The following is a 144,179-nucleotide window of genomic DNA, read 5'->3' on the forward strand; positions in this document are numbered from 1 at the left end:
AATGAGGGAATAATATGTGTGAGGCTGCCCCAGGAGAGTTCCAAATGTGTGTGGGTAGAATATATATCCAACGGGGTAAAATTGAAAAAAGTTGAAAAAATTTTTTATTTTGACTTAGTCATTTTCCCGGCGTTTATCAGACTTTCAGATAGGGGAAATGTCAGTGAGCGTAGCGATTTCAGTTCCAGAGCGATTCGCCCGATGAGTCCTTGATATTTAGTCGTTTTCAGCCAATTTTCAGAATTTTTGAAAATTTCACTTTTTTGTGAAAATATCCGCTAAATGAGGGAATAATATGTGTGAGGGTACCCCAGGAGAGTTCCAAATGTGTATGGGTAGCCCGGCGTTTATCTGACTTTCAGATAGGGGAAATGTCAGTGAGCGTTCCGATTTCAGTTCTAGAGCGATTCGCCCGATGTGTCCTTGATATTTAGTAGTTTTCAGCCAATTTTCAGAATTTTTGAAAATTTCACTTTTTTGTGAAAATATCCGCTAAATGAGGGAAAAATATGTGTGAGGGTACCCCAGGAGAGTTCCAAATGTGTGTGGGTAGAATATATATCCCACGGGGGCAAAATTGAAAAAAGTTGAAAAAAATTTTTTTTCGACTTAGTCATTTTTCTGGCGTTTATCAGACTTTCAGATAGGGGAAATGTCAGTAAGCATTCCGATTTCAGTTGCAGAGCGATTCGCCCGATGAGTCCTTGATATTTAGTCGTTTTCAGCCAATTTTCTGAATTTTTGAAAATTTCACTTTTTTTGTGAAAATATCCGCTAAATGAGGGAATAATATGTGTGAGGGTGCCCCAGGAGAGTTCCAAATGTGTGTGGGTAGAATATATATCCCACGGGGGTAAAATTGAAAAAAGTTGAACATTTTTTTTTTATGGACTTAGTCATTTTTCCGGCGTTCATCAGACTTTCAGATAATGGAAATGTCAGTGAGCGTTCCGATTTCAGTTCCAGAGCAATTCGCCCGATGTGTCCTTGATATTTAGTCGTTTTCAGCCAATTTTCAGAATTTTTGAAAATTTCACTTTTTTGTGAAAATATCTGCTAAATGAGGGAATAATATGTGTGAGGGTACCCCAGAAGAGATCCAAATGTGTGTGGGTAGAATTCATATCACACGGGGGTAAAATTGAAAAAAGTTAAAAAAAATTTTTTTTCGACTTAGTCATTTTTCCCAGTGTTTATCAGACTTTCAGATACGGGAAATGTCAGTGAGCATTCCGATTTCAGTTCCAGAGCGATTCGCCCGATGAGTCCTTGATATTTAGTCGTTTTCAGCCAATTTTCTGAATTTTTGAAAATGTCAATTTTTTGTGAAAATACCTGCTAAATGAGGGAATAATATGTGTGAGGGTACCCCAGGAGAGTTCCAAATGTGTGTGGGCAGAATATATATCCCACGGGGGTAAAATTGAAAAAAGTTGAAAACATATTTTTTTTGGGACTTAAGTCATTTTTCCGGTGTTTAGCAGACTTTCAGATAGGGGAAATGTCAGTGAGTGTTCCGATTTCAGATCCAGAGCGGTTCGCCCGATGAATCCTTGATATTTAGTCATTTTCAGCTAATTTTCTGAATTTTTGAAAATTTCATTTTTTTGTGAAAATATTCGCTAAATGAGGGAATAATATGTGTGAGGGTACCCCAGGAGAGTTCCAAATGTGAATGGGTAGCCAGGCATTTATCTGACTTTCAGATAGGGGAAATGTCAGTGAGCGTTCCGATTTCAGTTCCAGAGCTGTTCGCCCGATGTGTCCTTGATATTTAGTCGTTTTCAGCCATTTTTCTGAATTTTTGAAAATTTCACTTTTTTTGAAAATAACCACTAAATGAGGGAATAATATGTGTGAGGGTACCCCAGGAGAGTTCCAAATGTGTGTGGGTAGAATACATATCCCACAGGGGTAAAATTTAAAAAAGTTGAAAAAAAATCTTTTCCACTTAGTAATTTTTCCGGCGTTTATCAGACTTTTAGATAGGGGAAATGTCAGTGAACATTCCGATTTCAGTTCCAGAGAAGAACGCCCGATGAGTCCTTGATATTTAGTAGTTTTCAGCTATTTTTCTGAATTTTTGAAAATTTCACTTTTTTGTGAAAATATCCACTAAATGAGGGAATAATATTTGTGAGGCTGCCCCAGGAGAGTTCCAAATGTGTGTGGGTAGAATATATATCCAACGGGGTAAAATTGAAAAAAGTTAAAAAAAATTTTTTTTCGACTTAGTCATTTTTCCCAGTGTTTATCAGACTTTCAGATAGGGGAAATGTCAGTGAGCATTCCGATTTCAGTTCCAGAGCGATTCGCCCGATGAGTCCTTGATATTTAGTCGTTTTCAGCCAATTTTCTGAATTTTTGAAAATTTCACTTTTTTGTGAAAATATCTGCTAAATGAGGGAATAATATGTGTGAGGGTACCCCAGGAGAGTTCCAAATGTGTATGGGTAACCGGGCTTTTATCTGACTTTCAGATAGGGGAAATGTCAGTGAGCGTTCCGATTTCAATTCCAGAGCGATTCTCCCGATGTGTCCTTGATACTTAGTCGTTTTCAGCCAATTTTCTGAATTTTTGAAAATTTCACTTTTTTGTGAAAATATCTGCTAAATGAGGGAATAATATGTATGAGGGTACCCCAGGAGAGTTCCAAATGTGTGTGGGTAGTATACATATCCCACGGGGGTAAAATTGAAAAAAGTTTAAAACATTTTTTTTTTGTTTTTTTTTTGGACTTAGTCATTTTTCCTGCGTTTATCAGACTTTCAGATAGGGGAAATGTCAGCAAGCATTCCGATTTCATTTCCAGAGCGATTCGCCCGATGAGTCCTTGATACTTAGTCGTTTTCAGCCATTCTTCAGAATTTTTGAAATTTTCACTTTTTTGTGAAAATATCCACTAAATGAGGGAATAATATGTGTAAGGGTACCCCAGGAGAGTTCCAAATGTGTGTGGGTAGAAAACATATCCCACGGGGGTAAAATTGAAAAAAGTTGAAAACACTTTTTTTTTTGGACTTAGTCATTTTCCCGGCGTTTATCAGACTTTCAGATACTGGAAATGTCAGTGAGCGTTCCGATTTCAGTTTCAGAGCGATTCACCCGATGAGTCCTCGATATTTAGTCCTTTTCAGCCAATTTTCTGAATTTTTGAAAATTTCATTTTTTTTTAAAATAACCACTAAATGAGGGAATAATATGTGTGAGGGTACCCCAGGAGAGTTCCAAATGAGTGTGGGTAGAATATATATCCCACAAGGGTAAAATTGAAAAAAGTTGAAAACATTTTTTTTTTTTAATTAGTCATTTTTCCGGCGTTTATCAGACTTTCAGATAGGGGAAATGTCAGTGAGCGTTCCGATTTCAGTTCCAGAGTGACTCGCCCGATGAGTCCTTGATATTTAGTCATTTTCAGCCATTTTCCTGAATTTTTGAAAATTTTACTTTTTTGTGAAAATATCCACTAAACGAGGGAATAACATGTGTGAGGGAACCCAGGAGAGTTCCAAATGTGTGTGGGTAGAATACATATCCCACGGGGGTAAAATTGAGAAAAGTTGAAAACATTTTTTTTTTGGACTTATTCATTTTTCCGGCGTTTATCAGACTTTCAGATAAGGGAAATGTCAGTGAGCGTTCCGATTTCAGTTCCAGAGCGATTAGCCCGATGAATCCTTGATATTTAGTCGTTCTCAGCCTATTTTCTAAATTTTTAAAAATTTCACTTTTTTGTGAAAATATCTGCTAAATGGGGGAATAATATGTGTGAGGTTACCCCAGGAGACCTCCAAATGTGCATGGGTAGCCCGGCGTTTATCAGACTTTCAGATAGGGGAAATGTCATTGAGCATTTCGATTTCAGTTCCAGAGCAATTCTCCTGATGAGTCCTTGATATTTAGTCGTCTTCAGACAATTTTCAGAATTTTTGAAAATTTCACTTTTTTGTGAAAATATATGCTAAATGAGGGAATAATATGTGTGAGGGTACCCCAGGAGACTTCCACATGTGTGTGGGTAGAATATATATCCCACGGGGGTAAAATTGAAAAAAGTTGAAAAAAAATTCTTTTGGTCTTAGTCATTTTTCTGGCGTTTATCAGACTTTCAGTTAGGGGAAATGTCAGTGAGCGCTCCGATTTCAGTTCCAGAGCGATTCGCCCGATGAATCCATGATATTTAGTCGTTTTCAGCCAATTTTCAGAATTTTTGAAAATTTCACTTTTTTGTGAAATATATGCTAAATGAGGGAATTATATGTGTGAGGGTACCCCAGGAGAGTTCCAAATGTGCATGGGTAGCCTGGCGTTTATCAGACTTTCAGATAGGGGAAATGTCAGTGAGCGTTCAGATTTCAGTTTCAGAGCGATTCGCCCGATGTGTCCTTGATATTTAGTCGTTTTTAGCCAATTTTCTGAATTTTTTAAAATTTCACTTTTTTTGTGAAAATAACCGCTAAATGAGGGAATAATATGTGTGAGGGTACCCCAGGAGAGTTCCAAATGTGTGTGGGTAGGATAAAAGCTGAAAAAATTTTTTTTTGGGCATAGTCATTTTTCCGGCGTTTATCAGACTTTCAGATAGGGGAAATGTCAGTGAACAATCAGATTTCAGTTCCAGAGCGATTCTCCCGATGAGTCCTTGATATTTAGTCATTTTCAGCCCGTTTTTCAGAATTTTTGAAAATTTCACTTTTTTGTGATAATATCTGCTAAATGAGGGAATAATATGTGTGCGGGTACCCCAGGAGAGTTCCAAATGTGTGTGGGTAGAATATATATCCCACGGGGGTAAAATTGAAAAAAGTTGAAAAAAATTTCTTTTGGTCTTATTCATTTTTCTGGCGTTTATCAGACTTTCAGTTAGGGGAAATGTCAGTGAGCATTCCCATTTCAGTTCCAGAGTGATTTGCCCGATGAATCCTTGATATTTAGTCGTTTTCTGGCAATTTTCAGAATTTTTAAAAATGTCACTTTTTTGTGAAAATATCTGCTAAATGAGGGAATAATATGTGTGAGTGTACCCCAGGAGAGTTCCAAATGTGTGTGGGTAGAATATATATCCCACGGGGGTAAAATTGAAAAAAGTTGAAAAAAAAATCTTTTGGTCTTAGTCATTTTTCTGGCGTTTATCAGACTTTCAGTTAGGGGAAATGTCAGTGAGCGCTCCGATTTCAGTTCCAGAGCGATTCGCCCGATGAGTGCTTGATATTTAGTCGTTTTCAGCCAATTTTCTGAATTTTTGAAAATTTCACTTTTATGTGAAAATATCCGCTAAATGAGGAAATAATATGTGTGAGTGTACCCCAGGAGAGTTCCAAATGTGTGTGGGTAGAATATATATCCCACGAGGGTAAAAATGAAAGATGTTGAAAACATTTTTTTTTTGGACTTATTCATTTTTCCGGCGTTTATCAGACTTTCAGAAAGGGGAAATGTCAGTGAGTGTTCCGATTTCAGTTCCAGAGCGGTTCGACCGATGAGTCCTTGATATTTAGTCGTTTTCAGCCAATTTTCAGAATTTTTAAAAATTTCACTTTTTTGTGAAAATATCTGCTAAATGAGGGAATAATATGTGTGAGGGTACCCCAGGAGAGTTCCAAATGTGTGTGGGTAGAATATATATCCCACGGGGGTAAAATTGAAAAAGTTGAAAAAAATTTCTTTTGGACTTAGTCATTTTTCCGGCGTTTATCAGACTTTCAGATAGGGGAAATGTCATTGAGCATTTCGATTTCAGTTCCAGAGCAAATCTTCCAATGAGTCCTTGATATTTAGTCGTTTTCAGCCAATTTTCAGAATTTTTGAAAATTTCACTTTTTTGTGAAAATATCCGCTAAATGAGGAAATAATATGTGTGAGGGTACCCCAGGAGAGTTCCAAATGTGTGTGGGTGGAATATATATCCCACGAGGGTAAAATTGAAAAAAGTTGAAAAAATATTTTTTTTGGACTTAGTCATTTTTCCGGCGTTTAGCAGACTTTCAGATAGGGGAAATGTCAGTGAGCATTCCCATTTCAGTTCCAGAGTGATTTGCCCGATGAATCCTTGATATTTAGTCGTTTTCAGCCAATTTTCAGAATTTTTAAAAATTTCACTTTTTTGTGAAAATATCTGCTAAATGAGGGAATAATATGTGTGAGGGTACCCCAGGAGAGTTCCAAATATGTGTGGGTAGAATATATATCCCACGGGGGTAAAATTGAAAAAGTTGAAAAAAATTTCTTTTGGACTTAGTCATTTTTCGACGTTTATCAGACTTTCAGATAGGGGAAATGTCAGTGAGCGTTCCGATTTCAGTTCCAGAGCGATTCGCCCAATGAATCCTTGATATTTAGTCGTTTTCAGCCAATTTTCAGAATTTTTGAAAATTTCACTTTTTTGTGAAAATATCCGCTAAATGAGGAAATAATATGTGTGAGGGTACTCCAGGAGTGTTCCAAATGTGTGTGGGTAGAATATACATCCCACGAGGGTAAAATTGAAAAAAGGTGAAAAAAAATTCTTATGGACTTAGTCATTTTTCCGGCGTTTATCAGTACTGTTGAGCGAGCACTAAAATGCTCGGGTGCTCGAAGCTCGGGCCGAGCTCGCCGTGATACTCGGGTGCTCGACCCGAGCAACGAGCCCAATGTTAGTCTATGGGAGACTTGAGCATTTTTGCGGTGGCACCCGCGGCAGTCTTTTAAAAGCCTAACAAGTGCCCAAAACGATAGTGACAGTGCTCAAATGACACGGGGACTGCATGGGGATCGCCCCAGGAAGCATTTCTGACCCCCAGGTCACTGCTGTCAACAACGTGGTCAGAGGTATTAAGCCACTTTTACAGGCTCACAATAAAACTTTCAAAAACGAAAGTGAAACTTTTTTCCTGTGAAATATGTTAAGGAACATCCTTTCCAGGTTAAGTATTTGTGTATAAGTTAAAATAAATGACCAAAAACAAAAATACTCCTCCACACCTTCGGCTATGTTCACAAGTAGCATTTTTTATGCTTTTTTGCTCTTTTGTATTGCTTTCAACTATGACAAATGCATTCACCGTGAAATGTCATTTTAACAGTTTACAACCTTATCTGGCCATATGCTGTGTGACACATGCATAAAGTGCTGAAAAGACAAGGGAACAGCATGGGGAAGACCCCAGGAAGCATCTCTGACTCCCAGGTCACTGTCTAAAAGTGTGCCCATCATAAGTGATCCTTACCGCATCAGAAGATGCAGACTTGCAACTATTCCCATGCAAGTTCTAGACCCAGGGCAGTGTTCAATTGTACCTCCCCCATTCCTTGCAATACAAGCTCAAGTATGCAGCCTGCCACCCACCCACCCCCAGGCTGCAATACCATACTGCTTGCTTGCTTGAACTTGAAATTGGGCCTTTTAGGCATGTGGAGGCGGAATCTGGCCACCACGTCATGGCTGTATTGGCGGCCTGGAATCCATACTCAGTCCCCAGCCGCCCGGCGGCCGGGTGTCCATACTCGGTCCCCAGCCGCCCGGCAGCCGGGTGTCCATAAACGGTCCCCAGCCGCCCCTATTTCTTCTTGGAACATCCCCCCACACACTTTTCTTAGCCCGGCCTGCTTTAGGCAGCATTGGACGAGCCCACCAGAGAACCAGACTCCTCCGGTGGGCCCTGACTTCTCCATCGGTGGAGTTGAGAGTGCCAAGGTGAGGAGCATGATGATGATGACAGAAGTTAGCATCTGCTATGTTTTCTTTTAATGAAAGTGTAAGTGTGCAGCCTGCCACCCACCCACCCCCAGAATGAAATTCCATACTGCTAGCTTGCACTTGAAATGGGGCCTTTTAGTTTGGAGGAGGCCGAAGCTGGCCACTGCCTCATGGCTGCTTCGGCAGCGAGGTATCCATACTCAGTCCCCAGCCGCCCATATTTGTCCTGGTGTGCCTTATACATAAGATTAAGCGCGTATACCAAAACATTACCTGTGCCCTCCCCAGTGCATTTAGTGGGAAGGAGAGCCTATTCCGCTGTAGTGTGTGCATGCCAAACCCCTGTTCATGGTACATGCGAAGATGCCTCCCACCTTGCACCTGTCGTTGCAGACTTGCAACTATCCCCATTCAAGTCCTTGTCCCAGGGCAGTGTTCAATTGTACCTCTCCCATTCCTTGCAATGCAAGTGCAAGTATACAGCCTGCCACCCACCCACCCCCAGGCTGCAATACCATACTGCTTGCTTGCACTTTAAATTGGGACTTTTAGGCATGTGGAGGCGGAATCTGGCCACCACGCCATGGCTGTGTCGGCGGCCTGGTATCCATACTCAGTCCCCAGCCGCCTGGAGGCCGGGTGTCCCCGCTTGCTCCCCAGCCTCCAGGTTGTGGCCGGGTGTCCATACTCGGTCCCCAGCCACCCCTATTTGTCCCGGTCACCTTTCCCACGCTTTTCTTAGCCTGGCCTGCTTTAGGGCAGCATTGGCCAAGCCCACCGGACTATCAGACTCCTCCGGTGGGCCCTGGCTTCTCCATCAGGGGAGTTGAGAGTGCCAAGGTGAGGAGCATGATGAGGATGATAGAAGTTAGCATCTGCTTTGTTTTGTTGTAATGCAAGCGCATGTATGTAGTAGCGGCTAGGCCTGAGGTGGTCAGCGTTTTGGCGCATATCCTACCTCCTTCGAGGATTGCTGGATATTTTCCTGCTACTATCCAAGTTCTATGACTCCCGTTAAAACAAAGCTTCAGGTGATAAATGATGGATGAGGTAGTGGCAAAGGAGAAAGAGCAGGAGGAACAGGGACCATTCACATCAATATCAGGCCAGTCAACCAGATATGTCTTGTAGGATATGTTTTTGTAACAAAAGGAGCAGTTCGGCTACACAGTTATAGGGCATACAGTGAGTGAAATGCCTACCAAAAATTTTGAGCCACTCCAATGCCCCTTGGAAATGACATGGAGGTCAGAGGGTGTTAACTAAACCTTTTTTTCCATTTATAGCAACTGGGTCTCCCGTGCACTGTTGGCCTAAGCAGTGAATGGAAGGCTTTCCAAAAATTATGAGGAACTGCAATGCCCCTTACAAGAGCCATGTGTGGCACCCCAGGGGTCTGGTCACCACAGTAATAGAGATATTACGTCGGAGAGCAAGTGGGAGGTTTCCTGGTCAGGATCCCTTAAACATGCAACATCCTCCTCCCCAATCCTGGGAGGGGAGAATTCTGCCCTTATAAACTGGATCTGGGGTGGGGTTGAGTGAGTCAGAGAACAGTCAGAGTCAGAGTGATAGCAAGGGAAAGTAACAGCAAGGAGCTCTGTAGGAGCTAGGAGCTAAAGACCAGGGGCTGGAAGCTGAGCAGAGCTCGCCCTGGCAGAAGACAATAGGAACCGGACACAGGAGTCCGAAGCTGTGAGGACTTATATATCCAGCAGCAGAAACCAGCCGGCAGGGGATTTCAGGTCCTCTCGCAATAGAAGCCCAGAGGCTCAGTCACAAGCAAGGGACCAGCACCGCCATCGTGGAGCGGAGGCTAACAGAAGGCCCCAAGTCACCAGCCATACGGGTGAGCACTACACGGTACACTCAGGGAAATGGGCTACTTCTACCCGCTTACAGCAAGGTAGCCAGGAAGAGTGCAGACAGACGGGGAGGCCTACAACTCCACCTGGCCAGGGGAAATCCTGCTTGCTCACAGACTGACCAGGCCTCTTATGCTAGCCAGTACTCCCGGGAGGGTCTACCTTATAATCATCAGTAAAGACCCTGAACTGCACTGCAAAGACTCTGAGTCATTCCTGCTGCGCTCGTGCACCATCACCCCCATCATCCACACTCACTGCCCTGAGGCTATACTCCTCCCGAGGGGAGTTATCCCATTCTATGCAGCGCACACAACACCAGCCTCAGCGGTCTGCCTCGCAGCGGTGGTACTCCCTAACCGCAATCCATGGGTGGCGCAGTCGGACAATTAACCTCAAAACCTAAGAAAGACTGCCACTGGTTTGACCAGCCTGAGCCACGGGACCGGGTCACCGCCACTGAGACTACAGACCCCAGAGACCCGGCACTGGGTATCCCACACACGTGTACACACAGTCTAGGGGGCGCGTCACATGCAGTACAGCATATTACAAACATAAGTCCCATTATTGGGGAGTGGGTGTCCCATGGTATTTGCTTATGCTTTTCAAGCAAAAGCTGCCAAAAATTAGGACGGAGCAACTTGCAATGCCCCTTACAAGAGCCATGCAGTACAGCATATTACAAACAAAAGTCCCATTATTGGGGAGTGGGTGTCCCATAGTATTTGCTTATGCTTTCCCAGCAAAAGCTGCCAAAAATTAGGACAGACCAACTTGCAATGCCCCTTACAAGAGCCATGCAGTACAGCATATTACAAACATAAGTCCCATTATTGGGGAGTGGGTGTCCCATAGTATTTGCTTATGCTTTCCCAGCAAAAGCTGCCAAAAATTAGGACGGAGCAACTTGCAATGCCCCTTACAAGAGCCATGCAGTACAGCTTATTACAAACATAAGTCCCATTATTGGGGAGTGGGTGTCCCATAGTATTTGCTTATGCTTTTCCAGCAAAAGCTGCCAAAAATTAGGACGGAGCAACTTGCAATGCCCCTTACAAGAGCCATGCAGTACAGCATATTACAAACATAAGTTCCATTATTGGGGAGTGGTTGTCCCATAGTATTTGCTTATGCTTTCCAAGCAAAAGCTGCCAAAAATTAGGACGGAGCAACTTGCAATGCTGGCACCCTGGTGGTATAGTGGTGGTGGAGGCTGAGGATAAGGAGAAGAAGATTAAACATCCAAAACGAGGAAGCGTATGCCCATGTGTGGGTGTGAAGCGGTGCATGTGAATACACCTCCCGAAATAACACAGTGGATTTGACTTTGTTACTCTGCTGTCATTTGGTGGTGATGAGAAGTCTGGCCCAATCCAGCCCTTGTTCATTTTGATAAGGGTCTGCTTGTCAGCATTGTCAGTTGACAGGCGAGTGCGCTTATCAGTTATAATTCCCCCAGTGGCACTAAAAACACGCTCCGATAACACGCTAGTGGCAGGGCAGGCCAGGACCTCCAAGGCGTACAGAGTGAGTTCATTCCAAGTGACCAGCTTGGATACCCAATAATTAAAAGGCACAGAGGAATCACGGAGGACGCTGGTACAATCAGCACGGTACTCCCTCACCATCTTTTGAAACTTTCCACTCCTTGTGAGATTACCCAGCACCTCAGGGCCTGTAAGCTGGGCGGGTGTCAGAAAACTGTCCCAGAACGTTGACAGTGTTCCCCTGCCTCTGCTGGATTGGAGTTGCATCTCTCTCGCCTGTACGCCTTGGTTGGGCAACGAACTGTGACCTCTGCCGCTAGCGTGTTCAGATAGGATTTTTTTTAAGAGTTCTGCAGCAAGGGCCTTCTGGTATTGCCCCATTTTTGTAGACCTCTCTACCTCAGGAATAAGAGAGTGAAAGTTCTCCTTGTAGCGGGGGTCTACAAGTGTCACCAACCAGTAATGACTGTCACCCAACATTTTGACAACGTGAGGGTCACGGTTAAGGCAGCGTAACATAAAGTCAGTCATGAGTGCCAGACTGGTAACGGGCAAGATTTCCGTGTCCTCACCAAGATGACGACTGACCATGCTCTCTTCCTCCTCCTCCTCTTCCTCCTCCCCGCTGTCCTCAGGCCACCCACGCTGAACCGACGGTATGACACTTGTACAGGTACTACCGTCTACAACGCATGATAGCAGCTCCTGTTTTTCCTCCTCCTCCTCCTCTACCTCATTGTCCCAAAATGCACATTGGGATGAGATGAGGCTGGGCTGTGTGTAATCGCCCGCTACGGCTTCTTGATCCATCTCATCATACTCTGGCTGCAATGCCTCCTCTTTAATTCTCTGCAGAGAGCGTCGCAAAAGACAGACAAGTGGGATGCTGACACTAATGATGGCGTCATCGCCACTCACCATCTTGGTGGCCTCCTCAAAGTTTGTCAGGATGGTACATATGTCAGACATCCAGGTCCACTTCTGAGGTCTTACGTGTCGAGTCTGACCTGAATATCGACGGCCTTGTTGCAGCTGGTACTCCACAACTGCTCTCTTCTGCTCACAAATCCTTTGCAACATGTGGAGGGTAGAGTTCCAAAGGGTGGGGACATCCCACACCAGTCGGTGTGCCGGAAGCTACAAACGCTGCTGTAACACAGCAAGGGCGGCGGAAGCTGTAGCCGACTTGCGAAAATGAGCTGACAGGCGGCGTACTTTCACGAGCAGATCTGGCAACTCGGGGTACGATTTAAGAAACCGCTGAACCACGAGGTTAAGCACATGAGCCAGGCATGGTACGTGTGTGATCTCACCTCGCCTCAGAGCCGCCACCAGGTTACGGCCATTGTCACACACGACCATGCCGGGATGTACGTTCAGTGGTCTCAGCCACAGATCTGCCTGCTCTTTCACAGCTGTCCACAACTCACAAGCAGTGTGAGGTTTATCACCTAAGCTTATGAGTTTCAGCACAGCCTGTTGCCGCTTGGCGGAGGCAGTACTGCAATGCTTCCAGCTTGTAACTGATGTGGTGATATCTGAGATGGAGGCTGAACATGAGGAGGAGGAGGATGCGCGGGAGCTGTACACTGTGGGGGCAACTCTGACTGACATAGGGCCCGCAATCCTCGGTGTGGGGAGGATGTGTTCCGTCCCAAGGTCCGACTGGGTCCCGGCTTCCACTATGTTTACCCAGTGTGCCGTCAGAGAGATGTACTATCCCTGGCCACAAGCACTTGTCCACGTGTCCACTGGTCGTGGACCCTGGGTTTCGCCCCACAAAGTCGGGTGCTTTGCTGCCTTGTGCCTGATCATGCTGGTGGTGGTCATGCTGTAGTTTTGTCACCCCTGCTGATGCTGGCATGGCAGGTGGAACATATGGCCTTTTTGGGGTTATCAGCAGAGTCTTTAAAAAAATTCCAGACTCTGGAAGATCTAGCGCTTGTACTGGCAACGTCCCTCGTGTTGGTGTTACGGGGAACGGTTGCCTGACTTCATCTGCGGCCACCACACTGCTTCTTCCTGCCTGTTGGGGTACTCTGCCTCCCTCCCCCTGTGTGCTGCTGGCCTCACTCTGCATGTCCTCCTTCCACGTTGGGTCAGTTACTAGATCATCCACCACCTCCTCCTCTTCCACTTGCGCACCACGATCCTCCTCTTCACTTCCTGGCATTTGTGTCTCGTCATCGTCCACCTCTTGTGACAGATTGCCAACGTCGACTTCCTGTGGCCGTGGCTGTTCAAATATTTGGGCATCGCAACATGGGATCTCCTCTTCCACCACTTCAAGCATATCAGGCGAGGGGCCCAAATATGGAAATGGACCAGTGAACAGCTCTTCAGAGTGTCCAAGTGTGGGATCACTTGCTGTCTGACGACACTCGGCATGGTGGGAGGAAGGAGCATCAGGGTGAGGAGGAGTATGCGGTCGAGACTCACGGCTACTAAGAGTTGACCGTGTGGAAGACAGACCGGAGGTGGTGGTGCTCAGGTAACTGGAAGTATTATCTGCTATCCAATTAATAACCTGTTCACACTGATCAGTTCTCAATACTGGTGTTGTTCTGTGCTTCCCTAGTAATTCGGTCAAGAAGTGGGAGCGAGAAGATGTGGCTGTTGGTTGTGGCACATTTTCACCTTGGCCACGGCCCCATCCTCTGCACGAACCATCACCAGAACGTCCACTTCCACGTCCCTTGCCACGCGCCTTGCCCATTGTAAATGAAGTAAAATAGCTTACACTTGCACTTGCACTATCAATGGAAAAAGGGTAATAAAGAGTAGATTAAAACTGTGGAAGAGGAAAAGCACAGTTATTGTTTACTGGGGTATACCACACTTTTTTAAATAGAGTTATTTGTGGCTGAACAGTGAGCGACACACTCAAACTGCTTTTTTTTTAGATACCAAAGGCCCAAAACTGGATAGTAGAGTGATTTGACGCGTGGAACTGCGAAACCACACTGGGATGTCGGGCATACACAAGACTATTTTCAACAGATATATTTTTGTGTCACAACAGTCAGGAGACACTACTGTTTTTCTTTACGGAAAAAACTACCAAAAGCTGAATAATAGAGATTTTTTACCGTGGGGTGACAAAACCACAGTTATTGTTTACTGGGGTATACCACACTTTTTTAAATAGAGATATTTGCGGCTGAACAGTGAGCGACACACTCAAACTGTTTTTTTTTTTAGATACAAATGGCCCAAAATGGATAATACAGAGGTTTGAACCGTGGAAGTGCTAAACAACACTTCTGTTTCTCTAGCCTACACCAGTCTACTTTCAACAGTTATATCTGTGTCTGAAAAATCAGAGACACGCTTTTTTTTTTGGAGGGGAGGAAAACACCAAAAGGTTAATAAGACGGGTATTTGTACAGTGTGAAGGAGGAAAAAAAAAGGAGGATTTAGATGAAAAAAAAAGGATTTTTCCTGGCCCCTGGTGCTAAGTCCAGCAATTACAGCAACAGGAGCACACAGGACTGTAATGCAGCGTTTGCTGGTATAACCACTGTGTCTCCTATACAGCCTGCCTGCCTGGTATCTGGGATGGATATTAGTCCTGAAAAGGACTGTTTGTTTGTTCTGGTATCCTTTACAGACCCTACACTAACTATTTCGCAGTTTATATCTCTCCCTAAATCAGCAGCGCTCTCCCTACACTGTCTAATCCGGAGCGACTGTGTCCAAGATGGCGGCGCCCCGTTTTAAATACTCGAGGTGACGCTGTGCGGCCAGCCAATCACTGTAATGCCCACAACAAACATGGCTGCAGCATTACAGTGACTGGCAGGCAATCCCTGCATGTTCATTGGCTCTGTAAAGAGAGCCAAACATGCAGGGCGGAGATCCGAGCTCCTGCCCGAGTAACCCGGAAATGCTCGGTGCTCGCCGAACATCCCGAGTAGCGTGATGCTCGGGCGAGTATCGAGCAGTGTCGAGCATGTTCGCTCAACACTATTTATCAGACTTTCAGATAGGGGAAATGTCAGTGAGCATTCCGATTTCAGTTCCAGAGCAATTCGTCTTATGAGTCCTTGATATTTAGTAGTTTTCAGCCAATTTTCAGAATTTTTGAAAATTTCAATTTTTTGTGAAAATATCTGCTAAATGAGGGAATAATATGTGTGAGGGTAACCCAGGAGAGTTCCAAATGTGTGTGGGTAGAATACATATCCCACGGGGGTAAAATTGAAAAATTTTGAAAAAAATTTTTTTTTTGGACTTAGTCATTTTCCGGGCGTTTATCAGACTTTCAGATAGGGGAAATGTCAGTGAGCGTTCCGATTTCAGTTCCAGAGCGATTCACTCGATGAATCCTTGATATTTAGTCGTTTTCAGCCAATTCTCTGAATTTTTGAAAATTTCACTTTTTTGTGAAAATATCTGCTAAATGAGGGAATAATATGTGTGAGGGTACCCCGGGAGAGTTCCAAATGTGTGTGGGTAGAATACATATCCCACAGGGGTAAAATTGAAAAAAGTTGAAAACAATTTTTTTTGGACTTAGTCATTTTTCCGGCGTTTATCAGACTTTCAGATAGGAGAAATGTCAGTGAGCGTTCCGAATTCAGTTCCAGAGTAATTCGCCCCATTAATTCCATGATATTTAGTCGTTTTCAGCCAATTTTCTACATTTTTGAATATTTCATTTTTTTGTGAAAATATCCGCTAAATGAGGGAATAATATGTGTGAGGGTACCCCAGGAGAGTTCCAAATGTGTGTGGGTAGAATATATATCCCACGGGGGTAAAATTGAAAAATTTTGAAAAATTTTTTTTTTTTGGACTTAGTCTTTTTCCCGGCGTTTATCAGACTTTCAGATAGGGGAATGTCAGTGAGCATTCCGATTTCAGTTCCAGAGCGAATCGCCCGATGAGTCCTTGATATTTAGTCGTTTTCAGCCAATTTTCTGAATTTTTGAAAATTTCACTTTTTTGTGAAAATATCTGCTAAATGAGGGAATAATATGTGTGAAGGTACCCCAAGAGAGTTCCAAATGTGTGTGGGTAGAATACATATCCCACGGGGGTAAAATTGAAAAAAGTTGAAAACATTTTTTTTTGGACTGTCATTTTTCCGGCGTTTGTCAGACTTTCAGATAGGGGAAATGTCAGTGAGCATTCCGATTTCAGTTCCAGAGTGATTCGCCCGATTAATCCTTGATATTTAGTCGTTTTCAGCCAATTTTCAGAATTGTTAAAAATTTCACTTTTTTGTTTAAATATCCACTAAATGTGGGAATAAAATGTGTGAGGGTAAACCAGGAGAGTTCCAAATGTGTGTGTGTAGATTATATATCCCACGGGAATGAAATTGAAAAAAGTTGAAAAAAAAAATATTTTTGACTTACTAATTTTTCTGGCGTGTCATAGACTTTCAGATAGGGGAAATGTCAGTGAGCATTCCGATTTCAGTTCCAGAGCGATTCGCCCGATGAGTCCTTGATATTTAGCCGTTTTCAGCCAATTTTCAGAATTTTTGAAAATTTCACTTTTTTGTGAAAATATCCACTAAATGAGGGAATACTATGTGTGAGGGTACCCCAGGAGAGTTCCAAATATATATCCCACGGGGGTAAAATTGAAAAAAGTTGAAAAAAAAATTATTTTTGGACTTAGTCATTTTTCCGGCGTTTATCAGACTTTCAGACAGGGGAAATGTCAGTGAGTGTTCCAATTTCAGTTCCAGAGCCATTTGCCCAATGAGTCCTTGATATTTAGTCGTTTTCAGCCAATTTTCTGAATTTTTGAAAATTTCACTTTTTGTGAAAATATCTGCTAAATGAGGGAATAATATGTGTGAGGGTACCCCAGAAGAGTTCCAAATGTGTGTGGGTAGAATATATATCCCATGGGGGTAAAATTGAAAAAAGTTTAAAACATTTTTTTTTGGACTTAGTCATTTTTCCGGCATTTATCAGACTTTCAGATAGGGGAAATGTCAGTGAGCGTTCCGATTTCAGTTCCAGAGCGATTTGCCCGATGAGTCCTTGATATTTAGTCGTTTTCAGCCAATTTTCAGAATTTTTTAAAATTTCACTTTTTTGTGAAAATATCCACTAAATGAGGGAATACTATGTGAGAGGGTACCCCCAGAAGAGTTCCAAATGTGTGTGGGTAGAATATATATCCCACGAGGGTAAAATTGAAATAAGTTGAAAAATCTTTTTTTTTGGACTTAGTCATTTTTCTGGCTTTCATCAGACTTTCAGATAGGGGAAATGTCAGTGAGCATTCTAATTTGGGTTCCAGAGCGATTCGCCCGATGATTCCTTGATATTTAATCGTTTTCAGCCAATTTTCAGAATTTTTGAAAATTTCACTTTTTTGTGAAAATAACCACTAAATGAGGGAATAATATGTGTGAGGATACCCCAGGAGAGTTCCAAATGTGTGTAGGTAGAATATATATCCCACAGGGGTAAAATTGAAAAAAAAATTTTTTTTTTACTTAGTCATTTTTCCGGCGTTTATCAGACTTTCAGATAGGGGAAATGTCAGTGAGCATTACGATTTCAGTTCCAGAGCGATTCGACAGATGAGTCCTTGATATTTAGTCGTTTCTGAATTTTTGAAAATTTCACTTTTTTGTGAAAATAACCACTAAATGAGGGAATAATATGTGTGAGGGTACCCCAGGAGAGTTCCAAATGTTTGTGGGTAGAATATATATCCCACGGGGGTAAAATTGAAAAAAGTTGAAAAAAATGTTTTTTTGGACTGTCATTTTTCTGCCGTTTATCAGACCTTCAGATAGGGGAAATGTCAGTGAGCGTTCCGATTTCAGTTCCAGAGCGATTCGCCCGAACAGTCCTTGATATTTAGTCGTTTTCAGCCATTTTTCTAAATTTTTGAAAATTTCACTTTTTTGTGAAAATATATGCTAAATGAGGGAATAATGTGTGAGGGTACACCAGGAGAGTTCCAAATGTGTGTGGGTAGAACATATATCCCACGGGAGTAAAATTGAAAAAAGTTGAAAAAAATTTTTTTTTTAACTTAGTCATTTTTCTGGCATTTATCAAACTTTCAGATAGGGGAAATGTCAGTGAGTGTTCCAATTTCAGTTCCAGAGCGATTTGCCCAATGAGTCCTTGATATTTAGTCGTTTTCAGACAATTTTCTGAATTTTTGAAAATTTCACTTTTTGTGAAAATATCTGCTAAATGAGGGAATAATATGTGTGAGGGTACCCCGGGAGATTTCCAAATGCGTGTATGTAGAATATATATCCCACAGGGGTAAAATTGAAAAAAAAATTTTTTTTTTACTTAGTCATTTTTCCGGCGTTTATCAGACTTTCAGATAGGGGAAATGTCAGTGAGCATTACGATTTCAGTTCCAAAGCGATTCGACCGATGAGTCCTTGATATTTAGTCGTTTTCAGCCAATTTTCAGAATTTTTGAAAATGTCACTTTTTTGTGAAAATAACCACTAAATGAGGGAATAATATGTGTGAGGGTACCCCTGATGAGTTCCAAATGTGTGTAGGTAGAATATATATCCCATGGGGGTAAAATTGAAAAAAGTTGAAAAAAATTTTTTTTTTGAACTTAGTCATTTTTCTGGCATTTATCAGACTTTCAGATAGGGGAAATGTCAGTGAGCGTTCCGATTTCAGTTCCAGAGCAATTTGACCGATGAGTCTTTGATATTTAGTCGTTTTCAGCCAATTTTCAGAATTTTTGAAAATTTCACTTTTTTGTGAAAATATCCACTAAATGAGGGAATACTATGTGTGAGTGTACCCCCAGAAGAGTTCCAAATGTGTGTGGGTAGAATATATATCCCACGAGGGTAAAATTGAAATAAGTTGAAAAATTTTTTTTTTTTGGACTTAGTCATTTTTCCGGCTTTTATCACACTTTCAGATAGGGGAAATGTCAGTGAGCATTCCAATTTGAGTTCCAGAGCGATTCGCCCGATGATTCCTTGATATTTAGTCGTTTTCAGCCAATTTTCAGAATTTTTAAAAATTTCACTTTTTTGCGAAAATATCCACTAACTGTGGGAATAATATGTGTGAGGGTACCCCAGGAGAGTTTCAAATGTGTGTAGGTACAATATATATCCCACAGGGGTAAAATTGAAAAAACAATTTTTTTTTGACTTAGTCATTTTTCCGGCGTTTATCAGACTTTCAGATCGGGGAAATGTCAGTGAGCATTACGATTTCAGTTCCAGAGCGATTCGACCGATGAGTCCTTGATATTTAGTCGTTTTCAGCCAATTTTCTGAATTTTTGAAAATTTCACTTTTTTGTGAAAATAACCACTAAATGAGGGAATAATATGTGTGAGGGTACCCCTGGTGAGTTCCAAATGTGTTTGGGTAGAATATATATCCCATGGGGGTAAAATTGAAAAAAGTTGAAAAATTTTTTTTTTTCGACTTAGTCATTTTTCCGGCATTTATCAGACTTTCAGATAGGGGAAATGTCAGTGAGCGTTCTGATTTCAGTTCCAGAGCGATTCGACCGATGAGTCCTTGATATTTAGTCGTTTTCAGCCATTTTTCAGAATTTTTGAAAATTTCACTTTTTTGTGAAAATATCTGCCTAATGTGGGAATAATATGTGTGAGGGTACCCCAGGAGAGTTCCAAATGTGTGTGGGTAGAATATATATCCCACGGGGGTAAAATTTAAAAAAGTTGAAAAAAATGTTTTTTTTTACTGTCATTTTTCTGCCGTTTATCAGACCTTCAGATAGGGGAAATGTCAGTGAGCGTTCCTATTTCAGTTCCAGAGTGATTCGCCAGATGAGTCCTTGATATTTAGTCGTTTTCAGCCATTTTTCAGAATTTTTTAAAATTTCACTTTTTTGTGAAAATATCCACTAAATGAGGGAATACTATGTGTGAGGGTACCCCAGGAGAGTTCCAAATGTGTGTGCGTAGAATATATATCCCACGGGGGTAAAATTGAAAAAACTTGAAAAAAAAAATATTTTTGGACTTAAGTCATTTTTCCGGCGTTTATCAGACTTTCAGATAGGGGAAATGTCAATGAGTGTTCCGATTTCAGTTCCAGAGCGATTCGCCCGAAGAGTCCTTGATATTTAGTCGTTTTCAGCCATTTTTCTAAATTTTTGAAAATTTCACTTTTTTGTGAAAATATATGCTAAATGAGGGAATAATATGTGTGAGGGTACCCCAGGAGAGTTCCAAATGTGTGTGGGTAGAACATATATCCCACGGGAGTAAAATTGAAAAAAGTTTAAAAAAAATTTTTTTTGAACTTAGTCATTTTTCTGGCATTTATCAGACTTTCAGATAGGGGAGATGTCAGTGAGTGTTCCAATTTCAGTTCCAGAGCGATTTGCCCAATGAGTCCTTGATATTTAGTCGTTTTCAGCTAATTTTCTGAATTTTTGAAAATTTCACTTTTTTGTGAAAATATCTGCTAAATGAGGGAATAATATGTGTGAGGGTACTCCAGGAGAGTTCCAAATGTGTGTGGGTAGAATATATATCCCATGGGGGTAAAATTGAAAAAAGTTGAAAATTTTTTTTTTTTGGAATTAGTCATTTTTTTGGCATTTATCAGACTTTCAGATAGGGGAAATGTCAGTGAGCATTCCGATTTCAGTTCCAGAGCGATTTGCCCGATGAGTCCTTGATATTTAGTCGTTTTCAGCCAATTTTCTGAATTTTTGAAAATTTCACTTTTTTGTGAAAATATCCACTAAATGAGGGAATAATATGTGTGAGGGTACCCCAAGAGAGTTCCAAATGTGTGTGGGTAGAATATATATCCCACGGGAGTAAAATTGAAAAAAAATTTTTTTTTTACACTTAGTCATTTTTCCGGCATTTATCATACTTTCAGATAGGGGAAATGTCAGTGAGTGTTCCAATTTCAGTTCCAGAGCGATTCGCCCGATGAGTCCTTGATATTTAGCCGCTTTCAGCCATTTTTCTGAGTTTTTGAAAATTTCACTCTTTTGTGAAAATATCCACTAAATGAGGGTATCATGTGTGTGAGGGTACCCCAGGAGAGTTCCAAATGTGTGTGGGTAGAATATATATCGCACGGGAGTAAAATTGAAAAAAGTTGGAAACATTTTTTTTTTTTAACTTAGTCATTTTTCTGGCGTTTATCAGACTTTCAGATAGGGGAAATGTCAGTGAGCGTTCCGATTTCAATTCCAGAGCGATTCGCCCGATGAGACCTTGATATTTAGTCGTTTTCAGCCAATTTTCAGAATTTTTGAAAATTTCACTTTTTTTGTGAAAATATCCACTAAATGAGGGAATAATATGTGTGAGGGTACCCCAGGAGAGTTCCAAATGTGTGTGGGTAGAATATATATCCCACGGGGTAAAATTGAAAAAAGTTGAAAAAAAATTTTTTTTGAACTTAGTCATTTTTCTGGCATTTATCAGACTTTCAGATAGGGGAAATGTGAGTGAGTGTTCCAATTTCAGTTCCAGAGCGATTTGCCCAATGAGTCCTTGATATTTAGTCGTTTTCAGCCAATTTTCTGAATTTTTGAAAATTTCACTTTTTTGTGAAAATATCTGCTAAATGAGGGAATAATATGTGTGAGGGTACCACAGGAGAGTTATAAATGTGTGTGGGTAGAATATATAAAATTGAAAACAGTTGAAAAATTTTTTTTTTGGACTTAGTCATTTTTCCGTCGTTTATCAGACTTTCAGATAGTGGAAATGTCAGTGAGCATTCCGATTTCAGTTGCAGAGCAATTCGCCCGATGAGTCCTTGATATTTAGTAGTTTTCAGCCAATTTTTTGAAGAATTGAAAATTTCACTATTTTGTGAAAATATCTGCTAAATGTGGGAATAATATGTGTGATGGTAGCCCAGGAGAGTTCCAAATGTGTGTGGGTACAATATATATCCCACGAGGGTAAAATTGAAAAAAGTTGAAAAATAATTTTTTTCTGGACTCAGTCATTTTTCTGGCATTTATCAGCCTTTCAAATAAGGGAAATATCAGTGAGCGTTCTGATTTCAGTTCCAGAGCGATTCGCACGATGAGTCCTTGATATTTAGTCGTTTTCAGCCAATTTTCTGAATTTTTGAAAATTTCACTTTTTTGTGAAAATATCCACTAAATGAGGGAATAATATGTGTGAGGGTACCCCAGGAGAGTTCCAAATGTGTGTCGGTAGAATATATATCCCACGGGGGTAAAATTGAAAAAAGTTGAAAAAAATTTTTTTTAGGACTCAATCATTTTTCTTGCATTTATCAGACTTTCAGATAGGGGAAATGTCACTGAGCGTTCCGATTACAGTTCCAGAGCGATTCGCGCGATGAGTCCATGGTATTTAGTCGTTTTCAGACAATCTTCTGAATTTTTGAAAATTTCACTTTTTTGTCAAAATATCCACTAAGTGAGGGAATAATATGTGTGAGGGTACCCCAGGAGAGTTCCAAATGTGTGTGGGTAGAATATATATCCCACAGGGGTAAAATTGAAAAAAGTTGAAAATTATTTTTTTTTTTGACTTAGTCATTTTTCCGGCGTTTATCAGACTTTCAGATAGGGGAAATGTCAGTGAGCATTCCGATTTCAGTTCCAAGAGATTCGCCCTATGATTCCTTGATATTTAGTCGTTTTCAGACAATTTTCAGAATTTTTGAAAATTTCACTTTTTTGTGAAAATATTCGCTAAATGAGGGAATAATATGTGTGAGGGTACCCCAGGAGAGTTCCAAATGTGTGTGGGTAGGATATATATCCCACGGAGTTAAAATTGAAAACAGTTATAAAAAATTTTTTTTTGGAATTAGTCATTTTTCCGGCATTTATCAGACTTTCAGATAGGGGAAATGTCAGTGAGCATTCCGATTTCAGTTCCAGAGCAGTTCGCCCGATGAGTCCTTGACATTTAGTCGTTTTCAGCCAATTTTCTGAATTTTTGAAAATGTCGTTTTTTTGTGAAAATATCCACTAAATGTGGGAATAATATGTGTGAGGGTACCCCAGGAGAGTTCCAACTGTGTGTGGGTAGAATATATATCCCACGGGGGTAAAGTTGAAAAAAGTTGAAAATTTTTTTTTTTTGGAATTAGTCATTTATCCGGCGTTTATCAGACTTTCAGATAGGGGAAATGTCAGTGAGCGTTCCGATTTCAGTTCCAGAGCGATACACCTGATGAGTCCTTGATATTTAGTAATTTTCAGCCAATTTTCTGAATTTTTGAAAATTTCACTTTTTTGTGAAAATATTCGCTAAATGAGGGAATAATATGTGTGAGGGTACCCCAGGAGAGTTCCAAATGTGTGTGGGTAGAATATATATCCCACGGGGGTAAAATTGAAAAAAGTTGAAAAAAATTATTTTTTGGACTTAGTCATTTTTCCGGCGTTTATCAGACTTTCAGATAAGGGAAATGTCACTGAGCATTCCGATTTCAGTTCCAGAGCGATTCGCCCGTTGAGTCCTTGATATTTAGTCGTTTTCAACCAATTTTCAGAATTTTTGAAAATGTAATTTTTTTGTGAAAATATCCACTAAATGTGGGAATAATATGTGTGAGGGTACCCCAAGAGAGTTCCAAATGTGTGTGGGTAGAATATATATCCAACGGGGGTAAAATTGAAAAAAGTTGAAAAAAAATTTTTTTGGACTTAGTCATTTTTCCGGCGTTTAGCAGACTTTCAGATAGGGGAAATGTCAGAGAGCATTCCGATTTCAGTTCCAGAGCGATTCGCCCGATGATTCTATGATATTTAGTCGTTTTCAGCCAATTTTCAGAATTTTTGAAAATTTCACTTTTTTGTGAAAATATTCACTAAATGAAGGAATAATATGTGTGATGGTACCCCAGGAGAGTTCCAAATGTGTGTGGGTAGAATACATATCCAAAGGGGGTAAAATTGAAAAAAGATAAAAAAAAAAATTTTTTTGGAATTAGTCATTTTTCCGGCGTTTATCAGTTTTTCACCTAGGGGAAATGTCAGTGAGCGTTCCGATTTCAGTTCCAGAGCGATTCGCCCGATGAGTCCTTGATATTTAGTCGTTTTCAGCCAATTTTCCGAATTTTTGAAAATTTCACTTTTTTTTGGGAAAATTACCACTAAATGAGGGAATAATATGTGTGAGGGTGCCCCAGGAGAGTTCCAAATGTGTATGGGTAGAATATATATCCCACGGGGGTAAAATTGAAAAAAGTTGAAAACATTTTTTTTTGGAATTAGTCATTTTTCCGGCGTTTATCAGCCGTTCAGATAGTGGAAATGTCAGTGAGCATTCCGATTTCAGTTCCAGGGCAATTTGCCTGATGATTCCTTGATATTTAGTCGTTTTCAGCCAATTTTCAGAATTATTGAAAATTTCACTTTTTTGTGAAAATATTCGCTAAATGAGGGAATAATATATGTGAGGGTACCCCAGGACAGTTCCAAATGTGTGTGGGTAGAATATATATCCCACGGTGGTAAAATTGAAAAAAGTTGAAAAAATTTTTTTTTTTGGACTTAGTCATTTTTCCGCCGTTTAGCAGACTTTCAGATAGGGGAAATGTCAGTGAGCGTTCCGATTTCAGTTCCAGAGCAATTCGCCCGATGAGTCCTTGACATTTAGTCGTTTTCAGCCAATTTTCTGAATTTTTGAAAATGTCGTTTTTTTGTGAAAATATCCACTAAATGTGGGAATAATATGTGTGAGGGTACCCCAGGAGAGTTCCAACTGTGTGTGGGTAGAATATATATCGAACGGGGGTAAAGTTGAAAAAAGTTGAAAATTTTTTTTTTTTGGAATTAGTCATTTATCCGGCGTTCATCAGACTTTCAGATAGGGGAAATGTCAGTGAGCGTTCCGATTTCAGTTCCAGAGCGATTTGCCTGATGAGTCCTTGATATTTAGTCATTTTCAGCCAATTTTCTGAATTTTTGAAAATTTCACTTTTTTGTGAAAATATTCGCTAAATGAGGGAATAATATGTGTGAGGGTACCCCAGGAGAGTTCCAAATGTGTGTGGGTAGAATATATATCCCACGGGGGTAAAATTGAAAAAAGTTGAAAAAATTTTTTTTTGGACTTAGTCATTTTTCTGGCGTTTAGCAGACTTTCAGATAGGGGAAATGTCAGTGAGCATTCCGATTTCAGTTCCAGAGCGATTCGCCCGATGATTCCTTGATATTTAGTCGTTTTCAGCCAATTTTCTGAATTTTTGAAAATTTCACTTTTTTGTGAAAATATTCGCTAAATGAAGGAATAATATGTGTGAGGGTACCCCACGAATGTTCCAAATGTGTTTGGGTAGAATATATATCCCACGGGGGTAAAATTGAAAAAAGTTGAAAAAAATTTTTTTTGGACTTGGTCATTTTTCCGGCGTTTATCAGACTTTCAGATAGGGGAAATGTCAGTGAGCATTCCGATTTCAGTTCCAGAGCGATTCGCCCATTGAGTCCTTGATATTTAGTCGTTTTCAAAAAATTTTCTGAATTTTTGAAAATGTAATTTTTTTGTGAAAATATTCGCTAAATGAGGGAATAATATGTGTGAGGGTACCCCAGGAGAGTTCCAAATGTGTGTGGGTAGAATATATATCCCACGGGGGTAAAATTGAAAAAAGTTGAAAAAAATTATTTTTTGGACTTACTCATTTTTCTGGCGTTTAGCAGACTTTCAGATAGGGGAAATGTCAGTGAGCATTCCGATTTCAGTTCCAGAGCGATTCGCCCGATGATTCCTTGATATTTAGTCGTTTTCAGCCAATTTTCTGAATTTTTGAAAATTTCACTTTTTTGTGAAAATATTCGCTAAATGAAGGAATAATATGTGTGAGGGTACCCCACGAATGTTCCAAATGTGTTTGGGTAGAATATATATCCCACGGGGGTAAAATTGAAAAAAGTTGAAAAAAATTTTTTTTGGACTTAGTCATTTTTCCGGCGTTTATCAGACTTTCAGATAGGGGAAATGTCAGTGAGCATTCCGATTTCAGTTCCAGAGCGATTCGCCCATTGAGTCCTTGATATTTAGTCGTTTTCAAAAAATTTTCTGAATTTTTGAAAATGTAATTTTTTTGTGAAAATATTCGCTACATGAGGGAATAATATGTGTGAGGGTACCCCAGGAGAGTTCCAAATGTGTGTGGGTAGAATATATATCCCACGGGGGTAAAATTGAAAAAAGTTGAAAAAAATTATTTTTTGGACTTACTCATTTTTCTGGCGTTTAGCAGACTTTCAGATAGGGGAAATGTCAGTGAGCATTCCGATTTCAGTTCCAGAGCGATTCGCCCGATGATTCCTTGATATTTAGTCGTTTTCAGCCAATTTTCTGAATTTTTGAAAATTTCACTTTTTTGTGAAAATATTCGCTAAATGAAGGAATAATATGTGTGAGGGTACCCCACGAATGTTCCAAATGTGTTTGGGTAGAATATATATCCCACGGGGGTAAAATTGAAAAAAGTTGAAAAAAATTTTTTTTGGACTTAGTCATTTTTCCGGCGTTTATCAGACTTTCAGATAGGGGAAATGTCAGTGAGCATTCCGATTTCAGTTCCAGAGCGATTCGCCCATTGAGTCCTTGATATTTAGTCGTTTTCAAAAAATTTTCTGAATTTTTGAAAATGTAATTTTTTTGTGAAAATATTCGCTAAATGAGGGAATAATATGTGTGAGGGTACCCCAGGAGAGTTCCAAATGTGTGTGGGTAGAATATATATCCCACGGGGGTAAAATTGAAAAAAGTTGAAAATTTTTTTTTTTTGAATTAGTCATTTATCCGGCGTTTATCAGACTTTCAGATAGGGGAAATGTCAGTGAGTGTTCCGATTTCAGTTCCAGAGCGATTCGCCTGATGAGTCCTTGATATTTAGTCATTTTCAGCCAATTTTCTGAATTTTTGAAAATGTCGTTTTTTTGTGAAAATGTCCACTAAATGAGGGAATAATATGTGTGGGGGTACCCCAGGAGAGTTCCAAATGTGTGTGGGTAGAATATATATCCCACGGGGGTAAAATTGGAAAAAGATTAAAAAATAATTTTTTTTGGAATTAGTCATTTTTCCGGCGTTTATCAGACTTTCAGATAGGGGAAATGTCAGTGAGCGTTCCGATTTTAGTTCCAGAGCAATTCCCCCGATGAGTCCTTGATATTTAGTCGGTTTCAGCCAATTTTCTGAATTTTTGAAAATTTTGTTTTTTTGTGAAAATATCCACTAAATGTGGGAATAATATGTGTGAGGGTACCCCAGGAGAGTTTCAAATGTGTGTGGGTAGAATATATATCCCACGGGGGTAAAATTGAAAAAAGTTAAATAAAATTTTTTTTGGAATTAGTCATTTTTCCGGCGTTTAGCAGACTTTCAGATAGGGGAAATGTCAGTGAGCATTCCGATTTCAGTTCCAGAGCGATTCGCCCGATGATTCTATGATAGTTAGTCGTTTTCAGCCAATTTTCTGAATTTTTGAAAATTTCACTTTTTTTTGTGAAAATAACCACTAAATGAGGGAATAATATGTGTGAGGGTACCCCAGGAGAGTTCCAATTGTGTTTGGGTAGAATATATATCCCACGGGGGTAAAATTGAAAAAAGTTTAAAAAAATTTTTTTTGGGACTTTGTCATTATTCCGGCATTTAGTAGACTTTCAGATAGGAGAAATGTCAGTGAGCATTCCGATTTCAGTTCCAGAGCGATTCGCCCGATGATTCTTTGATATTTAGTCGTTTTCAGCCATTTTTCAGAATTTTTGAAAATTTCACTTTTTTGTGAAAATATTCGCTAAATGAGGGAATAATATGTGTGAGGGTACCCCAGGAGAGTTCCAAATGTGTGTGGGTAGAATATATATCCCACGGGGGTAAAATTGAAAAAAGTTGAAATTTTTTTTTTTTGAATTAGTCATTTCTCCGGCGTTTATCAGACTTTCAGATAGGGGAAATGTCAGAGAGCTTTCCGATTTCAGTTCCAGAGCGATTCGCCCGATGATTCTATAATATTTAGTCGTTTTCAGCCAATTTTCTGAATTTTTGAAAATTTCACTTTTTTGTGAAAATATCCACTAAATGTGGGAATAATATGTGTGAGGGTACCCCAGGAGAGTTGGAAATGTGTGTGGGTAGGATATATATCCCACGGGGTTAAAATTGAAAACAGTTATAAAAAATTTTTTTTTGGAATTAGTCATTTTTCCGGCATTTATCAGACTTTCAGATAAGGGAAATGTCACTGAGCATTCCGATTTCAGTTCCAGAGCGATTCGCCCGTTGAGTCCTTGATATTTAGTCGTTTTCAACCAATTTTCTGAATTTTTGAAAATGTAATTTTTTTGTGAAAATATCCACTAAATGTGAGAATAATATGTGTGAGGGTACCCCAGGAGAGTTCCAAATGTGTGTGGGTAGAATATATATCCAACGGGGGTAAAATTGAAAAAAGTTGAAAAAAAATTTTTTTGGACTTAGTCATTTTTCCGGCGTTTAGCAGACTTTCAGATAGGGGAAATGTCAGAGAGCATTCCGATTTCAGTTCTAGAGCGATTCGCCCGATGATTCTATGATATTTAGTCGTTTTCAGCCAATTTTCCGAATTTTTGAAAATTTCACTTTTTTTTGTGAAAATTACCACTAAATGAGGGAATAATATGTGTGAGGGTACCCCAGAAGAGTTCCAAATGTGTGTGGGTAGAATATATATCCAACGGGGGTAAAATTGAAAAAAGATTAAAAAAAATTTTTTTTGGAATTAGTCATTTTTCCGGCGTTTATCAGTTTTTCACCTAGGGGAAATGTCAGTGAGCGTTCCGATTCCAGTTCCAGAGCGATTCGCCCGATGAGTCCTTGATATTTAGTCGTTTTCAGCCAATTTTCCGAATTTTTGAAAATTTCACTTTTTTTTGTGAAAATTACCACTAAATGAGGGAATAATATGTGTGAGGGTACCCCAGGAGAGTTCCAAATGTGTATGGGTAGAATATATATCCCACGGGGGTAAAATTGAAAAAAGTTGAAAACATTTTTTTTTGGAATTAGTCATTTTTCCGGCGTTTATCAGTTTTTCACCTAGGGGAAATGTCAGTGAGCGTTCCGATTTCAGTTCCAGAGCGATTCGCCCGATGAGTCCTTGATATTTAGTCGTTTTCAGCCAATTTTCCGAATTTTTGAAAATTTCACTTTTTTCGTGAAAATTACCACTAAATGAGGGAATAATATGTGTGAGGGTACCCCAGGAGAGTTCCAAATGTGTATGGGTAGAATATATATCCCACGGGGGTAAAATTGAAAAAAGTTGAAAACATTTTTTTTTGGAATTAGTCATTTTTCCGGCGTTTCTCAGACTTTCAGATAGTGGAAATGTCAGTGAGCATTCCGATTTCAGTTCCAGAGCGATTCCCCCGATGATTCCTTGATATTTAGTCATTTTCAGCCAATTTTCAGAATTTTTGAAAATTTCACTTTTTTGTGAAAATATTTGCTAAATGAGGGAATAATATGTGTGAGGGTACCCCAGGAGAGTTCCAAATGTGTGTGGGTAGGATATATATCCCACGGGGTTAAAATTGAAAACAGTTATAAAAATTTTTTTATTGGAATTAGTCATTTTTCCGGCATTTATCAGACTTTCAGATAGGGGAAATGTCAGTGAGCATTCCGATTTCAGTTCCAGAGCAATTCGCCCGATGAGTCCTTGACATTTAGTCGTTTTCAGCCAATTTTCTGAATTTTTGAAAATTTCACTTTTTTGTGAAAATATTCGCTAAATGAGGGAATAATATGTGTGAGGGTACCCCAGGAGAGTTCCAAATGTGTCTGGGTAGAATATATATCCCACGGGGGTAAAATTGAAAAAAGTTGAAAACATTTTTTTTTGGAATTAGTCATTTTTCCGGCGTTTCTCAGACTTTCAGATAGTGGAAATGTCAGTGAGCATTCCGATTTCAGTTCCAGAGCGATTCCCCCGATGATTCCTAAATATTTAGTCGCTTTCAGCCAATTTTCAGAATTTTTGAAAATTTCACTTTTTTGTGAAAATATTCGCTAAATGAGGGAATATTATGTGTGAGGGTACCCCAGGAGAGTTCCAAATGTGTGTGGGTAGAATATATATCCCACGGGGGTAAAATTGAAAAAAGTTGAAAAAAATTTTTTTTTGGACTTAGTCATTTTTCCGGCGTTTATCAGACTTTCAGATAGGGGAAATGTCAGTGAGCATTCCGATTTCAGTTCCAGGGCAATTTGCCTGATGATTCCTTGATATTTAGTCGTTTTCAGCCAATTTTCAGAATTATTGAAAATTTCACTTTTTTGTGAAAATATTCGCTAAATGAGGGAATAATATATGTGAGGGTACCCCAGGAGAGTTCCAAATGTGTGTGGGTAGAATATATATCCCACGGGGGTAAAATTGAAAAAAGTTGAAAATTTTTCTTTTTGAAATTAGTCATTTATCCGGCGTTTATCAGACTTTCAGATAGGGGAAATGTCAGTGAGCATTCCGATTTCAGTTCCAGAGCGATTCGCCCATTGAGTCCTTGATATTTAGTCGTTTTCAAAAAATTTTCTGAATTTTTGAAAATGTAATTTTTTTGTGAAAATATTCGCTAAATGAGGGAATAATATGTGTGAGGGTACCCCAGGAGAGTTCCAAATGTGTGTGGGTAGAATATATATCCCACGGGGGTAAAATTGAAAAAAGTTGAAAAAAATTATTTTTTGGACTTACTCATTTTTCTGGCGTTTAGCAGACTTTCAGATAGGGGAAATGTCAGTGAGCATTCCGATTTCAGTTCCAGAGCGATTCGCCCGATGATTCCTTGATATTTAGTCGTTTTCAGCCAATTTTCTGAATTTTTGAAAATTTCACTTTTTTGTGAAAATATTCGCTAAATGAAGGAATAATATGTGTGAGGGTACCCCACGAATGTTCCAAATGTGTTTGGGTAGAATATATATCCCACGGGGGTAAAATTGAAAAAAGTTGAAAAAAATTTTTTTTGGACTTAGTCATTTTTCCGGCGTTTATCAGACTTTCAGATAGGGGAAATGTCAGTGAGCATTCCGATTTCAGTTCCAGAGCGATTCGCCCATTGAGTCCTTGATATTTAGTCGTTTTCAAAAAATTTTCTGAATTTTTGAAAATGTAATTTTTTTGTGAAAATATTCGCTACATGAGGGAATAATATGTGTGAGGGTACCCCAGGAGAGTTCCAAATGTGTGTGGGTAGAATATATATCCCACGGGGGTAAAATTGAAAAAAGTTGAAAAAAATTATTTTTTGGACTTACTCATTTTTCTGGCGTTTAGCAGACTTTCAGATAGGGGAAATGTCAGTGAGCATTCCGATTTCAGTTCCAGAGCGATTCGCCCGATGATTCCTTGATATTTAGTCGTTTTCAGCCAATTTTCTGAATTTTTGAAAATTTCACTTTTTTGTGAAAATATTCGCTAAATGAAGGAATAATATGTGTGAGGGTACCCCACGAATGTTCCAAATGTGTTTGGGTAGAATATATATCCCACGGGGGTAAAATTGAAAAAAGTTGAAAAAAATTTTTTTTGGACTTAGTCATTTTTCCGGCGTTTATCAGACTTTCAGATAGGGGAAATGTCAGTGAGCATTCCGATTTCAGTTCCAGAGCGATTCGCCCATTGAGTCCTTGATATTTAGTCGTTTTCAAAAAATTTTCTGAATTTTTGAAAATGTAATTTTTTTGTGAAAATATTCGCTAAATGAGGGAATAATATGTGTGAGGGTACCCCAGGAGAGTTCCAAATGTGTGTGGGTAGAATATATATCCCACGGGGGTAAAATTGAAAAAAGTTGAAAATTTTTTTTTTTTGAATTAGTCATTTATCCGGCGTTTATCAGACTTTCAGATAGGGGAAATGTCAGTGAGTGTTCCGATTTCAGTTCCAGAGCGATTCGCCTGATGAGTCCTTGATATTTAGTCATTTTCAGCCAATTTTCTGAATTTTTGAAAATGTCGTTTTTTTGTGAAAATGTCCACTAAATGAGGGAATAATATGTGTGGGGGTACCCCAGGAGAGTTCCAAATGTGTGTGGGTAGAATATATATCCCACGGGGGTAAAATTGGAAAAAGATTAAAAAATAATTTTTTTTGGAATTAGTCATTTTTCCGGCGTTTATCAGACTTTCAGATAGGGGAAATGTCAGTGAGCGTTCCGATTTTAGTTCCAGAGCAATTCCCCCGATGAGTCCTTGATATTTAGTCGGTTTCAGCCAATTTTCTGAATTTTTGAAAATTTTGTTTTTTTGTGAAAATATCCACTAAATGTGGGAATAATATGTGTGAGGGTACCCCAGGAGAGTTTCAAATGTGTGTGGGTAGAATATATATCCCACGGGGGTAAAATTGAAAAAAGTTAAATAAAATTTTTTTTGGAATTAGTCATTTTTCCGGCGTTTAGCAGACTTTCAGATAGGGGAAATGTCAGTGAGCATTCCGATTTCAGTTCCAGAGCGATTCGCCCGATGATTCTATGATAGTTAGTCGTTTTCAGCCAATTTTCTGAATTTTTGAAAATTTCACTTTTTTTTGTGAAAATAACCACTAAATGAGGGAATAATATGTGTGAGGGTACCCCAGGAGAGTTCCAATTGTGTTTGGGTAGAATATATATCCCACGGGGGTAAAATTGAAAAAAGTTTAAAAAAATTTTTTTTGGGACTTTGTCATTATTCCGGCATTTAGTAGACTTTCAGATAGGAGAAATGTCAGTGAGCATTCCGATTTCAGTTCCAGAGCGATTCGCCCGATGATTCTTTGATATTTAGTCGTTTTCAGCCATTTTTCAGAATTTTTGAAAATTTCACTTTTTTGTGAAAATATTCGCTAAATGAGGGAATAATATGTGTGAGGGTACCCCAGGAGAGTTCCAAATGTGTGTGGGTAGAATATATATCCCACGGGGGTAAAATTGAAAAAAGTTGAAATTTTTTTTTTTTGAATTAGTCATTTCTCCGGCGTTTATCAGACTTTCAGATAGGGGAAATGTCAGAGAGCTTTCCGATTTCAGTTCCAGAGCGATTCGCCCGATGATTCTATAATATTTAGTCGTTTTCAGCCAATTTTCTGAATTTTTGAAAATTTCACTTTTTTGTGAAAATATCCACTAAATGTGGGAATAATATGTGTGAGGGTACCCCAGGAGAGTTGGAAATGTGTGTGGGTAGGATATATATCCCACGGGGTTAAAATTGAAAACAGTTATAAAAAATTTTTTTTTGGAATTAGTCATTTTTCCGGCATTTATCAGACTTTCAGATAAGGGAAATGTCACTGAGCATTCCGATTTCAGTTCCAGAGCGATTCGCCCGTTGAGTCCTTGATATTTAGTCGTTTTCAACCAATTTTCTGAATTTTTGAAAATGTAATTTTTTTGTGAAAATATCCACTAAATGTGAGAATAATATGTGTGAGGGTACCCCAGGAGAGTTCCAAATGTGTGTGGGTAGAATATATATCCAACGGGGGTAAAATTGAAAAAAGTTGAAAAAAAATTTTTTTGGACTTAGTCATTTTTCCGGCGTTTAGCAGACTTTCAGATAGGGGAAATGTCAGAGAGCATTCCGATTTCAGTTCTAGAGCGATTCGCCCGATGATTCTATGATATTTAGTCGTTTTCAGCCAATTTTCCGAATTTTTGAAAATTTCACTTTTTTTTGTGAAAATTACCACTAAATGAGGGAATAATATGTGTGAGGGTACCCCAGAAGAGTTCCAAATGTGTGTGGGTAGAATATATATCCAACGGGGGTAAAATTGAAAAAAGATTAAAAAAAATTTTTTTTGGAATTAGTCATTTTTCCGGCGTTTATCAGTTTTTCACCTAGGGGAAATGTCAGTGAGCGTTCCGATTCCAGTTCCAGAGCGATTCGCCCGATGAGTCCTTGATATTTAGTCGTTTTCAGCCAATTTTCCGAATTTTTGAAAATTTCACTTTTTTTTGTGAAAATTACCACTAAATGAGGGAATAATATGTGTGAGGGTACCCCAGGAGAGTTCCAAATGTGTATGGGTAGAATATATATCCCACGGGGGTAAAATTGAAAAAAGTTGAAAACATTTTTTTTTGGAATTAGTCATTTTTCCGGCGTTTATCAGTTTTTCACCTAGGGGAAATGTCAGTGAGCGTTCCGATTTCAGTTCCAGAGCGATTCGCCCGATGAGTCCTTGATATTTAGTCGTTTTCAGCCAATTTTCCGAATTTTTGAAAATTTCACTTTTTTCGTGAAAATTACCACTAAATGAGGGAATAATATGTGTGAGGGTACCCCAGGAGAGTTCCAAATGTGTATGGGTAGAATATATATCCCACGGGGGTAAAATTGAAAAAAGTTGAAAACATTTTTTTTTGGAATTAGTCATTTTTCCGGCGTTTCTCAGACTTTCAGATAGTGGAAATGTCAGTGAGCATTCCGATTTCAGTTCCAGAGCGATTCCCCCGATGATTCCTTAATATTTAGTCGCTTTCAGCAAATTTTCAGAATTTTTGAAAATTTCACTTTTTTGTGAAAATATTCGCTAAATGAGGGAATATTATGTGTGAGGGTACCCCAGGAGAGTTCCAAATGTGTGTGGGTAGAATATATATCCCACGGGGGTAAAATTGAAAAAAGTTGAAAAAAATTTTTTTTTGGACTTAGTCATTTTTCCGGCGTTTAGCAGACTTTCAGATAGGGGAAATGTCAGTGAGCATTCCGATATCAGTTCCAGGGCAATTCACCTGATGATTCCTTGATATTTAGTCGTTTTCAGCCAATTTTCAGAATTTTTGAAAATTTCACTTTTTTGTGAAAATATTCGCTAAATGAGGGAATAATATGTGTGAGGGTACCCCAGGAGAGTTCCAAATGTGTGTGGGTAGAATATACATCCCACGGTGGTAAAATTGAAAAAAGTTGAAAAAAAATTTTTTTTGGACTTAGTCATTTTTCCGCCGTTTAGCAGACTTTCAGATAGGGGAAATGTCAGTGAGCATTCCAATTTCAGTTCCAGGGCAATTCGCCCGATGATTCCTTGATATTTAGTCATTTTCAGCCAATTTTCAGAATTTTTGAAAATTTCACTTTTTTGTGAAAATATTTGCTAAATGAGGGAATAATATGTGTGAGGGTACCCCAGGAGAGTTCCAAATGTGTGTGGGTAGGATATATATCCCACGGGGTTAAAATTGAAAACAGTTATAAAAATTTTTTTATTGGAATTAGTCATTTTTCCGGCATTTATCAGACTTTCAGATAGGGGAAATGTCAGTGAGCATTCCGATTTCAGTTCCAGAGCAATTCGCCCGATGAGTCCTTGACATTTAGTCGTTTTCAGCCAATTTTCTGAATTTTTGAAAATTTCACTTTTTTGTGAAAATATTCGCTAAATGAGGGAATAATATGTGTGAGGGTACCCCAGGAGAGTTCCAAATGTGTCTGGGTAGAATATATATCCCACGGGGGTAAAATTGAAAAAAGTTGAAAACATTTTTTTTTGGAATTAGTCATTTTTCCGGCGTTTCTCAGACTTTCAGATAGTGGAAATGTCAGTGAGCATTCCGATTTCAGTTCCAGAGCGATTCCCCCGATGATTCCTAAATATTTAGTCGCTTTCAGCCAATTTTCAGAATTTTTGAAAATTTCACTTTTTTGTGAAAATATTCGCTAAATGAGGGAATATTATGTGTGAGGGTACCCCAGGAGAGTTCCAAATGTGTGTGGGTAGAATATATATCCCACGGGGGTAAAATTGAAAAAAGTTGAAAAAAATTTTTTTTTGGACTTAGTCATTTTTCCGGCGTTTATCAGACTTTCAGATAGGGGAAATGTCAGTGAGCATTCCGATTTCAGTTCCAGGGCAATTTGCCTGATGATTCCTTGATATTTAGTCGTTTTCAGCCAATTTTCAGAATTATTGAAAATTTCACTTTTTTGTGAAAATATTCGCTAAATGAGGGAATAATATATGTGAGGGTACCCCAGGAGAGTTCCAAATGTGTGTGGGTAGAATATATATCCCACGGGGGTAAAATTGAAAAAAGTTGAAAATTTTTCTTTTTGAAATTAGTCATTTATCCGGCGTTTATCAGACTTTCAGATAGGGGAAATGTCAGTGAGCGTTCCGATTTCAGTTCCAGAGCGATTCACCTGATGAGTCCTTGATATTTAGTCATTTTCAGCCAATTTTCAGAATTTTTGAAAATTTCACTTTTTTGTAAATATATCTGCTAAATGAGGGAATAATATGTGTGAGGGTACCCCAGGAGAGTTCGAAATGTGTGTGGGTAGAATATATATCCCACGGTGGTAAAATTGAAAAAAGTTGAAAAAAAATTTTTTTTGGACTTAGTCATTTTTCCGCCGTTTAGCAGTCTTTCAGATAGGGGAAATGTCAGTGAGCATTCCAATTTCAGCTCCAGGGCAATTCGCCCGATGATTCCTTGATATTTAGTCATTTTCAGCCAATTTTCAGAATTTTTGAAAATTTCACTTTTTTGTGAAAATATTTGCTAAATGAGGCAATAATATGTGTGAGGGTACCCCAGGAGAGTTCCAAATGTGTGTGGATAGAATATATATCCCACTGGGGTAAAATTGAAAAAAGTTGAAAAAAATTTCTTTTGGACTTAGTCATTTTTCCTGCGTTTATCAGACTTTCAGATAGGGGAAATGTCAGTGAGCATTCCGATTTCAGTTCCAGAGCGTTTCGCCCGATGAGTCCTTGATTTTTAGTCGTTTTCAGCCAATTTTTAGAATTTTTGAAAATTTCACTTTTTTGTGAAATTATTCGCTAAATGAGGGAATAATATGTGTGAGGGTACCCCAGGAGACTTCCAAATGTGTGTGGGTAGAATATATATCCCACGGTGGTAAAATTGAAAAAAGTTGAAAAAATTTTTTTTTTGGACTTAGTCATTTTTCCGGCGTTTTTCAGACTTTCAGATAGGGGAAATGTCAGTGAGCGTTCCGATTTCAGTTCCAGAGCGATTCGCCCGATGAGTCCTTGATATTTAGTCGTTTTCAGCCAATTTTCCAAATTTTTGAAAATTTCACTTTTTTTTGTGAAAATTACCACTAAATGAGGGAATAATATGTGTGAGGGTACCCCAGGAGAGTTTCAAATGTGTATGGGTAGAATATATATCCCACGGGGGTAAAATTGAAAAAAGTTGAAAACATTTTTTTTTGGAATTAGTCATTTTTCCGGCGTTTATCAGCCTTTCAGATAGTGGAAATGTCAGTGAGCATTCCGATTTCAGTTCCAGGGCAATTTGCCTGATGATTCCTTGATATTTAGTCGTTTTCAGCCAATTTTCAGAATTATTGAAAATTTCACTTTTTTGTGAAAATATTTGCTAAATGAGGGAATAATATATGTGAGGGTACCCCAGGAGAGTTCCAAATGTGTGTGGGTAGAATATATATCCCACGGGGGTAAAATTGAAAAAAGTTGAAAATTTTTCTTTTTGAAATTAGTCATTTATGCGGCGTTTATCAGACTTTCAGATAGGGGAAATGTCAGTGAGCGTTCCGATTTCAGTTCCAGAGCGATTCACCTGATTAGTCCTTGATATTTAGTCATTTTCAGCCAATTTTCAGAATTTTTGAAAATTTCACTTTTTTGTAAATATATCTGCTAAATGAGGGAATAATATGTGTGAGGGTACCCCAGGAGAGTTCCAAATGTGTGTGGGTAGAATATATATCCCACGGTGGTAAAATTTAAAAAAGTTGAAAAAAAATTTTTTTTGGACTTAGTCATTTTTCCGCCGTTTAGCAGACTTTCAGATAGGGGAAATGTCAGTGAGCATTCCAATTTCAGTTCCAGGGCAATTCGCCCGATGATTCCTTGATATTTAATCATTTTCAGCCAATTTTCAGAATTTTTGAAAATTTCACTTTTTTGTGAAAATATTTGCTAAATGAGGGAATAATATGTGTGAGGGTACCCCAGGAGAGTTCCAAATGTGTGTGGATAGAATATATATCCCACTGGGGTAAAATTGAAAAAAGTTGAAAAAAATTTCTTTTGGACTTAGTCATTTTTCCTGCATTTATCAGACTTTCAGATAGGGGAAATGTCAGTGAGCGTTCCGATTTCAGTTCCAGAGCGTTTCGCCCGATGAGTCCTTGATTTTTAGTCGTTTTCAGCCAATTTTCAGAATTTTTGAAAATTTCACTTTTTTGTGAAAATATTCGCTAAATGAGGGAATAATATGTGTGAGGGTACCCCAGGAGAGTTCCAAATGTGTGTGGGTAGAATATATATCCCACGGGGGTAAAATTGAAAAAAGTTGGAAATTTTTTTTTTTTTAATTAGTCATTTATCCAGCGTTTATCAGACTTTCAGATAGGGGAAATGTCAGTGAGCGTTCCGATTTCAGTTCCAGAGCAATTCGCCCGATGAGTCCTTGACATTTAGTCGTTTTCAGCCAATTTTCTGAATTTTTGAAAATGTCGTTTTTTTGTGAAAATGTCCACTAAATGAGGGAATAATATGTGTGGGGGTACCGCAGGAGAGTTCCAAATGTGTGTGGGTAGAATATATATCCCACGGGGGTAAAATTGAAAAAAGATTAAAAAATAATTTTTTTTGGAATTAGTCATTTTTCCGGCGTTTATCAGACTTTCAGATAGGGGAAATGTCAGTGAGCGTTCCGATTTTAGTTCCAGAGCAATTCGCCCGATGAGTCCTTGATATTTAGTCGGTTTCAGCCAATTTTCTGAATTTTTGAAAATTTTGTTTTTTTGTGAAAATATCCACTAAATGTGGGAATAATATGTGTGAGGGTACCCCAGGAGAGTTTCAAATGTGTGTGGGTAGAATATATATCCCACGGGGGTAAAATTGAAAAAAGTTAAATAAAATTTTTTTTGGAATTAGTCATTTTTCCGGCGTTTAGCAGACTTTCAGATAGGAGAAATGTCAGTGAGCATTCCGATTTCAGTTCCAGAGCGATTCGCCCGATGATTCTTTGATATTTAGTCGTTTTCAGCCATTTTTCAGAATTTTTGAAAATTTCACTTTTTTGTGAAAATATTCGCTAAATGAGGGAATAATATGTGTGAGGGTACCCCAGGAGAGTTCCAAATGTGTGTGGGTAGAATATATATCCCACGCGGGTAAAATTGAAAAAAGTTAAAAAAAAAAAATTTTTCGACTTAGTCATTTTTCCAGCGTTTAGCAGACTTTCAGATAGGGGAAATGTCAGTGAGCGTTCCGATTTCAGTTCCAGAGCAATTCGCCCGATGAGTCCTTGACATTTAGTCGTTTTCAGCCATTTTTCAGAATTTTTGAAAATTTCACTTTTTTGTGAAAATATCCGCAAAATGAGGGAATAATATGTGTGAGGGTAACCCCGGAGAGATCCACATGTTTGTGGGTAGAATATATATCCCACGGGGGTAAAATTGAAAAAAGATAATAAAATTTTTTATTTGGAATTAGTCATTTTTCCGGCGTTTATCAGACTTTCAGATAGGGGAAATGTCAGTGAGCGTTCCAATTTCCGTTCCAGAGAGATTCGCCCGATGAGTCCTTGATATTTAGTCGTTTTCCGCCAATTTTCAGAAATTTTGAAAATGTCACTTTTTTGTGAAAATATCCACTAAATGTGGGAATAGTATGTGTGAGGGTACCCCAGGAGAGTTCCAAATGTGTGTGGGTAGAATATATATCCCACGGTGGTAAAATTGAAAAAAGTTGAACATTCTTTTTTTTGGAATTAGTCATTTATCCGGCGTTTATCAGACTTTCAGATAGGGGAAATGTCAGTGAGCGTTCCGATTTCAATTCCAGAGCGATTTGCCTGATGAGTCCTTGATATTTAGTCATTTTCAGCTAATTTTCAGAATATTTTAAAATTTCACTTTTTTGTAAAAATATCTGCTAAAGGAGGGAATAATATGTGTGAGGGTACCCCAGGAGAGTTCCAAATGTGTGTGGGTAGAATATATATCCCACGGGGGTAAAATTGAAAAAAGTTGAAACATTTTTTTATTGAAATTAGTCATTTTTCCGGCGTTTATCAGACTTTCACATAGGGGAAATGTCAGTGAGTGTTCCGATTTTAGTTCCAGAGCGAATTGCACGATAAGTCCTCGATATTTAGTCGTTTTCAGCCAATTTTCAGAATTTTTGAAAATTTCACTTTTTTTTGAAAATATCCGCTAAATGAGGGAATAATATGTGTGAGGGTAACCCAGGAGAGTTCCACATGTGTGTGGGTAGAATATATATCCCACGTGGCTAAAATTGAAAAAAGTTTAAAAAAATTTTTTTTGGGAATTAGTAATTTTTCCGGGGTTTATCAGACTTTCAGATAGGGGAAATGTCAGTGAGCATTCCGATTTCAGTTCCAGAGCAATTCGCCTGATGAGTCCTTGATATTAAGTCGTTTTCAGACAATTTTCAGAATTTTTGAAAATTTCACTTTTTTGTGAAAATATCCACTAAATGAGGGAATAATATGCGTGAGGGTACCCCAGGAGAGTTCCAAATGTGTGTGGGTAGAATATATATCCCATGGGGGTAAAATTGAAAAAAGTTGAAAACATTTTTTTTTTTGCAATTAGTCTTTTATCCGGCGTTTATCAGACGTTCAGATAGGGGAAATGTCAGTGAGTGTTCCGATTTCAGTTCCAGAGCACTTCGCCAGATGAGTCCTTGATATTAAGTCGTTTTCAGCCAATTTTCAGAATTTTTGAAAATTTCCCTTTTTATGTGAAAATAACCACTAAATGAGAAAATAATATGTGTGAGGGTACCCCAGGAGAGTTCCAAATGTGTGTGGGTAGAATATATATCCCACGGGGGTAAAATTGAAAAAAGTTGAAAACATTTTTTTTTTTGCAATTAGTCTTTTATCGGGCGTTTATCAGACTTTCAGATAGGGGAAATGTCAGTGAGCGTTCCGATTTCAGTTCCAGAGCAATTCGCCAGATGAGTCCTTGAAATTAAGTCGTTTTCAGCCAATTTTCAGAATTTTTGAAAATTTCCCTTTTTTTGTGAAAATAACCACTAAATGAGAAAATAATATGTGTGAGGGTACCCCAGGAGAGTTCCAAATGTGTGTGGGTAGAATATATATCCCACGGGGGTAAAATTGAAAAAAGTTGAAACATTTTTTTTTTGGAATTAGTCATTTTTCCGGCGTTTATCAGACTTTCACATAGGGGAAATGTCAGTGAGTGTTCCGATTTCAGTTCAAGAATGAATTGCCCGATGAGTCCTTGATGTTTAGTCATTTTCAGCCAATTTTCAGAATTTTTGAAAATTTCACTTTTTTGTGAAAATATCCGCCAAATGAGGGAATAATATGTGTGAGGGCAACCCCGGAGAGTTCCACATGTTTGTGGGTAGAATATATATCCCACGGGGGTAAAATTGAAAAAAGATAAAAAAAATTCTTTTTTGGAATTAGTCATTTTTCCGGCGTTTATCAGACTTTCACATAGGGGAAATGTCAGTGAGCGTTCCGATTTCAGTTCCAGAGCAATTCGCCAGATGAGTCCTTGATATTAAGTCGTTTTCAGCCAATTTTCAGAATTTTTGAAAATTTCACTTTTTTGTGAAAATATCCACTAAATGTGGGAATAATATGCGTGAGGGTACCCCAGGAGAGTTCCAAATGTGTGTGGGTAGAAAATATATCCCACGAAGGTAAAATTGAAAAAGTTGAAAAATTTTTTTTTTTTGCTATTAGTCATTTATCCAGCGTTTATCAGACTTTCAGATAGGGGAAATGTCAGTGAGCGTTCCGATTTCAGCTCCAGAGCGATTCGCCCGTTGATGCCTTGATATTTAGTCATTTTCAGCCAATTTTCTGAATTTTTGAAAATTTCCCTTTTTTTGTGAAAATAACGACTAAATGAGGAAATAATATGTGTGAGGGTACCCCAGGAGAGTTCCAAATGTGTGTGGTTTGAATATATATCCCACGGGGGTAAAATTGAAAAAAGTTGAAAAATTTTTTTTTGGAATTAGTCATTTTTTCCGCCGTTTATCAGACTTTCACAGAGGGGAAATGTCAGTGAGCGTTCCGATTTCAGTTCCAGAGCGAATCGCCCGATGAGTCCTTGATATTTAGTCGTTTTCAGCCAATGTTCTGAATTTTTGAAAATTTCACTTTTTTGTGAAAATATCCGCTAAATGTGGGAATAATATGTGTGAGGGTACCCCAGGAGAGTTCCAAACGTGTGTGGGTAGAATATATATCCCACGGGGGTAAAATTGAAAAAAGTTGAAACATTTTTTTTTTGGAATTAGTCATTTTTCCGGCGTTTATCAGACTTTCACATAGGGGAAATGTCAGTGAGTGTTCCGATTTCAGTTCAAGAGTGAATTGCCCGATGAGTCCTTGATGTTTAGTCGTTTTCAGTCAATTTTCACAATTTTTGAAAATTTCTCTTTTTTTGTGAAAATATCCGCTAAATGAGGGAATAATATGTGTGAGGGTAACCCAGGAGAGTTCCACATGTGTGTGGGTAGAATAAATATCCCACGGGGGTAAAATTGAAAAAAGTTGAAAAACATTTTTTTTTGGAATTTGTCATTTTTTCGGCGTTTATCAGACTTTCAGATAGGGGAAATGTCAGTGAGCATTCCGATTTCAGTTCCAGAGCAATTCGCCCGATGAGTCCTTGATATTTAGTCGTTTTCAGCCAATTTTCTGAATCTTTGAAAATTTAACTTTTTGTAAAAATATCCGCTAAATGAGGGAATAATATGTGTGAGGGTACCCCAGGAGAGTTCAAAATGTGTGTGGGTAGAATATATATCTCACGGGGGAAAAATTGAAAAAACTTGAAAACATTTTTTTACTTAACTTAGTAATTTTTTCGGCGTTTATCAGACTTTCAGATAGGGGAAATGTCAGTGAGCGTTCCGATTTCAGTTCCAGAGCGATTCGCCCAATGAGTAGTTGATATTTAGTCGTTTTCAGCCATTTTTCAGAATTTTAGAAAATTTCACTTTTTTGTGAAAATAACCACTAAATGAGGAATGATATGTGTGAGGGTACCCCAGGAGAGTTCCAAATGTGTGTGGGTAGAATATATGTCCCACGAGGGTAAAATTGAAAAAAGTTGAAAAAAATTTTTTTGGACTTAGTCATTTTTCCGGCGTTTAGCAGACTTTCAGATAGGGTAAATGTCAGTGAGCATTCCGATTTCAGTTCCAGAGCGATTCGCCCGATGAGTCCTTGATATTTAGTCGTTTTCAGCCATTTTTCAGAATTTTTTAAAATTTCACTTTTTTGTGAAAATAACCCCTAAATGAGGGAACAATATGCGTGAGGGTACCCCAGGAGAGTTCCAAATGTGTGTTGAGAGAATATATATCCCACGGGGGTAAAATTGAAAAAAGTTTAAAAAAATTTTTTTTTGGAATTAGTCATTTTTTTGGCGTTTTTCAGACTTTCAGATAGCGGAAATGTCAGTGAGCGTTCCGATTTCAATTCCAGAGCGATACGCACGATGAGTCCTTGATATTTAGTCGTTTTCAGCCATTTTTCTGAATTTTTGAAAATTTCACTTTTTTGTAAAAATAACCACTAAATGAGGGAATAATATGTGTGAGGGTACCCCAGGAGAGTTCCAAATGTGTTTGGGTAGAATATATATCCCACGGGGGTAAAATTGAAAAAAGGTTCAAAAAATTTTTTTTTGGAATTAGTCATTTTTCCAGCGTTTATCAGACTTTCAGATAGAAGAAATGTCAGTGAGCGTTCCGATTTCAGTTCCAGAGCGATTCGCTCGATGAGTCCTTGATATTTAGTCGTTTTCAGCCAATTTTCTAAATTTTTGAAAATGTCGTTTTTTTGTGAAAATATCCACTAAATGTGGGAACAATATGTGTGAGAGTACCCCAGGAGAGTTCCAAATGTGTGTGGGTAGAATATATATCCAACGGGGGTAAAATTGAAAAAAGTTTAAAAAAAATTTTTTGGGACTTAGTCATTTTTCCGGCGTTTATCAGACTTTCAGATAGGGGAAATGTCAGTGAGCGTTCCGATTTCAGTTCTAGAGCGATTCGCCCGATGAGTCCTTGATATTTAGTCATTTTCAGTCAATTTTCAGAATTTTTGAAATTTTCACTTTTTTTTGTGAAAATAACCACTAAATGAGGGAATAATATGTGTGAGGGTACCCCAGGAGAGTTCCAAATGTGTGTGGGTAGAATATATATCCAACAGGGGTAAAATTGAAAAAGGTTGAAAAATTTTTTTTTTGGACTTAGTCATTTTTCCGGCGTTTATCAGACTTTCAGATAGGGGAAATGTGAGTGAGCGTTCCGATTTCAGTTCCAGAGCGATTCGCCCGATGATTCCTTGATATTTAGTCGTTTTCAGCCAATTTTCAGAATTTTTGAAAATTTCACTTTTTTGTGAAAATATTCGCTAAATGAGGGAATAATATGTGTGAGGGTACCCCAGGAGAGTTCCAAATGTGTGTGGGTAGAATATATATCCCACGGGGTTAAAATTGAAAAAAGTTAAAAAAATTTTTTTTTTGGAATTAGTCATTTTTCCGGCGTTTATCAGACTTTCACATAGGGGAAATGTCAGTGAGCGTTCCGATTTCAGTTCCAGAGCGATTAGCCTGATGAGTCCTTGATATTTAGTCATTTTCAGCCAATTTTCAGAATTTTTGAAAATTTCACTTTTTTGTAAAAATATCTGCTAAATGAGGGAATAATATGTGTGAGGGTACCCCAGGAGAGTCCCAAATGTGTGTGGGTAGAATATATATCCCACGGGGGTAAAATTGAAAAAAGTTGAAAATTTTATTTTTTTGGAATTGGTCATTTATCCGGCGTTTATCAGACTTTCAGATAGGGGAAATGTCAGTGAGCGTTCCGATTTCAGTTCCAGAGCGATTCGCCTGATGAGTCCTTGATACTTAGTCGTTTTCAGCCATTTTTCAGAGTTTTTGAAAATTTCACTTTTTTGTGAAAATATTCGCTAAATGAGGGAATAATATGTGTGAGGGCACCCCAGGAGAGTTCCAAATGTGTGTGGGTAGAATATATATCCCACGTGGGTAAAATTGAAAAAGTTAAAAAAAATTTATTTTTGGAATTAGTCATTTTTCCGGCATTTATCAGACTTTCAGATAGGGGAAATGTCAGTGAGCGTTCCGATTTCAGTTCCAGAGCAATTTGCCCGATGAGTCCTTGATATTTAGTCGTTTTCAGCCAATTTTCTGAATTTTTGAAAATGTCGTTTTTTTGTGAAAATATCCACTAAATGTGGGAATAATATGTGTGAGGGTACCCCAGGAGAGTTCCAAATGTGTGTGGGTAGAATATATATCCCACGGGGTTAAAATTGAAAAAAGTTTAAAAATTTTTTTTTTTTGAATTAGTCATTTTTCCGGCGTTTATCAGACTTTCAGATAGGGGAAATGTCAGAGAGCGTTCCGATTTCAGTTCCAGAGCGATTCGCCCGATGATTCTATGATATTTAGTCGTTTTCAGCCAATTTTCTGAATTTTTGAAAATTTCACTTTTTTGTGAAAATATTCGCTAAATGAGGGAATAATATGTGTGAGGGTACCCCAGGAGAGTTCCAAATGTGTGTGGGTAGAATATATATCCCACGGGGTTAAAATTGAAAAAAGTTTAAAAATTTTTTTTTTTTGAATTAGTCATTTTTCCGGCGTTTATCAGACTTTCAGATAGGGGAAATGTGAGTGAGCATTCCGATTTCAGTTCCAGAGCGATTCGCCCGATGATTCCTTGATATTTAGTCGTTTTCAGCCAATTTTCAGAATTTTTGAAAATTTCACTTTTTTGTGAAAATATTCGCTAAATGAGGGAATAATATGTGTGAGGGTACCCCAGGAGAGTTCCAAATGTGTGTGGGTAGAATATATATCCCACGGGGGTAAAATTGAAAAAAGTTGAAAATTTTTTTTTTTTGGAATTAGTCATTTATCCGGCGTTTATCAGACTTTCAGATAGGGGAAATGTCAGTGAGCGTTCCGATTTCAGTTCCAGAGCGATTCGCCTGATGAGTCCTTGATATTTAGTCGTTTTCAGCCAATTTTCCAAATTTTTGAAAATTTCACTTTTTTTTGTGAAAATAACCACTAAATGAGGGAATAATATGTGTGAGGGTACCCCAGGAGAGTTCCAAATGTGTTTGGGTAGAATATATATCCCACGGGGGTAAAATTGAAAAAAGTTTTAAAAATTTTTTTTTGGGACTTTGTCATTATTCCGGCATTTAGCAGACTTTCAGATAGGGGAAATGTCAGTGAGCGTTCCGATTTCAGTTCCAGAGCGATTCGCCTGATGATTCTTTGATATTTAGTCGTTTTCAGCCATTTTTCAGAGTTTTTGAAAATTTCACTTTTTTCTGAAAATATTCGCTAAATGAGGGAATAATATGTGTGAGGGCACCCCAGGAGAGTTACAAATGTGTGTGGGTAGAATATATATCCCACGTGGGTAAAATTGAAAAAGTTAAAAAAAAATTATTTTTGGAATTAGTCATTTTTCCGGCATTTATCAGACTTTCAGATAGGGGAAATGTCAGTGAGCGTTCCGATTTCAGTTCCAGAGCAATTTGCCCGATGAGTCCTTGATATTTAGTCGTTTTCAGCCAATTTTCTGAATTTTTGAAAATGTCGTTTTTTTGTGAAAATATCCACTAAATGTGGGAATAATATGTGTGAGGGTACCTCAGGAGAGTTCCAAATGTGTGTGGGTAGAATATATATCCCACGTGGGTAAAATTGAAAAAGTTAAAAAAAATTTTTTTTTGGACTTAGTCATTTTTCCGGCGTTTAGCAGACTTCCAGATAGGGGAAATGTCAGAGAGCGTTCCGATTTCAGTTCCAGAGCGATTCGCCCGATGATTCTATGATATTTAGTCGTTTTCAGCCAATTTTCTGAATTTTTGAAAATTTCACTTTTTTGTGAAAATATTCGCTAAATGAGGGAATAATATGTGTGAGGGTACCCCAGGAGAGTTCCAAATGTGTGTGGGTAGAATATATATCCCACGGGGTTAAAATTGAAAAAAGTTTAAAAATTTTTTTTTTTTGAATTAGTCATTTTTCCGGCGTTTATCAGACTTTCAGATAGGGGAAATGTGAGTGAGCGTTCCGATTTCAGTTCCAGAGCGATTCGCCCGATGATTCCTTGATATTTAGTCGTTTTCAGCCAATTTTCAGAATTTTTGAAAATTTCACTTTTTTGTGAAAATATTCGCTAAATGAGGGAATAATATGTGTGAGGGTACCCCAGGAGAGTTCCAAATGTGTGTGGGTAGAATATATATCCCACGGGGGTAAAATTGAAAAAAGTTGAAAATTTTTTTTTTTTGGAATTAGTCATTTATCCGGCGTTTATCAGACTTTCAGATAGGGGAAATGTCAGTGAGCGTTCCGATTTCAGTTCCAGAGCGATTCGCCTGATGAGTCCTTGATATTTAGTCGTTTTCAGCCAATTTTCCAAATTTTTGAAAATTTCACTTTTTTTTGTGAAAATAACCACTAAATGAGGGAATAATATGTGTGAGGGTACCCCAGGAGAGTTCCAAATGTGTTTGGGTAGAATATATATCCCACGGGGGTAAAATTGAAAAAAGTTTTAAAAATTTTTTTTTGGGACTTTGTCATTATTCCGGCATTTAGCAGACTTTCAGATAGGGGAAATGTCATTGAGCATTCCGATTTCAGTTCCAGAGCAATTCGCCCGATGATTCTATGATATTTAGTCGTTTTCAGCCAATTTTCAGAATTTTTGAAAATTTCACTTTTTTGTGAAAATATTCGCTAAATGAGGGAATAATATGTGTGAGGGTACCCCAGGAGAGTTCCAAATGTGTGTGGGTAGAATATATATCCAACGGGGGTAAAATTGAAAAAAGTTGAAAAAATTATTTTTTTTTGGACTTAGTCATTTTTCCGCCGTTTATCAGACTTTCAGATAGGGGAAATGTCAGTGAGCGTTCCGATTTCAGTTCTAGAGCGATTCGCCCGATAAGTACTTGATATTTAGTCATTTTCAGCCAATTTTCAGAATTTTTGAAATTTTCACTTTTTTTTGTGAAAATAACCACTAAATGAGGGAATAATATGTGTGAGGGTACCCCAGGAGAGTTCCAAATGTGTGTGGGTAGAATATATATCCCACGGGGGTAAAATTGAAAAAAGTTAAAAAAATTTTTTTTTGGACTTAGTCATTTTTCTGGCGTTTAGCAGACTTTCAGATAGGGGAAATGTCAGTGAGCATTCCGATTTCAGTTCCAGAGCGATTCGCCCGATGATTCCTTGATATTTAGTCGTTTTCAGACAATTTTCAGAATTTTTGAAAATTTGACTTTTTTGTGAAAATATCCACTAAATGTGGGAATAATATGTGTGAGGGTACCCCAGGAGAGTTCCAAATGTGTGCGGGTAGAATATATATCCAACAGGGGTAAAATTGAAAAAGGTTGAAAAATTTTTTTTTTGGACTTAGTCATTTTTCCGGCGTTTATCAGACTTTCAGATAGGGGAAATGTGAGTGAGCGTTCCGATTTCAGTTCCAGAGCGATTCGCCCGATGAGTCCTTGATATTTAGTCGTTTTCAGCCAATTTTCAGAATTTTTGAAAATTTCACTTTTTTGTGAAAATATCCGCTAAATGAGGGAACAATATGTGTGAGGGTACCCCAGGAGAGTTCCAAATGTGTGTGGGTAGAATATATATCCCACGGGGGTAAAATTGAAAAAAGTTGAAAATTTTTTTTTTGGAATCAGTCATTTATCCGGCGTTTATCAGACTTTCAGATAGGGGAAATGTCAGTGAGCGTTCCGATTTCAGTTCCAGAGCAATTCGCCCGATGATTCCTTGATATTTAGTCGTTTTCAGCCAATTTTCAGAATTTTTGAAAATTTCACTTTTTTGTGAAAATATTCGCTAAATGAGGGAATAATATGTGTGAGGGTACCCCAGGAGAGTTCCAAATGTGTGTGGGTAGAATATATATCCCACGGGGGTAAAATTGAAAAAAGTTGAAAATTTTTTTTTTTTGGAATTAGTCATTTATCCGGTGTTTATCAGACTTTCAGATAGGGGAAATGTCAGTGAGCGTTCCGATTTCAGTTCCAGAGCGATTCGCCTGATGAGTCCTTGATATTTAGTCGTTTTCAGCCAATTTTCCAAATTTTTGAAAATTTCACTTTTTTTTGTGAAAATAACCACTAAATGAGGGAATAATATGTGTGAGGGTACCCCAGGAGAGTTCCAAATGTGTTTGGGTAGAATATATATCCCACGGGGGTAAAATTGAAAAAAGTTTTAAAAATTTTTTTTTGGGACTTTGTCATTATTCCGGCATTTAGCAGACTTTCAGATAGGGGAAATGTCAGTGAGCGTTCCGATTTCAGTTCCAGAGCGATTCGCCTGATGATTCTTTGATATTTAGTCGTTTTCAGCCATTTTTCAGAGTTTTTGAAAATTTCACTTTTTTGTGAAAATATTCGCTAAATGAGGGAATAATATGTGTGAGGGCACCCCAGGAGAGTTCCAAATGTGTGTGGGTAGAATATATATCCCACGTGGGTAAAATTGAAAAAGTTAAAAAAAAATTATTTTTGGAATTAGTCATTTTTCCGGCATTTATCAGACTTTCAGATAGGGGAAATGTCAGTGAGCGTTCCGATTTCAGTTCCAGAGCAATTTGCCCGATGAGTCCTTGATATTTAGTCGTTTTCAGCCAATTTTCTGAATTTTTGAAAATGTCGTTTTTTTGTGAAAATATCCACTAAATGTGGGAATAATATGTGTGAGGGTACCTCAGGAGAGTTCCAAATGTGTGTGGGTAGAATATATATCCCACGTGGGTAAAATTGAAAAAGTTTAAAAAAATTTTTTTTTGGACTTAGTCATTTTTCCGGCGTTTAGCAGACTTCCAGATAGGGGAAATGTCAGAGAGCGTTCCGATTTCAGTTCCAGAGCGATTCGCCCGATGATTCTATGATATTTAGTCGTTTTCAGCCAATTTTCTGAATTTTTGAAAATTTCACTTTTTTGTGAAAATATTCGCTAAATGAGGGAATAATATGTGTGAGGGTACCCCAGGAGAGTTCCAAATGTGTGTGGGTAGAATATATATCCCACGGGGTTAAAATTGAAAAAAGTTTAAAAATTTTTTTTTTTTGAATTAGTCATTTTTCCGGCGTTTATCAGACTTTCAGATAGGGGAAATGTGAGTGAGCGTTCCGATTTCAGTTCCAGAGCGATTCGCCCGATGATTCCTTGATATTTAGTCGTTTTCAGCCAATTTTCAGAATTTTTGAAAATTTCACTTTTTTGTGAAAATATTCGCTAAATGAGGGAATAATATGTGTGAGGGTACCCCAGGAGAGTTCCAAATGTGTGTGGGTAGAATATATATCCCACGGGGGTAAAATTGAAAAAAGTTGAAAATTTTTTTTTTTTGGAATTAGTCATTTATCCGGCGTTTATCAGACTTTCAGATAAGGGAAATGTCAGTGAGCGTTCCGATTTCAGTTCCAGAGCGATTCGCCTGATGAGTCCTTGATATTTAGTCGTTTTCAGCCAATTTTCCAAATTTTTGAAAATTTCACTTTTTTTTGTGAAAATAACCACTAAATGAGGGAATAATATGTGTGAGGGTACCCCAGGAGAGTTCCAAATGTGTTTGGGTAGAATATATATCCCACGGGGGTAAAATTGAAAAAAGTTTTAAAAATTTTTTTTTGGGACTTTGTCATTATTCCGGCATTTAGCAGACTTTCAGATAGGGGAAATGTCATTGAGCATTCCGATTTCAGTTCCAGAGCAATTCGCCCGATGATTCTATGATATTTAGTCGTTTTCAGCCAATTTTCAGAATTTTTGAAAATTTCACTTTTTTGTGAAAATATTCGCTAAATGAGGGAATAATATGTGTGAGGGTACCCCAGGAGAGTTCCAAATGTGTGTGGGTAGAATATATATCCAACGGGGGTAAAATTGAAAAAAGTTGAAAAAATTATTTTTTTTTGGACTTAGTCATTTTTCCGCCGTTTATCAGACTTTCAGATAGGGGAAATGTCAGTGAGCGTTCCGATTTCAGTTCTAGAGCGATTCGCCCGATAAGTACTTGATATTTAGTCATTTTCAGCCAATTTTCAGAATTTTTGAAATTTTCACTTTTTTTTGTGAAAATAACCACTAAATGAGGGAATAATATGTGTGAGGGTACCCCAGGAGAGTTCCAAATGTGTGTGGGTAGAATATATATCCCACGGGGGTAAAATTGAAAAAAGTTAAAAAAATTTTTTTTTGGACTTAGTCATTTTTCTGGCGTTTAGCAGACTTTCAGATAGGGGAAATGTCAGTGAGCATTCCGATTTCAGTTCCAGAGCGATTCGCCCGATGATTCCTTGATATTTAGTCGTTTTCAGACAATTTTCAGAATTTTTGAAAATTTGACTTTTTTGTGAAAATATCCACTAAATGTGGGAATAATATGTGTGAGGGTACCCCAGGAGAGTTCCAAATGTGTGCGGGTAGAATATATATCCAACAGGGGTAAAATTGAAAAAGGTTGAAAAATTTTTTTTTTGGACTTAGTCATTTTTCCGGCGTTTATCAGACTTTCAGATAGGGGAAATGTGAGTGAGCGTTCCGATTTCAGTTCCAGAGCGATTCGCCCGATGAGTCCTTGATATTTAGTCGTTTTCAGCCAATTTTCAGAATTTTTGAAAATTTCACTTTTTTGTGAAAATATCCGCTAAATGAGGGAACAATATGTGTGAGGGTACCCCAGGAGAGTTCCAAATGTGTGTGGGTAGAATATATATCCCACGGGGGTAAAATTGAAAAAAGTTGAAAATTTTTTTTTTGGAATCAGTCATTTATCCGGCGTTTATCAGACTTTCAGATAGGGGAAATGTCAGTGAGCGTTCCGATTTCAGTTCCAGAGCAATTCGCCCAATGAGTCCTTGATATTTAGTCGTTTTCAGACAATTTTCAGAATTTTTGAAAATTTCACTTTTTTGTGAAAATATTCACTAAATGAGGGAATAATATGTGTGAGGGTAACCCAGGAGAGTTCCACATGTGTGTGGGTAGAATATATATCCCACGGGGGTAAAATAGAAAAAAGTTGAAACATTTTTTTTTTGGAATTAGTCATTTTTCCGGCGTTTATCAGACTTTCACATAGGGGAAATGTCAGTGAGTGTTCCGATTTCAGTTCAAGAGCGAATTGCCCGATGAGTCCTTGATGTTTAGTCCTTTTCAGCCAATTTTCAGAATTTTTGAAAATTTCACTTTTTTGTGAAAATATCCGCAAAATGAGGGAATAATATGTGTGAGGGTAACCCCGGAGAGATCCACATGTTTGTGGGTAGAATATATATCCCACGGGGGTAAAATTGAAAAAAGATAATAAAATTTTTTATTTGGAATTAGTCATTTTTCCGGCGTTTATCAGACTTTCAGATAGGGGAAATGTCAGTGAGCGTTCCGATTTCAGTTCCAGAGCGATTCGCCCGATGAGTCATTGATATTTAGTCGTTTTCCGCCAATTTTCAGAATTTTTGAAAATGTCACTTTTTTGTGAAAATATCCATTAAATGTGGGAATAGTATGTGTGAGGGTACCCCAGGAGAGTTCCAAATGTGTGTGGGTAGAATATATATCCCACGGGGGTAAAATTGAAAAAAGTTGAACATTCTTTTTTTTGGAATTAGTCATTTATCCGGCGTTTATCAGACTTTCAGATAGGGGAAATGTCAGTGAGCGTTCCGATTTCAATTCCAGAGCGATTTGCCTGATGAGTCCTTGATATTTAGTCATTTTCAGCTAATTTTCAGAATATTTTAAAATTTCACTTTTTTGTAAAAATATCTGCTAAGGCAGGGAATAATATGTGTGAGGGTACCCCAGGAGAGTTCCAAATGTGTGTGGGTAGAATATATATCCCACGGGGGTAAAATTGAAAAAAGTTGAAACATTTTTTTATTGAAATTAGTCATTTTTCCGGCGTTTATCAGACTTTCACATAGGGGAAATGTCAGTGAGTGTTCCGATTTTAGTTCCAGAGCGAATTGCACGATAAGTCCTTGATATTTAGTCGTTTTCAGCCAATTTTCAGAATGTTTGAAAATTTCACTTTTTTGTGAAAATATCCGCTAAATGAGGGAATAATATGTGTGAGGGTAACCCAGGAGAGTTCCACATGTGTGTGGGTAGAATATATATCCCACGTGGCTAAAATTGAAAAAAGTTGAAAAAAATTTTTTTTGGTAATTAGTAATTTTTCCGGCGTTTATCAGACTTTCAGATAGGGGAAATGTCAGTGAGCGTTCCGATTTCAGTTCCAGAGCAATTCGCCTGATGAGTCCTTGATATTAAGTCGTTTTCAGCCAATTTTCAGAATTTTTGAAAATTTCCCTTTTTATGTGAAAATAACCACTAAATGAGAAAATAATATGTGTGAGGGTACCCCAGGAGAGTTCCAAATGTGTGTGGGTAGAATATATATCCCACGGGGGTAAAATTGAAAAAAGTTGAAAACATTTTTTTTTTTGCAATTAGTCTTTTATCCGGCGTTTATCAGACTTTCAGATAGGGGAAATGTCAGTGAGCGTTCCGATTTCAGTTCCAGAGCAATTCGCCAGATGAGTCCTTGAAATTAAGTCGTTTTCAGCCAATTTTCAGAATTTTTGAAAATTTCCCTTTTTTTGTGAAAATAACCACTAAATGAGAAAATAATATGTGTGAGGGTACCCCAGGAGAGTTCCAAATGTGTGTGGGTAGAATATATATCCCACGGGGGTAAAATTGAAAAAAGTTGAAACATTTTTTTTTTGGAATTAGTCATTTTTCTGGCGTTTATCAGACTTTCACATAGGGGAAATGTCAGTGAGTGTTCCGATTTCAGTTCAAGAATGAATTGCCCGATGAGTCCTTGATGTTTAGTCTTTTTCAGCCAATTTTCAGAATTTTTGAAAATTTCACTTTTTTGTGAAAATATCCGCCAAATGAGGGAATAATATGTGTGAGGGCAACCCCGGAGAGTTCCACATGTTTGTGGGTAGAATATATATCCCACGGGGGTAAAATTGAAAAAAGATAAAAAAAATTCTTTTTTGGAATTAGTCATTTTTCTGGCGTTTATCAGACTTTCACATAGGGGAAATGTCAGTGAGCGTTCCGATTTCAGTTCCAGAGCAATTCGCCAGATGAGTCCTTGATATTAAGTCGTTTTCAGCCAATTTTCAGAATTTTTGAAAATTTCACTTTTTTGTGAAAATATCCACTAAATGTGGGAATAATATGCGTGAGGGTACCTCAGGAGAGTTCCAAATGTGTGTGGGTAGAATATATATCCCACGAAGGTAAAATTGAAAAAGTTGAAAAATTTTTTTTTTTTTGCTATTAGTCATTTATCCAGCGTTTATCAGACTTTCAGATAGGGGAAATGTCAGTGAGCGTTCCGATTTCAGTTCCAGAGCGATTCGCCCGTTGATTCCTTGATATTTAGTCATTTTCAGCCAATTTTTTGAATTTTTGAAAATTTCCCTTTTTTTGTGAAAATAACCACTAAATGAGGAAATAATATGTGTGAGGGTACCCCAGGAGAGTTCCAAATGTGTGTGGTTTGAATATATATCCCACGGGGGTAAAATTGAAAAAAGTTGAAAAATTTTTTTTTGGAATTAGTCATTTTTTCCGCCGTTTATCAGACTTTCACAGAGGGGAAATGTCAGTGAGCGTTCCGATTTCAGTTCCAGAGCGAATCGCCCGATGAGTCCTTGATATTTAGTCGTTTTCAGCCAATGTTCTGAATTTTTGAAAATTTCACTTTTTTGTGAAAATATCCGCTAATGTGGGAATAATATGTGTGAGGGTACCCCAGGAGAGTTCCAAACGTGTGTGGGTAGAATATATATCCCACGGGGGTAAAATTGAAAAAAGTTGAAACATTTTTTTTTTGGAATTAGTCATTTTTCCGGCGTTTATCAGACTTTCACATAGGGGAAATGTCACTGAGTGTTCCGATTTCAGTTCAAGAGTGAATTGCCCGATGAGTCCTTGATGTTTAGTCGTTTTCAGTCAATTTTCACAATTTTTGAAAATTTCTCTTTTTTTGTGAAAATATCCGCTAAATGAGGGAATAATATGTGTGAGGGTAACCCAGGAGAGTTCCACATGTGTGTGGGTAGAATAAATATCCCACGGGGGTAAAATTGAAAAAAGTTGAAAAACATTTTTTTTTGGAATTTGTCATTTTTTCGGCGTTTATCAGACTTTCAGATAGGGGAAATGTCAGTGAGCATTCCGATTTCAGTTCCAGAGCAATTCGCCCGATGAGTCCTTGATATTTAGTCGTTTTCAGCCAATTTTCTGAATCTTTGAAAATTTAACTTTTTGTAAAAATATCCGCTAAATGAGGGAATAATATGTGTGAGGGTACCCCAGGAGAGTTCAAAATGTGTGTGGGTAGAATATATATCTCACGGGGGTAAAATTGAAAAAACTTGAAAACATTTTTTTACTTAACTTAGTAATTTTTTCGGCGTTTATCAGACTTTCAGATAGGGGAAATGTCAGTGAGCGTTCCGATTTCAGTTCCAGAGCGATTCGCCCAATGAGTAGTTGATATTTAGTCGTTTTCAGCCATTTTTCAGAATTTTAGAAAATTTCACTTTTTTGTGAAAATAACCACTAAATGAGGAATGACATGTGTGAGGGTACCCCAGGAGAGTTCCAAATGTGTGTGGGTAGAATATATGTCCCACGAGGGTAAAATTGAAAAAAGTTGAAAAAAATTTTTTTCTACTTAGTCATTTTTCCGGCGTTTAGCAGACTTTCAGATAGGGTAAATGTCAGTGAACATTCCGATTTCAGTTCCAGAGCGATTCGCCCGATGAGTCCTTGATATTTAGTCGTTTTCAGCCATTTTTCAGAATTTTTTAAAATTTCACTTTTTTGTGAAAATAACCCCTAAATGAGGGAACAATATGCGTGAGGGTACCCCAGGAGAGTTCCAAATGTGTTTGGGTAGAATATATATCCCACGGGGGTAAAATTGAAAAAAGTTTTAAAAAAATTTTTTTTTAGACATAGTCATTTTTTCGTCGTTTATCAGACTTTCAGATAGGGGAAATGTCAGTGAGCGTTCCGATTTCAGTTCCAGAGCGAATCGCTCGATGAGTCCTTGATATTTAGTTGTTTTCAGCCAATTTTCAGATTTTTTGAAAATTTCACTTTTTTGTAAAAATAACCACTAAATGAGGGAATAATATGTGTGAGGGTACCCCAGGAGAGTTCCAAATGTGTGTTGAGAGAATATACATCCCACGGGGGTAAAATTGAAAAAAGTTAAAAAAAATTTTTTTTTGGAATTAGTCATTTTTCCGGCGTTTTTCAGACTTTCAGATAGCGGAAATGTCAGTGAGCGTTCCGATTTCAATTCCAGAGCGATACGCACGATGAGTCCTTGATATTTAGTCGTTTTCAGCCATTTTTCTGAATTTTTGAAAATTTCACTTTTTTGTAAAAATAACCACTAAATGAGGGAATAATATGTGTGAGGGTACCCCAGGAGAGTTCCAAATGTGTTTGGGTAGAATATATATCCCACGGGGGTAAAATTGAAAAAAGGTTCAAAAAATTTTTTTTTGGAATTAGTCATTTTTCCGGCGTTTATCAGACTTTCAGATAGAAGAAATGTCAGTGAGCGTTCCGATTTCAGTTCCAGAGCGATTCGCTCGATGAGTCCTTGATATTTAGTCGTTTTCAGACAATTTTCTGAATTTTTGAAAATTTCACTTTTTCTGTGAAAATATCCGCTAAATGTGGGAATAATATGTGTGAGGGTGCCCCAGGAGAGTTCCAAATGTGTGTGGGTAAAATGTAAATCCCACGGGGGTAAAATTGAAAAAAGTTTTAAAAAATTTTTTTTAGACTTAGTCATTTTTCCTGCATTTATCAGACTTTCAGATAGGTGAAATACCAGTGACCGTTCCGATTTTAGTTCCAGAGCGATTCGCCCGATGAGTCCTTTATATTTAGTCGTTTTCAGCCAATTTTCAGAATTTTGGAAAATGTCACTTTTTTGTAAAAATATCCTCTAAATGAGGGAATAATATGTGTGAGGGTACCTCAGGAGAGTTCCAAATGTGTGTGGGTAGAAAATATATCTCACGGGGGTAAAATTGAAAAAAGTTGAAAAATATTTTTTTTTTCTGCTCAGTCATCTTTCCGGCGTTTATCAGACTTTCAGATAGGGGAAATGTCAGTAAGCGTTCCCATTTCAGTTCCAGAGCGATTCGCCCGATGAGTCCTTGATAGTGTTGAGCGAATATGCTCGACACTGCTCGGTACTCGCCCGAGCATCACGCTACTCGGGATGTTCGGCGAGCACCGAGCATTTCCGGGTTACTGGGGCGGGAGCTCGGGTCTCTGCCCTGCATGTTTGGCGCTCTTTACAGAGCCAATGAACATGCAGGGATTGCCAGCCAGTCACTGTAATGCCGCAGCCATGTTGTTTGTGGGCATTACAGTGATTGGCTGGCCGCACAGCGTCACCTCGAGTATTTGAAACCGGGCGCCGCCATCTTGGACACAGTCGCTCCGGATCAGAGAGTGTAGGGACAGCGCTGCTGATTTAGGGAGAGATATATCCTGCAAAATAGTTAGTGTAGGGTCTGTAAAGGCTGCCAGATCAAACAAACAGTCCTTCTCAGGACTAATATCCATCCCAGGTATATCAGGCAGGCAGGCAGGCAGGCTGTATAGGAGACACAGTGGTTATACTAGCAAATGCTGCATTACAGTCCTGTGTGCTGCTCCTGTTGCTGAAATTGCTGGACTTAGCTCCACGTCCCGGGGGCCAGGAAAAATCCTTTTTTTTTATCTAAATCCTCTTTTTTTTTTCCTCCTTCACAATGTACAAATACCCATCTTATTAACCTTTTGTTATCCCCCCCACCCAAAAAAAAAGTGTGCCTCTGATTTTTCAGACACAAATATATCTGTTGAAAATAGTCTGGTGTAAGCCAGAGAAATAGAAGTGTGGTTTTGCAGTTCTATGGGCCATTTGTATCTAAAAAAAACAGTTTGAGTGTGTCGCTCACTGTTCAGCCGCAAATATATATATATTTTAAAAAGCCTGGTATACACCAGTAAATTATTACTGTGGTTTTGATGTTCCACGGTAAAACATCTCTATTATCCTGTTTTTGGCATTTTTTGCTGTATAAAAATAATAATAGTGTCTCCCTGATTTTTCAGACACAAATATATCTGTTGAAAATAGTCTGGTGTAGGCCAGAGAGACAGAAGTGTGCTTTTGCTGTTCCACGGTAAAAAATCTCTATTATCCTGCTTTTTGCATTTTTTGCTGTAAAAAAAAAAAATTGTGTCTCCCTGATTTTTCAGACACAAATATATCTGTTGAAAATAGTCTGGTGTAGGCCCAAGAAATACAAGTGTGGTTTTGCAGTTCCACGGTACAAACCTCTGTATTATCCACTTTTGGGCCATTTGTATCTAAAAAAAACAGTTTGAGTGTGTCGCTCACTGTTCAGCCGCAAATATATATATATTTTAAAAAGCCTGGTGTACACCAGTAAATTATTACTGTGGTTTTGATGTTCCACGGTAAAACATCTCTATTATCCTGTTTTTTGCATTTTTTGCTGTATAAAAATAATAATAGTGTCTCCATGACTTTTCAGACACAAATATATCTGTTGAAAATAGTCTGGTGTAGGCCAGAGAGACAGAAGTGTGCTTTTGCTGTTCCACGGTAAAAAATCTCTATTATCCTGCTTTTTGCATTTTTTGCTGTAAAAAAAAAAAAAAATAGTGTCTCCCTGATTTTTCAGACACAAATATATCTGTTGAAAATAGTCTGGTGTAGGCCCGAGAAATACAAGTGTGGTTTTGCAGTTCCACGGTACAAACCTCTGTATTATCCACTTTTGGGCCATTTGTATCTAAAAAAAACAGTTTGAGTGTGTCGCTCACTGTTCAGCCGCAAATATATATATATTTTAAAAAGCCTGGTATACACCAGTAAATTATTACTGTGGTTTTGATGTTCCACGGTAAAACATCTCTATTATCCTGTTTTTGGCATTTTTTGCTGTATAAAAATAATAATAGTGTCTCCCTGATTTTTCAGACACAAATATATCTGTTGAAAATAGTCTGGTGTAGGCCAGAGAGACAGAAGTGTGCTTTTGCTGTTCCACGGTAAAAAATCTCTATTATCCTGCTTTTTGCATTTTTTGCTGTAAAAAAGAAAAAAAAATAGTGTTTCCCTGATTTTTCAGACACAAATATATCTGTTGAAAATAGTCTGGTGTAGGCCCGAGAAATACAAGTGTGGTTTTGCAGCTCCACGGTACAAACCTCTGTATTATCCACTTTTGGGCCATTTGTATCTAAAAAAACAGTTTGAGTGTGTCGCTCACTGTTCAGCCGCAAATATATATATATTTTAAAAAGCCTGGTATACACCAGTAATTATAACTGTGCTTTTGCTGTTCCACGGTAAAAAATCTCTATTATTCGGGTTTTGGTAGTTTTTTCCGTAAAGAAAAACAGTAGTGTCTCCTGACTGTTGTGACACAAAAATATATCTGTTGAAAATAGTCTTGTGTAGGCCCGACATCCCAGTGTGGTTTCGCAGTTCCACGGGTCAAATCGCTGTACTATCCTGTTTTGGGCCTTTGGTATCTAAAAAAATAGCAGTTTGAGTGTGTCGCTCACTGTTCAGCCGCAAATATCTCTATTTAAAAATGTCTGGTATACCCCAGTAAACAATAACTGTGGTTTTCCTCTTCCATGGTTCTAATCTACTCTTTATTACACTTTTTCCATTGATAGTGCAAGTGTAAGCTATTTTACTTCAGTTACAAGGGGCAAGGCGCGTGGCAAGGGACGTAGAAGTGGACGTTCTGGTGATGGTTCGTGCAGAGGATGGGGCCGTGGCCAAGGTGAAAATGTGCCACAACCAACAGCCACATCTTCTCGCTCCCACTTCTTGACCGAATTACTAGGGAAGCACAGAACAACACCATGTTATGTTCTGCTACCAAAGCTAAGGAAAGAGAGGAGATCTGTCCCTACTATAAGACTCAGCTGAATCCCTACGATGTAACAGGGAACCTGATCCTGCGATCAGACCTGCTAAAGTCCTAATCTAGTCTGTACGGAGACCTATAGATGTGAGGAGGGAATCCCTACAAGTACTAAGGACTGGGAGGAATATGGGACACCTCCTAACAGAAATAGTAGCAGACAGACGAACAAACAAAATAGATAGAACATAGAGGTCCGTAGACCAAGCAAACTAACAGAGTTAGATACAGAGCACAGGCTAGCTAGAAAGTAGATATACAATGAAGTCCAGCAAAGCCAGAAGGGCGGAGCAGGATTAAATAGGTTCTAACACACCAGTATTGAGAACTGATCAGTGTGAACAGGTTATTAATTGGATAGCAGACAATACTTCCAGTTACCTGGGCACCACCACCTCCGGTCTGTCTTCCACACGGTCAACTCTTAGTAGCCGTGAGTCTCGACCGCATACTCCTCCTCACCCTGATGCTCCTTCCTCCCACCATGCCGAGTGTCGTCAGAAAGCAAGTGATCCCACACTTGGACACTCTGAAGAGCTGTTCACTGGTCCATTTCCATATTTGGGCCCCTCGCTTGATACGCTTGAAGTGGTGCAAGAGGAGATCCCATGTTGCGATGCCCAAATATTTGAACAGCCACGGCCACAGGAAGTCGACGTTGGCAATCTGTCACAAGAGGTGGACGATGACGAGACACAATTGCCAGGAAGTGAGGAGGAGGATCGTGGTGCGCAAGTGGAAGAGGAGGAGGTGGTGGATGATCTAGTAACTGACCCAACGTGGAAGGAGGACATGCAGAGTGAGGCCAGCAGCACACAGGGGGAGGGAGGCAGAGTACCCCAACAGGCAGGAAGAAGCAGTGTGGTGGCCGCAGACAGAAGGCAGGCAACCGTTCCCCGTAACACCAACACGAGGGACGTTGCCAGTACAAGCGGTAGGTCTTCCAGAGTCTGGAATTTTTTTAAAGACTCTGCTGATAACCCCAAAAAGGCCATATGTTCCACCTGCCATGCCAGCATCAGCAGGGGTGACAAAACTACGAGCCTGACCACCACCAGCATGATCAGGCACATGGCAGCAAAGCACCCGACTTTGTGGGGCAAAACCCAGGGTCCACGACCAGTGTCAGCGGGTGTCACCACTGCTTCTTCCACTGTTGTGCATGCAATAGAACCCCCTGTTGTGTGTGCAAGGCAATCCCCTGTCCATACTGCATGTAAAGATGCCCCCTCCTCTCAGTCTTCACTTGTTATGGCAGTTTCTCAAGAAACAGCATCAACGTCCACGTCCACGTCCCACCGCAGCGTTCAATTGTCCATATCCCAGACCTTTGAACGAAAGCGGAAATTCGTAGCTAATGCCCCACAGGCCACAGTCCTAAATTCGCACATTTCACGACTGCCTGCATTGGAAATGCTGCCTTTTAGGCTGGTGGAGACGGAATCCTTCCGCAATCTTATGGCGGTGGCCGTCCCTCGGTACTCGGTCCCCAGCCGACACAATTTTGCAGGGTGTGCCATCCCCGCACTACATGAGCACGTGTCCCAAAGCATCTGCCGTGCCCTCAACAACGCAGTTACTGGGAGAGTCCACCTGACAACGAACACGTGGACAAGTGCTTGTGGCCAGGGATGGTACATCTCTCTGACGGCACACTGGGTAAACATAGTGGAAGCCGGGACTCAGTCGGACCTTGGGACGGAACACATCCTCCCCACACCGAGGATTGCGGGCCCTATGTCAGTCAGAGTTGCCCCCACAGTGTACAGCTCCTGCGCATCCTCCTCCTCCTCCTCCTCATGTTCAGCCTCCATCTCAGATATCACCACATCAGTTACAAGCTGGAAGCATTGCAGTACTGCCTCCGCCAAGCGGCAACAGACTGTGCTGAAACTCATAAGCTTAGGTGATAAACCTCACACTGCTTGTGAGTTGTGGACAGCTGTGAAAGAGCAGGCAGATCTGTGGCTGAGACCGCTGAACATACATCCCGGCATGGTCGTGTGTGACAATGGCCGTAACCTGGTGGCGACTCTGAGGTGAGGTGAGATCACACACGTACCATGCCTGGCTCATGTGCTTAACCTCGTGGTTCAGCGGTTTCTTAAATCGTACCCCGAGTTGCCAGATCTGCTCGTGAAAGTACGCCGCCTGTCAGCCCATTTTCGCAAGTCGGCTACAGCTTCCGCCGCCCTTGCTGTGTTGCAGCAGCGTTTGCAGCTTCGGGCACACCGACTGGTGTGTGATGTCCCCACACGTTGGAACTCTACCCTCCACATGTTGCAAAGGATTTGTGAGCAGAAGAGAGCAGTTGTGGAGTACGAGCTGCAACAAGGCCGTCGATATTCAGGTCAGACTCCACACATAAGACCTCAGGAGTGGACCTGGATGTCTGACATATGTACCATCCTGACAAACTTTGAGGAGGCCACCAAGATGGTGAGTGGCAATGACGCCATCATTAGTGTCAGCATCCCACTTGTCTGTCTTTTGCAACGCTCTCTGCAGAGAATTAAAGAGGAGGCATTGCAGCCAGAGTATGATGAGATGGATCAAGAAGCCGTAGCGGGCGATTACACACAGCCCAGCCTCATCTCATCCCAACGTGCATTGGGGGACAATGAGGGAGAGGAGGAGGAGGAGGAGGAGGAGGAAGAACAGGAGCTGCTATCATGCGTTGTAGACGGTAGTACCTGTACAAGTGTCACACCGTCGGTTCAGCGTGGGTGGCCTGAGGACAGGGGGGAGGAGGAAGAGGAGGAGGAGGAGAGCATGGTCAGTCGTCATCTTGGTGAGGACACGGAAATCTTGCCCGTTACCTGTCTGGCACGCATGGCTGACTTTATGTTACGCTGCCTTAACAGTGACCCTCGCGTTGTCAAAATGTTGGGTGACAGTCATTACTGGTTGGTGACACTTGTAGACCCCCACTGCAAGGAGAACTTTCACTCTCTTATTCCTGAGGTGGAGAGGTCTACAAAAATGGGGCAATACCAGAAGGCCCTTGCGGCAGAACTCTTAAAAAAATTCCCATCTGAACACGCTAACGGCAGAGGTCACAGTTCGTTGCCCAACTAAGGCGTACAGGCGAGAGAGATGCAACTCCAATCCAGCAGAGGCAGGGGAACACAGTCAACGTTCTGGGTCAGTTTTCTGACACACGCCCAGCTTATAGGCCCTGAGGCGCGGGGTACTCTCACAAGGAGTGGAAAGTTTCAAAAGATGGTGAGGGAGTACCTTGCCGATTGTACCAGCGTCCTCCGTGATTCCTCTGTGCCTTTTAATTATTGGGTATCCAAGCTGGACACTTGGAATGAACTCACTCTGTACGCCTTGGAGGTCCTCGCCTGCCCTGCCGCTAGTGTGTTATCGGAGCGTGTTTTTAGTGCCGCTGGGGGAATTATAACTGATTAGCGCACTCGCCTGTCAACTGACAATGCTGACAAGCTGACCCTTATCAAAATGAACAAGGGCTGGATTGGGCCAGACTTCTCATCACCACCAAATGACAGCAGAGTAACATAAAGTCAAATCCACTGTGTTATTTCGGGAGGTGTATTCACATGCACCGCTTCACACCCACACATGGGTATACGCTTCCTCGTTTCGGCTGTTTAATCTTCTTCTCCTTATCCTCAGCCTGCACCACCACTATACCACCAGGGTGCCTGCATTGCAAGTTCCTCCGTCCTAATTTTTGGCAGCTTTTGCTGGGAAAGCATAAGCAAATACCATGGGACACCCACTCTGCAATAATGGGACTTATGTTTGTAATATGCTGTACTGCATGGCTCTTGTAAGGGGCATTGCAAGTTGCTCCGTTCTAATTTTTGGCAGCTTTTGCTGCGAAAGCATAAGCAAATACTATGGGAGACCCACTCCCCAATAATGGGACTTATGTTTGTAATATGCTGTACTGCATGGCTCTTGTAAGGGGCATTGCAAGTTGCTCCGTCCTAATTTTTGGCAGCTTTTGCTGGGAAAGCATAAGCAAATACTATGGGAGACCCACTCCCCAATAATGGGACTTATGTTTGTAATATGCTGTACTGCATGGCTCTTGTAAGGGGCATTGCAAGTTGCTCCATCCTAATTTTTGGCAGCTTTTGCTGGGAAAGCATAAGCAAATACTATGGGAGACCCACTCCCCAATAATGGGACTTATGTTTGTAATATGCTGTACTGCATGGCTCTTGTAAGGGGCATTGCAAGTTGCTCCATCCTAATTTTTGGCAGCTTTTGCTGGGAAAGAATAAGCAAATACTATGGGAGACCCACTCCCCAATAATGGGACTTATGTTTGTAATATGCTTTACTGCATGGCTCTTGTAAGGGGCATTGCAAGTTGCTCCGTCCTAATTTCTGGCAGCTTTTTCTGGGAAAGCATAAGCAAATACTATGGGAGACCCACTCCCCAATAATGGGACTTATGTTTGTAATATGCTGTACTGCATGGCTCTTGTAAGGGGCATTGCAAGTTGCTCCGTCCTAATTTTTGGCAGCTTTTGCTTGCAAGGCATAAGCAAATACTATGGGACACCCACTCCCCAATAATGGGACTTATGTTTGTAATATGCTGTACTGCATGTGACGCGCCCCCTGGGCCGTGTGTACACGTGTGTGGGATACCCGGTGCCGGGTCTCTGGGGTCTGTAGTCTCTGTGGCGGTGACCCGGTCCCTTGGCTCAGGCTGGTCAAAGCAGTGGCAATCTTTCTTAGGTTTTGAGGTTAATTGTCCGACTGCGCCACGCGTGGATTGCGGTCAGGGAGTACCACCGCTGCGAGGCAGACCGCTGAGGCTGGTGTTGTGTGCGCAGCATAAAATGGGATAACTCCCCTCGGGAGTATAGCCTCAGGGCAGTGAGTGTGGATGATGGGGGTGATGGTGCACGAGCGCAGCAGGAATGACTCAGAGTCTTTGCAGTGCAGCTCAGGGTCTTTACTGATGATTATAAGGTAGACCCTCCCGGGAATACTGGCTAGCATAAGAGGCCTGGTCAGTCTGTGAGCAAGCAGGAGTTCCCCTGGCCAGGTGGAGTTGTAGGCCTCCCCGTCTGTCTGCACTCTTCCTGGCTACCTTGCTGTAAGCGGGTAGAAGTAGCCCACGTCCCTGAGTGTACCGTGTAGTGCTCACCCGTATGGCTGGTGACTCGAGGCCTTCTGTTAGCCTCCGCTCCACGACGGCGGTGCTGGTCCCTTGCTTGTGACTGAGCCTCCAGGCTTCTATGGCCAGAGGAAATGAAATCCCCTGCCGGCTGGTTTCTGCTGCTGGATATATAAGTCCTCACAGCTTCGGACTCCTGTGTCCGGTTCCTATTGTCTTCTGCCATGGCGAGCTCTGCTCAGCTTCCAGCCCCTGGTCTTTAGCTCCTGGCTCCTACAGAGCTCCTTGCTGTTACTTTCCCTTGCTCTCACTCTGACTCTGACTGTTCTCTGTTCTCTAACTCACTCAACCCCACCCCAGATCCAGTTTATAAGGGCAGAATTCTCCCCTCCCAGAACTGGGGCAGGAGGATGCTGCATGTTTAAGGGATCCTGAACAGAAAACATCCCACTTGCTCTCCGACGTAATCTCTATTACTGTGGTGACCAGACCCCTGGGGTGCCACACATGGCTCTTGTAAGGGGCATTGCAGTACCTCATAATTTTTGGAAAGCATTCCATTCACTGCTTAGGCCAACAGTGCACAGGAGACCCAGTTGCTATAAATGGAAAAAAAGGTTTAGTTAATGCCCTCTGACCTCCATGTCATTTCCAAGGGGCATTGGAGTGCCTCAAAATTTTTGGTAGGCATTGCACTCACTGTATGCCCTATAGCTGTATAGCTGAAACGCTCCTTTTGTTACAGAAACATATCCTACAAGACATATCTGGTTGACTGGCCTGATATTGATGTGAATGGTCCCTGTTCCTCCTGATCTTTCTCCTTTGCCACTACCTCATCCATCATTTATCACCTGAAGCTTTGTTTTAACAGGAGTCATAGAACTTGGATAGTAGCAGGAAAACATCCAGCAATCCTCGGAGGAGGTAGAATATGCGCCAAAACGCTGACCTCCTCAGGCCTAGCCGCTACTACATACATGCGCTTGCATTACAACAAAACAAAGCAGATGCAAACTTCTATCATCCTCATCATGCTCCTCACCTTGGCACTCTCAACTCCCCTGATGGAGAAGCCAGGGCCCACCGGAGGAGTCTGATAGTCCGGTGGGCTCGACCAATGCTGCCCTAAAGCAGGCCAGGCTAAGAAAAGTGTGGGAAAGATTACCGGTACAAATAGGGGTGGCTGGGGACCGAGTATGGACACCCGGCCACCCCCTGGAGGCTGGGGAGCAAGCGGGGACACCCGGCCACCAGGCGGCTGGGGACTGAGTATGGATACCAGGCCGCCGACACAGCCATGGCGTGGTGGCCAGATTCCGCCTCCACATGCCTAAAAGGCCCAATTTAAAGTGCAAGCAAGCAGTATGGTATTGCAGCATGGGGGTGGGTGGGTGGCAGGCTGCATACTTGCGCTTGCATTGCAAGGAATGGGAGAGGTACAATTGAACACTGCCCTGGGACAAGGACTTGAATGGGGATAGTTGCAAGTCTGCAACGACAGGTGCAAGGTGGTAGGCATCTTCGCATGTACCATGAACAGGGGTTTGGCATGCACACACTACAGCGGAATAGGCTCTCCTTCCCACTAAATGCACTGGGGAGGGCACAGGTAATGTTTTGGTATACGCGCTTAATCTTATGTATAAGGACAAATAGGGGCGGCTGGGGACTGAGTATGGATACCTCGCTGCCGAAGCAGCCATGAGGTAGTGGCCAGCTTCGGCCTCCCCTAAACTAAAAGGCCCCATTTCAAGTGCAAGCTAGCAGTATGAATTGCAGTCTGGGGGTGGGTGGATGGCAGGCTGCACACTTACACTTGCATTAAAAGAAAACATAGCAGATGCTAACTTCTGTCATCATCATCATGCTCCTCACCTTGGCACTCTCAACTCCACCGATGGAGAAGTCAGGGCCCACCGGAGGGGTCTTGTTCTCTGGTGGGCTCGTCCAATGCTGCCTAAAACAGGCCGGGCTAAGAAAAGTGTGTGGGGGGATGTTCCAAGGAGAAATGGGGGCGGCTGGGGACCGTTTATGGACACCCGACTGCCCCCAGGCGGCTGGGGACCGTGTGGACACTCGACCGCCTGGCGGCTGGGGACTGAGTATGGACACCCGGCCGCCGGGCGGCTGGGGACTGAGTATGGATTCCAGGCCGCCAACGCACTTTATGCATGTGTCACACAGCACATAGCCAGATAAGGTTGTAAAATGTTAAAATGACATTTCCCGGTGAATGCATTTGTCATAGTTGAAAGCAATACAAAAGTGCAAAAACGCATAAAAAATGCTACTTGTGAACATAGCCGAGGTGTGGAGGAGTATTTTTGTTTTTGGTCATTTATTTTAACTTATACACAAGTCTTTTCCCTGGAAAGGATGTTCCTTAACATATTTCACAGGAAAAAAGTTTCACTTTCGTTTTATTGTGAGCCTGTAAAAGTGGCTTAATACCTCTGACCACGTTGTTGACAGCAGTGACCTGGGGGTCAGAAATGCTTCCTGGGGCGATCCCCATGCTGTCCCCATGTCATTTGAGCACTGTCACTATCGTTTTGGGCACTTGTTAGGCTTTTAAAAGACTGCCCTGGGTGCCACCGCAAAAATGATCGAGTCTCCCATAGACTAACATTGGGCTCGTTGCTCGGGTCGAGCACCCGAGTATCACGGCGAGCTCGGCCCGAGCTTCGAGCACCCGAGCATTTTAGTGCTCGCTCAACACTAGTCGTTTTCAGCCAATTTTCTGAATCTTTGAAAATTTCACTTTTTGTAAAAATATCCGCTAAATGACGGAATAATATGTGTGAGGGTACCCCAGGAGAGTACCAAATGTGTGTGGGTAGAATATATATCCCACGGGGGTAAAATTGAAAAAAGTTGAAAAATTATTATTTTTTTTAATTAGTCATTTTTCCGGCATTTATCAGACTTTAAGATAGGGGAAATGTCAGTGAGCGTTTCGATTTCAGTTCCAGAGTGATTCGCCCAATGAGTCCTTGACATTTAATCGTTTTCAGCCAATTTTCTGAATTTTTGAAAACTTCACTTTTTTGTGAAAATATCCACTAAATGTGGGAATAATATGTGTGAGGGTGCCCCAGGAGAGTTCCAAATGTGTGTGGGTAGATTATACAACCCACGGGGGTAAAATTGAAAAAAGTTTAAAAACTTTTTTTTTGGAAATTAGTCATTTTCCGGCGTTTATCAGACTTTCAGATAGGAGAAATGTCATTGAGCATTCCGTTTTCAGTTCCAGAGAGAATCGCCCGATGAGTCCTTGATATTTGGTCATTTTCAGCCAATTTTCAGAATTTTTGAAAATTTCACTTTTTTTGTGAAAATATCTGCTAAATGTGAGATTAATATGTGTGAGGGTACCCCAGGAGAGTTCCAAATGTGTGTGGGTAGAATATATATCCCACGGGGGTAAAATTTAAAAAAGTTTAAAAAAAATTTTTTTGGGACTTAGTCATTTTTCCGGCGTTTATCAGACTTTCAGATAGGGGAAATGTCAATGAGCGTACTGATTTCAGTTCCAGAGCGATTCGCCCGATGAGTCCTTGATATTTAGTCGTTTTCAGCCATTTTTCAGAATTTTTGAAAATTTCCCTTTTTTGTGAAAATATCCGCTAAATGTGGGAATAATATGTGTGAGAGTACCCCAGGAGAGTTCCAAATGTGTGTGGGTAGAATATATATCCCACGGGGGTAAAATTGAAAAAAGTTGAAAAAATATATTTTTTTTAATTAGTCATTTTTCCGGCGTTTATCAGACTTTCAGATAGGGGAAATGTTAGTGAGCGTTCCGATTTCAGTTCCAGAGGGATTCGCCTAATGAGTCCTTGATATTTAGTCGTTTTCAGCCAATTTTCAGAATTTTGGAAAATTTCCCTTTTTTGTGAAAATATCCGCTAAATGAGGGAATAATATGTGTGAGGGTACCCCAGGAGAGTTCCAATTGTGTGTGGGTAGATTATATATCCCACGTGGGTAAAATTGAAAGAAGTTGAAAAATTTTTTTTTTTGGAATTAGTCATTTTTCCAGCGTTTATCAGACTTTCAGATAGGGGAAATGTCAGTGAGCGTTCCATTTTCAGTTCCAGAGCGAATCGCCCGATGAGTCCTTGATATTTAGTCGTTTTCAGCCAATTTTCTGAATTTTTGAAAACCTCACTTTTTTGTGAAAATATCCACTAAATGTGGGAATAATATGTGTGAGGGTACCCCAGGAGAGTTCCAAATGTGTGTGGGTAGAATATATATCCCAAGGGGGGTAAAATTGAAAAAAGTTTAAAATTTTTTTTGGGGGGAATTAGTCATTTTTCCGGCGTTTATCAGACTTTCAGATAGTGGAAATGTCAGTGAGCGTTCCGATTTCAGTTCCAGACCGATTCGCCTGATGAGTCCTTGATATTTAGTCGTTTTCACCCAATTATCAGAATTTTTGAAAACTTCACTTTATTGTGAAAATATTCACTAAATGTTGGAATAATATGTGTGAGGGTACCCCAGGAGAGTTCCAAATGTGTGTGGGTAGAATATATATCCCACGGGGGTAAAATTTAAAAAAGTTGAAAAAATATTTTTTTTGGACTTAGTCATTTTTCCGGCGTTTATCAGACTTTCAGATAGGAGAAATGTCAGTGAGCGTTCCGTTTTCAGTTCCAGAGTCAATCGCCCGATGAGTCCTTGATATTTAGTTGTTTTCAGCCAATTTTCAGAATTTTTGAAAACTTCAATTTTTTTTCAAAATATCCGCTAAATGTGGGAATAATATGTGTGAGGATACCCCAGGAGAGTTCCAAATGTGTGTGGGTAGAATATATATCCCACGGGGGTAAAATTGAAAAAAGTTGAAATAATTTTTTTTTTTGAATTAGTCATTTTTCCGGCGTTTATCAAACTTTCAGACAGGGGAAATGTCAGTGAGCATTACGATTTCAGTTCCAGAGCGATTCGCCTGATGATTCCTTGATATTTATTCGTTTTCAGACAATTTTCAGAATTTTTGAAAATTTCCCTTTTTTCAGAAAATATCCGCTAAATGAGGGAATAATGTGTGTGTGGGTACCCCAGGAGAGTTCCAAATGTGTGTGGGTAGAATATACATCCCACTGGGGTAAAATTGAAAAAAGTTCAAAAATTTTTTTTTTCGGACTTAGTCATTTTTCCTGTGTTTATCAGAAATTCAGATAGGGGAAATGTCAGTGAGCGTTCCGATTTCTGTTCCAGAGCGATTCTCCCGATGAGTCCTTGATATTTAGTCATTTTCAGCCAAATTTCAGATTTTTTGAAAATTTCACTTTTTTGTGAAAATATCCGCTAGATGAGGGAATAATATGTGTGAGGGTACCCCAGGAGAGTTCCAAATGTGAGTGGGTAGATTATATATCCCACGGGGGTAAAACTGAAAAAAGTTTGAATTTTTTTTTTTGGGAATTAGACATTTTTCCGGCGTTCATCAGACTTTCAGATAGGAGAAATGTCAGTGAGCATTCCGTTTTCAGTTCCAGAGCGAATCGCCCGATGAGTCCTTGATATTTAGTCGTTTTCAGCCATTTTTCAGAATTTTTGAAAATTTCTCTTTTTTGTGAAAATATCCGCTAAATGTGGGAAAAATATGTGTGAGAGTACCCCAGGAGAGTTCCAAATGTGTGTGTGTAGAATATATAACCCACGGGGGTTAAATTGAAAAAAGTTGAAAAAATATATTTTTTTTAATTAGTCATTTTTCCGGCGTTTATCAGACTTTCAGATAGGGGAAATGTCAGTGAGCGTTCCGATTTCAGTTCCAGAGGGATTCGCCTGATGAGTCCTTGATATTTAGTCATTTTCAGCCATTGTTTTGAATTTTTGAAAATTTCACTTTTTTATGAAAATGTCCACTAAATGAGGGAATAATATGTGTGTGGGTACCCCAGGAGAGGTCCAAATGTGTGTGGGTAGATTATATATCCCAGGGGGGTAAAACTGAAAAAAGTTAAAAAAAAATTGTTTTGGGAATTAGACATTTTTCCGGCGTTCATCAGACTTTCAGATAGGAGAAATGTCAGTGAGCGTTCCGTTTTCAGTTCCAGCGCGAATCGCCCGATGAGTCCTTGATATTTAGTCGTTTTCAGCAAATTTTCAGATTTTTTGAAAATTTCACTTTTTTGGGGAAAATATCTGCTAAATGTGGGAGTAATATGTGTGAGGGTACACCAGGAGAGTTCCAAATGTGTGTGGGTAGAATATATATCCCACGGGGGTAAAATTGAAAAAAGTTGAAAAACATTTTTTTGGGGAATTAGTCATTTTTCCGCCATTTATCAGACTTTCAGATAGGGGAAATGTCAGTGAGCGTTCCGATTTCAGTTCCAGAATGATTCGCCCGATGAGTCCTTGATATTTAGACGTTTTCAGCAAATTTTCAGATTTTTTGAAAATTTCACTTTTTTGTGAAAACATCCGCTAAATGAGGGAATAATATGTGTGAGGGTACCCCAGGAGAGTTCCAAATGTGTGTGGGTAGATTATGTATCCCACGTGGGTAAAATTGAAAAAAGTTAAAAAAAAATTTTTTTTGGAATTAGTCATTTTTCCGGCGTTTATCAGACTTTCAGATAGGGGAAATATCAGTGAGCGTACCGTTTTCAGTTCCAGAGCGAATCGCCCAATGAGTCCTTGATATTTAGTCATTTTCAGCCAATTTTCAGAATTTTTGAAAATTTCAATTTTTTGTGAAAATATCCGCTAAATGAGGGAATAATATGTGTGAGAGTACCCCAGTAGAGTTCCAAATGTGTGTGGGTAGAATATATATCCTACGGGGGTAAAATTGAAAAAAGTTTAAAAAAATTTTTGGGGGGACTTAGTCATTTTTCTGGCGTTTATCAGACTTTCAGATAGGGGAAATGTCAGTGAGCGTTCCGATTTCAGCTCCAGAGCGATTCACATGATGAGTCCATGATATTTATTCGTTTTCAGCCAATTTTCAGATTTTTTGAAAATTTCACTTTTTTGAGGAAATATCCACTAAATGAGGGAATAATCTGTGTGTGGGTACCCCAGGAGAGTTCCAAACGTGTGTGGGTAGAATATGTATCCCACGGGCATAAAATCGAAATAAGTTTAAAAAAAATTTTTTTTGGACTTGGTCAATTTTCCGGCGTTTTTCAGACTTTCAGATAGGGGGAATGTCAGTGTGCATACCGATTTCAGTTCCAGAGCGAATCTCCCGATGAGTCCTTGATATTTAGTCGTTTTCAGCCATTGTTTTGAATTTTTGAAAATTTCACTTTTTTGTGAAAATGTCCACTAAATGAGGGAATAATATGTGTGTGGGTACCCAAGAAGAGGTCCAAATGTGTGTGGGTAGAATATATATCCCACGGGCATAAAATTGAAAAAAGTTTAAAAAATTTTTTTTTGGACTTTGTCATTTTTACGGCGTTTATCACACTTTCAGAAAGTGGAAATGTCATTGAGCGTTAGGATTTCAGTTCCAGAGCGATTCGCCCGATGAGTCCTTGATATTTAGTCGTTTTCAGCCAATTTTCAGAATTTTTGAAAATTTCACTTTTTTGGGGAAAATATTCGCGAAATGTGGGAGTAATATGTGTGAGAGTACCCCAGGAGAGTTCCAAATGTGTGTGGGTAGAATATTTATCCCACGGGGGTAAAATTGAAAAAAGTTGAAAAATTTTTTTTGGGGAATTAGTAATTTTTCCGGCATTTATCAGACTTTCAGATAGGGGAAATGTCAGTGAGCTTTACGATTTCAGTTCCAGAGCGATATTTAGTCGTTTTCAGCCAATTTTCAGAATTTTTTAAAATTTCACTTTTTTGTGATAATATCCACTAAATGAGGGAATAATATGTGTGAGGGTACCCCAGGAGAGTTCCAAATGTGTGTGGGTAGAATATATATCCCACGGTGGTAAAATTGAAAAAAGTTGAAAAAAATTTTTTTTTTTAATTAATAATTTTTCCGGCGTTTATCAGACTTTCAGCTAGGGGAAATGTCAGTGAGTGTTCCGATTTCAGTCTCAGAGCGATTCTCCCGATGAGTCCTTGATATTTAGTCGTTTTCAGCCAATTTTCAGATTTTTTTAAAATTTCACTTTTTTCTGAAAATATCCACTAGATGAGGGAATAATATGTGTGAGTGTACCCCAGGAGAGTTCCAAATGTGAGTGGGTAGAATATATATCCCACGGGGGTAAAATTGAAAAAAGGTGAAAAAATTGTTTTTTTTTATTAGTCATTTTTCCGGAGTTTATCAGACTTTCAGATAGGAGAAATGTCAGTGAGCATTCCGATTTCAGTTCCAGAGCGATTCGCACAATGAGTCCTTGATACAGTCATATGAAAAAGTTTGGGCACCCCTATTAATCTTAAGCTTAATGTTCTATAAAAATTGGTGTTTTTGCAACAGCTATTTCAGTTTGATATATGTAATAACTGTTGGATACAGTAATGTTTCTGCCTTGAAATGAGGTTCATTGTACTAACAGAAAATGTGCAATCTGCATTCAAACAAAATTTGACAGGTGCATAAGTATGGGCACCTCACCAGAAAAGTGACATTAATAGTTAGTAGATCCTCCTTTTGCAAAAATAACAGCCTCTAGTCGCTTCCTGTAGCTTTTAATGAGTTCCTGGATCCTGGATGAAGGTATTTTTGACCATTCCTCTTTACAAAACAATTCCAGTTCAGTTAAGTTTGATGGTCGCCGAGCATGGACAGCCCTCTTCAAATGATCCCACAGATGTTCAATGATATTCAGGTCTGGGGACTGGGATGGCCATTCCAGAACATTGTAGTTGTTCCTCTGCATGAATGCCTGAGTAGATTTGGAGCGGTGTTTTGGATCATTGTCTTGCTGAAAGATCCATCCACTTTGTAACTTCATATTTATCACTGATTCTTGAACACTATTGTCAAGAATCTGCTGATACTGAGTGGAATCCATGCGTCCCTCAACTTTAACAAGATTCCCAGTGCCAGCATTGACCACACAGCCCCAAAGCATGATGGAACCTCCACCAAATTTTACTGTGGGTAGCAAGTGTTTTTCTTGGAATGCTGTGTTTTTTTGCCACCATGCATAACGCCTTTTTGTATGACCAAATAACTCAATCTTGATTTCATCAGTCCACAGGACCTTCTTCCAAAAAGAAATTGGCTTCTCCAAATGTGCTTTTGCATACCTCAGCCAACTCTGTTTGTGGCGTGCTTGCAGAAACGGCTTCTTTCGCATCACTCTCCCATACAGCTTCTCCTTGTGCAAAGTGCCTTGTATAGTTGACCGATGCACAGTGACGCGATCTGCAGCAAGTTGATGCTGCAGCTCTCTGGAGGTGGTCTGAGGATTGTCCTTGACTGATCTCACCATTCTTCTTCTCTGCCTTTCTGATGTTTTTCTTGGCCTGCCACTTCTGGCCTTAACAAGAACTGTCCCTGTGTTCTTCCATTTCCTTACTATGTTCCTCACAGTGGAAACTGACAGGTTAAATCTCTGAGACAGCTTTTTGTATGCTTCCCCTGAACAACTATGTTGAATAATCTTTGTTTTCAGATCATTTGACAGTTGTTTTGAGGAGCACATGATGCCACTCTTCAGAGGAGATTCAAACAGGAGAACAACTTGCAAGTGGCTACTTTAAGTAGCTTTTCTCATGATTGCATACACCTGGCTATAAAGTTCAAAGCTCCATGAGGTTACAAAACCAAAAAAAGTGCTTTAGTAAGTCAGTAAAAAGTAGGTAGGAGTATTTAAAACAAGAAAATGATAAGGGTGCCCATACTTATGCACCTTTCAAATTTTCTTTGAATGCAGATTGCACATTTTCTGTTAGTACAATAAACCTCATTTCAAGGCAGAAACATTACTGTGTCCAACAGTTATTACATATATCAAACTGAAATAGCTGTTGCAAAAACACCAATTTTTATAAAACATTAAGCTTAAGATTAATAGGGGTGCCCAAACTTTTTCATATAACTGTATTTAGTCGTTATCAACCAACTTTCTGAGTTTTTGAAAACTTCACTTTTTTGTGAAAATATCCGCTAAATGTGGGAATAATATGTGTCAGTGTACCCCAGGAGAGTTCCAAATGTGTGTGGGTAGAATATATATCCCACGGGGGTAAAATTGAAAAAAGTTGAAAAAATTTTTTTTTTGGACTTAGTCTTTTTTCCGGCGTTTATCAGACTTTCAGATAGGGGAAATGTCAGTGAGCTTTCCGATTTCAGTTCCAGAGTGTTTCGCCCAATGAGTCCTTGATATTTAGTCGTTTTCAGCCATTTTTCTTAATTTTTGAAAATTTCACTTTTTTGTGAAAATATCCACTAAATGAGGGAATAATATGTGTGAGAGTTCCCCAGGAGAGTTCCAAATGTGTGTGGGTAAAATATATATCCCACGTGGGAAAAATTGAAAAAAGTTTAAACAAAATTTTTTTGGACTTAGTTATTTTTCCGGCGTTTATCAGACTTTCAGATTGGGGAAATGTCAGTGAGCATTCTGATTTCAGTTCCCGAGTGATACGCCCAATCAGTCCTTGATATTTAGTCGTTTTCAGCCATTTTTCTGAATTTTTGAAAATTTCACGTATTTGTGAAAATATCCACTAAATGAGGGAATAATATGTGTGAGGGTACCCCAGGTGAGTTCCAAATGTGTGTGGGTAGAATATATATCCCACGGGGGTAAAACTGAAAAAAGTTGAAAAAAATTTTTTTTTGGACTTAGTCATTTTTCCGGCATTTATCAGACTTTCAGATAGGGGAAATGTCAGTGAGCATTCCGATTTCAGTTCCAGAGCGATTCGCCCGATGAGTCCTTGATATTTTGTCGTTTTCAGCCATTTTTCAGAATTTTTGAAAATTTCACTTTTTTGTGAAAATATCTGCTAAATGAGGGAATAATATGTGTGAGAGTACCCCAGGAGAATTCCAAATGTGTGTGGGTAGAATATATATCCCACGGGGGTAAAATTGAAAAAAGTTGAAAAAATTTTTTTTTGGGACTTTAGTCATTTTTCCGGCGTTTATCAGACTTTCAGATAGGTGAAATGTCAGTGAGCATTCCGATTTCAGTTCCAGAGCGATTCGCCCGATGAGTCCTTGATATTTAGTCGTTTTCAGCCATTTTTCTGAATTTTTGAAATTTTCACTTTTTGTGAAAATATTCGCTAAATGAGGGAATAATATGTGTGAGAGTACCCCAGAAGAATTCCAAATGTGTGTGGGTAGAATATATATCCCACAGGGGTAAAATTGAAAAAAGTTGAAAAAATTTTTTTTTTTGGACTTAGACATTTTTCGGGCGTTTATCAGACTTTCAGATAGGGGAAATGTCAGGGAGCGTACCAATTTCAGTTCCAGAGCGATTCGCCCGATGAGTCCTTGATATTTTGTCGTTTTCAGCCATTTTTCTGAATTTTTTAAATTTTCACTTTTTTGTGAAAATATCCGCTAAATGAGGGAATAATATGTGTGAGAGTACCCCAGGAGAATTCCAAATGTGTGTGGGTAGAATATATATCCCACGGGGGTAAAATTGAAAAAAGTTGAAAAAATTTTTTTTTTGGATTTAGACATTTTTCCGGCGTTTATCATACTTTCAGATAGGGGAAATGTCAGGTAGCGTACCAATTTCAGTTCCAGAGCGATTCGCCCGATGAGTCCTTGACATTTAGTCGTTTTCAGCCATTTTTCTGAATTTTTGAAAATTTCACTTTTTTGTGAAAATATCCACTAAATGAGGGAATAATATGTGTGAGAGTACCCCAGGAGAGTTCCAAATGTGTGTGGGTAGATTATATATCCCACGGGGGTAAAATTGAAAAAAGTTGAAAATTTTTTTTTTTTGGACTTAGACATTTTTCTGGCGTTTATCAGACTTTCAGATAGGGGAAATGTCAGGGAGCGTACCAATTTCAGCTCCAGAGCGATTCGCCCGATGAGTCCTTGACATTTAGACGTTTTCAGCCATTTTTCTGAATTTTTGAAAATTTCCCTTTTTTGTGAAAATATCCACTAAAAGAGGGAATAATATGTGTGAGGGTACCCCAGGAGAGTTCCAAATGTGTGTCGGTAGAATATATATCCCACGGGCATAAAATTGAAAAAAGTTGAAAAAAAATTTGTTTTGGACTTAGTCTTTTTTCCGGCGTTTATCAGACTTTCAGATTGGGGAAATGTCAGTGAGTATTCTGATTTCAGTTCCCGAGTGATACGCCCAATGAGTCCTTGATATTTAGTCGTTTTCAGCCATTTTTCTGAATTTTTGAAAATTTCACGTATTTGTGAAAATATCCACTAAATGAGGGAATAATATGTGTGAGGGTACCCCAGGTGAGTTCCAAATGTGTGTGGGTAGAATATATATCCCACGGGGGTAAAACTGACAAAAGTTGAAAAAAATTTTTTTTTGGACTTAGTCTTTTTTCCGGCGTTTAGCAGACTTTCAGATTGAGGAAATGTCAGTGAGCATTCTGATTTCAGTTCCCGAGTAATACGCCCAGTGAGTCCTTGATGTTTAGTCGTTTTCAGCCATTTTTCAGAATTTTTGAAATTTTCACTTTTTTGTGAAAATATTCACTAAATGAGGGAATAATATGTGTGAGGGTACCCCAGGAGAGTTCCAAATGTGTGTGGGTAGAATATATATTCCACTTGAGTAAAATTGAAAAAAGTTGAAAAAAATTTTTTTTGAACTTAGTCATTTTTCCGGCGTTTATCAGACTTTGAGATAGGGGAAATGTCAGTGAGCGTACCGATTTCAGTTCCAGAGCGATTCGCCCGATGAGTCCTTGATATTTAGTCGTTTTCAGTCATTTTTCAGAATTTTTGAAATTTTCACTTTTTTCTGAAAATATCCACTAAGTGAGGGAATAATATGTGTGAGAGTAACCCAGGAGAGTTCCAAATGTGTGTTGGTAGAATATATATCCCACGGGGGAAAAATTGAAAAAAGTTTAAAAAATTTTTTTTTTGGACTTAGTTATTTTTCCGGCGTTTATTAGACTTTCAGATAGGGGAAATGTCAGTGAGCATTCCGATTTCAGATCTAGAGCGATTCGCCCAATAAGTCCTTGATATTTAGTCGTTTTCAGGCATTTTTCAGAATTTTTGAAAATTTCTCTTTTTTGTGAAAATATCCGCTAAATGAGGGAATAATATGTGTGAGAGTACCCGAGGAGAGTTCCAAATGTGTGTGGGTAGAATATATATCGCACGGGCATAAAATTGAAAAAAGTTGAAAACATTTTTTTTTTGGACTTAGTCTTTTTTCCGGCGTTTATCAGACTTTCAGATAGGGGAAATGTCAGTGAGCATTCCGATTTCAGTTCCAGAGCAATTCGCCCGATGAATCCCTGATGTTTAGTCGTTTTCAGCCATTTTTCTGAATTTTTGAAATTTTTGCTTTTTTGTAAAAATATCCGCTAAATGAGGGAATAATATGTGTGAGAGTACCCCAGGAGAATGCCAAATGTGTGTGGGTAGAATACATATCCCACGGGGGTAAAATTGAAAAAAGTTGAAAAAAATTTTTTTTTGGACTTAGACATTTTTCCGGCGTTTATCAGACTTTCAGATAGGAGAAATGTCAGGGAGCGTACCAATTTCAGTTCCAGAGCGATTCGCCCGATGAGTCCTTGATATTTTGTCGTTTTCAGCCATTTTTCTGAATTTTTTAAATTTTCACTTTTTTCTGAAAATATCCGCTAAATGAGGGAATAATATGTGTGAGAGTACCCCAGGAGAGTTCCAAATGTGTGTGGGTAGAATATATATCCCACGGGGGTAAAATTGAAAAAAGTTTAAAATTTTTTTTTTTTTGGACCTAGTCATTTTTCCGGCGTTAATCAGACTTTCAGATAGGGGAAATGTCAGTGAGCATTCTGATTTCAGTTCCAGAGCGATTCGCCCGATGAGTCCTTGATATTTTGTCGTTTTCAGCCATTTTTCTGAATTTTTGAAATTTTCACTTTTTTGTGAAAATATCCACTAAATGAGGGAATAATATGTGTGAGAGTACCCCAGGAGAGTTACAAATGTGTGTGGGTAGATTATATATCCCACGGGGGTAAAATTGAAAAAAGTTGAAAAAAATTTTTTTTTGGACTTAAACATTTTTCCAGCGTTTATCAGACTTTCAGATAGGGGAAATGTCAGTGAGCATTCCGATTTCAGTTCCAGAGCGATTCGCCCGATGAGTCCTTGATATTTAGTCGTTTTCAGCCATTTTTCAGAATTTTTGAAATTTTCACTTTTTGTGAAAATATTCGCTAAATGAGGGAATAATATGTGTGAGAGTACCCCAGGAGAATTCCAAATGTGTGTGGGTAGAATATATATCCCACAGGGGTAAAATTGAAAAAAGTTGAAAAAAATTTTTTTTTGGACTTAGACATTTTTCGGGCGTTTATCAGACTTTCAGATAGGGGAAATGTCAGGGAGCGTACCAATTTCAGTTCCAGAGCGATTCGCCCGATGAGTCCTTGATATTTTGTCGTTTTCAGCCATTTTTCTGAATTTTTTAAATTTTCACTTTTTTGTGAAAATATCCACTAAATGAGGGAATAATATGTGTGAGAGTACCCCAGGAGAATTCCAAATGTGTGTGGGTAGAATATATATCCCACGGGGGTAAAATTGAAAAAAGTTGAAAAATTTTTTTTTTGGGATTTAGACATTTTTCCGGCGTTTATCATACTTTCAGATAGGGGAAATGTCAGGGAGCGTACCAATTTCAGTTCCAGAGCGATTCGCCCGATGAGTCCTTGACATTTAATCGTTTTCAGCCATTTTTCTGAATTTTTGAAAATTTCCCTTTTTTGTGAAAATATTCACTAAATGAGGGAATAATATGTGTGAGAGTACCCCAGGAGAGTTCCAAATGTGTGTGGGCAGATTATATATCCCACGGGGGTAAAATTGAAAAAAGTTGAAAAAATTTTTTTTTTGGACTTAGACATTTTTCCGGCGTTTATCAGACTTTCAGATAGGGGAAATGTCAGGGAGCATACCAATTTCAGTTCCAGAGCGATTCGCCCGATGAGTCCTTGACATTTAGTCGTTTTCAGCCATTTTTCTGAATTTTTGAAAATTTCCCTTTTTTGTGAAAATATCCACTAAATGAGGGAATAATATGTGTGAGAGTACCCCAGGAGAGTTCCAAATGTGTGTGGGTAGATTATATATCGCACGGGCATAAAATTGAAAAAAGTTTCAAAAATTTTTTTTTTGGACTTAGTCTTTTTTCCGGCGTTTATCAGACTTTCAGATAGGGGAAATGTCAGTGAGCATTCCAATTTCAGTTCCAGAGCGATTCGCCCGATGAGTCCTTGATATTTTGTCGTTTTCAGCCATTTTTCAGAATTTTTGAAAATTTCACTTTTTTGTGAAAATATCCGCTAAATGAGGGAATAATATGTGTGAGAGTACCCCAGGAGAATTCCAAATGTGTGTGGGTAGAATATATATCCCACGGGGGTAAAATTGAAAAAAGTTGAAAAAAATTTTTTTTTGGACTTAGACATTTTTCCGGCGTTTATCAGACTTTCAGATAGGGGAAATGTCAGGGAGCATACCAATTTCAGTTCCAGAGCGATTCGCCCGATGAGTCCTTGACATTTAGTCGTTTTCAGCCATTTTTCAGAATTTTTGAAAATTTCCCTTTTTTGTGAAAATATCCACTAAATGAGGGAATAATATGTGTGAGAGTACCCCAGGAGAGTTCCAAATGTGTGTGGGTAGATTATATATCCCACGGGGGTAAAATTAAAAAAAGTTGAAAAAAATTTTTTTTTTGGACTTAGACATTTTTCCGGCGTTTATCAGACTTTCAGATAGGGGAAATGTCAGGGAGCGTACCAATTTCAGTTCCAGAGCGATTCGCCCGATGAGTCCTTGACATTTAGTCGTTTTCAGCCATTTTTCTGAATTTTTGAAAATTTCCCTTTTTTGTGAAAATATCCACTAAATGAGGGAATAATATGTGTGAGAGTACCCCAGGAGAGTTCCAAATGTGTGTGGGTAGATTATATATCGCACGGGCATAAAATTGAAAAAAGTTTCAAAAATTTTTTTTTTGGACTTAGTCTTTTTTCCGGCGTTTATCAGACTTTCAGATAGGGGAAATGTCAGTAAGCATTCCAATTTCAGTTCCAGAGCGATTCGCCCAATGAGTCCTTGATATTTTGTCGTTTTCAGCCATTTTTCAGAATTTTTGAAAATTTCACTTTTTTGTGAAAATATCCGCTAAATGAGGGAATAATATGTGTGAGAGTACCCCAGGAGAATTCCAAATGTGTGTGGGTAGAATATATATCCCACGGGGGTAAAATTGAAAAAAGTTGAAAAAAATTTTTTTTTGGACTTAGACATTTTTCCGGCGTTTATCAGACTTTCAGATAGGGGAAATGTCAGGGAGCATACCAATTTCAGTTCCAGAGCGATTCGCCCGATGAGTCCTTGACATTTAGTCGTTTTCAGCCATTTTTCAGAATTTTTGAAAATTTCCCTTTTTTGTGAAAATATCCACTAAATGAGGGAATAATATGTGTGAGAGTACCCCAGGAGAGTTCCAAATGTGTGTGGGTAGATGATATATCCCACGGGGGTAAAATTAAAAAAAGTTGAAAAAAATTTTTTTTTTGGACTGAGACATTTTTCCGGCGTTTATCAGACTTTCAGATAGGGGAAATGTCAGGGAGCGTAACAATTTCAGTTCCAGAGCGATTCGCCCGATGAGTCCTTGACATTTAGTCGTTTTCAGCCATTTTTCTGAATTTTTGAAAATTTCCCTTTTTTGTGAAAATATCCACTAAATGAGGGAATAATATGTGTGAGAGTACCCCAGGAGAGTTCCAAATGTGTGTGGGTAGATTATATATCGCACGGGCATAAAATTGAAAAAAGTTTCAAAAATTTTTTTTTTGGACTTAGTCTTTTTTCCGGCGTTTATCAGACTTTCAGATAGGGGAAATGTCAGTAAGCATTCCAATTTCAGTTCCAGAGCGATTCGCCCAATGAGTCCTTGATATTTTGTCGTTTTCAGCCATTTTTCAGAATTTTTGAAAATTTCACTTTTTTGTGAAAATATCCGCTAAATGAGGGAATAATATGTGTGAGAGTACCCCAGGAGAATTCCAAATGTGTGTGGGTAGAATATATATCCCACGGGGGTAAAATTGAAAAAAGTTTAAAAATTTTTTTTTTTGGACCTAGTCATTTTTCCGGCGTTTATCAGACTTTCAGATAGGGGAAATGTCAGTGAGCATTCTGATTTCAGTTCCAGAGCGATTCGCCCGATGAGTCCTTGATATTTTGTCGTTTTCAGCCATTTTTCTGAATTTTTGAAATTTTCACTTTTTTGTGAAAATATCCGCTAAATGAGGGAATAATATGTGTGAGAGTACCCCAGGAGAATTCCAAATGTGTGTCGGTAGAATATATATCCCACGGGGGTAAAACTGACAAAAGTTGAAAAAAATTTGTTTTGGACTTAGTCTTTTTTCCGGCGTTTAGCAGACTTTCAGATTGAGGAAATGTCAGTGAGCATTCTGATTTCAGTTCCCGAGTAATACGCCCAGAGAGTCCTTGATGTTTAGTCGTTTTCAGCCATTTTTCAGAATTTTTGAAATTTTCACTTTTTTGTGAAAATATTCACTAAATGAGGGAATAATATGTGTGAGAGTACCCGAGGAGAGTTCCAAATGTGTGTGGGTAGAATATATATCGCACGGGCATAAAATTGAAAAAAGTTGAAAAAATTTTTTTTTTGGACTTAGTCTTTTTTCCGGCGTTTATCAGACTTTCAGATAGGGGAAATGTCAGTGAGCATTCCGATTTCAGTTCCAGAGCGATTCGCCCGATGAATCCCTGATGTTTAGTCGTTTTCAGCCATTTTTCTGAATTTTTGAAATTTTTGCTTTTTGTAAAAATATCCGCTAAATGAGGGAAAAATATGTGTGAGAGTACCCCAGGAGAATTCCAAATGTGTGTGGGTAGAATATATATCCCACGGGGGTAAAATTGAAAAAAGTTGAAAAATTTTTTTTTTTGGACTTAGTCATTTTTCCGCCGTTTATCAGACTTTCAGATAGGGGAAATGTCAGGGAGTGTACCGATTTCAGTTCCAGAGCGATTCACGCTATGAGTCCTTGATATTTAGTCGTTTTCAGCCATTTTTCTGAATTTTTGAAAATTTCTCTTTTTTTGAAAATATCCGCTAAATGAGGGAATAATATGTGTGAGAGTACCCCAGGAGAGTTCCAAATGTGTGTGGGTAGAATATATATCCCACGGGGGTAAAATTGAAAAAAGTTTAAAATTTTTTTTTTTTTGGACCTAGTCATTTTTCCGGCGTTTATCAGACTTTCAGATAGGGGAAATGTCAGTGAGCATTCTGATTTCAGTTCCAGAGCGATTCGCCCGATGAGTCCTTGATATTTTGTCGTTTTCAGCCATTTTTCAGAATTTTTGAAAATTTCACTTTTTTGTGAAAATATCCGCTAAATGAGGGAATAATATGTGTGAGAGTACCCAAGGAGAGTTCCAAATGTGTGTGGGTAGAATATATATCGCACAGGCATAAAATTGAAAAAAGTTTCAAAAATTTTTTTTTTGAACTTAGTCTTTTTTCCGGCGTTTATCAGACTTTCAGATAGGGGAAATGTCAGGGAGCGTACCAATTTCAGTTCCAGAGCGATTCGCCCGATGAGTCCTTGATATTTTGTCGTTTTCAGCCATTTTTCTGAATTTTTTAAACTTTCACTTTTTTGTGAAAATATCCGCTAAATGAGGGAATAATATGTGTGAGAGTACCCCAGGAGAATTCCAAATGTGTGTGGGTAGAATATATATCCCACAGGGGTAAAATTGAAAAAAGTTGAAAAAAAATTTTTTTTGGATTTAGACATTTTTCCGGCGTTTATCATACTTTCAGATAGGGGAAATGTCAGGGAGCGTACCAATTTCAGTTCCAGAGCGATTTGCCCGATGAGTCCTTGACATTTAGTCGTTTTCAGCCATTTTTCTGAATTTTTGAAAATTTCCCTTTTTTGTGAAAATATCCACTAAATGAGGGAATAATATGTGTGAGAGTACCCCAGGAGAGTTCCAAATGTGTGTGGGTAGCTTATATATCGCACGGGCATAAAATTGAAAAAAGTTGAAAAAATTTTTTTTTTGGACTTAGTCTTTTTTCCGGCGTTTATCAGACTTTCAGATAGGGGAAATGTCAGTGAGCATTCCAATTTCAGTTCCAGAGCGATTTGCCCGATGAGTCCTTGATATTTTGTCGTTTTCAGCCATTTTTCAGAATTTTTGAAAATTTCACTTTTTTGTGAAAATATCCGCTAAATGAGGGAATAATATGTGTGAGAGTACCCCAGGAGAATTCCAAATGTGTGTGGGTAGATTATATATCCCACGGGGGTAAAATTGAAAAAAGTTGAAAAAAATTTTTTTTTGGACTTAGTCATTTTTCCGCCGTTTATCAGACTTTCAGATAGGGGAAATGTCAGTGAGCATTCCGATTTCAGTTCCAGAGCGATTCGCCCGATGAGTCCTTGATTTTTTGTCGTTTTCAGCCATTTTTCAGAATTTTTGAAAATTTCACTTTTTTGTGAAAATATCCGCTAAATGAGGGAATAATTTGTGTGAGAGTACCCCAGGAGAATTCCAAATGTGTGTGGGTAGAATATATATCCCACGGGGGTAAAATTGAAAAAAGTTGAAAAAATTTTTATTTTGGACTTAGACATTTTTCCGGTTTTTATCAGACTTTCAGATAGGGGAAATGTCAGGGAGCGTACCAATTTCAGTTCCAGAGCGATTCGCCCGATGAGTCCTTGACATTTAGTCGTTTTCAGCCATTTTTCTGAATTTTTGAAATTTTCACTTTTTGTGAAAATATCCGCTAAATGAGGGAATAATATGTGTGAGAGTACCCCAGGAGAATTCCAAATGTTTTTGGGTAGAATATATATCCCACGGGGGTAAAATTGAAAAAAGTTGAAAAATTTTTTTTTGGACTTAGTCATTTTTCCAGCGTTTATCAGACTTTCAGATAGGGGAAATGTCAGTGAGCATTCCGATTTCAGTTCCAGAGCTATTCTCCCAATGAGTCCTTGATATTTAGTCGTTTTCAGCCATTTTTCAGAATTTTTGAAAATTTCACTTTTTTGTGAAAATATCCGCTAAATGAGGGAATAATATGTGTGAGAGTACCCAAGGAGAGTTCCAAATGTGTGTGGGTAGAATATATATCGCACAGGCATAAAATTGAAAAAAGTTTCAAAAATTTTTTTTTTGAACTTAGTCTTTTTTCCGGCGTTTATCAGACTTTCAGATAGGGGAAATGTCAGGGAGCGTACCAATTTCAGTTCCAGAGCGATTCGCCCGATGAGTCCTTGATATTTTGTCGTTTTCAGCCATTTTTCTGAATTTTTTAAACTTTCACTTTTTTGTGAAAATATCCGCTAAATGAGGGAATAATATGTGTGAGAGTACCCCAGGAGAATTCCAAATGTGTGTGGGTAGAATATATATCCCACAGGGGTAAAATTGAAAAAAGTTGAAAAAAAATTTTTTTTGGATTTAGACATTTTTCCGGCGTTTATCATACTTTCAGATAGGGGAAATGTCAGGGAGCGTACCAATTTCAGTTCCAGAGCGATTTGCCCGATGAGTCCTTGACATTTAGTCGTTTTCAGCCATTTTTCTGAATTTTTGAAAATTTCCCTTTTTTGTGAAAATATCCACTAAATGAGGGAATAATATGTGTGAGAGTACCCCAGGAGAGTTCCAAATGTGTGTGGGTAGCTTATATATCGCACGGGCATAAAATTGAAAAAAGTTGAAAAAATTTTTTTTTTGGACTTAGTCTTTTTTCCGGCGTTTATCAGACTTTCAGATAGGGGAAATGTCAGTGAGCATTCCAATTTCAGTTCCAGAGCGATTTGCCCGATGAGTCCTTGATATTTTGTCGTTTTCAGCCATTTTTCAGAATTTTTGAAAATTTCACTTTTTTGTGAAAATATCCGCTAAATGAGGGAATAATATGTGTGAGAGTACCCCAGGAGAATTCCAAATGTGTGTGGGTAGAATATATATCCCACGGGGGTAAAATTGAAAAAAGTTGAAAAAATTTTTTTTTTGGACTTAGACATTTTTCCGGCGTTTATCAGACTTTCAGATAGGGGAAATGTCAGGGAGCATACCAATTTCAGTTCCAGAGCGATTCGCCCGATGAGTCCTTGACATTTAGTCGTTTTCAGCCATTTTTCTGAATTTTTGAAAATTTCCCTTTTTTGTGAAAATATCCACTAAATGAGGGAATAATATGTGTGAGAGTATTCCAGGAGAGTTCCAAATGTGTGTGGGTAGATTATATATCCCACGGGGGTAAAATTGAAAAAAGTTGAAAATTTTTTTATTTTGGACTTAGTCATTTTTCCGGCGTTTATCAGACTTTCAGATAGGGGAAATGTTAGTGAGCATTCTGATTTCAGTTCCAGAGTGATTAGCCCGATGAGTCCTTGATATTTTGTCGTTTTCAGCCATTTTTCTGAATTTTTGAAATTTTCACTTTTTTGTGAAAATATCCGCTAAATGAGGGAATAATATGTGTGAGAGTACCCCAGGAGAATTCCAAATGTGTGTGGGTAGAATATATATCCCACGGGTGTAAAATTGAAAAAAGTTGAAAAATTTTTTTTTTTGGACTTAGACATTTTTCCGGCGTTTATCAGACTTTCAGATAGGGGAAATGTCAGGGAGTGTACCGATTTCAGTTCCAGAGCGATTCACCCGATGAGTCCTTGATATTTAGTCGTTTTCAGCCATTTTTCTGAATTTTTGAAAATTTCTCTTTTTTTGAAAATATCCGCTAAATGAGGGAATAATATGTGTGAGAGTACCCCAGCAGAGTTCGAAATGTGTGTGGGTAGAATATATATCCCACGGGGGTAAAATTGAAAAAAGTTTAAAAATTTTTTTTTTTGGACCTAGTCATTCTTCCGGCGTTTATCATACTTTCAGATAGGGGAAATGTCAGTGAGCATTCTGATTTCAGTTCCAAAGCGATTCGCCCGATGAGTCCTTGATATTTTGTCGTTTTCAGCCATTTTTCTGAATTTTTGAAATTTTCAATTTTGTGAAAATATCCGCTAAATGAGGGAATAATATGTGTGAGAGTACCCCAGGAGAATTCCAAATGTGTGTGGGTAGAATATATATCCCACGGGGGTAAAATTGAAAAAATTTGAAAAAATTTTTATTTTGGACTTAGACATTTTTCCGGTGTTTATCAGACTTTCAGATAGGGGAAATGTCAGGGAGCGTACCAATTTCAGTTCCAGAGCGATTCGCCCGAAGAGTCCAGGACATTTAGTCGTTTTCAGCCATTTTTCTGAATTTTTGAAATTTTCACTTTTTGTGAAAATATCCGCTAAATGAGGGAATAATATGTGTGAGAGTACCCCAGGAGTATTCCAAATGTGTGTGGGTAGAATATATATCGCACAGGCAAAAAATTGAAAAAAGTTGCAAAAATTTTTTTTTTGAACTTAGTCTTTTTTCCGGCGTTTATCAGACTTTCAGATAGGGGAAATGTCAGTGAACATTCCAATTTCAGTTCCAGAGCGATTCGCCCGATGAGTCCTTGACATTTAGTCGTTTTCAGCCATTTTTCAGAATTTTTGAAAATTTCCCTTTTTTGTGAAAATATCCACTAAATGAGGGAATAATATGTGTGAGAGTACCCCAGGAGAGTTCCAAATGTGTGTGGGTAGATTATATATCCCACGGGGGTAAAATTGAAAAAAGTTGAAAAAATTTTTTTTTTGGACTTAGTCATTTTTCCGGCGTTTATCAGACTTTCAGATAGGGGAAATGTCAGGGAGCGTACCAATTTCAGTTCCAGAGCGATTCGCCCGATGAGTCCTTGACATTTAGTCGTTTTCAGCCATTTTTCTGAATTTTTGAAAATTTCCCTTTTTTGTGAAAATATCCACTAAATGAGGGAATAATATGTGTGAGAGTACCCCAGGAGAGTTCCAAATGTGTGTGGGTAGATTATATATCCCACGGGGGTAAAATTGAAAAAAGTTGAAAAAATTTTTTTTTTGGACTTAGTCATTTTTCCGGCGTTTATCAGACTTTCAGATAGGAGAAATGTCAGTGAGCATTCCGATTTCAGTTCCAGAGCTATTCTCCCAATGAGACCTTGATATTTAGTCGTTTTCAGCCATTTTTCAGAATTTTTGAAAATTTCACTTTTTTGTGAAAATATCTGCTAAATGAGGGAATAATATGTGTGAGAGTACCCCAGGAGAGTTCCAAATGTGTGTGGGTAGAATATATATCGCACGGGCATAAAATTGAAAAAAGTTTCAAAAATTTTTTTTTTGGACTTAGACATTTTTCCGGCGTTTATCAGACTTTCAGATAGGGGAAATGTCAGGAAGCGTACGAATTTCAGTTCCAGAGCGATTCGCCCGATGAGTCCTTGATATTTTGTCGTTTTCAGCCATTTTTCTGAATTTTTGAAATTTTCACTTTTTGTGAAAATATTCGCTAAATGAGGGAATAATATGTGTGAGAGTGCCCCAGGAGAATTCCAAATGTGTGTGGGTAGAATATATATCCCACAGGGGTAAAATTGAAAAAAGTTGAAAAAATTTTTTTTTTGGACTTAGACATTTTTCGGGCGTTTATCAGACTTTCAGATAGGGGAAATGTCAGGGAGCGTACCAATTTCAGTTCCAGAGCGATTCGCCCGATGAGTCCTTGATATTTTGTCGTTTTCAGCCATTTTTCTGAATTTTTTAAATTTTCACTTTTTTGTGAAAATATCCGCTAAATGAGGGAATAATATGTGTGAGAGTACCCCAGGAGAATTCCAAATGTGTGTGGGTAGAATATATATCCCACGGGGGTAAAATTGAAAAAAGTTGAAAAAATTTTTTTTTTTGATTTAGACATTTTTCCGGCGTTTATCAGACATTCAGATAGGGGAAATGTCAGGGAGCGTACCAATTTCAGTTCCAGAGCGATTTGCCCGATGAGTCCTTGACATTTAGTCGTTTTCAGCCATTTTTCTGAATTTTTGAAAATTTCCCTTTTTTGTGAAAATATCCACTAAATGAGGGAATAATATGTGTGAGAGTACCCCAGGAGAGTTCCAAATGTGTGTGGGTAGATTATATATCACACGGGCATAAAATTGAAAAAAGTTTCAAAAATTTTTTTTTTGGACTTAGTCTTTTTTCCGGCGTTTATCAGACTTTCAGATAGGGGAAATGTCAGTGAGCATTCCAATTTCAGTTCCAGAGCGATTCGCCCGATGAGTCCTTGACATTTAGTCGTTTTCAGCCATTTTTCAGAATTTTTGAAAATTTCCCTTTTTTGTGAAAATATCCACTAAATGAGGGAATAATATGTGTGAGAGTACCCCAGGAGAGTTCCAAATGTGTGTGGGTAGATTATATATCCCACGGGGGTAAAATTGAAAAAAGTTGAAAAAATTTTTTTTTTGGACTTAGTCATTTTTCCGGCGTTTATCAGACTTTCAGATAGGAGAAATGTCAGTGAGCATTCCGATTTCAGTTCCAGAGCTATCCTCCCAATGAGACCTTGATATTTAGTCGTTTTCAGCCATTTTTCAGAATTTTTGAAAATTTCACTTTTTTGTGAAAATATCTGCTAAATGAGGGAATAATATGTGTGAGAGTACCCCAGGAGAGTTCCAAATGTGTGTGGGTAGAATATATATCGCACGGGCATAAAATTGAAAAAAGTTTCAAAAATTATTTTTTTGGACTTAGTCTTTTTTCCGGCGTTTATCAGACTTTCAGATAGGGGAAATGTTAGTGAGCATTCCAATTTCAGTTCCAGAGCGATTCGCCCGATGAGTCCTTGATATTTTGTCGTTTTCAGCCATTTTTCAGAATTTTTGAAAATTTCACTTTTTTGTGAAAATATCCGCTAAATGAGGGAATAATATGTGTGAGAGTACCCCAGGAGAATTCCAAATGTGTGTGGGTAGAATATATATCCCACGGGAGTAAAATTGAAAAAAGTTGAAAAAAATTTTTTTTTTGGACTTAGACATTTTTCCGGCGTTTATCAGACTTTCAGATAGGGGAAATGTCAGGAAGCGTACCAATTTCAGTTCCAGAGCGATTCGCCCGATGAGTCCTTGATATTTTGTCGTTTTCAGCCATTTTTCTGAATTTTTGAAATTTTCACTTTTTGTGAAAATATTCGCTAAATGAGGGAGTAATTTGTGTGAGAGTACCCCAGGAGAATTCCAAATGTGTGTGGGTAGAATATATATCCCATGGGGGTAAAATTGAAAAAAGTTGAAAAAATTTTTTTTTTGGACTTAGACATTTTTCCGGCGTTTATCAGACTTTCAGATAGGGGAAATGTCAGGGAGCGTACCAATTTCAGTTCCAGAGCGATTCGCCTGATGAGTCCTGGACATTTAGTCGTTTTCAGCCATTTTCCTGAATTTTTGAAAATTTCCCTTTTTTGTGAAAATATCCACTAAATGAGGGAATAATATGTGTGAGAGTACCCCAGGAGAGTTCCAAATGTGTGTGGGTAGATTATATATCCCACGGGGGTAAAATTGAAAAAAGTTGAAAAAATTTTTTTTTTGGACTTAGTCATTTTTCCGGCGTTTATCAGACTTTCAGATAGGAGAAATGTCAGTGAGCATTCCGATTTCAGTTCCAGAGCTATCCTCCCAATGAGACCTTGATATTTAGTCGTTTTCAGCCATTTTTCAGAATTTTTGAAAATTTCACTTTTTTGTGAAAATATCTGCTAAATGAGGGAATAATATGTGTGAGAGTACCCCAGGAGAGTTCCAAATGTGTGTGGGTAGAATATATATCGCACGGGCATAAAATTGAAAAAAGTTTCAAAAATTATTTTTTTGGACTTAGTCTTTTTTCCGGCGTTTATCAGACTTTCAGATAGGGGAAATGTCAGTGAGCATTCCAATTTCAGTTCCAGAGCGATTCGCCCGATGAGTCCTTGATATTTTGTCGTTTTCAGCCATTTTTCAGAATTTTTGAAAATTTCACTTTTTTGTGAAAATATCCGCTAAATGAGGGAATAATATGTGTGAGAGTACCCCAGGAGAATTCCAAATGTGTGTGGGTAGAATATATATCCCACGGGGGTAAAATTGAAAAAAGTTGAAAAAAATTTTTTTTTGGACTTAGACATTTTTCCGGCGTTTATCAGACTTTCAGATAGGGGAAATGTCAGGAAGCGTACCAATTTCAGTTCCAGAGCGATTCGCCCGATGAGTCCTTGATATTTTGTCGTTTTCAGCCATTTTTCTGAATTTTTGAAATTTTCACTTTTTGTGAAAATATTCGCTAAATGAGGGAGTAATTTGTGTGAGAGTACCCCAGGAGAATTCCAAATGTGTGTGGGTAGAATATATATCCCATGGGGGTAAAATTGAAAAAAGTTGAAAAAATTTTTTTTTTGGACTTAGACATTTTTCCGGCGTTTATCAGACTTTCAGATAGGGGAAATGTCAGGGAGCGTACCAATTTCAGTTCCAGAGCGATTCGCCCGATGAGTCCTTGATATTTTGTCGTTTTCAGCCATTTTTCTGAATTTTTTAAATTTTCACTTTTTTGTGAAAATATCCGCTAAATGAGGGAATAATATGTGTGAGAGTACCCCAGGAGAATTCCAAATGTGTGTGGGTAGAATATATATCCCACGGGGGTAAAATTGAAAAAAGTTGAAAAATTTTTTTTTTTGGACTTAGTCATTTTTCCGGCGTTTATCAAACTTTCAGATAGGGGAAATGGCAGGGAGCATTCTGATTTCAGTTCCAGAGCGATTCGCCCAATGAATCCTTGATATTTAGTCGTTTTCAGCCATTTTTCTGAATTTTTGAAATTTTCACTTTTTGTGAAAATATTCGCTAAATGAGGGAATAATATGTGTGAGAGTACCCCAAGAGAGTTACAAATGTGTGTGGGTAGATTATATATCCCACGGGGGTAAAATTGAAAAAAGTTGAAAAAAAATTTTTTTTGGACTTAGTCATTTTTCCGGCGTTTATCAGACTTTCAGATAGGGGAAATGTCAGTGAGCATTCCGATTTCAGTTCCAGAGCTATTCTCCCATTGAGTCCTTGATATTTAGTCGTTTTCAGCCAATTTTCAGAATTTTTGAAAATTTCACTTTTTTGTGAAAATATCTGCTAAATGAGGGAATAATATGTGTGAGAGTACCCCATGAGAGTTCCAAATGTGTGTGGGTAGAATATATATCGCACGGGCATAAAATTGAAAAAAGTTGCAAAAATTTTTTTTTTGGACTTAGTCTTTTTTCCGGCGTTTATCAGACTTTCAGATAGGGGAAATGTCAGTGAGCATTCCAATTTCAGTTCCAGAGCGATTCGCCCGATGAGTCCTTGATATTTTGTCGTTTTCAGCCATTTTTCTGAATTTTTGAAATTTTCACTTTTTGTGAAAATATTCGCTAAATGAGGGAGTAATATGTGTGAGAGTACCCCAGGAGAATTCCAAATGTGTGTGGGTAGAATATATATCCCATGGGTGTAAAATTGAAAAAAGTTGAAAAAATTTTTTTTTTGGACTTAGACATTTTTCCGGCGTTTATCAGACTTTCTGATAGGGGAAATGTCAGGGAGCGTACCAATTTCAGTTCCAGAGCGATTCGCCCGATGAGTCCTTGATATTTTGTCGTTTTCAGCCATTTTTCTGAATTTTTTAAATTTTCACTTTTTTGTGAAAATATCCGCTAAATGAGGGAATAATATGTGTGAGAGTACCCCAGGAGAATTCCAAATGTGTGTGGGTAGAATATATATCCCACGGGGGTAAAATTGAAAAAAGTTGAAAAATTTTTTTTTTTGGACTTAGTCATTTTTCCGGCGTTTATCAAACTTTCAGATAGGGGAAATGGCAGGGAGCATTCTGATTTCAGTTCCAGAGCGATTCGCCCAATGAATCCTTGATATTTAGTCGTTTTCAGCCATTTTTCTGAATTTTTGAAATTTTCACTTTTTGTGAAAATATTCGCTAAATGAGGGAATAATATGTGTGAGAGTACCCCAAGAGAGTTACAAATGTGTGTGGGTAGATTATATATCCCACGGGGGTAAAATTGAAAAAAGTTGAAAAAAATTTTTTTTTGGACTTAGTCATTTTTCCGGCGTTTATCACACTTTCAGATAGGGGAAATGTCAGTGAGCATTCCGATTTCAGTTCCAGAGCGATTCGCCCAATGAGTCCTTGATATTTAGTCGTTTTCAGCCATTTTTCTGAATTTTTGAAATTTTCACTTTTTGTGAAAATATTCGCTAAATGAGGGAATAATATATGTGAGAGTACCACAGGAGAGTTCCAAATGTGTGTGGGTAGATTATATATCCCACGGGGGTAAAATTGAAAAAAGTTGAAAAAAATTTTTTTTTGGACTTAGACATTTTTCCGGCGTTTATCAGACTTTCAGATAGGGGAAATGTCAGGGAGCGTACCAATTTCAGTTCCAGAGCGATTCGCCCAATGAGTCCTTGACATTTAGTCGTTTGCAGCCATTTTTCTGAATTTTTGAAAATTTCCCTTTTTTGTGAAAATATCCACTAAATGAGGGAATAATATGTGTGAGAGTACCCCAGGAGAGTTCCAAATGTGTGTGGGTAGATTATATATCCCACGGGGGTAAAATTGAAAAAAGTTGAAAAAATTTTTTTTTTGGACTTAGTCATTTTTCCGGCGTTTATCAGACTTTCAGACAGGGGAAATGTCAGTGAGCATTCCGATTTCAGTTCCAGAGCTATTCTCCCAATGAGTCCTTGATATTTAGTCGTTTTCAGCCATTTTTCAGAATTTTTGAAAATTTCACTTTTTTGTGAAAATATCCGCTAAATGAGGGAATAATATGTGTGAGAGTACCCCAGGAGAGTTCCAAATGTGTGTGGGTAGAATATATATCGCACGGGCATAAAATTGAAAAAAGTTTCAAAAATTTTTTTTTTGGACTTAGTCTTTTTTCCGGCGTTTATCAGACTTTCAGTTAGGGGAAATGTCAGTGAGCATTCCAATTTCAGTTCCAGAGCGATTCGCCCGATGAGTCCTTGATATTTTGTCGTTTTCAGCCATTTTTCTGAATTTTTGAAATTTTCACTTTTTGTGAAAATATTCGCTAAATGAGGGAATAATATGTGTGAGAGTGCCCCAGGAGAATTCCAAATGTGTGTGGGTAGAATATATATCCCACAGGGGTAAAATTGAAAAAAGTTGAAAAAATTTTTTTTTTGGACTTAGACATTTTTCGGGCGTTTATCAGACTTTCAGATAGGGGAAATGTCAGGGAGCGTACCAATTTCAGTTCCAGAGCGATTCGCCCGATGAGTCCTTGATATTTTGTCGTTTTCAGCCATTTTTCTGAATTTTTGAAATTTTCACTTTTTTGTGAAAATATCCGCTAAATGAGGGAATAATATGTGTGAGAGTACCCCAGGAGAATTCCAAATGTGTGTGGGTAGAATATATATCCCACGGGGGTAAAATTGAAAAAAGTTGAAAAAATTTTTTTTTTGGATTTAGACATTTTTCCGGCGTTTATCAGACATTCAGATAGGGGAAATGTCAGGGAGCGTACCAATTTCAGTTCCAGAGCGATTTGCCCGATGAGTCCTTGACATTTAGTCGTTTTCAGCCATTTTTCTGAATTTTTGAAAATTTCCCTTTTTTGTGAAAATATCCACTAAATGAGGGAATAATATGTGTGAGAGTACCCCAGGAGAGTTCCAAATGTGTGTGGGTAGATTATATATCGCACGGGCATAAAATTGAAAAAAGTTTCAAAAATTTTTTTTTTGGACTTAGTCTTTTTTCCGGCGTTTATCAGACTTTCAGATAGGGGAAATGTCAGTGAGCATTCCAATTTCAGTTCCAGAGCGATTCGCCCGATGAGTCCTTGACATTTAGTCGTTTTCAGCCATTTTTCAGAATTTTTGAAAATTTCCCTTTTTTGTGAAAATATCCACTAAATGAGGGAATAATATGTGTGAGAGTACCCCAGGAGAGTTCCAAATGTGTGTGGGTAGATTATATATCCCACGGGGGTAAAATTGAAAAAAGTTGAAAAAAATTTTTTTTTTTGGACTTAGACATTTTTCCGGCGTTTATCAGACTTTCAGATAGGGGAAATGTCAGGGAGCGTACCAATTTCAGTTCCAGAGCTATTCGCTTGATGAGTCCTTGACATTTAGTCGTTTTCAGCCATTTTTCTGAATTTTTGAAAATTTCCCTTTTTTGTGAAAATATCCACTAAATGAGGGAATAATATGTGTGAGAGTACCCCAGGAGAGTTCCAAATGTGTGTGGGTAGATTATATATCCCACGGGGGTAAAATTGAAAAAAGTTGAAAAAATTTTTTTTTTGGACTTCGTCATTTTTCCGGCGTTTATCAGACTTTCAGATAGGGGAAATGTCAGTGAGCATTCCGATTTCAGTTCCAGAGCTATTCTCCCAATGAGTCCTTGATATTTAGTCGTTTTCAGCCATTTTTCAGAATTTTTGAAAATTTCACTTTTTTGTGAAAATATCCGCTAAATGAGGGAATAATATGTGTGAGAGTACCCCAGGAGAGTTCCAAATGTGTGTGGGTAGAATATATATCGCACGGGCATAAAATTGAAAAAAGTTTCAAAAATTTTTTTTTTGGACTTAGTCTTTTTTCCGGCGTTTATCAGACTTTCAGTTAGGGGAAATGTCAGTGAGCATTCCAATTTCAGTTCCAGAGCGATTCGCCCGATGAGTCCTTGATATTTTGTCGTTTTCAGCCATTTTTCAGAATTTTTGAAAATTTCCCTTTTTTGTGAAAATATCCGCTAAATGAGGGAATAATATGTGTGAGAGTACCCCAGGAGAATTGCAAATGTGTGTGGGTAGAATATATATCCCACGGGGGTAAAATTGAAAAAAGTTGAAAAAAATATTTTTTTGGACTTAGACATTTTTCCGCCGTTTGTCAGACTTTCAGATAGGGGAAATGTCAGGGAGCATACCAATTTCAGTTCCAGAGCGATTCTCCCGATGAGTCCTTGATATTTAGTCGTTTTCAGCCATTTTTCTGAATTTTTGAAAATTTCCCTTTTTTGTGAAAATATCCACTAAATGAGGGAATAATATGTGTGAGAGTACCCCAGGAGAATTCCAAATGTGTGTGGGTAGAATATATATCCCACGGGGGTAAAATTGAAAAAAGTTGAAAAATTTTTTTTTGGACTTAGTCATTTTTCCGGCGTTTATCAGACTTTCAGATAGGGGAAATGTCAGTGAGCATTCCGATTTCAGTTCCAGAGCGATTCGCCCGATGAGTCCTAGATATTTAGTCGTTTTCAGCCATTTTTCTGAATTTTTGAGATTTTCACTTTTTGTGAAAATATCCGCTAAATGAGGGAATAATATGTGTGAGAGTACCCCAGGAGAGTTCCAAATGTGTGTGGGTAGAATATATATCCCATGGGGGTAAAATTGAAAAAAGTTGCAAAAATTTTTTTTTTGGACTTAGTCTTTTTTCCGGCGTTTATCAGACTTTCAGATAGGGGAAATGTCAGTGAGCATTCCGATTTCAGTTCCAGAGCGATTCGCCCGATGAGTCCTTGATATTTTGTCGTTTTCAGCCATTTTTCTGAATTTTTGAAAATTTCACTTTTTTGTGAAAATATCCGCTAAATGAGGGAATAATATGTGTAAGAGTACCCCAGGAGAATTCCAAATGTGTGTGGGTAGAATATATATCCCACGGGGGTAAAATTGAAAAAAGTTGAAAAATTTTTTTTTGGACTTAGTCATTTTTCCGGCGTTTATCAGACTTTCAGATAGGGGAAATGTCAGTGAGCATTCCGATTTCAGTTCCAGAGCGATTCGCCCGATGAGTCCTAGATATTTAGTCGTTTTCAGCCATTTTTCTGAATTTTTGAGATTTTCACTTTTTGTGAAAATATCCGCTAAATGAGGGAATAATATGTGTGAGAGTACCCCAGGAGAGTTCCAAATGTGTGTGGGTAGAATATATATCCCATGGGGGTAAAATTGAAAAAAGTTGCAAAAATTTTTTTTTTGGACTTAGTCTTTTTTCCGGCGTTTATCAGACTTTCAGATAGGGGAAATGTCAGTGAGCATTCCAATTTCAGTTCCAGAGCGATTCGCCCAATGAGTCCTTGATATTTTGTCGTTTTCAGCCATTTTTCAGAATTTTTGAAAATTTCACATTTTTGTGAAAATATCCGCTAAATGAGGGAATAATATGTGTGAGAGTACCCCAGGAGAATTCCAAATGTGTGTGGGTAGAATATATATCCCACGGGGGTAAAATTGAAAAAAGTTTAAAAAATTTTTTTTTTTGGACTTTAGTCATTTTTCCGGCGTTTATCAGACTTTCAGATAGGGGAAATGTCAGTGAGCATTCCGATTTCAGTTCCAGAGCGATTCGCCCGATGAGTCCTTGATATTTAGTCGTTTTCAGCCATTTTTCTGAATTTTTGAAATTTTCACTTTTTGTGAAAATATTCGATAAATGAGGGAATAATATGTGTGAGAGTACCGCAGGAGAATTCCAAATGTGTGTGGTTAGAATATATATCCCACGGGGGTAAAATTGAAAAAAGTTGAAAAATTTTATTTTTTGGACTTCGACATTTTTCCGGCATTTATCAGACTTTCAGATAGGGGAAATGTCAGGGAGCATACCAATTTCAGTTCCAGAGCGATTCTCCCGATGAGTCCTTGATATTTAGTCGTTTTCAGCCATTTTTCTTAATTTTTGAAAATTTCCCTTTTTTGTGAAAATATCCACTAAATGAGGGAATAATATGTGTGAGAGTACCCCAGGAGAGTTCCAAATGTGTGTGGGTAGATTATATATCCCACGGGGGTAAAATTGAAAAAAGTTGAAAAAAATATTTTTTTGGACTTAGTCATTTTTCCGCCGTTTATCAGACTTTCAGATAGGGGAAATGTCAGTGAGCATTCCGATTTCAGTTCCAGAGCTATTCTCCCAATGAGTCCTTGATATTTAGTCGTTTTCAGCCATTTTTCAGAATTTTTGAAAATTTCACTTTTTTGTGAAAATATCCGCTAAATGAGGGAATAATATGTGTGAGAGTACCCCAGGTGAGTTCCAAATGTGTGTGGGTAGAATATATATCGCACGGGCATAAAATTGGAAAAAGTTGCAAACATTTTTTTTTTTGACTTAGTCTTTTTTCCAGCGTTTATCAGACTTTCAGATAGGGGAAATGTCAGTGAGCATTCCGAATTCAGTTCCAGAGCGATTCGCCCGATGAGTCCTTGATATTTTGTCGTTTTCAGCCATTTTTCAGAATTTTTGAAAATTTCACTTTTTTGTGAAAATATCCGCTAAATGAGGGAATAATATGTATGAGAATACCCCAGGAGAATTCAAAATGAGTGTGGGTAAAATATATATCCCACGGGGGTAAAATTGAAAAAAGTTGAAAAATTTTTTTTTTGGACTTAGTCATTTTTCCGGCGTTTATCAGACTTTCAGATAGGGGATATGTCAGGGAGCGTACCAATTTCAGTTCCAGAGCGATTCGCCCAATGAGTCCTTGATATTTAGTCGTTTTCAGCCATTTTTCTGAATTTTTGAAAATTTCCCTTTTTTGTGAAAATATCCGCTAAATGAGGGAATAATATGTGTGAGAGTACCCCAGGAGAATTCCAAATGTGTGTGGGTAGAATATATATCCCACGGGGGTAAAATTGAAAAAAGTTGAAAAAAATTTTTTTTTGGACTTTAGTCATTTTTCCAGCGTTTATCAGACTTTCAGATAGGGGAAATGTCAGTGAGCATTCCGATTTCAGTTCCAGAGCGATTCTCCCGATGAGTCCTTGATATTTAGTCGTTTTCAGCCATTTTTCTGAATTTTTGAAATTTTCACTCTTTGTGAAAATATTCGCTAAATGAGGGAATAATATGTGTGAGAGTACCCCAGGAGAATTCCAAATGTGTGTGGGTAGAATATATATCCCACGGGGGTAAAATTGAAAAAAGTTGAAAAAATTTTTTTTTTGGACTTAGACATTTTTCCGGCGTTTATCAGACTTTCAGATAGGGGAAATGTCAGGGAGCGTACCAATTTCAGTTCCAGAGCGATTCGCCCGATGAGTCCTTGACATTTAGTCGTTTTCAGCCATTTTTCTGAATTTTTGAAAATTTCCCTTTTTTTGTGAAAATATCCACTAAATGAGGGAATAATATGTGTGAGAGTACCCCAGGAGAGTTCCAAATGTGTGTGGGTAGATTATATATCCCACGGGGGTAAAATTGAAAAAAGTTGAACAATTTTTTTTTTTGGAATTAGTCATTTTTCCGGCGTTTATCAGACTTTCAGATAGGGGAAATGTCAGGGAGCGTACTGATTTCAGCTCCAGAGCGATTCGCTCGATGAGTCCTTGATATTTAGTCGTTTTCAGCCATTTTTCTGAAATTTTGAAAATTTCACTTTTTTGTGAAAATATCCGCTAAATGAGGGAATAATATGTGTGAGAGTACCCCAGGAGAGTTCCAAATGTGTGTGGGTAGAATCTATATCCCACGGGCATAAAATAGAAAAAAGTTGAAAAAAGTTTTTTTTTGGGCTTAGTCATTTTTCCGGCGCTTATCAGACTTTCAGATAGGGGAAATGTCAGTGAGCGTACCGATTTCAGTTCCAGAGCGATTCGTCAGATGATTCCTTGATATTTAGTCGTTTTCAGCCAATTTTCAGAATTTTTGAAAATTTCACTTTTTTGTGAAAATATCCACTAAATGAGGGAATAATATGTGTGAGAGTACCCCAGGAGAGTTACAAATGTGTGTGGGTAGATTATATATCCCACGGGGGTAAAATTGAAAAAAGTGGAAAATTTTTTGGGGGGGGAATTAGTCATTTTTCCAGCGTTTATCAGACTTTCAGATAGGAGAAATGTCAGTGAGCATTCTGATTTCAGTTCCAGAGTGATTCGCCCGATGAGTCCCTGATATTTAGTAGTTTTCAGCCATTTTTCTGAATTTTTGAAAATTTCACTTTTTTGTGAAAATATCCACTAAATGAGGGAATAATATGTGTGAGAGTACCCCAGGAGAGTTACAAATGTGTGTGGGTAGAATATATATCCCACGGGGTAAAATTTAAAAAAGTTGAAAAAAATTTTTTTTGGACTGTCATTTTTCCGGCGTTTATCAGACTTTCAGATAGGGGAAATGTCAGTGAGCATTCCGATTTCAGTTCCAGAGCGATTCGCCCAATGAGTCCTTGATATTTAGTCGTTTTCAGCCATTTTTCTGAATTTTTGAAAATTTCACTTTTTTGTCAAAATATCCGCTAAATGAGGGAATAATATGTGTGAGAGTACCCCAGGAGAGTTACAAATGTGTGTGGGTAGAATATATATCCCACGGGGTAAAATTTAAAAAAGTTGAAAAAAAATTTTTTTTGGACTGTCATTTTTCCGGCGTTTATCAGACTTTCAGATAGGGGAAATGTCAGTGAGCATTCCGATTTCAGTTCCAGAGCGATTCGCCCAATGAGTCCTTGATATTTAGTCGTTTTCAAGCATTTTTCTGAATTTTTGAAAATTTCACTTTTTTGTGAAAATATCCACTAAATGATGGAATAGTATGTGTGAGGGTACCCCAGGAGAGTTCCAAATGTGTGTAGGTAGAATGTATATCGCACGGGCATAAAATTGAAAAAAGTTTAAAAACATTTTTTTTTTGGACTTAGTCATTTTTCCCGCATTGATCAGACTTTCCGATAGGGGAAATGTCAGTGAGCATTCCGATTTCAGTTCCAGAGCGATTCGCCCGATGAGTCCTTGATATTAAGTCGTTTTCAGCCAATTTTCTGAATTTTTGAAAATTTCACTTTTTTGTGAAAATATCTGCTAAATGAGGGAATAATATGTGTGAGGGTACCCCAGGAGAGTTCCAAATGTGTGTGGGCAGAATATACATCCCACGGGGGTTAAATTGAAAAAAGTTGAAAACATTTTTTTTTTGGACTTAGTCATTTTTTCGGCGTTTATCAGACTTTCAGATAGGGGAAATGTCAGTGAGCGCTCCGATTTCAGTTCCAGAGCGATTCGCCCGATGAGTCCTTGATATTTAGTCTTCAGCCAATTTTCTGAATTTCTTAAAATTTCACTTTTTTGTGAAAATATCCGCTAAATTAGGGAATAATATGTGTGAGGGTACACCAGGAGAGTTCCAAATGTGTGTTGGTAGAATATATATCCCACGGGGGTAAAATTGAATAAAGTTGAAAACATTATTTTTTTTTATTTAGTCATTTTTCCGGCGTTTATCAGACTTTCAGAGAAGGAAAATGTCAGTGAGCATTCCGATTTCATTTGCAGAGCGATTTGCCCGATGCATACTTGATATTTAGTCATTTTCAGCCAATTTTCTGAATTTTTGAAAATTTCACTTTTTTGTGAAAATATCCGCTAAATGAGGGAATAATATGTGTGAGGGTACCCCAGGAGAGTACCAAATGTGTGTGGGCAGAATATACATCCCACGGGGGTTAAATTGAAAAAAGTTGAAAACATTTTTTTTTTGGACTTAGCCATTTTTTCGGCGTTTATCAGACTTTCAGATAGGGGAAATGTCAGTGAGCCTTCCGATTTCAGTTCCAGAGCGATTCGCCTGATGAGTCCTTGATATTTAGTCGTTTTCAGCCAATTTTCTGAATTTTTGAAAATTTCACTTTTTTGTGAAAATATCCGCTAAATGAGGGAATAATATGTCTGAGGGTACCCCAGGAGAGTTCCAAATGTGTGTGAATAGAATATATATCCCACGGGGGTAAAATTGAAAAAAGTTGAAACATTTTTTTTTTGGACTTAGTCATTTTTCCCGCATTGATCAGACTTTCCGATAGGGGAAATGTCAGTGAGCATTCCGATTTCAGTTCCAGAGCGATTTCCCCCGATGAGTCCTTGATATTAAGTCGTTTTCAGCCAATTTTCTGAATTTTTGAAAATTTCACTTTTTTGTGAAAATATCTGCTAAATGAGGGAATAATATGTGTGAGGGTACCCCAGGAGAGTTCCAAATGTGTGTGGGTAGAATATACATCCCACGGAGGTTAAATTGAAAAAAGTTGAAAACATTTTTATTTTGGACTTAGTCATTTTTCCAGCGTTTATCAGACTTTCAGATAGGGGAAATTTCAGTGAGCCTTCCGATTTCAGTTCCAGAGCGATTCGCCTGATGAGTCCTTGATATTTAGTCGTTTTCAGCCAATTTTCTGAATTTCTTAAAATTTCACTTTTTTGTGAAAATATCTGCTAAATGAGGGAATAATATGTGTGAGGGTACACCAGGAGAGTTCCAAATGTGTGTGAGTAGAATATATATCCCACGGGGGTAAAATTGAAAAAAGTTGAAAACATTATTTTTTTTGATTTAGTCATTTTTCCGGCGTTTATCAGACTTTCAGAGAAGGAAAATGTCAGTGAGCATTCCGATTTCATTTGCAGAGCGATTCGCCCGATGCATACTTGATATTTAGTCATTTTCAGCTAATTTTCTGAATTTTTGAAAATTTCACTTTTTTATGAAAATATCTGCTAAATGAGGGAATAATATGTGTGAGGGTACCCCAGGAGAGTTCCAAATGTGTGTGGGTAGAATATATATCCCACGGGGGTAAAATTGAAAAAAGTTGAAAAAATTTTTTTTTTGGACTTACTCATTTTTATGGCATTTATCAGACTTTCAGATAGGGGAAATGTCAGTGAGCATTTCGATTTCAGTTCTAGAGCGATTCGCCCGATGAGTCACTGATATTTAGTCGTTTTCAGCCAATTTTCTGAATTTTTGAAAATTTCACTTTTTTGTGAAAATATCTGCTAAATGAGGGAATAATATGTGTGAGGGTACACCAGGAGAGTTCCAAATGTGTGTGGGTAGAATATATATCCCACGGGGGTAAAATTGAAAAAAGTTGAAAAATTTCTTTTTTTGGACTTAGTCATTTCTCCGACGTTTACCAGACTTTCAGATAGGGGAAATGTCAGTGAGCGTTCTGATTTCAGTACCAGAGCGATTCGTCCGACGAGTCCTTGATATTTAGTCGTTTTCAGCCAATTTTCTGAATTTTTGAAAATTTCACTTTTTTGTGAAAATATCCGCTAAGTGAGGGAATAATATGTGTGAGGGTACCCCAGGAGAGTTCCAAATGTGTGTGGGTAGAGTATATATTCCACGGGGGAACAATTGAAAAAAGTTGAAAAAAATTTTCTTTTGGATTTAATCATTTTTCCGGCGTTTATCAGACTTTCAGAAAAGGGAAATGTCAGTGAGCATTCCGATTTCAGTTCCAGAGCGATTCGCCCGATGAGTCCTTGATATTAAATCGTTTTCAGCCAATTTTCTGAATTTTTGAAAATTTCACTTTTTTGTGAAAATATCGACTAAATGAGGGAATAATATGTGTGAGGGTACCCCAGGAGAGTTCCAAATGTGTGTGGGTAGAGTATATATTCCACGGGGGAACAATTGAAAAAAGTTGAAAAAATTTTTTTTTTGGATTTAGTCATTTTTCCGGCGTTTATCAGACTTTCAGAGAAGGGAAATGTCAGTGAGCATTCCGATTTCATTTACAGAGCGATTCGCCCGATGAGTCCTTGATATTTAGTTGTTTTCAGCCAATTTTCAGAATTTTTGAAAATTTCACTTTTTTGTGAAAATATCCGCTAAATGAGGGAATAATATGTGTGAGGGTACCCCAGGAGAGTTCCAAATGTGTGTGAGTAGAATATATATCCCACGGGGGTAAAATTGAAAAAAGTTGAAACATTTTTTTTTTGGACTTAGTCATTTTTCCCGCATAGATCAGACTTTCCGATAGGGGAAATGTCAGTGAGCATTCCGATTTCAGTTCCAGAGCGATTCGCCCGATGAGTCCTTGATATTAAGTCGTTTTCAGCCAATTTTCTGAATTTTTGAAAATTTCACTTTTTTGTGAAAATATCTGCTAAATGAGGGAATAATATGTGTGAGGGTACCCCAGGAGAGTTCCAAATGTGTGTGGGCAGAATATACATCCCACGGGGGTTAAATTGAAAAAAGTTGAAAACATTTTTTTTTTGGACTTAGTCATTTTTTCGGCGTTTATCAGACTTTCAGATAGGGGAAATGTCAGTGAGCGCTCCGATTTCAGTTCCAGAGCGATTCGCCTGATGAGTCCTTGATATTTAGTCGTTTTCAGCCAATTTTCTGAATTTTTTAAAATTTCACTTTTTTGTGAAAATATCCGCTAAATGAGGGAATAATATGTGTGAGAGTACCCCAGGAGAGTTCCAAATGTGTGTGGGTAGACTCTATATCCCACGGGCATAAAATAGAAAAAAGTTGAAAAAAGTTTTTTTTTGGGCTTAGTCATTTTTCCGGCGCTTATCAGACTTTCAGATAGGGGAAATGTCAGTGAGCGTACCGATTTCAGTTCCAGAGCGATTCGTCAGATGATTCCTTGATATTTAGTTGTTTTCAGCCATTTTTCTGAATTTTTGAAAATTTCACTTTTTTGTGAAAATATCCGCTAAATGAGGGAATAATATGTGTGAGAGTACCCCAGGAGAGTTCCAAATGTGTGTGGGTAGAATATACATCCCACGGAGGTTAAATTGAAAAAAGTTGAAAACATTTTTATTTTGGACTTAGTCATTTTTCCAGCGTTTATCAGACTTTCAGATAGGGGAAATTTCAGTGAGCCTTCCGATTTCAGTTCCAGAGCGATTCGCCTGATGAGTCCTTGATATTTAGTCGTTTTCAGCCAATTTTCTGAATTTCTTAAAATTTCACTTTTTTGTGAAAATATCTGCTAAATGAGGGAATAATATGTGTGAGGGTACACCAGGAGAGTTCCAAATGTGTGTGAGTAGAATATATATCCCACGGGGGTAAAATTGAAAAAAGTTGAAAACATTATTTTTTTTGATTTAGTCATTTTTCCGGCGTTTATCAGACTTTCAGAGAAGGAAAATGTCAGTGAGCATTCCGATTTCATTTGCAGAGCGATTCGCCCGATGCATACTTGATATTTAGTCATTTTCAGCTAATTTTCTGAATTTTTGAAAATTTCACTTTTTTATGAAAATATCTGCTAAATGAGGGAATAATATGTGTGAGGGTACCCCAGGAGAGTTCCAAATGTGTGTGGGTAGAATATATATCCCACGGGGGTAAAATTGAAAAAAGTTGAAAAAATTTTTTTTTTGGACTTACTCATTTTTATGGCATTTATCAGACTTTCAGATAGGGGAAATGTCAGTGAGCATTTCGATTTCAGTTCTAGAGCGATTCGCCCGATGAGTCATTGATATTTAGTCGTTTTCAGCCAATTTTCTGAATTTTTGAAAATTTCACTTTTTTGTGAAAATATCTGCTAAATGAGGGAATAATATGTGTGAGGGTACACCAGGAGAGTTCCAAATGTGTGTGGGTAGAATATATATTCCACGGGGGTAAAATTGAAAAAAGTTGAAAAATTTCTTTTTTTGGACTTAGTCATTTCTCCGACGTTTACCAGACTTTCAGATAGGGGAAATGTCAGTGAGCGTTCTGATTTCAGTACCAGAGCGATTCGTCCGACGAGTCCTTGATATTTAGTCGTTTTCAGCCAATTTTCTGAATTTTTGAAAATTTCACTTTTTTGTGAAAATATCCGCTAAGTGAGGGAATAATATGTGTGAGGGTACCCCAGGAGAGTTCCAAATGTGTGTGGGTAGAGTATATATTCCACGGGGGAACAATTGAAAAAAGTTGAAAAAAATTTTCTTTTGGATTTAATCATTTTTCCGGCGTTTATCAGACTTTCAGAAAAGGGAAATGTCAGTGAGCATTCCGATTTCAGTTCCAGAGCGATTCGCCCGATGAGTCCTTGATATTAAATCGTTTTCAGCCAATTTTCTGAATTTTTGAAAATTTCACTTTTTTGTGAAAATATCGACTAAATGAGGGAATAATATGTGTGAGGGTACCCCAGGAGAGTTCCAAATGTGTGTGGGTAGAGTATATATTCCACGGGGGAACAATTGAAAAAAGTTGAAAAAATTTTTTTTTTGGATTTAGTCATTTTTCCGGCGTTTATCAGACTTTCAGAGAAGGGAAATGTCAGTGAGCATTCCGATTTCATTTACAGAGCGATTCGCCCGATGAGTCCTTGATATTTAGTTGTTTTCAGCCAATTTTCAGAATTTTTGAAAATTTCACTTTTTTGTGAAAATATCCGCTAAATGAGGGAATAATATGTGTGAGGGTACCCCAGGAGAGTTCCAAATGTGTGTGAGTAGAATATATATCCCACGGGGGTAAAATTGAAAAAAGTTGAAACATTTTTTTTTTGGACTTAGTCATTTTTCCCGCATAGATCAGACTTTCCGATAGGGGAAATGTCAGTGAGCATTCCGATTTCAGTTCCAGAGCGATTCGCCCGATGAGTCCTTGATATTAAGTCGTTTTCAGCCAATTTTCTGAATTTTTGAAAATTTCACTTTTTTGTGAAAATATCTGCTAAATGAGGGAATAATATGTGTGAGGGTACCCCAGGAGAGTTCCAAATGTGTGTGGGCAGAATATACATCCCACGGGGGTTAAATTGAAAAAAGTTGAAAACATTTTTTTTTTGGACTTAGTCATTTTTTCGGCGTTTATCAGACTTTCAGATAGGGGAAATGTCAGTGAGCGCTCCGATTTCAGTTCCAGAGCGATTCGCCTGATGAGTCCTTGATATTTAGTCGTTTTCAGCCAATTTTCTGAATTTTTTAAAATTTCACTTTTTTGTGAAAATATCCGCTAAATGAGGGAATAATATGTGTGAGAGTACCCCAGGAGAGTTCCAAATGTGTGTGGGTAGACTCTATATCCCACGGGCATAAAATAGAAAAAAGTTGAAAAAAGTTTTTTTTTGGGCTTAGTCATTTTTCCGGCGCTTATCAGACTTTCAGATAGGGGAAATGTCAGTGAGCGTACCGATTTCAGTTCCAGAGCGATTCGTCAGATGATTCCTTGATATTTAGTTGTTTTCAGCCATTTTTCTGAATTTTTGAAAATTTCACTTTTTTGTGAAAATATCCGCTAAATGAGGGAATAATATGTGTGAGAGTACCCCAGGAGAGTTCCAAATGTGTGTGGGTAGAATATATATCCCACGGGGTAAAATTTAAAAAAGTTGAAAAAAAATTTTTTTTGGACTGTCATTTTTCCGGCGTTTATCAGACTTTCAGATAGGGGAAATGTCAGTGAGCATTCCGATTTCAGTTCCAGAGCGATTCGCCCAATGAGTCCTTGATATTTAGTCGTTTTCAAGCATTTTTCTGAATTTTTGAAAACTTCACTTTTTTGTGAAAATATCCACTAAATGATGGAATAGTATGTGTGAGGGTACCCCAGGAGAGTTCCAAATGTGTGTAGGTAGAATGTATATCGCACGGGCATAAAATTGAAAAAAGTTGAAAAACATTTTTTTTTTGGACTTAGTCATTTTTCCCGCATTGATCAGACTTTCCGATAGGGGAAATGTCAGTGAGCATTCCGATTTCAGTTCCAGAGCGATTCGCCCGATGAGTCCTTGATATTAAGTCGTTTTCAGCCAATTTTCTGAATTTTTGAAAATTTCACTTTTTTGTGAAAATATCGACTAAATGAGGGAATAATATGTGTGAGGGTACCCCAGGAGAGTTCCAAATGTGTGTGGGTAGAGTATATATTCCACGGGGGAACAATTGAAAAAAGTTGAAAAAAATTTTTTTTTGGATTTAGTCATTTTTCCGGCGTTTATCAGACTTTCAGAGAAGGGAAATGTCAGTGAGCATTCCGATTTCATTTACAGAGCGATTCGCCCGATGAGTCCTTGATATTTAGTTGTTTTCAGCCAATTTTCTGAATTTTTGAAAATTTCACTTTTTTGTGAAAATATCCGCTAAATGAGGGAATAATATGTGTGAGGGTACCCCAGGAGAGTTCCAAATGTGTGTGAGTAGAATATATATCCCACGGGGGTAAAATTGAAAAAAGTTGAAACATTTTTTTTTTGGACTTAGTCATTTTTCCCGCATTGATCAGACTTTCCGATAGGGGAAATGTCAGTGAGCATTCCGATTTCAGTTCCAGAGCGATTCGCCCGATGAGTCCTTGATATTAAGTCGTTTTCAGCCAATTTTCTGAATTTTTGAAAATTTCACTTTTTTGTGAAAATATCTGCTAAATGAGGGAATAATATGTGTGAGGGTACCCCAGGAGAGTTCCAAATGTGTGTGGGCAGAATATACATCCCACGGGGGTTAAATTGAAAAAAGTTGAAAACATTTTTTTTTTGGACTTAGTCATTTTTTCGGCGTTTATCAGACTTTCAGAAAGGGGAAATGTCAGTGAGCGCTCCGATTTCAGTTCCAGAGCGATTCGCCCGATGAGTCCTTGATATTTAGTCGTTTTCAGCCAATTTTCTGAATTTCTTAAAATTTCACTTTTTTGTGAAAATATCCGCTAAATTAGGGAATAATATGTGTGAGGGTACACCAGGAGATTTCCAAATGTGTGTTGGTAGAATATATATCCCACTGGGGTAAAATTGAAAAAAGTTGAAAAATTTTTTTTTTTGGACTGTCATTTCTCCGACGTTTACCAGACTTTCAGATAGGGGAAATGTCAGTGAGCCTTCCGATTTCAGTTCCAGAGCGATTCGCCTGATGAGTCCTTGATATTTAGTCGTTTTCAGCCAATTTTCTGAATTTTTTAAAATTTCACTTTTTTGTGAAAATATCCACTAATTGAGGGAATAATATGTGTGAGTGTACACCAGGAGAGCTCCAAATGTGTGTGGGTAGAATATATATCCCACGGGGGTAAAACTGAAAAGAGTTGAAAAATTTTTTTTTGACTTATTCATTTTTCCGGCATTGATCAGACTTTCAGATAGGGGAAATTTCAGAGAGCATTCCGATTTCAGTTCCAGAGCGATTCGCCGGATGAGTCCTTGATATTTAGTCCTTTTCAGCCAATTTTCTGAATTTTTTAAAATTTCACTTTTTTGTGAAAATATCCGCTAAATGAGGGAATAATATGTGTGAGGGTACACCAGGAGAGTTCCAAAGTGTGTGGGTAGACTATATATCCCACTGGGGTAAAATTGAAAAAAGTTGAACAATTTTTTTTTTGGACTTTGTCATTTCTCCGGTGTTTATCAGACTTTCAGATAGGGGAAATGTCAGTGAGCATTCCGATTTCAGTTCCAGAGCGATACGCCCGATGAGTACTTGATATTTAGTAATTTTCAGCCAATTTTCTGAATTTTTGAAAATTTCACTTTTTTGTGAAAATATCCGCTAAATGAGGAAATAATGTGTGTGAGGGTACACCAGGAGAGTTCCAAATGTGTGTGGGTAGAATATATATCCCACGGGGGTAAAATTGAAAAAAGTTGAAATTTTTTTTGGGGTGGGGGAATTAGTCATTTTTCCGGCGTTTATCAGACTTTCAGATAGGGGAAATGTCAGTGAGCGTTCCAATTTCAGTTCCAGAGCGATTCTCCCGATGAGTCCTGAATATTTAGTCATTTTCAGCCAATTTTCAGATTTTTTGAAAATTTCACTTTTTTGTGAAAATATTCGCTAGATGAGGGAATAATATGTGTGAGGGTACCCCAGGAGAGTTCCAAATGTGTGTGGGTAGATTATATATCCCACGGGGGTAAAATTGAAAAAAGTTGAAAATTTTTTGGGGGGGGAATTAGTCATTTTTCCAGCGTTTATCAGACTTTCAGATAGGAGAAATGTCAGTGAGCATTCCGATTTCAGTTCCAGAGTGATTCGCCCGATGAGTCCCTGATATTTAGTAGTTTTCAGCCATTTTTCTGAATTTTTGAAAATTTCACTTTTTTGTGAAAATATCCACTAAATGAGGGAATAATACGTGTGAGGGTACCCCAGGAGATTTCTAAATGTGTGTGGGTAGAATATATATCCCACGGGGGTAAAATTGAAAAAGTTGAAAAAATTTTTTTTTGGACTTAGTCATTTCTCCGACGTTTACCAGACTTTCAGATAGGGGAAATGTCAGTGAGCGTTCTGATTTCAGTACCAGAGCGATTCGTCCGACGAGTCCTTGATATTTAGTCGTTTTCAGCCAATTTTCTGAATTTTTGAAAATTTCACTTTTTTGTGAAAATATCCGCTAAATGAGGGAATAATATGTGTGAGGGTACCCCAGGAGAGTTCCAAATGTGTGTGGGCAGAATATACATCCCACGGGGGTTAAATTGAAAAAAGTTGAAAACATTTTTTTTTTGGAATTAGTCATTTTTTCGGCGTTTATCAGACTTTCAGATAGGGGAAATTTCAGTGAGCCTTCCGATTTCAGTTCCAGAGCGATTCGCCTGATGAGTCCTTGATATTTAGTTGTTTTCAGCCAATTTTCTGAATTTTTGAAAATTTCACTTTTTTGTGAAAATATCCGCTAAATGAGGGAATAATATGTGTGAGGGTACACCAGGAGAGTTCCAAATGTGTGTGGGTTGAATATATATCCCACGGGGGTAAAATTGAAAAAAGTTGAAAAATATTTTTTTTTTGGACTTAGTCATTTTTCTGGCATTTATCAGACTTTCAGATAGGGGAAATTTCAGTGAGCCTTCCGATTTCAGTTCCAGAGCGATTCACCTGATGAGTCCTTGATATTTAGTCGTTTTCAGCCAATTTTCTGAATTTCTTAAAATTTCACTTTTTTGTGAAAATATCCGCTAAATGAGGGAATAATATGTGTGAGGGTACACCAGGAGAGTTCCAAATGTGTGTGGGTAGAATATATATCCCACGGGGGTAAAATTGAAAAAAGTTGAAAAATTATTTTTTTTGGGCTTAGTCATTTCTCCGACGTTTACCAGACTTTCAGATAGGGGAAATGTCAGTGAGTGTTCTGATTTCAGTACCAGAGCGATTCGTCCGACGAGTCCTTGATATTTAGTCGTTTTGAGCCAATTTTCTGAATTTTTGAAAATTTCACTTTTTTGTGAAAATATCCGCTAAGTGAGGGAATAATATGTGTGAGGGTACCCCAGGAGAGTTCCAAATGTGTGTGGGTAGAATATATATCCCACGGGGGTAAAATTGAAAAAAGTTGAAAAATAATTTTTTTTGGACTTAGTCATTTCTCCGACGTTTACCAGACTTTCAGATAGGGGAAATGTCAGTGAGTGTTCTGATTTCAGTACCAGAGCGATTCGTCCGATGAGTCCTTGATATTTAGTCGTTTTCAGCCAATTTTCTGAATTTTTGAAAATTTCACTTTTTTGTGAAAATATCCGCTAAGTGAGGGAAGAATATGTGTGAGGGTACCCCAGGAGAGTTCCAAATGTGTGTGGGTAGAATATATATCCCACGGGGGTAAAATTGAAAAAAGTTGAAACATTTTTTTTTTGGACTTAGTCATTTTTCCCGCATTGATCAGACTTTCCGATAGGGGAAATTTCAGTGAGCCTTCCGATTTCAGTTCCAGAGCGATTCGCCTGATGAGTCCTTGATATTTAGTCGTTTTCAGCCAATTTTCAGAATTTCTTAAAATTTCACTTTTTTGTGAAAATATCCGTTAAATGAGGGAATAATATGTGTGAGGGTACACCAGGAGAGTTCCATATGTGTGTGGGTAGAATATATATCCCACGGGGGTAAAATTGAAAAAAGTTGAAAATTTTTTTTTTTCGGACTTAGTCATTTCTCCGACGTTTACCAGACTTTCAGATAGGGGAAATGTCAGTGAGCGTTCTGATTTCAGAACCAGAGCGATTCGTCCGACGAGTCCTTGATATTTAGTTGTTTTCAGCCAATTTTCTGAATTTTTGAAAATTTCACTTTTTTGTGAAAATATCCGCTAAATGAGGGAATAATATGTGTGAGGGTACCCCAGGAGAGTTCCAAATGTGTGTGGGTAGAATATATATCCCACGGGGGTAAAATTGAAAAAAGTTGAAACATTTTTTTTTTGGACTTAGTCATTTTTCCCGCATTGATCAGACTTTCCGATAGGGGAAATGTCAGTGAGCATTCCGATTTCAGTTCCAGAGCGATTCGCCCGATGAGTCCTTGATATTTAGTCGTTTTCAGCCAATTTTCTGAATTTTTGAAAATTTCACTTATTTGTGAAAATATCTGCTAAATGAGGGAATAATATGTGTGAGGGTACCCCAGGAGAGTTCCAAATGTGTGTGGGCAGAATATACATCCCACGGGGGTTAAATTGAAAAAAGTTGAAAACATTTTTTTTTTGGAATTAGTCATTTTTTCGGCGTTTATCAGACTTTCAGATAGGGGAAATTTCAGTGAGCCTTCCGATTTCAGTTCCAGAGCGATTCGCCTGATGAGTCCTTGATATTTAGTTGTTTTCAGCCAATTTTCTGAATTTTTGAAAATTTCACTTTTTTGTGAAAATATCCGCTAAATGAGGGAATAATATGTGTGAGGGTACACCAGGAGAGTTCCAAATGTGTGTGGGTTGAATATATATCCCACGGGGGTAAAATTGAAAAAAGTTGAAAAATATTTTTTTTTTGGACTTAGTCATTTTTCTGGCATTTATCAGACTTTCAGATAGGGGAAATTTCAGTGAGCCTTCCGATTTCAGTTCCAGAGCGATTCACCTGATGAGTCCTTGATATTTAGTCGTTTTCAGCCAATTTTCTGAATTTCTTAAAATTTCACTTTTTTGTGAAAATATCCGCTAAATGAGGGAATAATATGTGTGAGGGTACACCAGGAGAGTTCCAAATGTGTGTGGGTAGAATATATATCGCACGGGCATAAAATTGAAAAAAGTTTCAAAAATTTTTTTTTTGGACTTAGACATTTTTCCGGCGTTTATCAGACTTTCAGATAGGGGAAATGTCAGGGAGCGTACCAATTTCAGTTCCAGAGCGATTCGCCCGATGAGTCCTTGACATTTAGTCGTTTTCAGCCATTTTTCTGAATTTTTGAAAATTTCCCTTTTTTGTGAAAATATCCACTAAATGAGGGAATAATATGTGTGAGAGTACCCCAGGAGAGTTCCAAATGTGTGTGGGTAGATTATATATCCCACGGGGGTAAAATTGAAAAAAGTTGAAATTTTTTTTATTTTTGGACTTAGTCATTTTTCCGGCGTTTATCAGACTTTCAGATAGGGGAAATGTCAGTGAGCATTCTGATTTCAGTTCCAGAGTGATTCGCCCGATGAGTCCTTGATATTTTGTCGTTTTCAGCCATTTTTCTGAATTTTTGAAATTTTCACTTTTTTGTGAAAATATCCGCTAAATGAGGGAATAATATGTGTGAGAGTACCCCAGGAGAATTCCAAATGTGTGTGGGTAGAATATATATCCCACGGGTGTAAAATTGAAAAAAGTTGAAAAATTTTTTTTTTTGGACTTAGACATTTTTCCGGCGTTTATCAGACTTTCAGATAGGGGAAATGTCAGGGAGTGTACCGATTTCAGTTCCAGAGCGATTCACCCGATGAGTCCTTGATATTTAGTCGTTTTCAGCCATTTTTCTGAATTTTTGAAAATTTCTCTTTTTTTGAAAATATCCACTAAATGAGGGAATAATATGTGTGAGAGTACCCCAGCAGAGTTCGAAATGTGTGTGGGTAGAATATATATCCCACGGGGGTAAAATTGAAAAAAGTTTAAAAATTTTTTTTTTTGGACCTAGTCATTCTTCCGGCGTTTATCATACTTTCAGATAGGGGAAATGTCAGTGAGCATTCTGATTTCAGTTCCAAAGCGATTCGCCCGATGAGTCCTTGATATTTTGTCGTTTTTAGCCATTTTTCTGAATTTTTGAAATTTTCACTTTTTTGTGAAAATATCCGCTAAATGAGGGAATAATATGTGTGAGAGTACCCCAGGAGAATTCCAAATGTGTGTGGGTAGAATATATATCCTACGGGGGTAAAATTGAAAAAAGTTGAAAAAATTTTTATTTTGGACTTAGACATTTTTCCGGTGTTTATCAGACTTTCAGATAGGGGAAATGTCAGGGAGCGTACCAATTTCAGTTCCAGAGCGATTCGCCCGAAGAGTCCTTGACATTTAGTCGTTTTCAGCCATTTTTCTGAATTTTTGAAATTTTCACTTTTTGTGAAAATATCCGCTAAATGAGGGAATAATATGTGTGAGAGTACCCCAGGAGTATTCCAAATGTGTGTGGGTAGAATATATATCGCACAAGCAAAAAATTGAAAAAAGTTGCAAAAATTTTTTTTTTGAACTTAGTCTTTTTTCCGGCGTTTATCAGACTTTCAGATAGGGGAAATGTTAGTGAGCATTCCAATTTCAGTTCCAGAGCGATTCGCCCGATGAGTCCTTGATATTTTGTCGTTTTCAGCCATTTTTCAGAATTTTTGAAAATTTCACTTTTTTGTGAAAATATCTGCTAAATGACGGAATAATATGTGTGAGAGTATCCCAGGAGAATTCCAAATGTGTGTGGGTAGAATATATATCCCACGGGGGTAAAATTGAAAAAAGTTGAAAAAATTTTTTTTTTGGACTTTAGTCATTTTTCCGGCGTTTATCAGACTTTCAGATAGGGGAAATGTCAGTGAGCATTCCGATTTCAGTTCCAGAGCGATTCTCCCGATGAGTCCTTGATATTTAGTCATTTTCAGCCATTTTTCTGAATTTTTGAAATTTTCACTTTTTGTGAAAATATTCGCTAAATGAGGGAATAATATGTGTGAGAGTACCCCAGGAGAATTGTAATGTGTGTGGGTAGAATATATATCCCACAGGGGTAAAATTGAAAAAAGTTGAAAAAATTTTTTTTTTGGACTTAGACATTTTTCGGGCGTTTATCAGACTTTCAGATAGGGGAAATGTCAGGGAGCGTACCAATTTCAGTTCCAGAGCGATTCGCCCGATGAGTCCTTGATATTTTGTCGTTTTCAGCCATTTTTCTGAATTTTTTAAATTTTCACTTTTTTGTGAAAATATCCGCTAAATGAGGGAATAATATGTGTGAGAGTACCCCAGGAGAATTCCAAATGTGTGTGGGTAGAATATATATCCCACGGGGGTAAAATTGAAAAAAGTTGAAAAAATTTTTTTTTTGGATTTAGACATTTTTCCGGCGTTTATCAGACATTCAGATAGGGGAAATGTCAGGGAGCGTACCAATTTCAGTTCCAGAGCGATTTGCCCGATGAGTCCTTGACATTTAGTCGTTTTCAGCCATTTTTCTGAATTTTTGAAAATTTCCCTTTTTTGTGAAAATATCCACTAAATGAGGGAATAATATGTGTGAGAGTACCCCAGGAGAGTTCCAAATGTGTGTGGGTAGATTATATATCGCACGGGCATAAAATTGAAAAAAGTTTCAAAAATTTTTTTTTTGGACTTAGTCTTTTTTCCGGCGTTTATCAGACTTTCAGATAGGGGAAATGTCAGTGAGCATTCCAATTTCAGTTCCAGAGCGATTCGCCCGATGAGTCCTTGACATTTAGTCGTTTTCAGCCATTTTTCTGAATTTTTGAAAATTTCCCTTTTTTGTGAAAATATCCACTAAATGAGGGAATAATATGTGTGAGAGTACCCCAGGAGAGTTCCAAATGTGTGTGGGTAGATTATATATCCCACGGGGGTAAAATTGAAAAAAGTTGAAAAAATTTTTTTTTTGGACTTAGTCATTTTTCCGGCGTTTATCAGACTTTCAGATAGGAGAAATGTCAGTGAGCATTCCGATTTCAGTTCCAGAGCTATTCTCCCAATGAGACCTTGATATTTAGTCGTTTTCAGCCATTCTTCAGAATTTTTGAAAATTTCACTTTTTCGTGAAAATATCTGCTAAATGAGGGAATAATATGTGTGAGAGTACCCCAGGAGAGTTCCAAATGTGTGTGGGTAGAATATATATCGCACGGGCATAAAATTGAAAAAAGTTTCAAAAATTTTTTTTTTGGACTTAGACATTTTTCCGGCGTTTATCATACTTTCAGATAGGGGAAATGTCAGGGAGCGTACCAATTTCAGTTCCAGAGCGATTCGCCCGATGAGTCCTTGACATTTAGTCGTTTTCAGCCATTTTTCAGAATTTTTGAAAATTTCACTTTTTTGTGAAAATATCCACTAAATGAGGGAATAATATGTGTGAGAGTACCCCAGGAGAGTTCCAAATGTGTGTGGGTAGATTATATATCCCACGGGGGTAAAATTGAAAAAAGTTGAAAAAATTTTTTTTTTGGACTTAGTCATTTTTCCGGCGTTTATCAGACTTTCAGATAGGGGAAATGTCAGTGAGCATTCCGATTTCAGTTCCAGAGCTATTCTCCCAATGAGTCCTTGATATTTAGTCGTTTTCAGCCATTTTTCAGAATTTTTGAAAATTTCACTTTTTTGTGAAAATATCCGCTAAATGAGGGAATAATATGTGTGAGAGTACCCCAGGAGAGTTCCAAATGTGTGTGGGTAGAATATATATCGCACGGGCATAAAATTGAAAAAAGTTGAAAAAAATTTTTTTTTTGGACTTAGTCTTTTTTCCGGCGTTTGTCAGACTTTCAGATAGGGGAAATGTCAGTGAGCATTCCGATTTCAGTTCCAGAGCGATTCGCCCGATGAGTCCTCTATATTTTGTCGTTTTCAGCCATTTTTCTGAATTTTTGAAAATTTCACTTTTTTGTGAAAATATCCGCTAAATGAGGGAATAATATGTGTGAGAGTACCCCAGGAGAGTTCCAAATGTGTGTGGGTAGAATATATATCCCACGGGGGTAAAATTGAAAAAAGTTGAAAAAATGTTTTTTTTGGACTTAGTCATTTCTCCTGTGTTTATCAGACTTTCAGATAGGGGAAATGTCAGGGAGCATACCGATTTCAGTTCCAGAGTGATTCACCCGATGAGTCCTTGATATTTAGTCGTTTTCAGCCATTTTTCTGAATTTTTGAAAATTTCTCTTTTTTGTGAAAATATCCGCTAAATGAGGGAATAATATGTGTGAGAGTACCCCAGGAGAGTTCCAAATGTGTGCGGGTAGAATATATATCGCACAGGCATAAAATTGAAAAAAGTTGAAAAAAATTTTTTTTTGGACTTAGTCTTTTTTCCGGCATTTATCAGACTTTCAGATAGGGGAAATGTCAGGGAGCATACCGATTTCAGTTCCAGAGCGATTCACCCGATGAGTCCTTGATATTTAGTCGTTTTCAGCCATTTTTCTGAATTTTTGAAAATTTCTCTTTTTTGTGAAAATATCCGCTAAATGAGGGAATAATATGTGTGAGAGTACCCCAGAAGAGTTCCAAATGTGTGTGGGCAGAATATATATCCCACGGGGGTAAAATTGAAAAAAGTTTAAAATTTTTTTTTTTGGACTTAGTCATTTTTCCGGCGTTTATCAGACTTTCAGATAGGGGAAATGTCAGTGAGCATTCCGATTTCAATTCCAGAGTGATTCGCCCGATGAGTCCTTGATATTTTGTCGTTTTCAGCCATTTTTCTGAATTTTTGAAAATTTCACTTTTTTGTGAAAATATCCGCTAAATGAGGGAATAATATGTGTGAGAGTACCCCACTAGAGTTCCAAATGTGTGTGGGTAGAATATATATCGCACGGGCATAAAATTGAAAAAAGTTGAAATAATTTTTTTTTTGGACTTAGTCATTTTTCTTGTGTTTATCAGACTTTCAGATAGGGGAAATGTTAGTGAGCGTACCCATTTCAGTTCCAGAGCGATTCGCCTGATGAGTCCTTGATATTTAGTCGTTTTCAGCCATTTTTCTGAATTTTTGGAAATTTCACTTTTTTGTGAAAATATCCGCTAAATGAGGGAATAATATGAGTGAGAGTTCCCCAGGAGAGTTCCAAATGTGAGTGGGTAGAATTTATATCCCACGGGGGTAAAATTGAAAAAAGTTGAAAAATGTTTTTTTTGGACTGAGTCATTTTTCCGGCGTTTATCAGACTTTCAGATGGGGGAAATGTCAGTGAGCATTCCGATTTCAGTTCCAGAGCTATTCGCCCGATGAATCCTTGATGCTTAGTGGTTTTCAGCCATTTTTCTGAATTTTTTAAAATTTCACTTTTTTGTGAAAATATCCGCTAAATGAGGGAATAATATGTGTGAGAGTACCCCAGGAGAATTCCAAATGTGTGTGGGTAGAATATATATCCCACTTGGGTAAAATTGAAAAACGTTGAAAAAATGTTTTTTTCGGACTTAGTCATTTTTCCGGCGTTTATCAGACTTTCAGATAGGGGAAATGTCAGTGAGCATTCCGATTTCAGTTCCAGAGCGATTCGCCCGATGAGTCCTTTATATTTTGTCGTTTTCAGCCATTTTTCTGAATTTTTGAAAATTTCCCTTTTTTGTGAAAATATCCGCTAAATGAGGGAATAATATGTGTGAGAGTACCCCTGGAGAGTTCCAAATGTGTGTGGGTAGAATATATATCCCATGGGGGTAAAATTGAAAAAAGTTGAAAATTTTTTTTTTTGACTTAGTCATTTTTCCGGTGTTTATCAGACTTTCAGATACCGGAAATGTCAGGGAGCATACCGATTTCAGTTCCAGAGCGATTCGCCCGATGAGTCCTTGATATTTAGTCATTTTCAGACATTTTTCTGAATTTTTGAACATTTCACTTTTTTGTGAAAATATCCGCTAAATGAGGGAATAATATGTGTGAGAGTACCCCAGGAGAATTCCAAATGTGTGTGGGTAGAATATATATCCCACGGGGGTAAAATTGAAAAAAGTTGAACAATTTTTTTTTTGGGACTTAGTCATTTTTCCGGCGTTTATCAGACTTTCAGATAGGGGAAATGTCAGGGAGCGGACCGATTTCAGTTCCACAGCGATTCGCCCAATGAGTCCTTGATATTTAGTCGTTTTCAGCCATTTTTCTGAATTTTTGAAAATTTCACTTTTTTGTGAAAATATCCGCTAAATGAGGGAATAATATGTGTGAGAGTACCCCAGGAGAGTTCCAAATGTGTGTGGGTAGAATATATATCGCACGGGCATAAAATTGAAAAAAGTTGAAAAAAATTTTTTTTTTGGACTTAGTCTTTTTTCCGGCGTTTGTCAGACTTTCAGATAGGGGAAATGTCAGTGAGCATTCCGATTTCAGTTCCAGAGCGATTCGCCCGATGAGTCCTCTATATTTTGTCGTTTTCAGCCATTTTTCTGAATTTTTGAAAATTTCACTTTTTTGTGAAAATATCCGCTAAATGAGGGAATAATATGTGTGAGAGTACCCCAGGAGAATTCCAAATGTTTGTGGGTAGAATATATATCCCACGGGGGTAAAATTGAAAAAAGTTGAAAAAATGTTTTTTTTTGGACTTAGTCATTTTTCCTGTGTTTATCAGACTTTCAGATAGGGGAAATGTTAGTGAGCGTACCCATTTCAGTTCCAGAGCGATTCGCCCGATGAGTCCTTGATATTTAGTCGTTTTCAGCCATTTTTCTGAATTTTTGAAAATTTAACTTTTTGGTGAAAATATCCACTAAATAAGGGAATAATAATATGTGAGAGTACCCCAGGAGAGTTCCAAATGTGTGTGGGTAGAATATATATCCCACGGGGGTAAAATTGAAAAAAGTTGAAAAAATGTTTTTTTTGGACTTAGTCATTTCTCCTGTGTTTATCAGACTTTCAGATAGGGGAAATGTCAGGGAGCATACCGATTTCAGTTCCAGAGCGATTCACCCGATGAGTCCTTGATATTTAGTCGTTTTCAGCCATTTTTCTGAATTTTTGAAAATTTCTCTTTTTTGTGAAAATATCCGCTAAATGAGGGAATAATATGTGTGAGAGTACCCCAGAAGACTTCCAAATGTGTGTGGGCAGAATATATATCCCACGGGGGTAAAATTGAAAAAAGTTTAAAATTTTTTTTTTTGGACTTAGTCATTTTTCCGGCGTTTATCAGACTTTCAGATAGGGGAAATGTCAGTGAGCATTCCGATTTCAATTCCAGAGTGATTCGCCCGATGAGTCCTTGATATTTTGTCGTTTTCAGCCATTTTTCTGAATTTTTGAAAATTTCACTTTTTTGTGAAAATATCCGCTAAATGAGGGAATAATATGTGTGAGAGTACCCCACTAGAGTTCCAAATGTGTGTGGGTAGAATATATATCGCACGGGCATAAAATTGAAAAAAGTTGAAATAATTTTTTTTTTGGACTTAGTCATTTTTCTTGTGTTTATCAGACTTTCAGATAGGGGAAATGTTAGTGAGCGTACCCATTTCAGTTCCAGAGCGATTCGCCTGATGAGTCCTTGATATTTAGTCGTTTTCAGCCATTTTTCTGAATTTTTGGAAATTTCACTTTTTTGTGAAAATATCCGCTAAATGAGGGAATAATATGAGTGAGAGTTCCCCAGGAGAGTTCCAAATGTGAGTGGGTAGAATTTATATCCCACGGGGGTAAAATTGAAAAAAGTTGAAAAATGTTTTTTTTGGACTGAGTCATTTTTCCGGCGTTTATCAGACTTTCAGATAGGGGAAATGTCAGGGAGCTTACCATTTTCAGTTCCAGAGTGATTCGCCCGATGAGTCCTTGATATTTTGTCGTTTTCAGCCATTTTTCTGAATTTTTGAAAATTTCACTTTTTTGTGAAAATATCCGCTAAATGAGGGAATAATATGTGTGAGAGTGCCCCAGGAGAGTTCCAAATGTGTGTGGGTAGAATATATATCCCACGGGGGTAAAATTGAAAAAAGTTGAAAAATGTTTTTTTTGGACTGAGTCATTTTTCCGGCGTTTATCAGACTTTCAGATGGGGGAAATGTCAGTGAGCATTCCGATTTCAGTTCCAGAGCTATTCGCCCGATGAATCCTTGATGCTTAGTGGTTTTCAGCCATTTTTCTGAATTTTTTAAAATTTCACTTTTTTGTGAAAATATCCGCTAAATGAGGGAATAATATGTGTGAGAGTACCCCAGGAGAATTCCAAATGTGTGTGGGTAGAATATATATCCCACTTGGGTAAAATTGAAAAACGTTGAAAAAATGTTTTTTTCGGACTTAGTCATTTTTCCGGCGTTTATCAGACTTTCAGATAGGGGAAATGTCAGTGAGCATTCCGATTTCAGTTCCAGAGCGATTCGCCCGATGAGACCTTTATATTTTGTCGTTTTCAGCCATTTTTCTGAATTTTTGAAAATTTCCCTTTTTTGTGAAAATATCCGCTAAATGAGGGAATAATATGTGTGAGAGTACCCCTGGAGAGTTCCAAATGTGTGTGGGTAGAATATATATCCCATGGGGGTAAAATTGAAAAAAGTTGAAAATTTTTTTTTTTTACTTAGTCATTTTTCCGGTGTTTATCAGACTTTCAGATACCGGAAATGTCAGGGAGCATACCGATTTCAGTTCCAGAGCGATTCGCCCGATGAGTCCTTGATATTTAGTCATTTTCAGCCATTTTTCTGAATTTTTGAACATTTCACTTTTTTGTGAAAATATCCGCTAAATGAGGGAATAATATGTGTGAGAGTACCCCAGGAGAATTCCAAATGTTTGTGGGTAGAATATATATCCCACGGGTGTAAAATTGAAAAAAGTTGAAAAATGGTTTTTTTGGACTGAGTCATTTTTCCGGCGTTTATCAGACTTTCAGATAGGGGAAATGTCAGTGAGCATTCCGATTTCAGTTCCAGAGCGATTCGCCCGATGAGTCCTTTATATTTTGTCGTTTTCAGCCATTTTTCTGAATTTTTGAAAATTTCCCTTTTTTGTGAAAATATCCGCTAAATGAGGGAATAATATGAGTGAGAGTACCCCAGGAGAGTTCCAAATGTGTGTGGGTAGAATATATATCCCACCGGGGTAAAATTGAAAAAGGTTGAAGAAAATTTTATTTTTGGACTTAGTCATTTTTCCGGTGTTTATCAGACTTTCAGATAGGGGAAATGTCAGGGATCGTACCGATTTCAGTTCCAGAGCGATTCGCCCGATGAGTCCTTGATATTTTGTCGTTTTCAGCCATTTTTCTGAATTTTTGAACATTTCACTTTTTTGTGAAAATATCCGCTAAATGAGGGAATAATATGTGTGAGAGTACCCCAGGAGAATTCCAAATGTTTGTGGGTAGAATATATATCCCACGGGTGTAAAATTGAAAAACGTTGAAAAAATGTTTTTTCTGGACTTAGTCATTTTTCCGGTGTTTATCAGACTTTCAGATAGGGGAAATGTCAGTGAGCATTCCGATTTCAGTTCCAGAGCAATTCGCCCGATGAGTCCTTGATATTTAGTGGTTTTCAGCCATTTTTCTGAATTTTTGAAAATTTCCCTTTTTTGTGAAAATATCCGCTAAATGAGGGAATAATATGAGTGAGAGTACCCCAGGAGAGTTCCAAATGTGTGTGGGTAGAATATATATCCCACCGGGGTAAAATTGAAAAAGGTTGAAAAAAATTTTTTTTTGGACTTAGTCATTTTTCCGGTGTTTATCAGACTTTCAGATAGGGGAAAAGTCAGTGAGCATTCCAATTTCAGTTCCAGAGCAATTCGCCCGATGAGTCCTTGATATTTAGTCGTTTTCAGCCATTTTTCTGAATTTTTGAAAATTTCACTTTTTTTGTGAAAATATCAACTCAATGAGGGAATAATATGTGTGAGGGTACCCCAGGAGAGTTTCAAATGTGTGTGGGTAGAATATAAATCCCACGGGGGTAAAATTGAAAAAAGTTGAAAAAAATTTTTTTTTGGACTTAGTCATTTTTCCGGCGTTTATCAGACTTTCATATAGGGGAAATGTCAGTGAGCATTCCAATTTCAGTTCCAGAGCGATTCGCCCGATGAGTCCTTGATATTTAGTGGTTTTCAGCCATTTTTCAGAATTTTTGAAAATTTCACTTTTTTGTGAAAATATCCGCTAAATGAGGGAATAATATGTGTGAGAGTGCCCCAGGAGAGTTCCAAATGTGTGTGGGTAGAATATATATCCCACGGGGGTAAAATTGAAAAAAGTTGAAAAATGTTTTTTTTGGACTGAGTCATTTTTCCGGCGTTTATCAGACTTTCAGATGGGGGAAATGTCAGTGAGCATTCCGATTTCAGTTCCAGAGCTATTCGCCCGATGAATCCTTGATGCTTAGTGGTTTTCAGCCATTTTTCTGAATTTTTTAAAATTTCACTTTTTTGTGAAAATATCCGCTAAATGAGGGAATAATATGTGTGAGAGTACCCCAGGAGAATTCCAAATGTGTGTGGGTAGAATATATATCCCACTTGGGTAAAATTGAAAAACGTTGAAAAAATGTTTTTTTCGGACTTAGTCATTTTTCCGGCGTTTATCAGACTTTCAGATAGGGGAAATGTCAGTGAGCATTCCGATTTCAGTTCCAGAGCGATTCGCCCGATGAGACCTTTATATTTTGTCGTTTTCAGCCATTTTTCTGAATTTTTGAAAATTTCCCTTTTTTGTGAAAATATCCGCTAAATGAGGGAATAATATGTGTGAGAGTACCCCTGGAGAGTTCCAAATGTGTGTGGGTAGAATATATATCCCATGGGGGTAAAATTGAAAAAAGTTGAAAATTTTTTTTTTTTACTTAGTCATTTTTCCGGTGTTTATCAGACTTTCAGATACCGGAAATGTCAGGGAGCATACCGATTTCAGTTCCAGAGCGATTCGCCCGATGAGTCCTTGATATTTAGTCATTTTCAGCCATTTTTCTGAATTTTTGAACATTTCACTTTTTTGTGAAAATATCCGCTAAATGAGGGAATAATATGTGTGAGAGTACCCCAGGAGAATTCCAAATGTTTGTGGGTAGAATATATATCCCACGGGTGTAAAATTGAAAAAAGTTGAAAAATGGTTTTTTTGGACTGAGTCATTTTTCCGGCGTTTATCAGACTTTCAGATAGGGGAAATGTCAGTGAGCATTCCGATTTCAGTTCCAGAGCGATTCGCCCGATGAGTCCTTTATATTTTGTCGTTTTCAGCCATTTTTCTGAATTTTTGAAAATTTCCCTTTTTTGTGAAAATATCCGCTAAATGAGGGAATAATATGAGTGAGAGTACCCCAGGAGAGTTCCAAATGTGTGTGGGTAGAATATATATCCCACCGGGGTAAAATTGAAAAAGGTTGAAGAAAATTTTATTTTTGGACTTAGTCATTTTTCCGGTGTTTATCAGACTTTCAGATAGGGGAAATGTCAGGGATCGTACCGATTTCAGTTCCAGAGCGATTCGCCCGATGAGTCCTTGATATTTTGTCGTTTTCAGCCATTTTTCTGAATTTTTGAACATTTCACTTTTTTGTGAAAATATCCGCTAAATGAGGGAATAATATGTGTGAGAGTACCCCAGGAGAATTCCAAATGTTTGTGGGTAGAATATATATCCCACGGGTGTAAAATTGAAAAACGTTGAAAAAATGTTTTTTTTGGACTTAGTCATTTTTCCGGTGTTTATCAGACTTTCAGATAGGGGAAATGTCAGTGAGCATTCCGATTTCAGTTCCAGAGCAATTCGCCCGATGAGTCCTTGATATTTAGTGGTTTTCAGCCATTTTTCTGAATTTTTGAAAATTTCCCTTTTTTGTGAAAATATCCGCTAAATGAGGGAATAATATGAGTGAGAGTACCCCAGGAGAGTTCCAAATGTGTGTGGGTAGAATATATATCCCACCGGGGTAAAATTGAAAAAGGTTGAAAAAAATTTTTTTTTGGACTTAGTCATTTTTCCGGTGTTTATCAGACTTTCAGATAGGGGAAAAGTCAGTGAGCATTCCAATTTCAGTTCCAGAGCAATTCGCCCGATGAGTCCTTGATATTTAGTCGTTTTCAGCCATTTTTCTGAATTTTTGAAAATTTCACTTTTTTTGTGAAAATATCAACTCAATGAGGGAATAATATGTGTGAGGGTACCCCAGGAGAGTTTCAAATGTGTGTGGGTAGAATATAAATCCCACGGGGGTAAAATTGAAAAAAGTTGAAAAAAATTTTTTTTTGGACTTAGTCATTTTTCCGGCGTTTATCAGACTTTCATATAGGGGAAATGTCAGTGAGCATTCCAATTTCAGTTCCAGAGCGATTCGCCCGATGAGTCCTTGATATTTAGTGGTTTTCAGCCATTTTTCAGAATTTTTGAAAATTTCACTTTTTTGTGAAAATATCCGCTAAATGAGGGAATAATATGTGTGAGAGTACCCCAGGAGAATTCCAAATGTGTGTGGGTAGAATATATATCCCACGGGGGTAAAATTGAAAAACGTTGAAAAAATGTTTTTTTTTTACTTAGTCATTTTTCCGGCGTTTATCAGACTTTCAGATAGGGGAAATGTCAGTGAGCATTCCGATTTCAGTTCCAGAGCGATTCGCCCGATGAGTCCTTGATATTTTGTCGTTTTCAGCCATTTTTCTGAATTTATGAAAACTTCACTTTTTTGTGAAAATATCCACTAAATGAGGGAATAATATGTGTGAGAGTACCCCAGGAGAGTTCCAAATGTGTGTGGGTAGTATATATATCCCACAGGGGTTAAAATTGAAAAAAGTTGAAAAATTTTTTTTTTTGGACTTAGTCATTTTTCAGGCGTTTATCAGACTTTCAGATAGGGGAAATGTCAGTGAGCATTCCGATTTCAGTTCCAGAGCGATTCGCCTGATGAGTACTTGATATTTAGTCGTTTCAGCCATTTTTCTGAATTTTTGAATATTTCACTTTTATGTGAAAATATCCGCTAAATGAGGGAATAATATGTGTGAGAGTATCCCAGGAGAGTTCCAAATGTGTGTGGGTAGAATATATATCCCACGGGGGTAAAATTGAAAAAAGTTGAAAAATTTTTTTTTTGGACTTAGTAATTTTTTGGACTTAGTCATTTTTCCGGTGTTTATCAGACTTTCAGATAGGGGAAATGTCAGTGAGCTTTCCGATTTCAGTTCCAGAGCGATTCGCCCGATGAGTCCTTGATATTTAGTCGTTTTCAGCCATTTTTCAGAATTTTTGAAAATTTTACTTTTTTGTTAAAATATCCACTAAATGAGGGAATAATATGTGTGAGAGTACCCCAGGAGAGTTCTAAATGTGTGTGGGTAGAATATATATCCCACGGGGGAAAAATTGAAAAAAGTTTAAAAAATGTTTTTTTTGGACTTAGTTATTTTTCCGGTGTTTATCAGACTTTAAGATAGGGGAAATGTCAGTGAGCATTCTGATTTCAGTTCCAGAGCGATTCACCCGATGAGTCCTTGATATTTTGTCGTTTTCAGCCATTTTTCTGAATTTTTGAAAATTTCCCTTTTTTGTGAAAATATCCGCTAAATGAGGGAATAATATGTGTGAGAGTACCCCAGGAGAGTTCCAAATGTGTGTGGGTAGAAGATATATCCCACGGGGGTAAAATTTAAAAAAGTTGAAAAAAAATTTTTTTTTGGACTTAGTCTTTTTTCCGGCGTTTATCAGACTTTCAGATAGGGGAAATGTTAGTGAGCGTACCGATTTCAGTTCCAGAGCGATTCGCCTGATGAGTCCTTGATATTTAGTCATTTTCAGCCATTTTTCTGAATTTTTGAAAATTTCACTTTTTTGTGAAAATATCCGCTAAATGAGGGAATAATATGTGTGAGAGTACCCCAGGAGAGTTCCAAATGTGTGTGGGTAGAATATATATCCCACGGGGGAAAAATTGAAAAAAGTTTAAAAAAATTTTTTTTTGGACTTAGTTATTTTTCTGGCGTTTATCAGACTTTCAGATAGGGGAAATGTCAGTGAGCATTCCGATTTCAGTTCCAGAGTGATTCGCCCAATGAGTCCTTGATATTTAGTCGTTTTCAGCCATTTTTCTGAATTTTTGAAAATTTCACTTTTTTGTGAAAATATCCGCTAAATGAGGGAATAATATGTGTGAGGGTACCCCAGGAGAGTTCCAAATGTGTGTGGGTAGAATATATATCCCACGGGGGTAAAATTGAAAAAAGTTGAAAAAATTTTTTTTTGGATTAATTCATTTTTCCGGCGTTTATCAGACTTTCAGATAGGGGAAATGTCAGTGAGCATTCCGATTTCAGTTCCAGAGCGATTCGCCCGATGAGTCCTTTATATTTTGTCGTTTTCAGCCATTTTTCTGAATTTTTGAAAATTTCCCTTTTTTGTGAAAATATCCGCTAAATGAGGGAATAATATGAGTGAGAGTACCCCAGGAGAGTTCCAAATGTGTGTGGGTAGAATATATATCCCACCGGGGTAAAATTGAAAAAGGTTGAAGAAAATTTTATTTTTGGACTTAGTCATTTTTCCGGTGTTTATCAGACTTTCAGATAGGGGAAATGTCAGGGATCGTACCGATTTCAGTTCCAGAGCGATTCGCCCGATGAGTCCTTGATATTTTGTCGTTTTCAGCCATTTTTCTGAATTTTTGAACATTTCACTTTTTTGTGAAAATATCCGCTAAATGAGGGAATAATATGTGTGAGAGTACCCCAGGAGAATTCCAAATGTTTGTGGGTAGAATATATATCCCACGGGTGTAAAATTGAAAAACGTTGAAAAAATGTTTTTTTTGGACTTAGTCATTTTTCCGGTGTTTATCAGACTTTCAGATAGGGGAAATGTCAGTGAGCATTCCGATTTCAGTTCCAGAGCAATTCGCCCGATGAGTCCTTGATATTTAGTGGTTTTCAGCCATTTTTCTGAATTTTTGAAAATTTCCCTTTTTTGTGAAAATATCCGCTAAATGAGGGAATAATATGAGTGAGAGTACCCCAGGAGAGTTCCAAATGTGTGTGGGTAGAATATATATCCCACCGGGGTAAAATTGAAAAAGGTTGAAAAAAATTTTTTTTTGGACTTAGTCATTTTTCCGGTGTTTATCAGACTTTCAGATAGGGGAAAAGTCAGTGAGCATTCCAATTTCAGTTCCAGAGCAATTCGCCCGATGAGTCCTTGATATTTAGTCGTTTTCAGCCATTTTTCTGAATTTTTGAAAATTTCACTTTTTTTGTGAAAATATCAACTCAATGAGGGAATAATATGTGTGAGGGTACCCCAGGAGAGTTTCAAATGTGTGTGGGTAGAATATAAATCCCACGGGGGTAAAATTGAAAAAAGTTGAAAAAAATTTTTTTTTGGACTTAGTCATTTTTCCGGCGTTTATCAGACTTTCATATAGGGGAAATGTCAGTGAGCATTCCAATTTCAGTTCCAGAGCGATTCGCCCGATGAGTCCTTGATATTTAGTGGTTTTCAGCCATTTTTCAGAATTTTTGAAAATTTCACTTTTTTGTGAAAATATCCGCTAAATGAGGGAATAATATGTGTGAGAGTACCCCAGGAGAATTCCAAATGTGTGTGGGTAGAATATATATCCCACGGGGGTAAAATTGAAAAACGTTGAAAAAATGTTTTTTTTTTACTTAGTCATTTTTCCGGCGTTTATCAGACTTTCAGATAGGGGAAATGTCAGTGAGCATTCCGATTTCAGTTCCAGAGCGATTCGCCCGATGAGTCCTTGATATTTTGTCGTTTTCAGCCATTTTTCTGAATTTATGAAAACTTCACTTTTTTGTGAAAATATCCACTAAATGAGGGAATAATATGTGTGAGAGTACCCCAGGAGAGTTCCAAATGTGTGTGGGTAGTATATATATCCCACAGGGGTTAAAATTGAAAAAAGTTGAAAAATTTTTTTTTTTGGACTTAGTCATTTTTCAGGCGTTTATCAGACTTTCAGATAGGGGAAATGTCAGTGAGCATTCCGATTTCAGTTCCAGAGCGATTCGCCTGATGAGTACTTGATATTTAGTCGTTTCAGCCATTTTTCTGAATTTTTGAATATTTCACTTTTATGTGAAAATATCCGCTAAATGAGGGAATAATATGTGTGAGAGTATCCCAGGAGAGTTCCAAATGTGTGTGGGTAGAATATATATCCCACGGGGGTAAAATTGAAAAAAGTTGAAAAATTTTTTTTTTGGACTTAGTAATTTTTTGGACTTAGTCATTTTTCCGGTGTTTATCAGACTTTCAGATAGGGGAAATGTCAGTGAGCTTTCCGATTTCAGTTCCAGAGCGATTCGCCCGATGAGTCCTTGATATTTAGTCGTTTTCAGCCATTTTTCAGAATTTTTGAAAATTTTACTTTTTTGTTAAAATATCCACTAAATGAGGGAATAATATGTGTGAGAGTACCCCAGGAGAGTTCTAAATGTGTGTGGGTAGAATATATATCCCACGGGGGAAAAATTGAAAAAAGTTTAAAAAATGTTTTTTTTGGACTTAGTTATTTTTCCGGTGTTTATCAGACTTTAAGATAGGGGAAATGTCAGTGAGCATTCTGATTTCAGTTCCAGAGCGATTCACCCGATGAGTCCTTGATATTTTGTCGTTTTCAGCCATTTTTCTGAATTTTTGAAAATTTCCCTTTTTTGTGAAAATATCCGCTAAATGAGGGAATAATATGTGTGAGAGTACCCCAGGAGAGTTCCAAATGTGTGTGGGTAGAAGATATATCCCACGGGGGTAAAATTTAAAAAAGTTGAAAAAAAATTTTTTTTTGGACTTAGTCTTTTTTCCGGCGTTTATCAGACTTTCAGATAGGGGAAATGTTAGTGAGCGTACCGATTTCAGTTCCAGAGCGATTCGCCTGATGAGTCCTTGATATTTAGTCATTTTCAGCCATTTTTCTGAATTTTTGAAAATTTCACTTTTTTGTGAAAATATCCGCTAAATGAGGGAATAATATGTGTGAGAGTACCCCAGGAGAGTTCCAAATGTGTGTGGGTAGAATATATATCCCACGGGGGAAAAATTGAAAAAAGTTTAAAAAAATTTTTTTTTGGACTTAGTTATTTTTCTGGCGTTTATCAGACTTTCAGATAGGGGAAATGTCAGTGAGCATTCCGATTTCAGTTCCAGAGTGATTCGCCCAATGAGTCCTTGATATTTAGTCGTTTTCAGCCATTTTTCTGAATTTTTGAAAATTTCACTTTTTTGTGAAAATATCCGCTAAATGAGGGAATAATATGTGTGAGGGTACCCCAGGAGAGTTCCAAATGTGTGTGGGTAGAATATATATCCCACGGGGGTAAAATTGAAAAAAGTTGAAAAAATTTTTTTTTGGATTAATTCATTTTTCCGGCGTTTATCAGACTTTCAGATAGGGGAAATGTCAGTGAGCATTCCGATTTCAGTTCCAGAGTGATTCACCCGATGAGTTCTTGATATTTTGTCATTTTCAGCCATTATTCTGAATTTTTGAAAATTTCACTTTTTTGTGAAAATATCCGCTAAATGAGGGAATAATATGTGTGAGAGTACCCCAGGAGAGTTCCAAATGTGTGTGGGTAGAATATATATCCCACGGGGTAAAATTTAAAAAAGTTGAAAAAAAATTTTTTTTTGGACTTAGTTTTTTTTCCGGCGTTTATCAGACTTTCAGATAGGGGAAATGTTAGTGAGCGTACCGATTTCAGTTCCAGAGCGATTCGCCTGATGAGTCCTTGATATTTAGTCATTTTCAGCCATTTTTCTGAATTTTTGAAAATTTCACTTTTTTTGTGAAAATATCCACTAAATGAGGGAATAATATGTGTGAGAGTACCCCAGGAGAGTTCCAAATGTGTGTGGGTAGAACATATATCCCACGGGGGTAAAATTGAAAAAAGTTTAAAAAAATTTTTTTTTGGACTTAGTTATTTTTCTGGCGTTTATCAGACTTTCAGATAGGGGAAATGTCAGTGAGCATTCCGATTTCAGTTCCAGAGTGATTCGCCCAATGAGTCCTTGATATTTAGTCGTTTTCAGCCATTTTTCTGAATTTTTGAAAATTTCACTTTCTTGTGAAAATATCCGCTAAATGAGGGAATAATATGTGTGAGGGTACCCCAGGAGAGTTCCAAATGTGTGTGGGTAGAATATATATCCCACGGGGGAAAAATTGAAAAAAGTTTAAAAAAATATTTTTTTGGTCTTAGTTATTTTTCTGGCGTTTATCAGATATTCAGATAGGGGAAATGTCAGTGAGCATTCCGATTTCAGTTCCAGAGTGATTCGCCCAATGAGTCCTTGATATGTAGTCGTTTTCAGCCATTTTTCTGAATTTTTGAAAATTTCACTTTTTTGTGAAAATATCCGCTAAATGAGGGAATAATATGTGTGAGAGTACCCCAGGAGAGTTCCAAATGTGTGTGGGTAGAATATATATCCCACGGGGTAAAATTTAAAAAAGTTGAAAAAAAATTTTTTTTTGGACTTAGTTTTTTTTCCGGCGTTTATCAGACTTTCAGATAGGGGAAATGTTAGTGAGCGTACCGATTTCAGTTCCAGAGCGATTCGCCTGATGAGTCCTTGATATTTAGTCATTTTCAGCCATTTTTCTGAATTTTTGAAAATTTCACTTTTTTTGTGAAAATATCCACTAAATGAGGGAATAATATGTGTGAGAGTACCCCAGGAGAGTTCCAAATGTGTGTGGGTAGAACATATATCCCACGGGGGTAAAATTGAAAAAAGTTTAAAAAAATTTTTTTTTGGACTTAGTTTTTTTTCTGGCGTTTATCAGACTTTCAGATAGGGGAAATGTCAGTGAGCATTCCGATTTCAGTTCCAGAGTGATTCGCCCAATGAGTCCTTGATATTTAGTCGTTTTCAGCCATTTTTCTGAATTTTTGAAAATTTCACTTTTTTGTGAAAATATCCGCTAAATGAGGGAATAATATGTGTGAGGGTACCCCAGGAGAGTTCCAAATGTGTGTGGGTAGAATATATATCCCACGGGGGTAAAATTGAAAAAAGTTGAAAAATTTTTTTTTTGGATTAATTCATTTTTCCGGCGTTTATCAGACTTTCAGATAGGGGAAATGTCAGTGAGCATTCCGATTTCAGTTCCAGAGTGATTCACCGGATGAGTCCTTGATATTTTGTCATTTTCAGCCATTATTCTGAATTTTTGAAAATTTCACTTTTTTGTGAAAATATCTGCTAAATGAGGGAATAATATGTGTGAGAGTACCCCAGGAGAGTTCCAAATGTGTGTGGGTAGAATATATATCCCACGGGGGTAAAATTGAAAAAAGTTGAAAAAATTTTTTTTTGGACTTAGTCATTTTTCCGGCGTTTATCAGACTTTCAGATAGGGGAAATGTCAGTGAGCATTCCGATTTCAGTTCCAGAGCGATTCGCCCGATGAGTCCTTGATATGTAGTCGTTTTCAGCCATTTTTCTGAATTTTTGAAAATTTCACTTTTTTGTGAAAATATCCACTAAATGAGGGAATAATATGTGTGAGGGTACCCCAGGAGAGTTCCAAATGTGTGTGGGTAGAATATATATCCCACGGGGGTAAAATTGAAAAAAGTTGAAAAATTTTTTTTTTGGATTAATTCATTTTTCCGGCGTTTATCAGACTTTCAGATAGGGGAAATGTCAGTGAGCATTCCGATTTCAGTTCCAGAGTGATTGACCCGATGAGTCCTTGATATTTTGTCATTTTCAGCCATTATTCTGAATTTTTGAAAATTTCACTTTTTTGTGAAAATATCCGCTAAATGAGGGAATAATATGTGTGAGAGTACCCCAGGAGAGTTCCAAATGTGTGTGGGTAGAATATATATCCCACGGGGGTAAAATTTAAAAAAGTTGAAAAAAAATTTTTTTTTGGACTTAGTTTTTTTTCCGGCGTTTATCATACTTTCAGATAGGGGAAATGTTAGTGAGCGTACCGATTTCAGTTCCAGAGCGATTCGCCTGATGAGTCCTTGATATTTAGTCATTTTCAGCCATTTTTCTGAATTTTTGAAAATTTCACTTTTTTGTGAAAATATCCGCTAAATGAGGGAATAATATGTGTGAGAGTACCCCAGGAGAGTTCCAAATGTGTGTGGGTAGAATATATATCCCACGGGGTAAAATTGAAAAAAGTTGAAAAAATTTTTTTTTGGACTTAGTCATTTTTCCGGCGTTTATCAGACTTTCAGATAGGGGAAATGTCAGTGAGCATTCCGATTTCAGTTCCAGAGCGATTCGCCCGATGAGTCCTTGATATGTAGTCGTTTTCAGCCATTTTTCTGAATTTTTGAAAATTTCACTTTTTTGTGAAAATATCCACTAAATGAGGGAATAATATGTGTGAGGGTACCCCAGGAGAGTTCCAAATGTGTGTGGGTAGAATATATATCCCACGGGGGTAAAATTGAAAAAAGTTGAAAAATTTTTTTTTTGGATTAATTCATTTTTCCGGCGTTTATCAGACTTTCAGATAGGGGAAATGTCAGTGAGCATTCCGATTTCAGTTCCAGAGTGATTCACCCGATGAGTCCTTGATATTTTGTCATTTTCAGCCATTATTCTGAATTTTTGAAAATTTCACTTTTTTGTGAAAATATCCGCTAAATGAGGGAATAATATGTGTGAGAGTACCCCAGGAGAGTTCCAAATGTGTGTGGGTAGAATATATATCCCACGGGGGTAAAATTTAAAAAAGTTGAAAAAAAATTTTTTTTTGGACTTAGTTTTTTTTCCGGCGTTTATCATACTTTCAGATAGGGGAAATGTTAGTGAGCGTACCGATTTCAGTTCCAGAGCGATTCGCCTGATGAGTCCTTGATATTTAGTCATTTTCAGCCATTTTTCTGAATTTTTGAAAATTTCACTTTTTTGTGAAAATATCCGCTAAATGAGGGAATAATATGTGTGAGAGTACCCCAGGAGAGTTCCAAATGTGTGTGGGTAGAATATATATCCCACGGGGTAAAATTGAAAAAAGTTGAAAAAATTTTTTTTTGGACTTAGTCATTTTTCCGGCGTTTATCAGACTTGCAGATAGGGGAAATGTCAGTGAGCATTCTGATTTCAGTTCCAGAGCGATTCGCCCGATGAGTCCTTGATATGTAGTCGTTTTCAGCCATTTTTCAGAATTTTTGAAAATTTCTCTTTTTTGTGAAAATATCCGCTTAATGAGGGAATAATATGTGTGAGAGTACCCCAGGAGAGTTCCAAATGTGTGTGGGTAGAATATATATCGCACGGGCATCAAATTGAAAAAAGTTGAAAAAATTTTTTTTTTGGACTTAGTTATTTTTCCGGCGTTTCTCAGACTTTCAGATAGGGGAAATATCAATGAGCATTCTGATTTCAGTTCCAGAGCGATTCGCCCGATGAGTCCTTGATATTTTGTAGTTTTCAGCCATTTTTCTGAATTTTTGAAATTTTCACTTTTTTGTGAAAATATCCGCTAAATGAGGGAATAACATGTGTGAGAGAACCCCAGGAGAATTCCAAATGTGTGTGGGTAGAATATATATCCCACGGGGGTAAAATTGAAAAAAGTTGAAAATTTTTTTTTTTGGACTTATTCATTTTTCCCGCGTTTATCAGACTTTCAGATAGGGGAAATGTCAGTGAGCATTCCGATTTCAGTTCCAGAGCAATTCGCCCGATGAGTCCTTGATATTTAGTCGTTTTCAGCCATTTTTCTGAATTTTTGAAAATTTCACTTTTTTGTGAAAATATCCGCTAAATGAGGTAATAATATGTGTGAGAGTACCCCAGGAGAGTTCCAAATGTGTGTGGGTAGAATATATATCCCACGGGGGAAAAATTGAAAAAAGTTTAAAAAAATTTTTTTTTTGACTTATTTTTCCGGCGTTTATCAGACTTTCAGAGAGGGGAAATGTCAGTGAACATTCCGATTTCAAATATAGAGCGATTCGCCCGATGAGTCCTTGATATTTAGTCATTTTCAGCCATTTTTCAGAATTTTTGAAAATTTCTCTTTTTTGTGAAAATATCCGCTAAATGAGGGAATAATATGTGTGAGAGTACCCCAGGAGAGTTCCAAATGTGTGTGGGTAGAATATATATCGCACGGGCATAAAATTGAAAAAAGTTTTAAAAAAATTTTTTTTTGGGCTTAGTCATTTTTCCGGCGTTTATCAGACTTTCAGATAGGGGAAATGTCAGTGAGCATTCTGATTTCAGTTCCAGAGCGATTCGCCCGATGAGTCCTTGATATTTTGTCGTTTTCAGCCATTTTTCAGAATTTTTGAAATTTTCACTTTTTTGTGAAAATATCCACTAAATGAGGGAATAATATGTGTGAGAGTACCCCAGGAGAATTCCAAATGTGTGTGGGTAGAATATATATCCCACGCGGGTAAAATTGAAAAAAGTTGAAAAATTTTTTTTTTCGGACTTATTCATTTTTCCGGCGTTTATCAGACTTTCAGATAGGGGAAATGTTAGTGAGCGTACCGATTTCAGTTCCAGAGCGATTCGCCTGATGAGTCCTTGATATTTAGTCGTTTTCAGCCATTTTTCTGAATTTTTGAAAATTTCACTTTTTTGTGAAAATATCCGCTAAATGAGGGAATAATATGTGTGAGAGTACCCCAGGAGAGTTCCAAATGTGTGTGGGTAGAATATATATCCCACGGGGGTAAAATTGAAAAAAGTTGAAAAAAAATTTTTTTTGGACTTATTCATTTTTCCGGTGTTTATCAGACTTTCAGATAGGGGAAATGTCAGTGAGCATTCCGATTTCAAATATAGAGCGATTCGCCCGATGAGTCCTTGATATTTAGTCATTTTCAGCCATTTTTCAGAATTTTTGAAAATTTCTCTTTTTTGTGAAAATATCCGCTAAATGAGGGAATAATATGTGTGAGAGTACCCCAGGAGAGTTCCAAATGTGTGTGGGTAGAATATATATCGCACGGGCATAAAATTGAAAAAAGTTGAAAAAAATTTTTTTTTGGGCTTAGTCATTTTTCCAGCGTTTATCAGACTTTCAGATAGGGGAAATGTCAGTGAGCATTCTGATTTCAGTTCCAGAGCGATTCGCCCGATGAGTCCTTGATATTTTGTCGTTTTCAGCCATTTTTCTGAATTTTTGAAAATTTCACTTTTTTGTGAAAATATCTGCTAAATGAGGGAATAATATGTGTGAGAGTACCCCCGGAGAGTTCCAAATGTGTGTGGGTAGAATATATATCCCACAGGGGAAAAATTGAAAAAAGTTTAAAAAAATTTTTTTTTGGACTTAGTTATTTTTCCGGCGTTTATCAGACTTTCAGATAGGGAAAATGTCAGTGAGCATTCCGATTTCAGTTCCAGAGTGATTCGCCCAATGAGTCCATGATATGTAGTCGTTTTCAGCCATTTTTCTGAATTTTTGAAAATTTCACTTTTTTCTGAAAATATCCGCTAAATGAGGGAATAATATGTGTGAGAGTACCCCAGGAGAATTCCAAATGTGTGTGGGTAGAATATATATCCCACGGGGGTAAAATTGAAAATAGTTGAAAAATTTTTTTTTGGACTTAGTTATTTTTCCGGCGTTTATCAGACTTTCAGATGGGGAAATGTCAGTGAGCATTTCGATTTCAAATCTAGAGCGATTCGCCCGATGAGTCCTTGATATTTAGTCGTTTTCAGCCATTTTTCTGAATTTTTGAAAATTTCACTTTTTTGTGAAAATATCCACTAAATGAGGGAATAATATGTGTGAGAGTACCCCAGGAGAGTTCCAAATGTGTGTGGGTAGAATATATATCCCACGGGGGTAAAATTGAAAAAAGTTGAAAAAAAATTTTTTTTGGACTTATTCATTTTTCCCGTGTTTATCAGACTTTCAGATGGGGAAATGTCAGTGAGCATTTCGATTTCAAATCTAGAGCGATTCGCCCGATGAGTCCTTGATATTTAGTCATTTTCAGCCATTTTTCTGAATTTTTGAAATTTTCACTTTTTTGTGAAAATATCCGCTAAATGAGGGAATAATATGTGTGAGAGTACCCCAGGAGAATTCCAAATGTGTGTGGGTAGAATATATATCCCACAGGGGTAAAATTGAAAAAAGTTGAAAAATTTTTCTTTTGGACTTAGTCTTTTTTCCGTCGTTTATCAGACTTTCAGATACGGGAAATGTTAGTGAGCGTTCCGATTTCAGTTCCAGAGCGATTCGCCTGATGAGTCCTTGATATTTAGTCGTTTTCAGCCATTTTTCTGAATTTTTGAAAATTTCACTGTTTTGTGAAAATATCCGCTAAATGAGGGAATAATATGTGTGAGAGTACCCCAGGAGAGTTCCAAATGTGTGTGGGTAGAATATATATCCCACGGGGGTAAAATTGAAAAAAGTTGAAAATTTTTTTTTTTGGATTTAGTCATTTTTCCGGCGTTTATCAGACTTTCAGATAGGGGAAATGTCAGTGAGCATTCCGATTTCAGTTCTAGAGCGATGCGCCTGATGAGTCCTTGATATTTAGTCGTTTTCAGCCTTTGTTCTGAATTTTTGAAAATTTCACTTTTTTGTGAAAATATCTGCTAAATGAGGGAATAATATGTGTGAGAGTACCCCAGGAGAGTTCCAAATGTGTGTGGGTAGAATATATATCCAACGGGGGTAAAATTGAAAAAAGTTGAAAAAAAATTTTTTTTGGACTTATTCATTTTTCCGGTGTTTATCAGACTTTCAGATAGGGGAAATGTCAGTGAGCATTCCAATTTCAAATCTAGAGCGATTCGCGCGATGAGTCCTTGATATTTAGTCATTTTCAGCCCTTTTTCTGAATTTTTGAAATTTTTACTTTTTTGTGAAAATATCCGCTAAATGAGGGAATAATATGTGTGAGAGTACCCCAGGAGAATTCCAAATGTGTGAGGGTAGAATATATATCCCACGCGGGTAAAATTGAAAAAAGTTGAAAAATTTTTTTTTTGGACTTATTCATTTTTCCGGCGTTTATCAGACTTTCAGATAGGGGAAATGTCAGTGAGCATTCTGATTTCAGTTCCAGAGCGATTCGCCTGATGAGTCCTTGATATTTTGTCGTTTTCAGTCATTTTTCTGAATTTTTGAAATTTTCACTTTTTTGTGAAAATATCCGCTAAATGAGGGAATAATATGTGTGAGAGTACCCCAGGAGAATTCCAAATGTGTGTGGGTAGAATATATATCCCACAGGGGTAAAATTGAAAAAAGTTGAAAAATTTTTCTTTTGGACTTAGTCTTTTTTCCGGCGTTTATCAGACTTTCAGATACGGGAAATGTTAGTGAGCGTTCCGATTTCAGTTTCAGAGCGATTCGCCTGATGAGTCCTTGATAATTAGTCGTTTTCAGCCATTTTTCTGAATTTTTGAAAATTTCACTTTTTTGTGAAAATATCCACTAAATGAGGGAATAATATCATACTTTCATAGTTTATAAGGCCGAAAAAAGACAATCGTCCATCCAGTTCAGCCTATTTCTTGTGCACTGCAGCTATTCCGCCGCGTTGATCCAGGGGAAGGCAACAAAAAAACATGCGGTATAGGCCAATTTACATCATTGAGGAAAAATTCACTTCCCGACACCAATCTGGCAGTCAGATTAAATCCCTGGATTAATTAACTAAGCATAAGATGTAATTTTATTGTTCTCAAGAAAGGCGTCCAGGCCTCTCTTGAACTCGTTAAGTGAGTTGGACATCACCACTTCCTCTCCCAGAGAGTTCCAGAGTCTCACGGCTCTGACCGTAAAGAATCCCCTTCTATGCTGGTGCAGGAACCTCCTTTCCTCCAGACGCATAGTGTGCCCCCTCATCTTTGTCACCATCCTTGGTATAAACAGGTCATGGGAGAGATCTCTGTACTGCCCCCTGATGTATTTATACATGTTTATGAGGTCTCCCCTAAGCCTTCTCTTTTCCAACGTAAATAGGCCTAATTTTGACAACCTCTCTGGGTATTCTAGTCCCTCCATTCCCTTTATTACCTTAGTCGCCCTCCTTTGTACCCTCTCTAGCTCCAATATGTCTTTCCTGAGCAGCAGAGCCCAGAACTGTGCACAATATTCTAAGTGCGGCCTTACCAGCGCTTTATACAGAGGAAGAACAATGTTCTCATCACATGCTCCTATTCCTCTTCTGATGCATGCCATGACTCTATTTGCCTTCGCAGCTGCTGCCTGACACTGGGCACTCCAATTTAATTTGCTATCAACCAAGACGCCCAGGTCCTTCTCCATGTCAGATTTCCCCAACGGTTTCCCATTTAATATGTATGGGTGACTGCTGTTTTTCTTTCCCATGTGCATGACCTTACATTTATCGGCATTGAACCCCATTTGCCATTTTTTGGCCCAACTCCCCAATTTATCTAAATCCTCCTGTAGCTGTGCCCTATCCTCATCTGTATTAACTACTTTACAAAGTTTAGTATCATCTGCAAATATTGCTATTTTACTATGCAACCCTTCCACTAGATCATTAATAAATATATTAAATAATATAGGGCCCAAGACAGACCCTTGAGGCACCCCGCTAGTAACCCTGACACACCCTGAGCTTACTCCATTGATAACCACCCTCTGCTTTCTATCACTCAGCCAGCTATTTACCCACTTGCACACATTATCCCCCAGACCAAGCATTCTCATTTTATATACCAACCTTTTGTGTGGCACGGTATCAAACGCTTTGGAGAAGTCAAGGTATACAACATCCACTGACTCTCCCCGGTCCAGCTGTGAGCTCACCTCCTCGTAGAAGGCGATCAGGTTTGTTTGGCAGGAGCGATCCCTCATGAATCCATGTTGATATGGAGTTAGACAGTTATTATCATTAAGATATTCTACAATAGCATCTCTAAGAAATCCTTCAAACAATTTACCCACAACAGACGTTAAGCTGACTGGTCTATAGTTCCCAGGGTCACTTTTAGACCCCTTTTTGAATATTGGTACCACATTTGCTTGGCGCCAGTGAGTGGGACAGACCCTGTCCATAAAGAGTGCTTGAATATAAGATACAGCGGTCTGTCTATCACATTACTTAATTCTTTTAGTACCCGGGGGTGTATGCCATCTGGGCCTGGTGACTTGTCTATTTTGATATTATTTAGGCGTTTCTGAACTTCCTCCTGGGTTAGGTGGGTGATATTTAGTGGAGGGTTTACTTTATCACTCTGCATTTCCTCCGATAAATTGTTTTCTTTTGTGAAAACAGTGGAGAAGAAGCTATTGAGTAGGTTTGCTTTACCCTCATCTCCCTCTATGATTTTACCCAGGTTATTTTTCAATGGGCCAAATCCATCAGTTTTAATCCTTTTACTGTTTATATAGTTAAAGAACAGTTTGGGATTCGTTTTACTTTCTTTGGCAATTAGTCTCTCTGTCTCCTCTTTTGCTATTCTTATTTGTTTCTTACAGATTTTGTTTTTTTCCCTATAAGATATTAGCGCTTCCTCGCTGCTTTCTTGTTTAAGTTTACCGAAAGCCCTTTTTTTGTTTTCCATTGCCCTCTTGACTTCCTTATTTAGCCACATTGGCTTCCTCCTATTCCTAGCCCTTTTATTCCCATAAGGTATGTACCTTCTACAGTGACTATGTAGGACTGTTTTAAAAATTTCCCATTTTCTATCCGTGCTCCTATTACTAAAGATACTATCCCAGTCTATAAGGTGAAGGGCATCTCTTCACCTTAGAGAATATGTGTGAGGGTACCCCAGGAGAGTTCCAAATGTGTGTAGGTAGAATATATATCGCTCGGGCATAAAATTGAAAGAAGTTGAAAAAAATTTTTTTGGACTTAGTCATTTTTCCGGCGTCTAGCAGACTTTCAGATAGGGCAAATGTCAGAGAGCGTTCCAATTTCAGTTCCAGAGCGATTCGCCCGATGATTCCTTGATATTTAGTCATTTTCAGCCAATTTTCAGAATTTTTGAAAATTTCACTTTTTTGTGAAAATATCCACTAAATGAGGGAATAATATGTGTGAGAGTACCCCAGGAGAGTTCCAAATGTGTGTGGGTAGAATATAAATCCCACGGGGGTAAAATTGAAAAAAGTTGAAAAAAATTTTTTTTTGGACTGTCATTTTTCCGGCGTTTAGCAGACTTTCAGATAGGGCAAATGTCAGAGAGCGTTCCAATTTCAGTTCCAGAGTGATTCGCCCGATGATTCCTTGATATTTAGTCTTTTTCAGCCAATTTTCAGAATTTTTGAAAATTTCACTTTTTGTGAAAATATCCACTAAATGAGGGAATAATATGTGTGAGGGTTCCCCAGGAGAGTTCCAAATGTGTGTGGGTAGAATCTATATCCCACGGGCATAAAATAGAAAAAAGTTTAAAAAATTTTTTTTGGACTTAGTCATTTTTCCGGCGCTTATCAGACTTTCAGATAGGGGAAATGTCAGTGAGCGTACCGATTTCAGTTCCAGAGCGATTCGTCAGATGGTTCCTTGATATTTAGTCGTTTTCAGCCAATTTTCAGAATTTTTGAAAGTTTCACTTTTTTGTGAAAATATCCACTAAATGAGGGAATAATATGTGTGAGAGTACCCCAGGAGAGTTCCAAATGTGTGTGGGTAGAATATATATCCCACGGAGGTAAAATTGAAAAAAGTTTAAAACATTTTTTTTTGGACTTAGTCATTTTTCCGGCGCTTATCAGACTTTCAGATCGGGGAAATGTCAGTGAGCGTACCGATTTCAGTTCCAGAGCGATTCGTCAGATGGTTCCTTGACATTTAGTCGTTTTCAGCCATTTTTCAGAATTTTTGAAAATTTCACTTTTTTGTGAAAATATCTGCTAAATGAGGGAATAATATGTGTGAGAGTACCTCAGGAGAATTCCAAATGTGTGTGGGTAGAATTTATATCCCACGGGGGTAAAATTGAAAAAAGTTGAAAAAAATTTTTTTTTGGACTTAGTCATTTTTCTGGCGTTTATCAGACTTTCAGATAGGGGAAATGTCAGTGAGCATTCCGATTTCAGTTCCAGAGCGATTCGCCTGATGAGTCCTTGATATTTAGTCGTTTTCAGCCATTTTTCTGAATTTTTAAAAATTTCACTTTTTTGTGAAAATATCCGCTAAATGAGGGAATATTATGTGTGAGAGTACCCCAGGAGAGTTCCAAATGTGTGTGGGTAGAATATATATCCCACGGGGTAAAATTGAAAAAAGTTTAAAAAAATTTTTTTTGGGACTGTCATTTTTCCGGCGTTTATCAGACTTTCAGATAGGGGAAATGTCAGTGAGCATTCTGATTTCAGTTCCAGAGCGATTCGCCCGATGAGTCCTTGATATTTAGTCGTTTTCAACCATTTTTCTGAATTTTTGAAAATTTCACTGTTTTGTGATAATATCCACTAAATGAGGGAATAATATGTGTGAGGGTACCCTAGAAGAGTTCCAAATGTGTGTAGGTAGAATATATATCGCACGGGCATGAAATTGAAAAAAGTTTAAAAACATTATTTTTTTGGACTTAGTCATTTTTCCGGCGTTTATCAGACTTTCAGATAGGGAAAATGGCAGTGAGCGTACCGATTTCAGTTCCAGAGCGATTTGCCAGATGAGTCCTTGATATTTAGTCGTTTTCAGCCAACTTTCAGACTTTTTGAAAATTTCACTTTTTTCTGAAAATATCCACTAAATGAGGGAATAATATGTGTGAGGGTACCCCAGGAGAGTTCCAAATGTGTGTGGTAGAATATATATCGCACGGGCATTAAATTGAAAAAAGTAGAAAAAATTTTTTTTTTGGACTTAGTCTTTTTTCTGGCGTTTATCAGACTTTCAGATAGTTGAAATGTCAGTGAGCATACCGATTTCAGTTCCAGAGTGATTCACCCAATGAGTCCTTGATATTTTGTCGTTTTCAGCCATTTTTCTGAATTTTTGTAAATTTCACTTTTTTGTGAAAATATTCTCTAAATGAGTTAATAATATGTGTGAGGGTACCCCAGGAGAGTTCCAAATGTGTGTGGGTAGAATATATATCCCACGGGCATAAAATTGAAAAAAGTTGAAAAAAAATTTGTTTTGGACATTGTAATTTTTCCGGCGTTTATCAGACTTTCAGAAAGGGGAAATGTCAGTGAGCATACCGATTTCAGTTCCAGAGCGATTCGCCCGATGAGTCCTTGATATTTAGTAGTTTTCAGCCATTTTTCAGAATTTTTGAAAATTTCCCTTTTTTGTGAAAATATCCGCTAAATGAGGGAATAATATGTGTGAGAGTACCCCAGGAGAGTTCCAAATGTGTGTGGGTAGAATATATATCCCATGGGGGTAAAATTGAAAAAAGTTGAAAATTTTTTTATTTGGACTTATTAATTTTTCCGGCGTTTATCAGACTTTCAGATAGGGGAAATGTCAGTGAGCATTCCGATTCCAGTTCCAGAGCGATTCGCCCGATGAGTCCTTGATTTTCAGTCGTTTTCAGACATTTTCCTGAATTTTTGAAAATTTCACTTTTTTGTGAAAGTATCCACTAAATGAGGGAATAATATGTGTGAGAGTACCCCAGGAGAGTTCCAAATGTGTGTGGGTAGAATATAAATCCCACGGGGGTAAAATTGAAAAAAGTTGAAAAAAAATTTTTTTTGGACTGTCATTTTTCCGGCGTTTAGCAGACTTTCAGATAGGGCAAATGTCAGAGAGCGTTCCAATTTCAGTTCCAGAGTGATTCGCCCGATGATTCCTTGATATTTAGTCTTTTTCAGCCAATTTTCAGAATTTTTGAAAATTTCACTGTTTGTGAAAATATCCACTAAATGAGGGAATAATATGTGTGAGGGTTCCCCAGGAGAGTTCCAAATGTGTGTGGGTAGAATATATATCCCACGGGGGTAAAATTGAAAAAGTTGAAAAAATTTTTTTTGGACTTAGTCATTTTTCCGGCGCTTATCAGACTTTCAGATAGGGGAAATGTCAGTGAGCGTACCGATTTCAGTTCCAGAGCGATTCGTCAGATGGTTCCTTGATATTTAGTCGTTTTCAGCCAATTTTCAGAATTTTTGAAAGTTTCACTTTTTTGTGAAAATATCCACTAAATGAGGGAATAATATGTGTGAGAGTACCCCAGGAGAGTTCCAAATGTGTGTGGGTAGAATATATATCCCACGGAGGTAAAATTGAAAAAAGTTTAAAACATTTTTTTTTGGACTTAGTCATTTTTCCGGCGCTT

This window comes from Phyllobates terribilis, unplaced genomic scaffold (assembly GCF_046119375.1).
Source record: "Phyllobates terribilis strain yellow unplaced genomic scaffold, ASM4611937v1 Scaffold_9__5_contigs__length_417890890, whole genome shotgun sequence".
Lineage (NCBI taxonomy): Eukaryota > Metazoa > Chordata > Amphibia > Anura > Dendrobatidae > Phyllobates > Phyllobates terribilis.